Consider the following 144179-nt stretch of genomic DNA (forward strand, 5'->3'; position numbering starts at 1 on the left):
CATTTGTGACTAGACAATTCTCCAGAGACCTAAGGAGTTCCTGCCATGAAAGCTGGGGGCTGCCAGGTGCGAGGGTATGGAGTGAGTGTAGACTACCTTCTAGGGATAGGATAAAACTGTAGCACACACTCTGTGGTAAGGTGTACCTCCAACTTACTACAAATACTTAAGCATGATACTTCAAACCAGGGGGCTGTGGGGCACATGAATTGTAGTTGTAATGATCAAAAACAAATAGATGAAAGCCTCAGTCTGTCTTTAATTATTTGACCATCATGTCTAGCTTGAGTTATTAGCTTTGCTAACCATTCACGCCATTTTATTTTATGCTCTGTCCTTACTTTCATCCTCCCAAACCTCAATTCATATTCCACGAATCTGGAATCTGGAATCTGAACAAGTTGTGCCGAGGGTTAACATATTATTTGTAGAAAAGAGGAAATTGTAGGGGTGTCCACCTCAAGTACTTAAGGAAAACTTAGAGCCCCCTAAAATATTTCAGAACTAATTAAATCCATGTTTGTTTGTTATATGCTCTGCAGCAAATTTAATCCAAACCACTTAAAGCTTAATAATCCATTAAGCATTTTTAAATTACATTTAGGACTGGGGAGATGGTCAACAGGTAAAATGCTTGCTGTGCAAGCCTGAGGGCCCAAGTTTGGATCCTCAAAATGCAGGAAAAGGAAGACACAGTGGTATGTTTCTAGAACGTCAGGGTTTCCATGGTGAGATAGGAGGTGGAGAAAGAGACTCCCTGGAAGCATATGGGCCAGCTAGCCAGCAATGCACAGCAGCAAATCTGGTAGAAGGTGAGGACCAACATCCAAGGCTGTCTTCTGACTGCCACACACGTTATCAGTCACACACATAAATGTGAACATGGACATCATATATAAATGTATATACACACAGATTTTAAAAATCACGTTCATGGCTCAGTGTGTAAGGGCCCTTGATGCCAAGCCTGTCAACTGGGGTTTTATCCCTGGGTCCTACAGAGCTGAAGGAGAACAAACTCCTAAAAGTTCTTTGACTTCCACACCCATGCACATGTTTACACGCGCGCTCGCGCATGCACACACACAACACACACACACACACACACACACAAATTGTAATTTTAAAAGTTTTTTAAAAATCACTATTGGGGGGCTGGAGAGATGGCTCAGTGGTTAAGAGCTCTGACTGCTCTTCCAAAGGTCATGAGTTCAATCCCCAGCAACCACATGGTGGCTCATAACCATCTATAATGTGATCTGATGCCCTCTTCTGGTCTGCAGGTGTACATGCAGACCAGATCACTGTATACATAATAATAAATAAATCTTTAAAAAAAAAAATCACTATTGGGCTTGGTGTGGTGGCACCCACCTTTAATCTCAGCACTCAGGAGACAAAGGAGTTCGTTCTCCCTCACTGTGTTGGAGGCTAGCCTGGTCTACATGGTGAGTTTCAGACCAGCTGGGGCTACATAGTGAGACCTAGGTTTAAAACAAAACAAAAACCTCACATTTGCCTACCTAGCTTTACTTCTACCAGACATATTCAACGTCTTGCAAATTATTTTTTAATGATTTATTTATTTTCATGTGCATTGGTGTTTTGCCTGCAAGTATGTCTGTGTGAGAATGTCAGATCCTTTGGAACTGGAGTTATAGACAGTGGTGAGCTGCCATGTTGGTGTTGGGAATTGAACCTGGGTCCTCTGGAAGAGCCGCCAGTGCTCTTTACCGGCCATCTTTCTAGCCCTCAAATTAAACTTTAAAACCCAAGATAGTTTACCTTTACACTGGTGACATGTGACAAAGAACAAAGTGATCTTTCTGAAGTTGCAAGGCCAATATGGCAGCCACTGGCCACATATGCTACCCAACACTGGCAATATAGCAAGTCCAAATTAAAACCTCCTATTGTTGTTTGTGTTGCATGTGTTGTGTATGTGTTCTCGGGTTTACATTCTGTGGGTATATCTGGGTGCATGTGCATCTGGAAGTCTACACCTGTGTGCATGTGCATCTGGAAGTCTACACCTGTGTGCAAGGGCAACTGGAAGTCTACACCTGTGTGCATGTGCAGCTGGAAGCCAAAGTTGACACTGGGTGTCTTCATCAGTTGCTCTTGCTGAACTTGGAGCTTGCTAACTCTGACTAGTGTGGCTCCCACCTTGCCCTGGGATCCTGTCCTGTCTCCCGGGTGCTGGGATTATATACTGCTGTCACAACGGCCTGGCTTGAATACGCATTCTGGAGGTCTGAACTCCATCCTCACTCTGGCATAGCAAGTCCTCTATGCACAGAGCCAGAGTGAATTCATTCATGAGTTTTATTCATTTTCCCATCATGCTCTTTAACTGTAAATACACACTAGATTTTGAGGGCTCAGCGCAAAAACAAGAAAGAAGACAATGTAAAACATTTACTTCTTTATATCAACTATATGTTGAAAAGACACTTTGGATGCTCTTAACCTCTGAGCCATCTCTCCAGCCCACCTCTGGTTTTTCTTGCCAGTTTCAAGGTTCTGCAGTCAGCTACTGTCTATTACAAGTCCAGTTCAGTGCAGTAAGATACTGTGGGAGGAAAGAGCACGTTCACCTAACTCTTGTAATATTGTTAAACTGTTGCATGCTCTCATTTCTAATCTTACTGTGTGTGGCCTTATGTTTGGATAAGAAAAAAACACAGTATCTAAGGTCCCTTCTATCCAAGGCGTCCGGTGCCCACCCGGGCTCTTGAAACACACTCCTGTGGATGGTACTACATGGGGCTCACACTACATTTCTAATGGGCAGAGCTGGTCTGAAGAGGTATCTTTCAGAGCAGGGAGTAAATACACCCAAGGAGTCAAGCTTTATGGCTTCCCGTCGTGTCTTTTTACATACTAGCAAGGTTCTACCTTTTGCACAGGTGGAAAAGTCACAACACAAAGCCAGTCCTGTATTCTCATCACAGTACCGTCCCTCTAGAGCAGTGGTTTTCAGCCTGTGGGCTGTGACCCCCTTGGGGGTTGAAGGGCCCTTTCACAGAGGTTGCACAAGACCATTGGAAATATTAGATAGTTACATTGCAATTCATAACAGTAGCAAGATTGCAGTTATGAAACAGTAATGAAAATAATTCTGTGGTTGAGGATCACCACAATTGTACTGAAGGGCCTTAGCATTGATAAGGATGAGGACCACTGCTCTTGAGACTGAAAGAGGAAGGTTGGTTGGTTGGTTTTTGACACAGGGTCTTCCTATGTATCCCTGGCTGTGGCTGTCCTAGAACGCACTATGTATATCAGGCTAGTCTGCAACTTAGGTATTCCCCCTACCTCTGCCTCTATTGTGCCTGGCTGGGAGAAAAGTTCTGGGGTGTTTGTTGTTGTTTGTTTGTTTTAGTTGTTCAAGACAGGGCTTCTCTGTAGACCAGGCTGGCCTGAAACTCAGAGATCTGCCTGCCTCTGCCTCCCGGTGTTTGGACTAAAGGTGTGTGCCACCATCTGGCAGAGAGGAAAGTTCTTAACTGCAAAAGTTAAAACTCTGGAGAATACATTTTCAGTGTGAAGCAAGGTGACATTGCCTCAAGCCTGGTTGGACTGAATTTACAGATGTGGGCATCTAGTGGAAAGTAATGGTGGACAGATGGGGTAAGACATGATCCTAGTGAGTTTAAGGAAGATTCCTAGAGTGAGGTTGTCTATTTCTTTCTCCCCCCTCTTCCCTTTTTGGTTGTGGAACCCTGGCTGTTCTGAAACTTGCTCTGTAGGCCAGGCTGACCTCGAACTCACAGAGATCTACTTGACTCTGCCTCCCAAGAGCTGGGATTTGAGTGAGGTCTATGTCTACCTAGGGTGTTGCTATCGCTAAGGAGCCGCTGTCTACACATCTGTGAGGGGTTGATCTGTACCTGCTGGGGCTGAGGAGCTGGGGTCCGATTCCAGGATGCTCAGGTTGAGCCACATACAGGCAGTGGCCACTGTGCTGGCCGTTTGTCTTGAGCCCATTACTTCAGGTATGTGCAGACTAGCAGCACAGACACCCTCTGGGAGATGGTTAGAAATGTAACCTAAAGTCCTAGCCAGTCTAGGAAATAACTTGCAGTTTAAGACTGAATGTCAGCAAAGCAGCCCCCTAGAACAGGGCATCTGAGTGTACCAAAGCCTGGATTGATATGAAAGTTCACAAAGTAAGAATGTACACCTCTTTCATTTCTTCTCTCGACATAGCGTCTATAATTTCCACTCACCAGATTTTCCAAAGCGCTCATAATCACAAACCAAAACCTTCTGCCTCGTGGGAATGTGGCATCATGAAGTGAGAAAGGCAATTTCACCGAACACTGAAAAAGCCTTAAGTTATCCTTCACTATGCAAACAAATTTCCCCTTACACCTTCTACATTTATTTGTGACACTGTTTGTGTGGGGGTGTTTATGTTAGAAGACAACTTGCGGAAGTCAGTTCCTACCTTCTACCATGTGGGTTCTGGGGAGAGAACTCATGTTGTCTCTCTTGGCAGCAAGCTCCTTTACCAGCTGAGCTACCTTATGAGCCTGTTACAGTTACTCTTATAACACTGTGTTTGTTTTTCAGTTTTTCTCTTTTTAAAAATATTTATTTATTTATTTGTATACGGGTGCTCTATCTGCATGAACACCTGCACACCAGCAGAGGGCATCAGATCACATTATAGGTGGTTATGAGCCATCATGTAGGTGCTGGGAATTGAACTCAGGACCTTTGGAAGAGCAGAGAGTGCTCTTAACCACTGAGCCATCTCTCCAGCCCCCTTCAGTTTCTCTCTTAACTTGGCTATCACGGCAATAATTGAGACTCTATTATATTATTTAAACAAGCTTCACAGCACAAGAACTGAGCAATTACTCTATTCTTAACTCTCTAAACTAATTTAATTTCCTCCTAGTGTACTTCCCAGAGATACTTGCACTTTGTAGCTTTCTCTGTTCCAGGTCTCTCTCCTGATGTCCCGTGGACCTCTCCCATGGCTGAATCCCCTACTTCCTCCCTTAACTCCTCCTCCCCTGGCTGGCAGGAAGTCCATCCCTATTCTCTGCCCTGCTCAGCAATTGGCTGTAAGCTGCTGTATTGGCATATTGAGGTGTGTGGAGGGGGGGAACAATTGGGGAGCAGCGTTTACACAACATTGAGACAGGAGATTATCAGAACAAGGATTGCAAACAGACATGGGGGTACAGAAATCAGCATTTGAGTTATACAATAACCTTACGCCTACACCAGCCCCATAACTTCCTTTCAATAAATGGAAGGTCAGATCTTGGCCACTCAGCTTGGGAACTCCTCTGTTCTCTGACTTCTGAGGTCTGAAACAAGAAATGGTTCGCTTTCCTGATCTGGGCTGGCTTAAAACTCACCACGTAGCCTAGGATGACCTTGAACTTGTGATCTGCCTGCTTCTACCCAACATTACGGGCATGCATCATTACCCCATTTTAAGTGGTGCTGGGAAAGGACCCCAGAGCTTCATGCATGCTAGGCAAGCACCCCACACTTGAGCCACATGCTCAGCCCTCTCTTGTTCCAAAACAGCACACACTAAATCTGGGTGTGGTGACACATGCACTTGGGAGGAACTGCACGAAGACTGATTGCCATGAGTTCAAATCTAACCAGGGCTCCAAGAGAAAGCTACAAAGTGCAAGTATCTCTGGGATGTACACTGGGAGGAAACCAAATCTTGAAATCAAATCTAACTCAGGGCTTCTGAGACCGTGTCTCAGAAAAATGAATACATCAAAAGTACATACACAGGTACAGTGATACACACCTGTTATTCTAGCACTTACAAAGTTACAGCAGGAAACTATGTTTAAGAACAGCATAGAGGGCTGGAGAGATGGCACTGGCTGCTCTCCCAAAGGTTGTGAGTTTGATTCCTAGAAGTCACATGGGGGCTCACAACCATCTATAACAAGACCTGGTGCCCTCTTCTGGCATGCAGGTGTACCCGCAGGCAGAATACTGTATAAGTAATAAATAAATCCTTAAAAAAAAAAAAAAAGAAGCAGCCTAGTGAGACCTTGTTTTAAAATACCAATACAAAACAAAAGCCCCAAACTGGCACTTGGGAAACTCTGTATTTTGTTTAGTTATTACACACATGTTCTTTTCATTCAAATTGGCCTCACAGCCTATCCCAGTACAAATACTACATGCACTACTGCAGCTGCTGTCGACTTATTGGTAGACTTAGGAATCAAGGAGGAAAAAAAAATTTTTTTTTTTTTTTTTTGAGATGAGGTTTTGCTCACTATGTTGCCTGGGCTGGCTCCAAACTCCTGGAATCAAGCAATCTCTTGCCTCTACCTCCCGGTAACTTGACTACAGACATTGCCACCAGATCCGGTAGAGTTTTGTTCCCTTTTTCTTTCTCATTAGTGTAACAGCAACCTGCATGAAAACTTGAAGACCCTGAAAGCCATCAGCTTTGAGACAACTGTCGCGCCTGCTCTTTGACAATTTTACAGGCATATCGAATACATCCATTACTCTCGCCACCCCCATATGCCAACCTCCCACCTCTCCCCCATAAGTTATTTTCTCATGTCCGTGGCCTTTTCTTTTCTGCATGGAAAAACACGGCCCCGAGACTCTCTCCCCATTGCACGATTCACTCTTCACAGATGCAACAGCTTTGTGATCTTTGGTTGCAATGGCCACGGCACTCCTAGAAGACAGCATTCCATAGCCCCTCCTGTCTTCTGGATCCTGTATTTTTTTTTCTGTCCTCTGTCTCTTCCATGATGTTCCCTGAGCCTCAGAGAGGTAAGAGTGAGGCATTGATTCTTATGTTTAGTAGCAGCCATCTGGTACTTTGTGTCTGTGATAGGAAACCATGGATAAAAGCATTTCATAGGAGCCATGCCTATAGTCTTAGCGCACTGGAAGGCCTGCTAGGACTGTTAGGGTTAAGGCCAGCCTTGGCTAGAATTTGTCCACTTGAAAGCAACACAAAATCAAACAAACCTTTAAGACTGACAAAGTAAAAACTGTCATTTTCTTTTCTTTGTTGAGTGTCTCACTATGCACCCCTGGCTGTCCTGGAACCTGCTATGTACACTAGACTGGCCTCTAACTCACTGAGATCTGGCTCCCTCTGCCTACAGTGCTGAGATTTAAGAGGTGAGCCCCTAAGCCCCACCTCTTTTAAACTCAGTTAGGCATTTGTCAAGTGGAAACTTTGTTGTCTGGCCTGGAACTCACGACAGTCCTGCCTCCCCAGGGCTGGCCAGCAGGAGTGCCACCACACTTAGCTTTATTTGCTTCAAGTTTGCACTAGAAAAGCTCCAATTTGTAAACTTGCTTGAGTCGTTTTCCTCCTGTCAACATCAAGGGAAGTGCCCTGACTTCCATGCTAAGCTGACAGCTTACTTCACACCAAATCTCTAGAGTGAAACATACGTCCTCAAGTTTCAAGCCAGCTTGAAGAACCTGCCTCAAACCATTATTTTTCCACTAGTGTTTAACAAGACACCTATCCAGGGAGCTGTTGAGGTAGCCAGTGAATAAAGAAAGGCGCTTGTTGTCAAGTCTGATGGCCTGAGTTTGATCCCTGAGATTCATGATAGAAAGAGAGAACCAACTCCTGGAATTGTTCTCTGACACCCACATGCATGCTGAGACGTGTACGTGAACACACAAATAGGCACGCACACACAGACAATAAAATGTAATTATAAAAAAGATTATGTGTACACATATAAAATGTAATTTCAAAGAGAAGGACATATGTAAATGGGCGAAATTGGCTGTGAGCAGAAAAATTAACTGCTCACACAGGGCTTAAAGTATTTCCCAGATGAGGGCTGTGGGCTGAGCTTCTTTGCTTACATGTGAATTTACATGTAGTATGGTATATTCTTCCAACAGGAGCCTAAGTCTGCTCAGAAATAAGTCAGCCTGCGAATGGAGTACAGGCAGAACCAGTATGTTTAGTAAGTCTGACCTTGCAGGCAAAGGGTCTTTAGAAGCGAGCCAGCTGAAAGGGTTAGCTCTTCTGAAGTCTTAGCTGTGGTACAGACCAGTGTGAGGGAAGGATCGAACACATCAGTGGCTCCCAACTGTGCTTTCTTGGCCAGATCCAGGGCACATGCCATTCCCTCTCTTCTCCAGGCATTTCTTTCACTCCAGAAAGCACCCTGGGAGCCTAGGGAGTGACCCCGGGGAGGGATAACCTTGAGTCAAGACCACGTCAGCAGTCGCCCCAGTGGATACTGTTTCATGTGATACTTACATCCCACACTGGATGACGCCAGCCAAGGATCCTCCACTCACTGAGTGCCTTGCTTTCCTTTAGCCAGGGACAAGATTTTTACGGGCACTCAGTTTTAGAATATTTATTTGATTTATTTACATAATTAGTAGAAAGGAATTCTTAAAAATATTTATTACATTTGCTTCTAAAAATAATAGAAAGTAAAACTGGTAGAGTCATGTTACACAACTTCGGGAAGCCGTATCCATCCTTTCAGAGAAAGGGGCTGCAGTGCCGTGGTGGAAACGTTAAGCAGTTGGTGACAGACGGTTAGCGCTGCCAGTAAGGAGCCCTTTTCAGTTTCCTAGGTTTTGTTGTTGATCACCATTTACTTTTGAGTCTAGTGCAAATAGATAAAAGGCACCTAGAGTAAATCAGACCTCCCCCAGGAAGAACAACATGCTTATATCAAGGAAAAGCCTCCCCTGAAGGATGCTGACACTGTAAACACAAAAGTCACCGCAGCTCAGATGTATACAAACGCTCTCCTGAATCCGACTGACACACAGTCGCACAGTGGAAACCACTCTGTGTTTATAAGCCCGTGGGCGGTCTGTTACCACTGAAACCACCACAAGCAGTGTGTGTTAAGTGTGGACTCACTAGCATCCATAGTCAAGGTCTGTCTGCTGCATTGGGTCTTTGGATGAGCCACTGTGTAATCCCACCATGGACTTGCTAAATTCTCATTTATCTTTCATGTGCACAGCAAAACCTAAAGCTGCTACTTTAAACCAAAGACCCCTCCTTTTATTGTTATAAAGCCAGAAAGCTGATACTGTACTAGAATTTAAGCACCTAAAGTATATTCTGACCAATTTATATTTTCTGAGCTATCATTAGGATCCTCAGGACTTATATATGTGTACAAACACTGCAAATTATTTAAGCTGATAAAAACTTTAAAAAATACAAATAATCCTTTACTATAAAAGTTTCAAATTCCAAACATGAGTCAGCACTTGAGAGAGAAAAGAACAGAAGGCGGCAAGCAGGAAAGTCAACGCCTCCTCTGCGGCAGCGCCCTGCTCAGCGGAGCCAGTTTGTATTTAGCTGGGTCTGGTTCTTGATGCTAGTGTCCATTTTTAGCACTTCTCGAATGGCCATGGTGGCGTAAGTAGAAGGAGGAAGCGAAAAGTCCATCTTCAGAGCCTTGTACTTGCCTTCTGCCAGGCGAGAAAGAAGAGCATGCTCAGAAGCCAGAGGTCACAAGACTCCCCCAAAGCTGCACCCGTTCCCCTATGGTTCCACTCCCCCGAAGGATCCACAGAGAACGAGACACAGAAATGACAGCACGTGAGCTTATGAGCCAGCTGGAAGGATGTGGCAGCTTCACTCAGGAACCTTGATAAACAGGGCAGGTAGGGCTGGCAGACGGCCCATTAGGTAAGAACACCTGCCACCAGGCCTGGTGACTTCAACTTGATCCTTGGGACCCCCAGAGTGAAGAGAACCAGCCCCCCCCCCAACAGTGTCCTCCCATCTTCCTGTGTGTGTGTGTATAGGTTTGTGTGTGTATATGTTTGTATGTACGTATTTGTGTGTGTGTGTTTGTGTTTGTGTGTGCATGCATGTGCGACACATCTTGCTGATTTACCGGAAGCAAAGACCGGCGGTGGTTTTCCTTCCAGGTTGTCCACGTCCGTGTTGAAAAGTGGGATTTTAGGGTCATCATATGCAACGACTTCCCTTAAAAATACAGGAAGATAAGCACGAACGTGAACACTCAGACGGCACAGAGCTCTTCACCCCCATTTGTTAAGAAAGGAAGACATACAGGGTGACTGGCAGGCCGCCCCAGGAACACAGCAGGACGGATTTTATGTGTAACAGCTGCCTTTATAGTAACCTTATAGTACCATCTACTGTATAGTAGATGACAAATGGCATCAGACAGTAGAAATGACCTGGAACGTTTGCCTAGCATGGCGGGCTGCACTTGGCACAGGAGAGGTGGAGGTACCCATGGCATTTACTCTCTGCACAGTGGGCACTGCTGCCACCACCTTCTGTCTCCAGAGTGTAGAAAGTAAAACCCACCTCTACCGACTGTTGCCCATAGCAGGAAAAGAAAGAGAAGAGGGAAAGAGAACTTCCTGGCAACTGGCAACTAGTTCAGGACTTTGCTTTCTTTCTTTTTTCCAGAGACAGGGTTTCTCTGTTGTAGCCTTTGCTGTCCTAGACTCGCTTTGTAGACTAGGATAGCCTCAAACTCACAGAGACCCGCCTGTCTCTGCCTCCCAACACTCATTTGTTTTTCTTTATTTTTTTAAAGATGTTTTTACTATGTATAAAGTATTCTGCCTACATGTACACTTGAGCACCAGAAGAGGTCACCAGATCTCATTATAGATGGCTGTGAGCCACCATGTGGGTGCTGGGAATTGAACCCAGAACCTCTGGAAGAGCAGCCAGTCCTCTTAACCTCTGAGCCATCTCTCCAGCCCACAACACTCATTTCTTATCACCTGAGAAATACCAACTGGTGGCAGCAGTACAGTCAACAGTCAACAGCTATGGAGTGTTTATATGCTGGGTTTGAGCACAGAAACACACACACACACACACACACACACACACACACACACACACAGAGAGAGAGAGAGAGAGAGAGACAGAGAGACAGAGAGAGAGAGAGAGAGAGAGAGAGAGAGAGAGAGAGAGAGAATATGAGAGGGAGCACAAAATCTTGTGATTCTATAAAGTACTCCAGTTCTGCGTCAGTCTGTACTCACCAGCTGACATTCTGAGGCCGGATAATGACCTTGCGGTAGGCCCCCGATAAGGAGTAATCTCGAATTGTGTGCCTCATGTTGTCAATATCAAGACTGTCTGCCATGAGCATTTCCCTGTAGGCCTCACTAACTAATAATACAAAAACACAAACAGTGAGTTGGAATGCTGTCTGTCAGCAGGTTACCTTCAACAGGCATTTCTAGTCAGACCGCCCCAACAAAGTGAGTTAACTCCAGAGACTGAGTCACCAGGCCTAAGGGGGTACCGGCAGCTTCAGCTAGTGAACCTGTGGTGTGGTCAGCCACATAGCTTGCAGCATAAAGTTTCTAAGCCAGTTTCAGAAAGCCACTTCACACAGAGTTTGTAAATGCAGCTGATAACACGGTGACTCTAAATGTTTAAAAACAGGAGACCCTAGAAACCACCTGGGTCACCTCAGCCCACAGGTGTTTTCTAGTATTCCCACATGCCATCTGTGGGGGCTGCTACAGGAAGCAGTGTCAGAAGGTCCCTCCCACTGCAGAAAGGTCTGTTTTCCTGCACAATGCACTCTGTCAGCTTCTCTGAAACATGGTGGACTGACCGCCCTCCACACCCACCCCTAGGTGCTGGGGCGGTAACTGGGTTCATTTGACTTCAACTGTCCTCCCTTCGACATTTTTGGTTTATCTGCCCCAGGATAAGAGGACTCAACGGTAACTCCAGATACTTTATTTTTGTTGTTGTTTTATAAACTATTTGTCCGAGACAGGGTTTCTCTGTGTATCCCTGAATGTCCTGGAACTCACTTTGTGGACCAGGCTGGCCTCAAAGTTAAGAGATCCACGTGCCTCTGCCCCCCTAGTGCTGGGACTAAAGGCGTGTGACAGAGAGAGAGAGAGAGGTCAGAGGGCAACACTGGAGTTTTCCTTTGCTTGACTTCACGGTCAGAGACTTCTGGCAGATTTGCACTGTCATACAGTACGTGCCTTTACCCATCTTGCTGGCCCTTAATGGTTTCTTTTTCTTCTTTCTTTCTTTCTTTGGAGACAAGGTCTCACTAAGTAGCCATGGTTGGCCTCAACCTCATGGTGATCCTCCAGCCTCTGCCTCCTGAGTGTTAGGATTAAAGGTGTGCTCCTCCACGCAGCCTTCCTGGCCCTTAATTTTTTATAAGCTACTATCAAACTAAATTTGTTTTTACAATTAAACATTTTTTTCACTTTTACGTTTTGGGCTTTTTTTTGGGGGGGGGTTCTTTTCTTTTTTTCGCTTTTGTTTTTCTTTTTGCTTTGTTTTGTTTTTGAGACAGGGTTTCTCTGTATAGCCTTGGCTGTTCTGGACTCACTTTGTAGACCAGGCTGCCCTTGAACTCACAGCAATCCGACAGCCTCTGCCTCCCAAGTGCCAGGATTAAAGGTGTGCGCCACCACACCCACCTTCACTTTTACTTTTTATGTAAGTGTGTGTGTGTGTGTGTGTGTGTGTGTGTGTGTGTGTGTGTGTGTGTATAAGCATATATGTTTCTGTGTGTATGCCTAGGAAGGCACTGGATCCTGCAGGGGCTTAAGCTGCAGGCAGATGTGCCCCACCCAATGGGGTGTGGGATCTGAATTTGTCTGTAAGAATAATAGTCTCACTTGACCACTGGGCCATCTCTCTAGGATGCTGTGTGGCCTGGGAGCCCCTGACTGAGAACTTCCTCGCCTCAGCTTCCACAGTGCTATGCCAGCGCATACATTTCCGGAGGCCTGACTGTGAGGATTTACATTCGGGGCTTCGGTAACGAGTGTTCCTATTATTAACACAAACTTCACCCTATACTATTTACAAGTATGACACGATTTAGGAATACACTCAACTCGTTTCTGTTTTTTTTTTTTAAATATTTATTTTATGTACGTGCCTGCTCTATCTGTATGTACACCTGCATGCCTGAAGAGGGCATCAGATCACATTACAGATGGTTGTGAACCACCATGTGGTTGCTGAGAATTGAACTCAGAACCTCTGGAAGAACAGACAGTGCTCTTAGCCACTGAGCCATCTCTCCAGGCCTCAATTCGTTTCTTTACTCAAGTGAGTCATTACACTGTTGGAAATACAGGGACAAGGAAAGAAGGCGGCCTTCCCTGTGCCCCTAAGAACTTCAGGGTACTAGATGTGGTCATGTTATAGGCCCAAATGCCTAAGTGTACCTAGTAGGGTGTGTCCTTCATGAATGGCTTTGTCAAAGCGTCTGCTAAATTTACTTTTTTTTTTTTTATTGGAGCCAGGCAAGTCCCAGATACTGAGAGGAAGAAGGGCGGGAGGGAACACTCTTCTCTTCTGTGACGTCCGACTTAGGGTATCAGTTTGACTAATGGATACTTGGTGTACCTGTTAGTTTTTGTTAACTTGACACAAACTAGAGTCACCTGGGAGAAGGGGACCTTGACTAAGGAACGGCTCCCACCAGACTGGCCTGTGGCATGTCTGTCGGGCATTTTTCCCGACTGCTGGTGCATGTAGAAAGGTCCAGCCCACCATGGGTGGTGCCGTCCCTGGACAGGTGGTCTTGGCTTGTCTGAGCAGGCCAGAGGAAGCAAGGCAGTGAGCACCTTTCCTGAGTTCCTGCGCTGACTCCCAGGCATGAGTGAGTGTGACTGGGTTGTGTAAGCCACGTACATCCTCTCCTCCTCAAGTTAGTTGCCTCTGGTCAAGTTGCTTTATCTCAACAACAGAAACAAAACTGGACCCTGGGGCAGCGAATTGGCCAACATGACTTATTCTCCTGTTTCAGCTGAGCCTCTAGCACCGCTGTTGAAAGGGAAGCCTGGGGGAATTTGCTTTAATTAGACCAACTTACCAGGCCACCCTACAGGTGTCCATGATAGCCGTTCGGCTGAGATTGGCTGTGAGTGAGGGGACTCGGTGTGGAAGAGTCCTCTCCCTGTGGACATGCCCTAAACAGAGGAAAGGCAAAAAAGCTCTCTCTTGCCCAGACCTGGAACACCATTTTTTCTCCTGCTCCTGGACCTCACGGCTTGCACACGCAGAACCTTGTACCTGAAGCGCCCAACTGACAGTCAGACCAATGGCTTCCCTGGTTCTCTAGCATGTAGACAGCCTGGGGTTTCTCAGGAGCTAGGATCGGGTAAGCCAGTGCCTCTCATAAGTCCCCCCTTTTTTATCTCTGTTTATGCTATCTGTTCCGGGAGCACCCTAACTAAAACAAGCTTTGCTTTTTTTCCTCCCTTTTTAAAAAGCACAATTTGGGGCTGGAGAGATGGCTCAGTGGTTAAGAGCACCGCCTATTCTTCCGAAGGTCCTGAGTTCAATTCCCAGCAACCACATGGTGGTTTACAACCATCTATAATGTGATCTAATGCCCTCTTCTGGCCTGCAGGTGAACATGCGGACAGACACTGTATACATAATAATAAATAAATAAGTCTTTAAAAAAAAAAATAAAATAAATAAATAAATAAAAATAAAAAGCACAATTTTATCAGAATTTAAAAGAAAAATTCCAAGGGAGGCAAGCTGTAGCTCTCAGCTGCTGTCCAAAGAAGGATGGAGAAGAGGAAGAGAGAAAGCCAGGCCATTTGAGTGAGGCACAGAGGTCAGCCATGTGGCAAAAAGGAGGGGGGCATCCTCAGAGAAAGAGTAAGGAAGCACCAAGTGCCAAAACCTATACCTGCCTGCATCAAACAAAAACAGGAAAAGTCACACCTCCAGAAAGAAGAGGCAGAATCAACAGACCCCCAGGGAGGCTGAGTGGCCACCAGCTCAGAGCACCTTAAGCTCTCTCCTTGGCCCCTGCCCACCTCCCTCCCTCTCTCCTCCAATCCAGCACCATCTCGTCAGTGAGGTCAGCAGTCCAGGTATGGATGTGGACGACTTAGAAGTCAGATCTCAATAAACCTGCCTAGAGGTGTCCCCATCAGGCAGGAAGGAGTTTAGTGCTAACCATTTTCTAATTACAAAATTTCAGGGAACGTACCACTAGTAAGTAGAATTCTAGCCCTCTGACTATGTAGGCCAGTGCTGGCTGGGAGTAGGTACTGGGTCAGCTCTTCCCAACTGCTCAGGGCTGTTCTTTTCCTGACTCTGAATCTCTGGCTCACAGAAGTTGCAAGTCCTCCCTCTGCCACCAAGAGCATCCATGAAAGTGACAGAAACAAAGTCTGGAGAATGGGAAGCAATCTTCCAGCCTCAGCATCTGGGCTCACAGGACCTCACAGGACCATGACTCTGCAGTGGAGTAGCTAATAACTTATATTATCCTCCTGAATACCTTACTTTCTGGGAGACCTTCACCATAGAAAAAAAGTTATTGTTCATATAAAATAAATTTATTGTTCACATATGTATTTCTAAGTAGCCCTGGAACTTGCTTTGTAGACCAGGCTAGCCTTGGTTTTCCAGAGATCTGTCAGTCTCTGCTGGCTAGCCATCACATTCAGCTGTTTAAATATTTTTGAAGGCTAACTCTCTATAAAAATGTGCTAGAAAGGAAGCTTTAAGATTATGTTTCAAAGCCGGGCGTTGTGGCGCATGCCTTGAATCCCAGCACTCGGGAGGCAGAGGTAGGTGGATCGCTGTAAGTTCAAGGCCAGCCTGGTCTACAAAGCGAGTCTAGGACAGCCAAAGCTACACAGAGAAACCCTGTCTTGAAAAAACCAAAAAGATTATGTTTCAGGTACTGAGTCTCTCTTGGCTTCAGTCTGGCTACTGCCAGCTTAATCACATCACACCTGTTTTAACGATTTGGCCCACACATGGAACTTACTTTTATGTTTGGGGTAGATGACATCAAAACCAGGCAAAGGCATCACCACGTCATGAATGGAGTAGCTATTAACATCATCTTCCTCAATGTAGGTGGCCGTGGCTACAAATCCACAAGTAAACAGCAGGTTAAGAGAGAAAGCATTCTTCATGAATTCGGCTTCCTAAAATTATACACATCTAAGTGAGTCAAAAGTACAAGGTGTCGGGGTGCAGAGGCCCAGGAAGCTTAGGTCCCCCCTTTTCAGTCAGCTGAGGAACCTTGTGAAAATCTGAATAGTTCCCAGCACTGCTGCGACAGAGCAATGCAGGCAGAGTGTAGGCCAGACACATGGCGGTGCTTCACAGTGAGCAGGGTACTGGCACTTTTATTCTGTGTGATTTGCCTGTATGTATGTCTGTGCACTATGTGTGGCAGAAACTCGGAAGCCAGAAGCAGGTGTTGGATGCCCTGGAAATGGAGTTACAGACAGTTGTGAGCCACCACATAGGTGCTGGGGATGGAACCTGGCTCTTCAGAAGAGCAGCCAGCGCTTTTTACAGCTGAGCCACAGCTCTAGGCCACATAAAAATTCTTTTTTTGTTTGTTTGTTTTCGAGACAGGGTTTTCTCTGTGTCGCCCTGGCTGTCCTGAACTCTGTTTGTAGACCTGGCTGGTCTTGAACTCACAGAAATCCACTTGCTTTTCCCTCCTGAGTGCTACCATGGTCCAGCCAGCATTTCTTATGTTAATGCTTTGGAGCACTGTGCCACACGCACGAGCAAAGTCAGCTCCAGTCTGGTGTTCACAAAGAAACTGCCCTAGGACACACTCAACACTGAGACGTGTCCATAAGAGTGCGCCTTTTGAAGGCCTAGAGTATGACTTTAAGGACTGAAGCCAATACTGGCCCAAAGGTTATTCAGCTATACTAGCTGGAGACCCAGACATGGCTTCTTATTCAAAACACATATACTTTCCTTAGTGATGCTAACTAGCAGCCTGAGCTAGTGTGGCCATTCCATCTCCCAGTTACTACACTTCTCTTTCTGAACTAGTAGCCAAACTCAGTTTCAAACACTGCTATAAAATATCTGTGTCCTGATTTGGCTGAGTGACAGCAGCATATGCCACGTTACCTCCTTTGAGAACAAGGTCCCCAGGCACGGGTTTCAGCCCATAGTCTTCTATCCTTTTGCTCACCATGTTATTCCACACATAGCTTTGGTAACTATGGATATACATTAGGCGATTATTTCTTGGTATCTGCAGAGAAAGGAGAAAACAGGAAAAGAACTCTGAACATTTAAAGTGCCATTTCCCCAGGTATTTTGTTCGTTTAGTGGCAAGAAACTCAGACCTCGTATCTGTTTGCGGGGCTGGGAGTGTGGCTCAGTGGGCGAGCACTGGGTGCCCTGAGTGACACATGTACGTATGAACTGTGATTACCAATATGAGCCCTTTACTTGAAAAGGGACTAACAGGCAACCGCTTACTACAGCCTGTCTAATATTCTTTCTTAGGCAGTTTAACGCTCCAGTGAAGATGATGACAGAGAAATGGCAGTACAGTGCGGTAGGATGGCTCAGCAGGGAAAAGGTGCTTGTAGCCAATCCTGACTCCTGAATTTGATCTCCACGGACCCAATATAAAGAGAGAATGGCCTTGCACAGGCTATCCTGGCCTTTTCCTGTGTGCTTAAGCACATGCCCGTGCCTTGCGTGGGCACAAACACAAGAGAGTTTTTAAAAGAAACGGCCATACGATGACGGGTTCTGGATTTCTCAAATCCCATTCGATTACATTAAATATGTCCCACAGATACTTTCCTGGGCATCTAACGTAATAAACACTGCCATCGCTTCCCACTCAGTCTGCCTATCACCTTGCAGGGTCAGACTGAGGCACACCCTCCTTTGAAGACCACTAAAGGATTCTTTTAGAATCCTTTAAGATTGTGCTCAAGCAGCATTGACCACCTCTGGCCATCGCCTGACTTAACAAGTTGCACTCACTATGCCAAATGCAGAGACTATATTCTTCATTCCGTACTTGGAAAGTCCTCGAAGCAGCTGCCCTTCCACACACCTTTTCACAGGTAGTTTCTTGAGGGCAGAGGCTGGGTCTTTGGTCTTGGCCCACTCTTCTCTGCATTTCACCAAGTACCCCTTTTCAGCTGTGGGAGAAGAGAAGCTACAATAAAACTCGCCCAACAGGAAAATGGGCATCACTTAGCACACTTCCGAGGGAACCTAAGGCTGGGGAACTGGTCCTCGGTAAAGGAGAAGCTCACAGTTTGTCACACTCAGGGGCCCAGGGAATTGACTCTCTAGGGCTCTGCCAGCAGCAAAAGTCTCAACAGTCATCATCACCCCAGCACCGGACAAGCCTTGAAGGAGTGTCTCCTTTTCTTTGGCCACTGCACTCTTAAGTTTAATGGGCTCCTTGATTTAAAATTAAAAACAATATTTTTTAGCTTGCAAATTAACAGTTATCTTAAGTGAGTATTATTATTTTGAAAATTTATAAACTACCAGTTAAATCTCTCTCTCTCTCTCTCTCTCTTTTTTTTTTTTTTTTTTTTTTTTTCGAGACAGGGTTTCTCTGTGTAGCCTTGGCTGTCCTGGACTAACTTTGTAGACCAGGCTGGCCTCGAACTTACAGCAATCCGCCTGCCTCTGTCTCCCGAGTGCAGGGATTAAAGGCATGTGCCACCACCGCCCACTAAATCCCTCTTTACAGTATACTTTTAGAGCGTTTTCCTGGAAAACTTTTAGTCAACTCTTATACAACTAATTTGAACCAGAGCATTTGCACTGAAGGGGAATGAATTTACTTGACGTACATCTAACCATGCATGAATACGTTAGATGAATAAAGAGCTAACACAGGATACAGAGCTTAAAAATTCAACCCCACATGTAAAGCAGTGAAAATGATATGGCATTTAAAAATTCTTAATATAGCCACGTGTGGTGGCGCACGCCTTTAATCCCAGCACTCGGGAGGCAGAGGCAGGCCGACTACTGTGAGTTCGAGGCCAGTCTGGTCTACAAAGTGAGTCCAGAACAGCCAAGGCTACACAGAGAAACCCTGTCTCCAAAACCAAAACAAAACAAAACGATATAATAATAATATTTAAAAAAATCAAGAACTTTAAAATAATAACCTTCATAGTTACTTTTATTTAAAGTAATTCCATGCATATCTATCTATACATTCTATGCATTTTATTTTACCATAAATCCTTTTCTCACCTCCAGAACGGGGTTTTAGTATTAAATCCATGACTTCTGTCCAGGAATTCTGTAGAATTGCTCTATAATTAAACAGTTTTTATATTACTTAATTTTGCATAAGATCTATAAGCTCAACTGTTGAGATGGCAACAAGTAACATTTATTAGTTTATTAAATTCAAATGTATGCAGTAAAATGTATGCATGTCACTGACCACTACCTACAGTAAAAAGCTTCTCTGGGGCTGGAAGGATGGCTCTCTAGTTAAGAGTACTTATTGTGGGGCTGGAGACATAGCTCAGAGGTTAAGAGCACTGTCTGCTCTTCCAAAGGTCCTGAGTTCAATTCTCAGCAACCACATGGTGGCTCACAACCATCTATAATGAGATCACGTGGCTCTTCGGGTGTGCAGGTGTACACACAAGCAGAACACTGTATAAATAATAAATAGATACATCTTTAGAGTGCTTATTGCTCTTGCAGAGGACCTGAGGTTGGTTCCCAGCACCCATGACTAGCATGCTCAAGTGTCTGTAACTCCTGCTCCAGGATCTGCTGCCCTCTTCTGGCCTCTATACGCATTACACTCAATATGCACAACTCCTCCTACAACACAAACATATATCATCTCCTCCAATGACCAGGGAGCATGAGAAGGGAGTGGAAACAATATAAAAGCTGGAGGTGGGAGCAGGGAGGGTGCTGACTTCTGAGCATGGCACAGCTGCCGTAGTGCGACTGGTGCACACTTTCTTCAGTGATAAGGTATCCACATGCTCCTATAAACAACTTTAATGAACCTCAAGGACACACATGGAACACATGAGGAAAGGGAAGAAAGCTGGGAGGACGCAGGGAGGGAGAACATGACTGGGTATGTACCATGTGAAAATAATGAAACCAATTAGAGTCTGTAATTAATACACGCCAAAAGAACATTAATGAAAAGTTTGGGCTGTCCTTTTGCTATGGACAACAATAAAGCTTTTCATATACTGTCTTTATATATTCTGGATACAAACCATCTTCTGTTTAACTATATACCGGGTCTTGGCCTTTTCCTTTAGAAACTCTATGGTAATAACCGTAAATTCTCTGAAGGTAGGCAGTAGACTGACATCGTGAAAACAAATTGTTTGATACTCTGAACTAAGTTGTACTGACCTGTGGGTAATTCACGCAACGTCTGTTTCTGAGCAAATCTGACAGCACTTTATCAAGCAATTATTTGCACTAACTTTTTCTAGAATACAAGACTACAGGGTCACATGGCTGTGCTTCTGCTAAATGAGTTAAAAATACACGGGCCTATGCAACTCTTCCTTAATTTTCTGTCCCACGACAACCTGTACTATGCTTATGTGTATTTCCTATTGGTCACTGTAGTGGTTTTTCCTCTTTTGTGCTGGAGACCTATAGGGCTTCGTGTACACTAGGCAAGTGCTCTATCGGCTGAGCCACACTCCAGTCCTAAACTTTTTTCTTGTTGCTTTTTTTTTTTAATTAGCAGGCAAAGTCACTCTATGTTGCCCAGGCTGGCCTGGCCTTTCACAATCCTACCTCAGCCTCCCACATAGCTGTCCTGGACTCCACATGCCTGCCTGGCCTTAATTTACAAATATTTCTATTTAGTAATCACTTAGTTCATCTTAAGCCTACAAATAGGAGCTGCGTAAACACCATCTTCACTCCCAGCGCTCTGTGAGGTTTGGTACGCTCTCCACTTTACAGATGGGTTGAGGCTCAGGACTTGAGCCTCACTTTACTGCCAGCATTCACAGGAGCTGCCACGCAGCAGACCGATGATGCTGGAAAACTGGACTGGAGAGACTGGGTCTCCTGCTGCTCAGTCAGTGTGCTTGGGCAGCCCTCCCAAAGCGCGCTATCCTTGCTGAGACAGAACGAGAAAGAAATGTTCTGATATCGTGGTCAGGGTGTAACCACCGCCCGTCCGGCTCCCATGTGAATAGTTACTTTGTGTAACACAGTCCCTGCTGGACACTCGGATTCCCACAGGACGGTTAGGGAGCCAAGTATTTATTGATTAGATTTCTGCTCTAATTTACCCCGGAGGGTGTTGCTATTATCTAAATGTGAACCAAGCTCTTAAACTGCACATTACTAATGATAGCTTCTAGAGTTTTCTTGGAAGGGTGAGGGAAGGGCAGATGAAAGGCTCATCAACTGGGACCATGTTAAAAGAGGTCCATGGGCACGCCTTGGGTTTGAGACCTCCGGGATGCACAGGCAGGCGGATCGCTGTGAGTTCGAGGCCAGCCTGGTCTACAAAGTGAGTCCAGGATGGCCAAGGCTACACAGAGAAACCCTGTCTTGAAAAACCAAGCCAAAAAAAAAAAAAAATGGAGTAGGTCTTATCCTTTTCAACTGTGTGTGTGTGTGCCTGTGTGTGTTACATACATGTGCATCTAGAGGACTGAAAGTCATCCTTGGTGGCTCTCCAGCTTATTTTTTCAGTTTCTCACTGATTAGGCTAGTCTAGTTGGCCAGAGAGGTCCAGGGACCCACTTGTCTCCAGGCCTGGGGTCACAGATGTGTGTGGCACACCTGGCTTCTGTGCAGATGCAGGGATCTGAGGCCAGGTCCTCATGCTCACTATGCAGCCAGAGGTACATAGCAAGACAACGTCTAAAAAACCGTGACCTAGTTGGGGCTGGAGAGATGGCTCAGAGGTTAAGAGCACTATCTGTTCTTCCAGAGGTCCTGAGTTCAATTCCTCACAACAGCATGGTGGCTCATAACCATCTATATTGAGATCTGATGCCCTCTTCTGGTATGCAGGTGTACATGGAAGGCAGAGCACTGATGTACATAAATCTTAAAAACAAACAAACCACGACCTAACAAAACACACCCCCAATAAAAAGATAAACATAGATAAATGTTAGAAAATCAAATACAGACCTTCCAACTTGGTATGTAGGGACAGCTGTGGTCCCAAATCTTTGCATGCCATAGTAGTTAATGAAGCCGGTCTCCTTCAGGGACTGCATGGCTTGTTGAACTTGCTCATCCGTTCCTGTGATATTCCTGTAGGGAGCCAAATTATGCATGGGAAAATGGACAGTCAAATACATTCTACGATGCCCATCTAACAGCAGCGTCTCCACCTCACCTCTGCAATCTTTTCTCTGAGGACTCGGCGGGTTTGTTAATGTGATTATACAAATTTACCATTTTAATCATTTGTTGTTTGGGTTTTTTGGGGGGGCGGGAGGGGAATAGGGTCTCTCTCTCTGCGTAGCCCTGGGTATCCCAGAACTGGATTTGTAGAAAAAGGTGGCCTTAAACTCACAGACTGCCCTGCCTCTGTGCTTTAATCCTTAGTGCTGGGATACAAGGCATGTCCCACCACTGGCCAGATCATTTTAATCAGTTTTAAGTGCAAATTATTAGAGCATGAAGCACGTGTGCAATGTGGTGCAGTGATCCCCAACTTGTTCACTGTCTCCAAATTCATCATTCATTTATTTTGTAACAGTTTTGCCATATTATGTAGCCCCACCCCCCACCCCCAGCCAGCCTGTGATCCTTGGAGACCAGGCTGACCTTCAAAGAGTAGTGTGATCTTCTACCTCTGCCTCCAGAGAGCTGGGATTGCCGGCATGTGCCTGTTCCCAGACTGAAACTTAAACTGACAAATAACTCTTTGCCAAAGTAAGCTTTCTATGAATGTGCCCACTCTAGGCACCTCATACCAATTAAATTATAGGCTCTTAACCAGGTGTAGTGGTGCATGCCTGTAATCCCAGCACTTGGGAGGCAGAGACAGGCAGATCACTGTGAGTTCAAGACCAGCCTGGTCTACAAAGCGAGTTCAGAACAGCCAAGGCTACATAGAGAAACCCTGTCTCAAAACAAAACAAAACAAAACAAAAACATCCCCCACCCCCACAAACAACAACAAGGAGCATGCCTTTAATCCCAGCACTCAAGAGGCAGAGGCTGGTGGATCTCTGTGAGTCTAGGCCAGCCTAGTTGAATTCCAGGACAGACAGGGCCACACAAAGAAACCAGTCTCTAAGAACCAAAAACATCACCACTGCCAACCCTCCACCCTTGACTAAAATAACAGGTTCATATAGAGGGGGAGGAGGTCCCCCTCAGTCACAGACATAGGGGAGGGGAATAGGGTGAAAGCGAGAGGGAGGGAGGAACGGGAGGAAACAAAGGATGGAACAACAATTGAGATGTAATATGAATAAATTAATTTTAAAAGTATAATAAAAACTGTATCTGAAGAACACAGTATTTCTGAAGGCTATGGGAAGCTTTGGGGGAGAGAGAGAAGGAGAGGGAGAGAGGGAGAGGGAGAGGGAGAGAGAGAGAGAGAGAGACAGACAGACTGATCGACCGACCATTTATCAGGAAAAATACTACTCAGTATTTGCTCCTCACTCCTACAGGCCCTGTTCTCCCAGCCAGCATTTCTGTGTGTCCCAGCAGCTACCCTGTACATGGTCAGCACATACGAAAGCTCTCATGGTGACAGAGCCAGCTGGCCAAGCCCAGCCTCTACTGCTGCAGCAGCACTTTACCTGAGGACGACTGTGAAGTGATTGCCTTGAAGCTCTCCCAGCTTCAGAGGGCTTTTCTGATAGCTGAAGTTCCCCAGCTTAAAGTTCATCAAGCACTTGTTCAGGTGGGCGAGCCTTTGTGCGCTTATCCTTTAAAGAGAAGAGGAGCAGAGAAAGTCATGAGACTCTACGGAGGACAAGGGCACAACAAGGCTGTGACCGCAAGGAAGCTGGGTGCATGTTTCCCGGCCCCGAACTATTCTCATGCGTGACAGTATTGCAATGCTGGGGCTTAATCACCCATGGCAGCACATAGGTAAGAGATGTGGAGGTCTCTGCTTTCTGTGGGCGGGAGGTGACAAAGCTGATGGCAGCAGATAGCAATACCACAGAACTCTAAAGAATGGCCTCTTAACGTTTAAGAAGAGGTTAGTCATAATTGGGCCAGTAAGAGAAAGATCGTAAACTCATAACCAAAAAACAACCTTGGAAACCACAAAAGAAAATCCATAGGTTCATCCCCTGGAAAAAGATTTGAGCTCTGCATTTTCTTTCTTTAAAAACACACATTACATCTCAAAGGCCAGGTGGTGGGGGTGCATGCCTTTAATCCCAGCACTTGGGAGGCAGAGGCAGGTGGATCTCTGTGAGTTCTACGCCAACCTGGTCTACAAAGCAAGTCCAGGACAGTCAAGGCTACACAGAGAAACCCTGTCTTGAAAAATAAAATAAAACAAAACAAACAAACAAAATAAAATCAAATAAAACACACATTAAAGCTGTATATAGCTAGACTGAGAAACCCCTACCCTGCTATCATTTTACAGAAGTATTTGCCATGCTGTTAGAATTGTTATATTAGAAAGTCTTTTGTCTTCCTCAATAGGGAATCTATGTAGAAAAGCAAATACTACACTGAAAAGGCTTTGTTCTTTCTCTATCCCCAGAACCCTCCCCACTCGCAGCTGATGTTAACAGTTTCTTTCTTGGAAAGATTTAGGTTTTATAAGAAATTGTGTGCACGTGTGAATAAGTACAGGTGCCCCTGGAGGCCAGTCACTGGATCCCCTACAGTGCCAGAGGTCACAGACTGCCCAGTGTGTGTGCTCCACGAGAGCAGCACACACACTGCTGCCCCACTATCTCCTTAGCCTCCTGGCCTGGGAAGTTTTGAACTAAGATTAACACAATACCCTCAGAAAAGATGTCTGTCTGACAGGGCTTCATGTTCTTCATAGATTAAAATGTTGAAAATGCTAACATACATACATATGTGCGCATGTGCGCGCGCACACACACACACACACACACAGTCTGAAGAGATGGCTCAGCAGTTAAGAGCACTTGCTGTTCTTACAGAGGACCTGGGTTTGATTCCCAGCACCCACATGCTGGAACCCACAACCATCCGGAACGCGTTCCAGATCTGATACCATCTTTTGCCATCCACAGGCACCAAGCCTGCACATGGTGCAAACGTAGGCAAAATACACATTAAATAAGATGAATCTAAAAACAAAAAACCAAACAAACAAAAAAATCCCAACCCCAAAAGGCCCTGTAATGCTATAAGGAGGCCATCCTGGGCTATATAGCCACTCTTAGGTCAGCCAAGGTTACAAAGTGAGACTCTGACTAAAGACAAAACGGTAACACCCAAAACCAAAAAATAGGTTTCACAATACACTATAAGGTCAAAGGTCTTGGCAGAACTCTCACCGACCTCCTCCCCAACGCGAGTCACTTTACACCATCACCTTGAATGCTTCCATGCGCATCTTTGAATTTTCCTGAATACAAAAAGAGTCGGCAGGTCCCTCTTTTCTACCATCTGGGCTCCAGGAATCCAACTTATTTATTAGACTATGAATTGTCTTTAGGACTCTCTAATGTGAGTCACGGACTAGTTGTTTCCAATTTTCAATTATTAGAAACAATGCCACACAATCCACCACGGGGCCTAAAAACATGGCTTTACTTTTTGCCACGCCCATGTTCCCTTTGGTGAGATAGCCACTTTGGTCAAGGAGCAGAGGCAAGGGTGCGAGCTTGGCTTGAGTCTGCCAAGGGTTCCCCATACATTTACGTCTGTGTGGGCACGTGCGCCATTTGTTTATGTGTGTGCATGTGTGAATGTTTATGTGTATGTGTGCACATCTGTGCGTACACCCGTATACTTACACGTGTAAACACGGAGCAGTAGAAGCACTGGGGGAGGGGTGGGTGTGGCTCTGGCACTGGGGGAGGGGTGGGTGTGGCTCTGGCCCCAAGCAGCTAATGAAGGAACATGTTCCATAGGCTGCTCCAGCCCCAACACATGGAAGGAACTAATGGGGCAACCTTGCTCTACTCCTTGGTCATAAAATAAATAAATTTAAAGAAGAAATGAAGCTGTGTAAAGTTTTACAATTCACTTACACAGGGCTGGAGACACAGCTCAGCAATTCAGAGTACTGGCTGCTCTTCCAGGACCAGTTTGCTTCTTAGCGCACACACTGGGTGCTTACAGACACCCGCAACTCCAGCTCTACGGAATCTGATGCCCTCTTCTGGCCTCTGAAGGAACACCATGCAGGGCACACACACATTAAAAATATAACTTGAAAACTTTTCACCTGGGGCTAGAGAGATGGCTCACTGGCTAAGAGCACTTACTGCTCTGCAGAGGACCCAGGTTTGATTCTCAGCACCGGCATGGTGGCTCACAACGATCTGTAACTTCAGTTCCAGAAGATCTGACCCCTTTGCTGACTTCCATGGTCACCAGTCATACATACAGTGTACATACATAGAAGCTGGTAAAACATTCATACATATAAAAATACAACACATTTTTTTTTTAAAATCACCTATATACTACCTGAGCTCCTGGAATTCTTTTTATTTCTATGCTGGGAATTGAGCTTAGTGCTTCACACATGCCAGGCAAGCAGTCTACCTTTAAGCTGTTGCCAGCTCTTCTGGAATTCTTTAGCAAAAATGCATCAATGCTCCCTGAAGACTACTAACTCCTTATAGATGTAGCCTGTTTACGTCCGCATTTGCTATGTAAGAAAGCAGACTGACCAGGCTTTTCATTACTTTACCCATACTCCCCCACTTTTGGTCAGCGTTGGGTACTTTTAAACCTTTGGGCCTTACAACCACCAGCCTTACTAACTTAAAAAAAAAAAAAAAAGCTGCTCCATTAATTAATAGAAATGGTAGAAGATAGCCATCAAGTCAGGAGATGGGTGAAACCTGTTCACCCAGCTCCCCCAGCCCCTGTACCCCTGCAGGACCTCACACACACCAGGGCAAGCTCAAGCAGGGGAGCAGGTGTGCCCCAGCTGCCAAGTCGCAGCAGGCCCAGGAGAAAAGAGGCACCCAGCCCCTGAGTTGACTGTAGAGGGAGGACGCTGCAAGTCAAGGGCATGAGTCAGTCCCGGAACTGTATCACACAAACACACAGGGTCAGCAGAAGCCAGTGAGGACCAGCGGATGGAGCTCTTCAGCCAGTGGGCACCGGTGGAGAAAGTGGCAACATTTCAGAGCAGGAACAAAATAAATAAATAAATAAAGTAAAAAAATAAGTACAAGCAAAGGACAGGAACAACAAAGAAGGGAGTTGTCAGCCTGGCTGTCCTTTGGAGACAGTTTTGTACTAGTACCAGGAAAGAGCCTGGCAGCTGTCCTGCCCTTTCTTTTTTAAAATGGGGTTTCCAGCTGCACTTGGTGGCCCACAACATTAATCCCAGCACTCGCGGACGCAGACACAGGCTGGTCTACAAAGCGAGTCCAGGACAGCCAAGGCTACACAGACAAACCCTGTCTCCAAAAAAACCAGAGGACAGGGTCTCACTATGTAGCTTTGCTGGTCTGGAACTCAGTACATAGATCAGGCTGGTCTCACAGAGATTCGTCTACCTCTGCCTCCCAAGTGTGGGTGAGTGCCCAGCCTTGTCCTTCTTAAAAAACATAAAATTCACCATGTTGGCTGTTTTCAATATCTACTCACAATGTGCTCAGTGTGTCTCCATCACCTGAAAATGAAACCTCATCCACTCAGCAGTGGCTCCACGGCCTCTGGCCTTCCTTCCCCGCAGCCCCCATCTGGCCTTTCTTCCCTGCAGCTGTGTAACTGTTAATGCACTTTTTGTCTGAAGAGTCCCCATTTTGGACACTTCATGTCCAATGGAATAAAATCAAATAATGGAAACGAAGTCAAATAGTGATTTTCTTATGCTTAACTATTTACTGTAATTTTTTTTTTTTTTAATGTCAGGGTCTCCCTGTGTAGCCCTGGCTGGCTTCAAGCTTGCTTTTCCTTTACAGAGTGGTAGGATTAGTGCTTGTGCCAACATGCCCAACAACACATCGCTCTCAAGGCGTATTATGCTATAAGATGCACTGGTATTTCACTCTTCTACAGCGGAATAACATTCTCTCTCCATACATGATGGACAGCCATTTCTGCATCCGCGCAGCAGAAGCCCGGGGCTGTGTTTGGTTCTTGAAGGTGAAGGCCGACCAAGAGCTTTTGGTTGTAAATTCCTATGTGACAATCTTGTTTTTAAGCAGTAAGGGCCAACAAACTGACCTGTTACACACAAGCCTTTAATAAAAATTCCAGAGAAATACTGGCCTACGCTCAGACAGGAGACTGGCAGGGGCAGACAGGAAAAGAGGCAATTCACCCCAATAAGACAGTTGGAGATCCTGTTGAAATTATGAAGTAGATCAGAGTTGCGAGAACCTGGAAAGAAAGGCTGCTTATCCAAGGGCTATCACCTCAGCAATAACTCAAATCCCTGTGTGGCAGAAAGGGTTTATCCTGTTCACCAGTTCTCACGGGAAAGGCCAATCGCCCACCACACAGCTCCATTAAGCAATGCAGGGTGTAGCCTGTATCCGCGAGATAAGTGCCACATGCCTTCAAAGGCCAGCACTTGGGCGGCTATTACAGTGCCTCACAAAGTCAACAGGAAAATGAAAACAAAGTCTACAAGGGCGGAGCAGTACCCTGATCAAGCCTGACACCTACTGGCTGATGCCGAGAACAGTGCCTTGGTTTAAAAATGATTGTTTCTAATCTTCAAATAGGCAACAGCTCCTCGGGCCCCATTCCAAACAAAGCGACATCTTCACACACACCCAGTCAAGGTGATGGAGAGGCGCTCTCATGACAAGGGGCCACTGCCTCAGGTCGAGGAAGAAAAAGGGGTAGGATACACCCAGTTGCCCCAGTCTTCAACATGACCATTCGGTCTTTCAGGATCTGGACCCTGCCCTCCCTCAGCCCAGTCTTTCCTTGTCTTCCTTTTCCCTTTCTCCAGCCCTTCATTCTCTTCCTTAACAGTCTTTTTTCTTTCTTTCTTTCTTTTTTTTTTAAGATTTATTTATTTATTATGTATCCAGCATTCTGCCTGCACACCAGAAGAGAGCACCAGATATTGTTATAGATGGTTGTGAGCCACCATGTGCTTGCTGGGAATTGAACTCATGACCTTTGGAAGGGCAGTCAGTGCTCTTAACCTCTGAGCCATCTCTCCAGCCCCTTCCTTAACAGTGTTAATTCTACTTCTACTGTGTTCTCGCCTTCCCCTCTTTAGTTTAGCATACACAGTAAATGGGTTCTCCCATGTCGTTTTCATACATATGTGTTATTTTATTTTGATCTCACTCATCCTGTCCACCTTCCTGTGTGCCCAACTCTTTCAAATCTCCTCAAAAACAACCTCCACCTGTCTTTGCCACACACCTTCCTATATTCTCTCCCCCCCCCCCTCCCTCTTGAGATGCCTTCCTCCCCTTCTCATGCCACGCCCCCCCCCAGCACACTTAAAACCAAAGATCCACATACCGGAAAGGGGGATATAGTCATTTTTCCCCGCATCTTGGCGATTTCGCTTAACCTAACGCTCTTCTGCAGCATCAGTTTACCTAAAACGTAGCGGACGCCCCAGAAGTTTGTGTCTTTCCTACATGGATGCATGCTGTCTCCTCTGCACGGTTCCAATTTTAGCAATAAATGCTACTGAAGCGAGCTCACAGAAAGTTTTAGCTCTTGCTATGTGCCCAAAAAAACTACTTACCAGGCAGTGTATGTGCGGTGCTCCCCAAATCTTTCTAATATTGTAATGTTTTATTGGTTTGGAGATACCAACCTAAGGCCTCCCAGGTCCCGAGAAACATCGCATCCTTCTACCTAGGCCACGAGTTCTCAACCAGCAGCAATGCTTCCCTGCCCCTCCTGTATATCTGACAAGTCTGTTTCTTCTTTTCTTTCTTTCTTTCTTTTTTTTAAAGATTTATTTATTATTGCGTATACAGTGTTGTCTGCTTGTACACCTGCAGGCCAGAAGCGGGTATCAGGTTACATAATTGATGGTAGTGAACCACCATGTGGTTGCCAGGAATTGAACTCAGGACCTTTGGAAGAACAGGTGGTGCTCTTAACCACTGAGCCATCTCTCCAGCCCAAGTCTGTTTCTTTTCACAGCTGTATGAGGAGCAGGGACTTGTTTGTTATATGCTTGCCATGTGGAAAGGACAGAGATCAGGGAGGCCGCTAAATATCTTACAGCAAGCAGAACCAGTTCACACAACAGAGACTGTCCCAGTTGGAAAGCACTTAGTGCGGAGGTGAGAAGCCCTCATCTAAACTAAAACCTGGACACCCCTCATTATCTGTGCAAACGCTCCCTGACTGACCGTCATGGTAAGTCCCAGGCTTGCAGTCAGACAGACTACAGCACACCCCTAGCTCAGCCCGCTCCAGCAGGACACAGTGTAACTGTCCTTTTCTAGATCTGCTTCAAAAGCAGAAACCACCTTTTTCACCGGTATGTCTGTTACAGACAGAAGATCTTATTCCCTGTAAGTGAATATCAAAGAACACATATTGATATTTAAGAAACAGAAGAAAGGTGCACTTCCTCTTTCCGCTCCATCACAAACAGCTTTTAAAATTTTCTCAAAAAAAAAAAAAAAAAAAAAAAGTTTCATAGATTAGGAAAGAGATTCAGGGTGAAAAAATGAAATAGGAAAATGATATTTACAGAAAAGTAGAAGCTAGGCTCAGCAGGCAGAGGCATCTGCTGCCGACCCGACAGCACAGGAGAAGGGAGCCCCCCCCAGTGTCCTTTGACCTCCACAGACGTGCTATGGTGTGCGTGTACATACATAAATACATACACATAAACAAACACACACAATAAAAAAGCCTAATTTTTTTTTTTTTAAAGGCAGAGCTTCCATACAAAGTTGAATGTGGCAAATTTCACAGAGCAGAGCTGAGGCCCCCGAGGGGAAGGCAGGTCTCTACTTACTTGAGAACAGCAATCTCCTGGACTGTGATGGCCCTTTTGTCTTTGGTTCCCATGTAGGAAAATATGTTAGGTTTTACTCTGGGGAGACAAAGAAAGCATTCTGAAGTCACACACCTTAAACCAAAGCGCATTTCTAATAACTTAAGTTTCATAAACACATATGCTAACATAGTAAGAGACTAAGGAGAAATTTCAGTGAAGAGTTTATTGAGGGAAAATATAAATGAACATGCAAGGAAAATAGCAACAAGCCACCTTCTTAGCAGGGCTTGATGCAGAGCCTCAGCCTGGGCCTGTCACCTGGCTAACCAGGAAAGAAACCACAAGCTACCCACTTCCACGTCTGAAATAATCTGTTACACAGAACTGGGGCAGTAAAGGGGGAATCTAGTCTAGAGGTATCCACACAGCACTCTGAAATTCTACACCTTCAGTTTTCAAGAAGTTACAGTAATGCGATTTTTTTTTTTTCTTTCCAGACAGGGTTTCTCTGCGTAGCCTTGGCTGTCCTGGACTCACTCTGTAGACCAGGCTGGCCTCGAACTCACAGAGATCAGCCTGCTTCTGCCTCCCAAGTGCTGGGATTAAAGGCGTGCGCCACCGTGCCTGGCATTGTTCTGCTCTTAATTGTATGTGAATTATTTGCTTCCAGACTTTTCATCTTATATTATTGGCATAGGAATTTAAAAGGTCTTGCTCTACTCACTGGTCTCCGATTCCGTCTTCCCTCCCCCTCCCCCTGCATCCTCCACCCCTCCCCTCCCCCTTCCCCCTCCCTCCCCCTTTCCCCCCTCCCCCACCCCTCCCTCCTCCTTCCCCCCCACATCCCCCACCCCTCCCTCCTCCTCCCCCCACATCCCCCCCCACACCCCCCACCCCTTCCTTCCCATGGAAAAAGAGACCACATTCCTACTTTACTAATTTCAGGTAAAAACAGTAACAAGACACTAACCGTAAATATTTGGACAGGACATTGATGGCGTCCATTGTGTCTTTGTTCTCCTTGTATAGGACAAAGTGGCAGTAACTTCCCCGAGATTTTGGCCAAGAATGTTTTCTTGGATCTTAAAAACAAAAAATTTAAATGTCATATATACTATAATAAAAATTGAATTTTTTTTCTTTAATGAGACTTTATGGAGCTCATTTGGAGGTGGGGTGTACAGAACTTTTCAGTAGCCAATCAGATGCAGCCTAACAGGGAGCATAAATGGTTATTATAGCTATATGAACCATACATATTAAACTTGCTGTAACTGGGTACTTAAACACTGTCTACATTTAAATTCAAAAGCGAAGTGTAAGTGGTGTAGAAAATAAGCAGGAATAGCAGCTGTCTTCTCTCGGCATATACACGGAGGCAGTGGTGCCTCAGCTCACATCAGGACCAAGGGGCTACACCGGCCTTCGAGAGGACAGCCTACTTACTGTAAACATTTCTGCTTTACAGCTGGTGTTCACACATGGTAGCACAGATGGAGACAGGGTGTGTGAAGACTTGTCCCAGTGACTCTGTACATTTTCCAAAGGCCATCTCCACCATAAAAGTTGAGTTAATATACACAAATGCTCTACAGATCTCTGTGCAGCTGGCACTCAAAGCCTGACTCTTAGGGGGTGTGTGAAAACCTGAGCCACATTAGATGTACCTTCTAAGCCAGTGCTACCGTGACTGCCCAACTCTAGCAACAGATAAACAACCAATGACCCAGGAAAGCCTGACTGTCAAACCGCTCTTTTAGGCCCATTAATTTAAACATACTACAATCTAGAAACACATTTTAAACAATGCAAGATTTAGATGTAAACAGTTCAGAGTAAAAAAAAAAAAAAGAAAAGGAAAAAGAAAATCGGGGCTCTGAGAAAAATAAACCACAGCTACAATTTGCAGACACTGCAAACATTCAAAGGTGGTCTGTTTGCTGAGGGGCATATCCAGTTTCACTGACACAAAAACTCCACCAAAGAAAAATCACCGACACAAAAACCCTGTGAAAGAAAAATTCTAGAAACGTATTTTGTACAATCAACTAGAAAGACTTTTTTTATCTGGAAATTTTTCCTTTGTCTTTGTCCGAAGAAAGTCTTTTTCACACAAACTTAGATAATCCTGCGTCTGAAGCTGAGTGAACACCTGGAGTTGTCAAAGCAGTTCTTGACAACAGGTGAGTGATCTCATCTACAACGTAAAGACCCATCAGCCGGGGAAACAAGCAGTGACCCACCTCAGAAAACCGCCAGGAAAATCCACTTCCTTCTTGATGAACACGAGTCGGGTACAGAAACATTCTGTACACGTGTGCATAGAAAAATATTATAAGTACCTCTGTTGCTCCTGGAGTGAAACTTGCACAATTTTCCTTAGGGCTTTGTCAATAGGAGTAGCCTTTTCATCTTTTCTTCCAGCTCACTACCCTTAATCAAGGCTGTCTGTACCCCAGCACTTACGACAACATTGGCATTTCATCCTGACTACGTGCAACGCCAAGCGCTCTTACCTGCTGCAGTTCTGACCTCTGTCCGAATGCACAGCATAAAGAGCACAAGAGAGTAACGTTTAATTGATGTTCCGTTAGCGCGCTTTACGGGTGAGCATGCACATGACCGCATGGTAAGGCGCACCGCAGGCTTCAAATGCACCTACAGCCATGCAGACGGCAGAGATGGAATGGTGTGGAGGCAAACAGTGAACAAATAGGAAACTACCCTCTGGGCGCAGCCCTTCTGTCTCAATCTCTTCACAGTGGGCCTGTCAGTCCATCCATCCGTCCGTCCTCCCAGCTGTCCTGTCTGATACAGCAAACTCTCCAGACCCAATATGGAATACCTCTCTTTTGACAGATGTGTTTTTTGACTATGGTAAGACATGTCCAAAATGCTGTGAGCATCGTATCGTGGTGATGAGGATGCAGCTACTGCTTTGCTGTGTGTGTGTGTGTGTGTGTGTGTGTGTGTGTGTGTGTGTGTGTTGTAGTTTCCTGCATTGAGATGTAAAAATCTTTATAACTGAGTGCTGTGATTATTAGTTTTCTATACTCATCAAGTTATAGATTAAACAAATTAAGAGATGATTTATGGGACATAAATCAATGTAATGGTCTTGCTTTTTAAGGTCATCTGAACAACCTAAGTCCTGAATGACTCAGGGAAAAACTCATGTGTGGGGTGGTGGATTTTAGGAAGCCGTTTTCATCTTACTGGATGTGACAATGGTTTGGGAGTTTAGTCCTCATTTGGCAAATATATACTGAAGAATTTAGGAATAAAATGACATGTCCTATTAATTTACTTGAAAATGCCCCCAAAAGAAAACACAAGTGTACACAGTGTGTGCAACGGGCTAAACAGAAACAAGAGAATGCTGTTCACTGTGAAGGTGGCCGATGGATACTCGGAGCTACCTCCTCTTTGTGGGCACACCGTTGACAAGGTACACAATAAGAAGCTAAAATAAAAATAACCAAGTACAACAGAAGCTGATTGCTACACTGTTAAACTACTGGCCTTTAGCACAGTCACAGGCAGTCCAATGCAAGAACTAAATGCGGCCACAAGACTGAAAACCCAAGTGGTACCCTCCCTTGACAGAAACCAGGACCACCAGTGAGCTTGCCTCAAAAGCATGCACCTCTATTACCAAATCCAAGCACAGCGCATGAATTCAAGGACTTCTGTGACTACCAATGCAAATATTCCTCTTCTAGGAATACTCACTATACAGAAGAGAGAAACATTTGCACTGGGAATATTCTGAATAAGCAAACAAATCCATCTTGGACTCTACATAAACACCAGTCCCTGAGAACACTAAGTAAGGTACATACACTTAACCTTGCAATTTGAGCGAGGCTAAGACGCCTTCCACACTTTTGAGGCGCTCCAATTTATAAAACATTTGCAAAGAATTCTAAGGCTGGCAATGCACTTCCTCTGTCCAGAAGGCTGCTTCTACCTTCAGAAGGTATGACATCACTGTCCGACCTACACAGAAGGAAGCCAGCTAACAAGGGAAACCATGCCCAGAGGTCCCGTGAGGGAGGAAGGAAAGATGCTGGTAGCCTGGGGAAGATGACACAAGGGGGCAGCACGTACAACATTTTCTGCTTATTCAAGGTCAGCTTCATCAATGCACCCATATACCAACCTTTAGCTGTCTCCATCTCCTGCTCCATCCATTGTCTTTACTGCCTTCCCCTTCCTCTGGGCCTCTCATTTTATACATAAGTACATTCATGGCCCTAGTAGCTTCAAAGTCAAATTCATGTCTTCTTCCCCCTACCCTGTGCTTTACTGCTTTATTTAAATAGCACTCTCTGCATACCGCCTTCTGTCCCGGCCTACTGTGCAGACTCGTTTCCAGTCTCAGCATTCCAACACAAACTCCTGGAGCAAATAGACATCAGTGATTTATTGTGTTGCTTCCTGACTGGCATGTTTTCAAGTCCCTATCTCGCCAAACCTTGGGCACTTTCTACTGTGGTCCCTGGGATTCTTTCTTTCCACAGAGTCTGTGCCTCTCCCTCCTTAGGCCTAAGTCCAGAGACCCTGCCTGGGAACCATTTATTTCAGAAAGTACGGAGAAGCTGGAGGCGGTAGCCCTTCTGGACTATGCAGCTCAGGTTAGCCATGAACTCGACTCCTTTGCCTCTTGAGTGCCGAGATGATGCAAGCATGCTTCACAGCCAGCCCCAGATCCCTTTGCTAGAGTTTGTGGTGAAAAAGCAATTGGCATAATATAATGTCAAAATATCAATCTATTGCTTGTTTGTGTAATGTTATAATATATACATAAAATTTACCATGTTTGAATAGGTAAAGCAATGTGCCTTTTTCAGACTAGGTTAACACAAAATACCTAACATCTAACAGCTTGTTATTTCTGATCCTGGGCACTATGATTTAGAATGCACAATTCTTTTCTTTTTAAATATATATTTTATATATATATATATACACACACACACACTTTTATATTATTACACACATATAAAATAAACTACCTACAGTAAGAAGAACCACAAAAAAATCAGGAATTATATAAATGTTACATTCATAGTGTTTTGGCTATTTGTATTTGGCAACCTTGAAGAAAACATCTTTCCTATCTTGGTGAGCCTAAAATTCTGAATGTAAATCAATATCTATCATATCTCATCTCTATCAACTTAAAACATCTATCTAGACCTAAAAACATCTAAATTGTAAAACTGAACTATCTGGCCTTCAACTCCATCAGAGACTTGAGAAGGAATAAAATTAATTACCTGAGTAAGCAGGAAGTGCAGGTTAGCAGCTTCCAAAGTGAAAAAAATGACAGTTTGCTGCCTGAACAGTCACCCAAAACTCTCTATAACATTAGAGCATCATCTTCAGCTTTCTGTCCCAGTATATCTGACAGACATATTTGTGAGGTAGGAACTATTGAAGACTTTCTTACCATGTCTAGACAGAGTTTGGCCGTTGACTCTGCCTGCATCCAAGTTTGCCCATTTTTAGGCAGAACGAGGATATTTTGCACAAATGTGACATTTGGGTTTGTTTGTTTGTTTGTTTTTAGTTTTTTGAGACAGGGTTTCTCTATATAGACTTTGCTGTCCTGGACTCACTTTGAGACCAGGCTGATCTCAAACTCACAGCGATCCACCTGCCTCTGCCTCCCAAGTGCTAGGATTAGAGGTGTGTACCACTAAGCCTGGCCTGGTTTGCCACATTTGAAGCCACCTCCATAAGGAGGTTCTTTGATGCTCATCATCCTTTTTGAGGTAGGCTGGGTGTTGCTAGGAGTTAGCCTATCTTATTGTCAATGAATCTTTAAAATAGTAAAAACATCTTTAAATGCCAAATTCTATATGTCTCTGGGGTTTTTGAGGACCTTATCTAACTATTTTACCTTATCTATCTATAGAATCATATCTGTCTGTTACACCTAGGATATATGCAGAACGTACAATTCTATTTGGGGAAAGTTTAAGAATATTGTAAATCTTGGTTGGGTGGTGGTGGCAGCACATACCTTTAATCCCAGAACATGGGAGGCAGAGACAGGCAGATCTCTGCGTTTAGGGCTAGCCTGGTCTACAGAGTGAGTTCCAGAATAGCCAGAGCTACACAGAGAAACCCTGTCTTGAAAAACTAAGAAACCATATTATAAACGTAAGTTGGGTGTGTGGTGGACAACTATAGCCCCAGCACCCGAGAGGTGCAAGAACCAGGAATCCAAGGTCACTACACAACCTGGACTATACGACACCCCAAAATAAACAAATAAAAATATATAAGCCACAAATTATACCAGGGCTTGGCAGTGGATGAGCTTCAAAACATAAACTGCAAAGCTTTAAAGGCCACCACATCCAAATGTTAAAGGGCCCAGGAGGACACACTGTTATCAGCACTGGGCTCCATTTTAGGGCCATGAATGAGGCCACTATATTCTTGCTCCTTCTGACTTCCTGGTGACTTTTACTTTAGGCCTCCCTCATCTTGAGGCAGGAGAACTGGAGGAGGAAAGGCTGAACGAGGCCTCCCCAGTGTCTGTCTCAGGCAGGGAACAGCCTTGTGATGAGGTGGAAGAGAACTCAGAAGACAAGAGTTAGCCCAACTTTGACTAAATGGCTAAGAGGTTCAGGTGTCTGGGCAAAATGCCAGTCTCAGTCTGCTTCTTTGAAAAGTCAACTATTTTGTTACTCAAATGGGGAGGGATGCTTCATGTCACAGAATGTATTTATGAAATCACACACGCACGCACGCACAAGCACACGTGCACGCGAGGTCACAGGCCTTTAATTATAGCACTTGGGAGGCAGAGACAAGTGCATCTCTGAGTTTGAGACCAGACAGATTTACATACTGAGTTCAAAGCCAGCAGGATTACATGGTAAGACTCTGGCTCAAAAACAAACAAAAAAGGTGGCTATGACACAAGCGCAGAAAAGCCAGCTTATTGCTTAAAGGAAAAGAGGGGATAAACTACAAAAGATGTCTTAGGCTACCAACTCCCTCCTTGGACACAATAGAGCATCTCCTAGGAAATGAAGCTCAGTCTGGCGGGGTGGCCCACACCTGTAGTCTCAGCACTCGGGAAGCAGAGGCAAGCAGATCTCTGTGAGTTCGAGGCCAGCCTAGTTTACAGAGTGAGTGCAGGACAGCCAAAAACCAAAAAGGAAAAGAAATGAAGGTTATTTTAAAGAGGCAACCTGTCAAAAACGCCTTTTGTAATCGGCACCTTCCTGACCACACTAGCAGAGTAAGACCTGGCTGTCCTCTCTGCAGAGTGGTTGCTGACCAAATGCTGATCAATTGCAGCCTCTGCAAATGCATCCGTGAGAGAACTAAGACCCAATATGCCCAAAGCTGTCCGTGATAAGTCACCTTCTGTCTTCTCCACCTGGAGCAGTGACATACTGCCCCTGGGAGAACTGAAAACACAGGAACACACTTCCCTCAGCACTAACTCCTTACACAACCTTGGCTGACAGAGACACTACTACGTTACACTGTGACTTAGACATTATCGACTCAAACAGCAACAGGCAGATCCTCCTGCCTCAGCCTCCCACCACAGGCACGTGACACCACGCCCAGCCTCTCCCTTTCCCTTCCCAACAACTAACTCAAAGCTTCTCACTTGTGTTTGGCTGTTCTCAGTCAGTCAGCCTGGCTTTTTCACTTAAGGCCTTTTTCATGTCACCAGAGCATCATACTAACAGCGGAGTGTTAGCTCTAAATTCATTTACGGGATGTTGACAGGACCCTAATGGGTTCAAGTCTCTTACGACATCATCCTGTGGGGTTCCTGTGGCACGTACTTTGAAATAACTGACAGCTAATAGGGGCGAATTTGAGGCATGCAGCACCAGATACCGGCGCGGGAGGAGAATGAAGAAATAACAGTCTTCCATTATAATTTTAAATGAAAATTTTATGTTTTGATTTGATGGGAAAAACAAGAAATAATCTATTTAAATATAGATATATAGAATAATATATCTTAGCGTCATAGGTAAATAGAATGTCTCATGGCTATAGTGAACACATGAGAGCATAAACATCAAAGTAACTGACAATATATTCACCTTGACAAACTATGAACAACAGAAGATGGACTCAGATGAAGGGTGAACACCATGTTTTATGTGTGTGAGAGAGGGCATCCACGCTTGGGAAGCAGAACAGGAAACAGGCCCTTAGGAGGGGAGGCCAGTGTTTGTGTTCATCTGGAAGGTTCCTTACTCCTTTAAGAACACACAAGTAGGGGCTGGAGAGATGGCTCAGAGGTTAAGAGCACTGGCTGCTCTTCCAAAGGTCCTGAGTTCAATTCCCAGCAACCACAGGGTGGCTCACAACCATCTATAATGAGATCTGGTGCCCTTTTCTGGTGCACAGGTGTACATGCAGGCCGAACACTGAATACTTAACAAATAAATAAATCTTTTAAACACACACACACACACACACTGAGCAGTAATCCTTCCACTTTCTTCTTGAATTGGCGCTCAGCCCACTCTCCTTTTCAGAGAACAGTGGCTCTCAGGCACCACTGTAATCTTTTAAAATCTTCACTCACATATGAGGCTGAATGCAAGACTGCTCTGCATCTGAAATGACCTTTTGACTTTTGACCCCTAAAGGTGTGACATGACCTACATGCCCCTCTCTGTACAAAGGCAAGCAAGGCAGCTCATGGATGTGAAGAAGCAAGGCAAGGGTGGAGGTCCGTCCCTCCTGCTCGCCTGGTAGGAGAAAGCAGGCCAGTGACACACTTACTTGCCAAAGCCTTTTTGCCGGCTGCATGGTAGGCTACGATGTATTTCTTGCCTTCTCTATCCTCTGTTTTTGTCTCCAATCCTGGGAAGAGAGATTTAATAGCTTGGTGGATGATGGTTCGTTTCTCTTTGGTGTCCTCAATGACCTAGAGAGAAAAACGGGAGACAGCTCTTACTCTAACAAGCACTAAATAGGAAAATAACAGTGAACCAGCAGAGACACGGGGCGGGGGGTGAGGGGGGGGCTCATTTCATCAACTGCGCGAAAGTCAACCAAAGCGCAGGGCTATTACTTCAGAGAACATTTTCCAGCTGCCTGATGCTGCGGAAACCAAGGGCAGGTAAACGGAGCATTCAGGCCTGTGATCACCCACAGAAGTTGACTTCTGTACCTTGGCTATACAGATTGCACAGGGAGTCCCGCAGCAAGATGCAGACAAAAAGAATTAACATAAAGAAAATGTAGATTTACCATTTAAACAGCTTTCTGTTTCTCACTTAGAAACAGATTTTACCCCTGCTCAATAGCACAAAAGGCTGGATATGCCATATTTGAAAGAAAAAAAGACTTCCCCAAATGCACTGATGCTATCTATATTCAACGCACATTTATTCTCTTAAAAATGCCGATGGTGGGGCTGGCAGGATGGTTCAATGGGTAGAGGCAACAGCCATGCAGATTTTCCTCTGACTCCATGTACATGTACATGCTATGAAAGTTCCTAAAAAATATAAACGAGTAAGTTAACTGGGCCACTTGCCCTTCAACGTCCCTTGCCTCTGACAGCCAGAAAAATGACAGGTGCTGCTTACGAGGCCTACTAACTTGATTTCACAGCCTTGTTTAGTTGTTGCTACCTAAAAGCTGAAAACACCAACACAGAGGCTTGATACAGAAAAGAAAATGAATTACGGTCGTGGGTAAATGATTTCCTCATAGCACAGAGCCAAGATCTGCAATTGCTGAAAGCACTAAGTTGGAATAACAGTCTGTACATATAAACATCTATTTAGACTGACAATTTACCAAGTTGTAGCAAGGCATGGTGGCTCACATCTCCCAGCACCTAAGCAATCAGAAGTTCAAGGCTAGCTGGGCTACATACATAGAACATTCCAGGATAGGGTGAGACGGTTACCAGGGCAACAAAACTAGGGCTGCAGAGATGGTTCAGCAGTTAAGAGCACTTGCTGCTCTTGCAGAGGACCTGGGCTGGTTCCCAGCATCCAGTGGCAACTTACAACTATGTATAACTCCAGTTCCGGGAAAATCTGACACTTTTTTGATCTCCTTGGATACCAGGCATGCATGTGGTACATACATACAGGCAAACCACTCATACACATAAAATAAACAAATATTTAAAACCAAACCAACACCACTAAATGAAAATAACAACAAAAAAATGTATTTCCTCTTCATTTAACAGATGAGATAACTTGCCCTTAATTTATGCTGCTTGAAAGTGAAAATTGGGGTCTGTAGAAGGAGCCCAACAAGTAAGAGCACTGCCTGCCTTGTCCCAGCACCCACACAAGCAGCTCACAACTGCCTATAACTCCCGTCTCAGGAGACTAGACACCCCCTATATCATGCAGGCAAAACACCCATAAACATAAAATTAAAAAAAGAAAGTTAAGACTGTCAGAAGACAATATAACTTCAGCATAAGAGTTAGTTTTGTCTGTTTAATTTTGTTTTTGGAGACAGGGTTTCTCTGTGTAGCCCTGGCATCTTGAACTTGCTTTGTAGACCAGGCTGGCCTTGAACTCACAAGAGATCCACCTGCCTCTACCTCCCAAGTGCTGGAATTAAAGGTGTGCGCCACCACTGCACGGCAAGAGTTAGTTTTGTCACATGTGGGAAATATACACGGGGGTAAGACAGAACAATGCATTATACACATAGGAAAACCTGTACTCTATCTTTTTAAAAATATTTTTATCGATATATTTTTGTAAATTTCACATCACGTACCCTAATCCCTCTTAGCTCCTTGTCCCTTTGTATACATCCTCTGCCCTTGCAACCTGTAACCCTCAAAGAAAATAAAAAATAAACAGCAAAACAACAAAAAAAACTAAATTTAAAAAATTTGTCATGGAAGCTGCAGTGTGTCACAGTGTGTCCCATAGTATGTCCTTTTGCCCATAAACCTTTACTTGCAAATGTTCATTGCAACGAGTCATTGGTCTGGTCCCAGGCTTCTGGCTTCTGCTACACCATCAATACTGGGTCCTCAATGAATCTCCTCTAGGATACCCTGTTGTTGCCCTGTGTCAGCTTTGGATCTGCAGCACTGGCCCCTCACATGTTCTGGCAGTTCATAGATGGGGTAGATGTTGGGGTGGGCCAACTCACAGCCCTGGATCTGGGCTTGGGTGGAAGCTGAGCTGATAAGCGCGACAGCTCTCCTGCACCCACACTACCAGGGCAAGTTCTGCAGTACTGCTACCTTACCCAGTGCCAGAGCTGGCAAGAAGCAGGACCACTTCTCCAGCTCTCATGATGCCAGTACCAGCAGGAAGGCTGGGGTAGTAGTGGTGGTGATCTCTGCCTCACCCATGCCACCAGCATGACAGGGGCAGGGCCAGCTCTCCTGTACTGCCTAGGTGAGGAGCAGCCTGTACTCAGTATCTTTAATTGCTTTTACAGACGATTCTTTCTTTCTTCTTTTTAAAGATATACTTATCTTACTTCGTGTGTATGTGCACGTACTTATTTTTATTTTATGTACATTGGTGTTTCGCCTGCATGTGCGATGGAATCAGATCCCCTGGAACAGACAGTTATGGACAGTTGTGAGCTGCCTTGTGGGTACTGGGAATGGAACCTGGGTACTCTGGAAGAGCAGCCAGTGCTCTTAACCACTGAGCCATCTCTCCAGCTCTCATGTGTGTTTTGTCTGCAGGTATGTATTTACACCACATGTGTGCCTCGTGCCCTAGAAGGTCAGAAGAGGGCACTGGATCTCTTAGAACCAGAGTTTCAGACAGTTGTGAGCCACCATGTGGGTGGTAAGACTTGAACTCAGCGCCTCTGCAAGAGCAAGTAGTATGGATTGCTGGCCATCTCTCCAGGCTCAACTGCTCTTCTACACAATTCTTAAATCCATACTTAAAAACATAGGTGAAATTCCTGCCTACTGCTTCCCCATTCCTCTCCACTCGCTGTTGGCCATGGTACGGTGAGAAGCGGGGAAGGAAGGAGGGGACAAGAGCAGGATCCAGGGAAGCTGAACAAGGTAACTGGTGGTCTGAGCTTTGAAATTACTTACTACTGTAAAAAAAAGAAAGAAAAATCCAAATTTAATTATTTCTTTTTCTTTTTATAAATGTGATGATGGTGCATGTCTTTAATCCCAGCACTTGGGAAGCAGAAATAGCTCTTTGTAAGTTCAAGGTTAACATGGTCTACATAGAGTTCCAGGCCAAACAGGATCTTCGTGAGGCACTGCTAAAGTAGTCAAAGTCTGGAGTACCTGCATAGCCAACTGAGCTCTATTATGATGGAAATGGACTTCCTTACTCAGTGGGGTTCTCTTTCTCTGATCTGGGAAACCCCCCTCCCCATCCCAGTCCCCACCCCCACCCGCGGCTCCCACCCCCCACCCCCCAAGCATCACATAGCCCTCAGGGAAGATTATCAATTGAAACTTTTCCTGATAGAAACTGTTCAGCAAGCACCTGGGGATCCTGGAAGTGCCCTCCCTGAAGGCTAAGAAGATCCTAGCCTTCAGCAAATGACCTTTAATTGTACCTAGAAGTTCTTCCCCCACCCATAGGATAATTAAGTACTGTGTTCTCCTTCTTGTAATAGGACGCTGTGCTACTGCATGTAAATGAGGTACTGTACCACTGCATGTAAATCAAGTATCCTGGCACCTCTAGTCCCAGCGAACCACACATTCACCCATAAACCCCTCCTTACTGGCCAAAGTTCATAAAGGTTGGCTGGCTTGCTCTCTCGTGCTCACACTATTTATTCACCATGACCTGTCTGTCTAAGACTCCATTTATTCAGGGGAAGAATCAATGCTGGATGCCTGGGGCTTGACTGACAGTCAAGGGAGGCAAGTGATGGTGGAGCTACCCTGGTAGCAGCAAAGCCCCACCCCCCATCCCCACTAGCTCAGGGCTAGCCGCTGGTGAAGCCCCTCCAGACCTGCTTCTCACTGTACCTGCCTGACGGCCAGTTTCCTCTACCATACTTAGTACAGCAACTTGACAAAGGGTCGTAATGGGTGGTATCACGGTCCTAAGTCTCCACTGCTGTCAGGGACAGCAATTTCATCCTAAAAAAGCTAACCAAACTGATTTTCCACCTCCCCAGGTGAGACAGGAACCTCCCTTCTCAAACATGCCTTGGCCAAAAGTATTCTAGTCGGTCCTGAGAGAGAAATGGGACCTTTGACTGAGAGAGAAATGGGACCTTTGACCTCGAGGTCCATCTGTCCTCCAGAAGCAAGCAGTGCCTGGACCAGCCCTCTGGATGCGGAACCCAGGCCCTGCCAGATGCTGAACAGCGAGTCTTACGTAAGCCCAGCTTGGAACTGCTGATTCTCCTGCCTCCATCTCCTCCTGAGTGCTGAAACTCCAGGCCTGGGCCAGCGTGTCCAACTACTTTAAGAGACTATTTCGAGAAACGGGACACACTTTTAGATTATGTGGTCACAAGAGCACAAACCAACAGGTGCAGGAATGTGTGGACTACACAGGTTGACGCATTATATAATGTAACACAGAGCTGTTTCTGGAGAGAATTCTGCAAAGGCTGGTGTCCTTTTTACAGTGAAAAGCATCATTTTGGATGGCGATATAAAGAAGACATAGAACGCAACTTATGAAACACCTTTGAAAAGACTAGCAGGACTAGCAGGACAAAAACCACATCAGCCATAGAAGACAGAGGGCACATAACGAAGAGGGTTTGCTTATGTTTGGCGGCAGTGAAACCGTGCAGAGGTTACAACCCGAGTGGGCGAGGAGATAACTTAAGTCAGTGCAGGGCTTGCCAACCAATCACAGTCCTGTGCTGGAGCTCCAGAACCCACACAAAAAAGCTGGACGCAGTGATCCGCACTTCCAATGCCAGCACTGGGGAGGCAAAGAGAGGCAGCTAGCTCCCTGGGGCTCACCTACGAGCTGGCTGGGGCTAACTGGGTGAGGTCTAGGCCAAGGGAGACAGTCTCAGACCTCAAGTTGGGTGGCTCCTGAGCAATGACACCCGAGGCTGTCCTCTGGCCTCCAAATGCGCCTATGCACTTGTGCATCTATGTTCACACCCCCCCCCCCCACACCCAAATAGAAGAAACAGATATAGTAGTCAGGTGCAGTGGGGTGAGCCTGCAACCTCAGCGCCTGGACAGAGGCAGGAGGATCAGGAACTCGAAGTCATACTTAGCTACCCACCGTTTGAGCCAGGACAGGCTATGTAAGAACCTGTCTCAAATAATAAAATAATTCACAAAAAAAAAAAAAAAAAAAAAAATTCACCAAAACCCAAACTAAACCAAACCAGAAGAATAACCAATTCTTAGGGTTGGGGATAAAGGTGAGTTGGCATCAGTTTAGCATTTTCAAACCCTACGCTCAGTCTCCAGGACATGATGATTCAAGAATGGCCACATCATAGCAAAGGGGAGGTTGAGGATTAAGAGCCCCAGGCTAACAGAGGCTATATAGTGAAAGCCTATCTCAAAACACACCAGGCCAAACCAAGCCAAACCAAACTGCACACAGAGACAAACCACAACCTACTCCTACGACTTTTCTACCTGGTATTGAGAGGAGTTTGTCTGTGGGTAGACCCAGTTATTTAAGAACCTTAAACGTTCAGTTGTTTAGTATTTCCGGCAAGTGGTGGTGGGGAACGAATGTAGGGGTGAGCTGGGAGAAACTAGGGTGAACTGAGTATGGTGATCGGAATGGAAATGGCTGCCACAGGTCCATAGCCAGCCTGGGCCACATGAGCAGAGTGAGGTGGGACTCAGCAGCAGAGCGGATAATCAGTATGTCGAAAGCCCTGGTGCTGATCCTTAACACCATGTCCAGTTAACATCACTTTCCCTCCATGTATTAGCCTAGGAAAATAAAATTTCTATAGGAAAAAAGAGTGAATAATGCCATTTGCTATCCCACCGACCACCTAAGCTGTCTTTCTCAGGCAGCAGCAGACCCAGCTTGGGGGAAGGGCCGCTGTCTTTGCTTCCCCCCGTCACTCCCCCTTTTAACTCCACAACTTGCTAGCCAGGTATGGTGGAGGTTGGGGCTGAACTTAAGGCCAGTCTGGGCTACAGAGAGACACTCTGACCCAGACAACAAACACTGGGTGTGCAGGTAAACACTGCAACCTCAGGGTTTGCCAGATGGAGAGGGGACGAATAGAAGTTCAAGTCCACCCCAGACTGTGAGATCCTGTTTCAGTAAGAACAAAAACAAATCAGCTTCAAAAAAAAAAAAAATTGAAATCGATTATTTACCCTGATTTAAAACAAACAAACAAACCCTGATGGTAGACTACCCTTTGGGATCAATAGGACAAGTCACCCTTTTTAGTTAAGCACAGATAACCTTCAGCAGTCTCCTGTTAACATCCACCCAGGGCCTGGGGCCTTGCCTCCTGCACTGCTTACCTCAATGGCAACACTAGTTTCTTTATTTTTGAAGACCCAGGGCCCGGGGCCTTGCCTCCTGCACTGCTTACCTCGATGGCAACACTAGTTTCTTTATTTTTGAAGAGCTGGAGCTCCTCCAACTGCTGCCTGTCCTCGGCTGTCAAAACCGTGAGCGCATCTTCTGGAGGGTCCTTTAACCACAAGAAAGCAAGAGTCACACACGGACAGTAAACCTGTCTTTCTAGGCTCTCTAGGAAGAGCTCCTATATATAAAAGGTGGCTTTTTCTAGAGACATTTTTACCTCTTCATCCACTGGAACAGATAAATCATCCAAATGGCTGACCCGTCCGTCTTTTCCAATTTCATGAACAACAAAGTCCGAGTATCTAATGAAAAGACAACCAGAGTTTTCAAGAAGTGAATATTTTACTTTCTACACAGTTTTGGGACAAAGTTTACTATCATTCAAGACAAGATATTTAAATAAAATCTTTATCGTAAAGTAACACCAAACAATTTTCTCTTATTTTAATGAACACTGAAACACAGTTTTATACTAGAAGCTTCTAAAATATTATTATAGCATATATTGACAAATGCAAAGTGAGAGTTCATCGATATTTGCGGCTCTGTTGGTACAGTGCTTGAGGAGCCAGCATGGATGAAGCCTTGACTTTGATTGGCAGCACTTATTTGAAAAAGCCAGGTGATCCTGGTAGTGCATGCCTGTAATCTGTTGGGGAGACACATACAAGAGGAACCCTGAAACCTGCAGGCCCGCCAGTCTACATGAGTTGGTTTAAAGACTGTCTCAAGAACAACAGAGAAAGACTAAGGAGAGCTCAATGATAAGAGTACTCACAGAGAACACAGGTTTGGTCCCTAGTATCCTCATGGCAGCGCACAACTGCATGCAACTCCAGTTCCAGGGGACCTGATACCCTCCTTCCAGCCTCCTCGGGCACTGCACATACGCGGTACAGATAAATACATGCAGGCACTCACCCCATACCCATAAATCCAATCTTTAAAAAATAATCACGTGAGCCGGGTGGTGGTGGCGGCACACACCTGTAATCCCAACACTAAGGAGGCAGAGGCAAGTGGAGCTCTGTGAGTTCAAGGCTAGCCTGGTCTACAGAGCAAGTTCCAGGAGAGCCAGGGCTACACAGAGAAACCCTGTCTCAAAAACAGAAAACAACAATAACAACAAAACCTAAAAAAAAAAAAAAAAAAATCACGCGGAGAGTGATTGAGGAGGGCACCTGAGGTTGACCTCTGGCTCTCACGTACATACATACACACTATAGCTTATATTAGAGTCATAAATACAGCCAATTAGTTCATTAAAACTAAAGAATAATTAAAAATAGTTAAATCAGAATTCAGCAAGCCTGCCACAAGCTACCACGAAAGCTTATTTCTATCCGCATTCTTGACATTTTAGCGACTCTCACCATGACACTATCATCTATCTTTTGGATGTGGCTATGGGAGCTCAGGAGCCTTAAATAAGTATTATATAGCTTAACAGAATCATATCCAACTTCTAGCTCCAAATAATTTCTGCCTACTGAAAATATGGTCTGTTCAGATGAAAAAGCTTAAGATTATAAGATGAATTAAAAAAAAAAAAAAAAGAAAAAAAAAAAAAACCTTGAACATGTCTAAAAGAATTTAACAAAACAAGCACACCCCCTCACACACATTAGCTGTCTGTATCACTGGGAAGTTATGTTTACTCAAATAGTTCTGGGAATGAACTCTCTTTGATAAGAACTAAGAATTCAGGGCTAGAGAGATGGCTCAGAGGTTAAGAGCACTGGCTGGTCTTCCAAAGGTCCCGAGTTCAATTCCCAGCAACCACATGATGGCTCACAACCATCTATAATGAGATCTGGTGCCCTCTTCTGGTGTGCAAGCATACATGTAGGCAGAGCACTGTATACATAATGAATAAATAAATAAATCTTAAAAAAAACCAAGAATTCATCATGAGTCAGATTGTGAATTAAAAGCAAGACTCTGTCAAGACAGAATGAGATGGGGCTGGAGAGACGGCTCAGTGGTTAAGAGTGCTGCCTACTCTTCCAGAGGTCCTGAGTTCAATTCCCAGCAACCACATGGTGGCTCACAACCATCTATAATGTAATCTGATACCCTCTTCTGCAGATAAAGCACTCATATGCAATAAATAAAATAAATAAATCTTAAAAAAAAAAAAAAAGAAAGAAAGAATGAGAAAGAGAGAGAGAGAGAGAGAGAGAGAGAGAGAGAGAGAGAGAACTCAAAAGAAACAGAGGAGAAATAGAAAAAAAAAAGAAAGAAGTATTACGGGTACAGCATAGCAAGAATGCTTGCCTGGTCCGCATGTGGCCCTAGGCTATTTTGTTTGTTTGTTTGGTTGGTTGGTTTTTTGAGACAGGGTCTCTCTGTGTAGCCTTGGCTGTCCTGGACTCGCTTTGTAGACCAGGCTGGCCTTGAACTCACAGAGATCCGCCTCCCTCTGCCTCTCAAGTCTGGGATTAAAGGCGAGTGCCACCACCGCCCCAGGTTTAAAGAGCACCGCCAGAGTAAACACCTTCAAACCCCTACTCACTTAGCCGTACCCCCAACAGTGTGTCCCTTTTTGATCACAAATGTAAACAATCCTAGGTTTAGAAAACTAAATGGACCAGGACAGCCAGGGCTACACAGAGAAGCCCTGTTTCAGAAAATAAACAAACAAATACATAAAAAGGAAGAAAACTAAACTGAAAGCTGGGTGTGAAGGTACACCCCCAAACTTCTAACCCTCAAGAGATTAAGGATTGAGTGTTCAAGGCAACTTCTGGGTCAACCTCAGTTATTTAGTGAGAAACTGCCTCAAAAAACAAACAAGCCAGGCATGGTGGCGCACGCTTTTAATCCCAGCATCCAGGAGGCAGAGGCAAGTGATCACTGTTGGTTCAAGACCAGCCTGGTCTACAAAGCGAGTCCGGAACAGCCAAGGCTACACAGAGAAACCCTGTCTCGAAAAACCAAAACAAACGAACAAACAAAAAAAGGTCTTTGTTTGTTTGAAAGGCAGGAAGATGAAAGACAGAAGGGAGCAAAGGGAGGACTGCGCAGCTCAGGAGCTCAGCTTGGCTAGCATGGTGAGATCCTGGGGGTTGAACAGAAAAGGGGATAGAAAGCTAAATGCAAGGCTGGACCGCTGATTTCTTTCTGAAGAAAAGCATTAACACAACTAAAACATGGTCATGAAACACACCTTTCTTTTAAGATCCCCGAGAAGCCCTGATGAGAACTCACAAACTTGGTGATGCCCACATCAAGTTCTGTGAGCCCATGCTTCATCATGTCTGCGAAACTCTCCGGCTCCTCCTCATCCCCCGCCTCCGAGAGGCCGTCCTCCTCTTCCTCCTCCTCCTGGTCCTCCTCATTCTTTCCATCGTCCATGGCACTCTCAGCTTCCAGAGACGCAGGCTCGTCCTCAGTGCGGGGTAGAGCCCTCTCACAGTGGGGTAGCCCGTCCTCCCTGGGAGGTAGCACGTCATCACGGCGGGGTAGCGAGTCCTCACTGCGGGATAGTGCATCCTCACGGCCGGGTAGCACGTTCTCACTGGGGGGTAGTGCGTCATTCTCTACCCCACCCTGACTGTTGCTCAGACCAAGCTCGGAGACCTTCTGCTTCTTCGCTTGCTCCTGTGGGGCCACGCCGTCATTATCTTCCACAACAAGGCACCCGCGTTTCAGGGACACGCTTGCCGTTTCCATCGTTAAAGGCTCCAAGAAAACATCTAAGACAACCTTTCACAGAGGAGAAAAGAGTAGAAAGTTATCAGTCTCCCAAACGGAAGCGGGTTTAGGCAAACAGAAGCACAGTGAACTTTGTTCAGAGCCCTTAAAAAAGCATTTATTACAGTCACTCTCATCAGGGATGTGGAGAGATGGCTCAGTGGTTAAGAACACTTGCTGAGCTTCCAGAGAACCCAAGTTTGGTCCTTTCACCCACATCAGGTGGCTCCCAACCACCTGCGAGTCCAGCTGAAGGAGATGAGAGGCTCACTTCCGGCCTTCTAACACAATCACATACGTGTGGCATACCCCGATACATATAAATAAAAAAATAAAACCCTGCCTCAAAAAACCAAATAATAATAATAACAACAACAACAACTTTTAATGAGAAAATAAGTAATTCACACATTGGCCTACCCTCCAATATATAAAAACAGAAAACTAGCGCAACAGTTCATATCAGAAGTCTTAAGAATAGCCAGGTATAGTGGCACATGCCTATAATCCTAGCATTTGGGAGATGGATGCAGACGGATTTTTGTGAGTTTCAGGCCAGTCAGGGTGTGTGTGTTTGTGTGTTTGTGTGTGTGTGTGTGTGTGTGTGTGTGTGTGTGTGTGTGTGTGTAGTTTTAAGCCAGAAATTCCTTTTTAGGGATTTATCTTTTTTTTTTGGTTTTTCGAGACAGGGTTTCTCTGTGTAGCCTTGGCCGTCCTGGACTCACTTTGTAGACCAGGCTGGCCTCGAACTCACAGCGATCCGCCTGCCTCTGCCTCCCGAGTGCTGGGATTAAAGGCGTGCGACACCACGCCCGGCCCTTAGGGATTCATCTTTAAAAGGTAATATAGAGATGCAAGATGGGTCAGCAGTTAAGAGTATTGGCTGCTGTTGCAGAAGACCTGGGTTTGGTTCCGAATACCCACCCACACAGTGGCTCACATCCACTCCTAACTTGTTTCAAGGAATCTAATGCCTTCTTCCAGCCTCTGCAGCAGACACCAGACATGCATGTGGTACACACACACACACACACACACACACACACACACACACACACGTCAAACTCTCATACATAATACACATAAAATTTTAAAACTTAAAAAAAATGACAACAATAAAAAAATCCAAACGAACAAACAAACAACAGAATCCAGGGGTGCAGGCGACAGGATGGATGGCTCAGAAGTCAAGAACGCCTGTTGCCCTTCAGGGCACCCACTTTCAGTTGGCAGCACCCTCATGCAGTGGGCTCACACTGCCTGGAACTCCAGTTCCAGGGGACCAAACGCTCAGCCCTGGTGTCTGCAGGTACCTGTGCACACAGTACACAGACAAGCAGGCACACACGCATACACATAAGACAAAGTACAAATACATAAGCTGAATAATATGCAGGTACAACTGATTAGGAACTGCAACAGGTGGTTCCTTCCCAGGGAGGACCTGGGTGGTTAGGTGATAGCTGCTGTGTTTCCACCATTTCTTTATTATTATCCTATTCCAGGCACATGCACTATCTTTTCAAAACTGATAATAATACAGTGGCATATAGACGAAAGCAGACTTACACCATACCAAGAGTTACAGTACCTATGAAGTTAGCCAGGTATGATGGTATACACCTTAACCTCAGCACCTGGAAGTGTAGAGGAATTTAAATCCAGCAACTTGGCTGCTCTGGCAAGAGATCACACCCAAAGACCTTCTGGGTCTGTGTGATCTGGCTGGAATGCAGACACACTCTGGATTACAGTACGATTTGGCTGGACTTAGAATACACCTTTAATCCAAATAATGAAGGTAAGGTTAGTTTATAGAAGCAGCCATGTTTCAAAGTGAAGGCTAATTGAGGGGCAGACAAAGTGACGAATCAGAGAAAGGTTTGACAGAATGAGTCAGAGATGGGATGTGCCCAGCTCTCATGAGAACAGGACAGGAAAGAGGGGCTACTTAAAAGCAGCATAGGGTGGGAGAGAGAGTGTTTTTTACCAGGACAGTTTTGCAGAGGCAGGTTGCAGAGACAACAAGCTACACACAGGTGAAGACAGAACGAGCCAGAAGATTAGGACATATTGCTAGAGTTAGTTTGAGGCCAGGCAGAGCAATTCAGTCAGAAGCTAAGAGAAGCCAGTTTGAATCAGTCAGCTTGGAGAGGAGTTTGGGCCAGAACATCTGAGTTGAACCAGCCAATGAGAGTTCAGAATGAGCTAGAAAGGCTTCGGTACGGCTCTCATCTCATCCCCTCATCTAAGGAAATAAAAACATTTACAAAGGACCAGGAGTTCAAGGCCAGCCTGGGATACAAGAGACTCTGACTCGAAACAGCAAGGGAAGATAGCTTAGTCAGTAAAATGCTTACCTAGCACACGTGAGCATCTGAATCTAATCCCTAGCATTCAGGGCTTCTTTTTTGAGGGTGTTTTCTTTTTGAGACAAGATCTCCTCACATAGCCCTGGGTGTCCACCTGCCTCTGCTTCCTAAGTGCTGGGATCTAAGGCCTGTGTCACCACACTAGGACCCTAAGACATTTTAAATACTTTTGCTTTTTGAGACAGTGATGTGCACAACAGGCAAGTGTACTAACAGTGGGCCACACTGCCCTGTGTTTCACTTTGACTCAGGGTGGAGCTGAGTTGCTTAGAATGCCCTTGATCTTACCATGTAGCCAGGGCAGGTTTTGCACTTGTGATCCTCCTGCCTAGGCTGGCAGCAGCTGCCTAGGACGGACGAGCACACTCCACATCCTAATCTAAAAAAAATTAATAAGTTTATCAGAATCACTCACTCTAAATTTATTGAGCATATCCTGGCACTGGAGAAAAATGGAAGACTTCCTGCAATGAAGCAGATGACACGTGTGGGGGAACCCACTGGCTGTCCCCTCTTGCAGTAAAGGGCTGAAGGCAAGAGGAGTCTCCAGTTCAGACCAGCCTGAAGTCCTCTCTCAGAAAAGGTATGTGTTCAAACGGCCTACAGAGCAAGTCCAGGACAGCCAAGGCTACACAGAGAAACCCCGTTTCGAAAAAAAAAAAAAAAAAACCAACAACAACCAAAAGACAAACAAACAACCCACAAAAACAAAAACCACTGCCCTGACACTGGGGCATACTATTTTACAGATGGCCACAGATTTTTGTTGTTGTTTAAGAGTGGGAACAAACCAAAACAACACCTATATTTTATAAGGGGTTTTTTTTGTTTTGTTTTGTTTTTTGTTTTTTAAGAAGTGGCCTTGAACTAAACCTTCACATCCCTACTTTCTTGACAGGCACTAATTAACAGCAATGACCATGTACTTTTTACGACCCCCTCAGTGAAGGGCTGGTGAGAAGGACCCAAGAATAAGGAGGTTGTACAGTCACAAAGCAGAGGCTGGATAAGACCCCAGATGTCAGCCCGATGGCTTCTCCGGGGTTGAGGAGAGAGCAGCGGCCCCCCGAGGCCTGCCCAGCACGTAAAACATCTGCGGCCAGTAGCCAGCACCAGGCCCGGACCGGTGCAGGCTGGTCCGGCTATTCGCGGGACTGGGGAAAAGGTTGGTTTGCTCTTCAAGGAGGGAGATGAGTTTGGGGAGCGCCTGAGGCACCGCAAGGCAAGGGAGGAGAGGGAAAAGAAGGTTCTGGCCCACAGCGCCACGGCCAGAGGGCATGAGGACGCGGCGCCGCCTAACGACCGGCAGGGATCAAGGCGAAGAATCGGAATCGGGGCGCATAGATCGCAAATTAGGGCTCTGGAATCCTGGATCGGGGATCGTGGAGCAGAGATCGAGAGCCGGGAATGCGGAGCCGGCGGCGGAGAAGCCGGGAGCGGCGCGGGCTGCGAGCACGGCCGGCCGCGCGCTTCTCCGCAGGCCTGGAGCCGCGCCACCACGTCGTGCACTTACCCGGAGCCTGAGGGCCGAGCGGCGACGGGGGCGCTGGGCTCGGGACGCAAGAGGGCGGCGATCCGCGGATGGAGGATGCACCGCGCCGAGACCCTCCAGAACTAGGCTCCCCACCCTCCGCCGGGCTCGCACACGTGCGGCGCCGCGCTGCGCCGACCACGCCCCGGGGCGGAGCCCGCCACGGGTCCCGGAAGGCCGCTCCGCCCACCGCCGCCTAGGGAGCATCTGGCCTTATGCAAAGAATTCGGAACACCTTGAGAACTTAAGAAACCGAGCCTGCCTTATTAGTTGTTCATTGTGCTTGAGTGGGAGCTTCTTTCACAGTTATGACCTTTTATTACAGCTAATAACTCATATTTATTGAATGGGTTTCCTATCAACTGTTCCACGCTGGCTTTGTGTTTTGATCATGTCCACACACGTTGCCTCTCATCACTCAGTGAACTATAATGAATTAAGAATCGCTTTATTTTCTACTACAGCTTGGTACTCGCAAATGGACCAGAAGACAAGAATGCCGTTCTCCTCAATCCCTCTTTGAGGCAGGGTTTTTTACTCTGTAACCTGCCTACTTCCGTCTGCTTCTTAACCATTGACAGCTCCCGGTAGAACTGTCTTTAAGACAATCCCATCATAGCTGGTTGATGCTTTGGAGTAAAGAAAAATAAAATGTATTTTTTTTCTTCTCATGCTCTTCCAGTAACAAACTGACTAAATCAAAACACCCCATAGCATTTCAGACCTAATATTTTGCCACATTTCAACTCAGGTTAAAGAAAAAAGAAAATAAATCAAGATGTGTGAAGAGTCACAAGCCTGAAATCCTAGCACTCAGGTGATAGGGGCTGAGGGACCAGAAACGTAAGGTCATTTGGGGCTATGTAAGGAATCCCAAGTTAGGTAAGACTATTTAAAACAAAAAACAACCAAACCTGTGTTAGTTCAAACCTTTGTATGTCTCTTAGACTTGTGTGTGTTGTGTCTGTTGTATCTGTGTGTGTGTGCACATCGTGATGATTAGTGTTACCTGTCAAATTGACGGAACCTAGAATTACCTGGGACACAGGTCTGTGGTTATACCTGTGCAGAATTACCTTGATTGCGTTAATTGAAATGGCAGGACCCACATCATTCCTGGGCTGGGACTCGGGATGGTATAACAGTGAAGGTTGAGACTCCTTTGGGGGTTGAGTGACCTTTTCAAGGTGTAGTCTAAGACCATTGGAACTGTCAGAGATTTACAGTCTGATTTTTAACAGTAACAAAATAACAGTCGCAGAAGTAGCAACGAAAATAACTTTATAGTTGGGGAATCACAAGATGGAGAATGGTATTGTGGGGTCCTGGCACTGGGAAGGCTGAGAGCCACTCGTGCGCAAAGAAGGGAAAGAGGGCATCAGCATCCATTGCTGTCTGTGTCTGATCACTGGTATGATGTGACCAGCTGTGTCAAGACTCTGCTCCCTAGCTTCCCTTCCACAGCGGACCGCATCCTTGAACCCAGAATAAAGTCTTCTCCCTCAAGTAGGTTTTATCACAGGAAAGAAACTAAACCTCTATGTTCAGTTCTGAGTTCACCAAGACTAGAGGCCCATATTGGGTGTTTTCCTCTATTGCTCTCAGCCTTGTTTATTTGTCTATTGCTATCATTGTGTGTTTATGATATGTGTTTATGTCTATGCATGTATGTGTGTGCATGCATGCATGTGGAGGCCAGAGGACAGTTCTATGGAAGTTGGTTCTCTCCTACTTTTACATGGTTTGGGGGCTAGAAGCCAAGTTGTCAGGCTTGCTTGGCAAGCATTCTCACCCTCTGATCCATCTTGATGGGCCCTCTACCATACTTTTTGATACAGTTCAGCAGCGCGTGGTGATACACGTCTGAAATCTCAGAACCTGGGAGGCAGAGGCAGGCGTATTGATGTGAGTTCGAGGCCAGCCTGGTCCATAAAGCGTGTTCAGGACAGCCAGGGCTACACAGAAAAACTCTGTCTTGAAAAAACAAACAAACATTTCATTAAAGTTTTTCACTGAGTCTGGAGCTTATCTACTCAACTAGACTGGTTAGCCAGCAAGCCTAAGGATCCCCTGTCTCTGCCTCTCTGCTTGAGTGGGAGCTTCTTTCACAGTTATGGCCTTTTAGTACAGCTAATAACTCATATTTATTGAATGGGTTTCCTATCAACTGTTCCACGCTCAGACTACAGCATCTGCTGTGCCCAACGGTTTACATGAGTACCAGGATGCGAACACGGCCTCAAGCTTTTACAGCCAACACTGTACTGACTTGCCCATCTCCCAGGCCCAGACTTGGTTTAAAATGTGGATTTAATGGGAAGATTCAGCTAAAGGAACCATTGTCTTATGTAGGCTCCAACTTTCCCAAACCTACTTTATTTGGGGTTCTTTAAATGCTTACACCTCCCTTCCAACCCTCCCACCCTAGATAGGAGAGTAAGGAGATTTAGGGGAACAGGAGAAGTAGACCTTGTTCCTGGGAGCGATTCCCCTGGTGTAGTCGGCAGGATTTCAGCAGACCAGCAATTCCACCAAAGCTATTGCAGGAACCTGGAACAGCAGCCGGAGCCCGGAGCCTTGAAGCCCTCACTGGAGCGGTTCTCTCTTGGAGCATCTTGAAGTACAGTGATGAACAGCCAAACAATACCAAGATCCAAAACAGCCCCCACTTCTTGTTGTGGCCTCATATAGATCTTTCCTCTCAAAGTCTGTACTAGGATGTTTTTCAGCTGGCAAAAACCGAGCCCTCCCAATGGAGTGGTTCGATTTCTAAGTAGATAAGCATCACCTGCTCTCTCACAACTCTGCTCCCCATGCCATACTTGGGATCAAAACAAAAACATGTTTATATCCACTACAGTCTTAGTTACTTTTCTACAGCTGGAAGGAGACACCACCTCCAAGGCAACGTATAGAAAAAACGAGTTTACTGAGGGTTCATCGTTCCACAGAGTCCATGACGATCATTATGGCAAACATGGCAGCAGGCAAGTAGGCAAGACACTGGAGCAATAGCCGAGAGCTTGCATCTTTGTCCCCAAGTACGAGGTAGAAAAAGTTGGGATTGGTGTGGGCCTTTGGCACTTCAAAGCCAGCTGCCAGTGACCTCCTCCAACAAGGCCACACCTCCTCCAACAAGGCCGCACCTCCTAATCCTTCCCAAACAGTTTGACCAGCTGAGGGACCAAGTATTGGAACATACGAGCTTAGGGGGGCCGTTCTCATTCGAATCAGCATGGTCATACATAATCAGCTTAGACTTGTGGGTTCTATAGTGCCTTCCTCTACGATTATTCACCTTAGTTACCTAAATTCTTTTCTTTGTCCTTATTAATTTAAATCATTATTTTTCTTTTTTCTTTTTGAGATAGGTGCTCAATATATGGCCCAGGCTGGTTCCAAATTTAAGATGCTTTTTCCTCAGTCCCTCAATTAGTGCAATTCTAGGCATGTGACACCATGCTTGGCTCATTCCACCAATTCTTGTACAATCCCATACTCTTGGGCTATGGTAAATTAATTAGTTAATGCCCTAAGGTCGGAAGATTCAAATACAGCTATGTGGTGTAATTTAGCCTAGACTCTTTTAATTTTTAAGATATTTATTCATTTTATTTTATTTTTTAAATGTGCAGATGTTTTGCCTGTATGGCTGTGTGCCAATTGTGTGACTGGTGCCTGCAGAGTCCAGAAGAGGGTGTTGGATCCCCTAGAACTGCAGTTACAGACAGATGGTTGTCAGCTGCCACGTATGTGCTGGAAAGTGAACTTGGATTCTCTGGAAGAGCAGCTAGTACTCTTAATTGCTGAAACCATCTCTCTAGGCTTGCTCGCTGTATCTATCTATCTATCTATCTATGTGTTTATTTATTGAGACAGGGTCTCACTACACAGCTCTGGCTGCCCTGCAACTCACTATGTAGATCAGGCTTGCTTTCAACTCACAGAGGCTCGCCTGCCTCTGCCTCCTAAGCTCTGAGGTAAAAGGTGTGCACCACCGTGGCCAGTTCCTAATTTTTATTTTCATTTTATGTATATGGGCGTTTTGTCTGCACCCCAGCCAGTTTCCTTCTTGCTGAGTAGTTTCTGTCTTCTCTAAAGATTTTTTTTTTCCCCTGCTTAGTCTCCATTTGTTTTGGTCTAAAAGGCACTGCATTCCAGGGTTTGCCTGTGACATCATCAAAGTTCCATATTTGCAATCTATCCCTTGAGTCTAAGTAACTCCAATTCCTCTTCCCTGGTAAACAGCTGAGGTTTAGGGGGCTTGGCTGGGCAAAGTGCACGTTAGATTTTGCGTGTTCCTCTTCTATCTGCCCTAGATTCTATCCTAGAATGTTTCAACCCTCTTACAACCAGATCTGGATCCTCCAGTTTGAAAACATGAAGGTCATCTCTACGCAATGTGAGCCCTATTAAATCGCGATCTAGATTATGCGTTCATTGGCAAACAACTCCCAGTCATGCCAAACCAAATAACACACCCTGACGCTTCTGGTCGCGGTGCTGGCTCTCACTCTCATCAAGGTAGCGTCTAAATACTGATAAAAACGTAAGACTCACGTGAAACTTATGGCATGGAAGGTGAACTATTTTCAGGTTTGATCATTATTATTAGTTTAGTTTTGTTTTTAAAAACACGTTTATTTATTGATAGGGTGACAGGGTGTCACGTGGAGGACAACTTGCAGGGCTTGGTTTTCTCCTTCCACCGTGTGGGCCAGGTATGGAACTCAGGTTTCTTGGTGGCAAGTGACCTTATGGACTGAGCATCTTGGCGCAGGCGCTCTGTATGTTGCCCTAGCTGACACCGAACTCACTTTATAAATCAAGCTGTACGGGAACTAGTGGCAATCTTCCTGCCCCTGCTTACGAATTAAGAGGCTTGCCATTGGCGGGAATGGTGGCACACGCCTTTAATCCCAGCACTTGGGAGGCAGAGGCAGGCCGAACACCGTGAGTTCGAGGCCAGCCTGGTCTAAAAAGCAAGTCCAGGACAGCTAAGGCTACACAGAGAAACCCTGCCTCAAAAAACCAAAAACCAAACTAACCAAACAAACAAACAAAGAAGAAGAAGGCTTGCTATCATTGGCGGGGGGGGGGGGGGGGGGGGGGGGGGGGGGGGGATGGGGGAATGGGGACACACAGAAAGTGTTTGTTTGTTTTGAGACCAAGTTACTTGTAGTCAAGGGTGGCCTTGAACTCAGTCCTTTGAACTCCTGATCCTCTTGCCTTCACCTTTCAAATTGTGAGATTACAAGTGTGAGTCACCATGTCAGTGCCGAATTTTGTTTTTAACAATCCCAAAGAAGTGGAGGAAGCTCTTAGAGGGCGCAGCCCAAGCCGCCTGAGAAGTAGGGCTGCCGGGTTGCCTGACCGGCTGGCCTGAGAGCCAGTCAGGAGGGGGCGCTAACGGAGCGGGACGGTGGCGAGCAGATAAGCCTCTCTAGGCCCAGAGAGCGGAACCAGAGAGAGGGCGATAGGAAGTCGAGGTGGCGCTCAAGCTGGCGTCCCTGGAGGCTGATCTGCTGGGTAGTCTTGTCTGTGGCCGCGCTATCCGGACTCTGCAGGCCAGGCTGGCGGCGTATGGACTTGAGGATGCTTCCAGCTGGCGAGATCGGCGACGTGGCTGCAGCCCCGGTGAGGCGTCCTTGGAAACCCGGGGAAGGGCCGCTGGTGACCCTCTGAGGTGGCACAGACCTCCCTAGGGAGAGTGTCCCCGTTAGGTTAACCTGGAAGCCTGGAGGTGGTTCCCATGGTCCGAGGCAGCCAAGGGAAGCCAAGGCTTCCCCGGGGTCGTGGTCACAGCGGAGTGCCTGATGTCCCAGGAAGATGACAGTTTTGAGAGTTGGCGGGAAGGTGGCCCCAGTGTCCAGGCAGGGTAATTCGGAGCCTGGGGAGGTGCTTCAGACTTCTGGGAAGGTGGCAGTAGTGTCAGGAATGCCCCCCTGGGAGAGGCGCCCAGGACCTCTCCACCCCACAGTAGGGGGCCTTTGGAGCTCTGTATGAATTCCACTTAACTTCAGTCTAACTTGTTTGCCACACCTGTTTTTCCGCCAGAGCTGCCCCGAGAGCGGTGATGAAATGAAGAACACGGAGGAGAAAAGTAAGCAGGCTCCAAAACCCTTAGTTCTTTTGGTCTAGCTGTCCTTCGAAGCTCACTCTTTCAGGGTCTGCCAAAGAGGTTTCTTAGCCGGCTACCTTTACATGAAGTATTTCCCCCCCCCCCCCTGTACAATGCATAAACAGTAATAAATATTAGTTATCTTGCTCGTGGACTTTTGTCTTTCTAAGGTTGTAAAATATAGAAGGAGCACTTTGACACACCGGTATGACTTCACTGGGGCCCGTCATTGTAATGGAACCTCAGCTTGTTAGCAGGAGAGAGTGAGGCTGGTCACCTTCGTCACTGGGTTCAAGGAATTGGTTTGATAATCGCTAAATTGTACTTTTGCCTTCAGTGAATTTGCAATGAAAATGTGCGGCTGGAGGTAGAACACAACCCAGGTCCTGGGTCTTGGTCTGGGTAGGCGACAAAGGACCTGGTACTTCATTTCCTACCTAGGACAGGAAAATATGTCAGAATCGTGTGTATTTGTTATTTTGCTTTGATGAGCTAAGCATGACAGGTTATTAGAAATCCAGTATACTTCAGGGGCTGTTCTTGTTATTTTTTTTTTTAACTTATTTTTATTTTATGCTTATTGGTGCTTTGCCTGCATGTATGTCTGTGTGAGGGTGTCAAACACCCTGGAACTGGAGTTACAGACAGGTGTATGCTGCTATGGGGTGCTGGGAATTGAACCAGGGTCCTCTAGAAGAATAGCCAGTGCTCTTACCCTCTGAGCCATCTCTCCAGCTCCTATTTTGGATTATTTTGAATCAAGGCTGAATGTAGCCCAGGTTAGCGTCAGGCTTACTATATGACTAAGGTTGACCTTGAACTCCTGATCCTCGTGTTTCTAGCTCACAGGTTCCACATGCCCAGGCTCTTCAGGAGCTTTTGAAGGATATTTTTTTTTTTTAAAGGAAGAAGAAGAGTGTATAAAAGCTCTTTTGTGCATTAAGAGTTAAGTTCAATGACCTTGACAAGCAGATACAGATTAGCAGTAGGAGACTGGGTATCCACACTACCGTGTGGCTCCTAGGAGTAAGGTTTGCTCTTGCTGTTGGCTTCTGATAAATTCTTTTCCTCCTTGGAGCTGGAAAGATGGCCTGGCTGCTTTTACAGAGGACCTAGGTGCTGTTCCCACCCGTGTGACAGCTCAGTGGCAGCTCTAGTGTCAGGGATATAACTGCCTAGTTCTGGACTCCCAGGCTCTCCCTTACACGTGAACACATAAACTCACGGAAGCAAACACATGTGCACATAAATTAAATGAACATATTCACAAACAGACGCGTGCCCTGCCCCCCCCCCCCCCCACATACACACAAACAACCTGAAGTGGCCTGGGAAGTATTTGCCACAGTGGCAGAGTTCTTGCCTGGCACTTCGGAAGCTCTGGGTTTGAACTTAAGTGTTGCCACCGCGACCAAACAAACAAACAAGCACACAGCAAATGGGCTTAGCAGTTAAGAGAATTCCATGTTCTTCCAATGGAGCTGGTTTCGATTCCGACACCCACACTGGCTAACAGCCACTTGCAACTGTAGTTCCAGAGGATCCTGTGCCCTCTTCTGGCCTCTTTGTACATTGAAGAATGTGGCACACAAACTTACACGCGCAAAACACCTAGGCACATACAAGTTTAATAAATACCTCCTAGCCTATTTTTAAAGCAAAAACAAAACAAAAACAAAAGACGCAAACAAACCTCTCTCTACCTTTGCCTGCTCAGATGCCTTGGCTCTTGACATCAACTGATCGGTCATTGTAGAGTCAGGTGCAAACTGCTGTGTAACGATGTTGTCCTTGTCCACAGTGGCTCAGTTAGCTGCTGTGTAAGAATGTTGTCCTTGTCCACAGTGGCTCAGCTGCTGTGTAAAGATGTTGTCCTTGTCCACAGTGGCTCAGTTAGCTGCTGTGCAATGCTGATTGCTCTTTATAAAAAACAAAGGGGAAGGGACATAACTTCCCTCCTCCCCCCAAAAGCCAGATGTGATGGCTCACATCTGAAATCCTAGCCCTTAGGAGGCTGAGGCAGGAGGATTGCCATGATTTGGAGACCAGTATAGGTCACAGAATTAGAGTCTATCTTTTTGGGTTCTTTTTTAGATCTTTATTTTTTACTTAAGTGCACTATAATTAAGCATAGACTCTTCCCTTATTTAAATTTAAATTCATTTTTATAGTGTTTTGCTTACGTGTGTGTCTGTGCACTTTATGCATGCCTGGTGCCAGGTGGGGGCCGGGCAGAGGAGGACTTCAGATCCTTGGAACTGGAATTACAGATGTTCCCAAGCTGCTATGTGGGTGTTGGGAATCAAACCCTGGCCCTCTGCAAAAGCAACAAGAGCTCTTTCTGTAGCCTGTAGATCCTGTCTTAAGAAAACAAAAATAAAACCAAGTGCGGTGGTGCGTGTCTATAATCCCAGTACTCAAGAGGTCGAGGCAGGAGGATTAGCAATTGCAGGTTAAAGTCATCCTTGACGACTACATGGCAAGTTTTAAGACCAGCTTGGGATATATGATATCTTTCTCAAAAGCAAATAAAGGAACATAAATAGATATAAAAATATATGTATAATTTTGAAGTGTCTCATGTGCTTAAGAATGAATATCCTAGCACTTGGGAGGCAGAGGCAGGCAGATCTTCGTGAGTTCGAGGCCAGCCTGGTCTACAAAGTGAGTCCAGGACATCTAGAGCTCTATAGAGAAACCCTGTCTTGAAAAACAAAACAAAACAAAAAACCAAAAAACAAACAAACAAACAAACAATGTATGCCACATTAAAATAGTTACATGTAGTGGGTGTGATCATTGTTGTTTAAATGTTTAAAGTGAAGGTAGGATGGGCCTTCTAAGAAACAATACATATCTGTTAAATATACACCACCAACTCATTTGCTTTAGTTATGAAAGATTCTTAAGAAGATACCAAGAGCCAGGTGTGGTGGCACACACCTTTAATACGAGCACTCAGAGGTAGAGGCAGGCGGATCTCTGTGAGTTTGAGGCCAGCCTGGTCTATAAAGAGAGTCCAGGACAGCCAAGGCTACACAGAGAAACCCTGTCTCAAAAAACCAAACCAAAACAAAACAAAAAAGACATCAAAAGTTCAGGGCATGGCTGCAGTTGGATTTCTCTGGTTTTTGAGACACCATGTCTTATGTATCCCAGGCTGGTTTAAAGTAGGATGACTCTGAACTTCCCATCTATATGTCAGATATTAACGTTTGGATGCAGAAAAAACAATCCTACTCCTATATGGAGAAAGAATAAAAAGAGTTTTGGATTGGAAGCCAGGAGACGTGAGTTTTAGTCTCACTTTTAACCTCTATAGGCTAGGGCCACACAGTATTTAACCTCTACAGGCTGGATCATACAGTATTATTCATTTCTAGTTTAGAAGTTGAGACTTAGCCTCATTTCATTTCTCCTACCAGTAACCTCTTGCTTCTCATCTGGTGTGTGTGTGTGTGTGTGTGTGTTTGTGTGTGTAGGTAGGTACGTATAGACATGTCATGGTGTGTGTGTGTGTGTGTGTGTGCATGGTATGTGTGTGTGCATGGTTGTGTGTGTGTGTGTGGGTAGACATAGGCATGTGCATGCCATAATGTGTGTGTGTGTGTGCGTGTGTGTCTGTGTGTGTGGGCATAGGCATGTGCATGCCATGGTGTGTGTGTGTGGAGATCAGAGGACCACTGTTGAGTTAGCTCTCCTCTTCTACCATGTGGGACCTGGGCATCAACTTAGGACATCAGGTGCAGTGGAAGATGCCTTTATCTGCTGGGCAATGTGGCTGGCTAGTTCCTCTGAAATTTATTGATCCATTATTTCTGCAGAACAAGAATTGAATGTGGGTTTTTGCTCAGGGTGGGCAAGCACACTACCACTGAGCTACATCCTCAGCACAAAAATATTTTAATTCTTGTAACTTAAATAGAACAAAGGGAAAAATAATTTTCTGGAGTAGGGAGAAGAGAGGGGGAAAGAATATATGACAGCAAACACAGGGTTTGTAATTGTTTTTTTACACTTACTTTGTGTACACACATGTGTACATGCATGTCCCAGGACACACAGTTTGTAGAGGCTGTTTCTACACTCTGTGGACTTCAGGGATCAAATTCAGGCCATCAGCCTTTTCAGCAAGTTTCTTTTGTTTTTGTTGTTTTGTTTTTTTACATTTTTATTTATCACTATTCAGTGTGTGTGTGTGTGTGTGTGTGTGTGTGTGTGTGTGTGTGTGTGTGATGATGTACATGTGTGGGTGTGGGCCATGCCATGGTGTGATTGTAGAGATGAAAGTGCAGCTTAGTGGAGTCCATGCTCCTGGTCTACCTTTCCATGGGTTCTGGCCGAACTCAGGTCGCAAGACTGCAAGGCTTGCACTTTCACCTGCGGAGCTGTCTCTCTGGCCCTGTTACTTGGCTTTTGTAGGGGTTTGAGACACGGTCTCACTAGGTAGTTAAAGCTGTCCTGGAGTGTGTGTCAGGTGTCCTTCAGCCTCCTAAGTGATGGCCTCAGGCAGGTAGGAAGCACCTTGCTTTGGTGTAGTCTGCTACTCTGCACATAAATATTTGAACAGTGTCTCATATTTTTTCATCTGGGCATCTCTTCAGTTAGACACTTAGAGAGAGCTTGACGAGCATGCTCAGTGCTCTAGGTGCAGTACCCAGCCCTGCATAAAGCACTGTGGTGGAGCACCTGTACCCTCAGCAAAGTCAGGAGGGTCAGACGTCAAGATCATCCAACCATCTATAGAGAGTTCAAGGCCTGCGTGGCCTATAGGGACCCTATCTCAGAAACAGAAGCTCTAAACACACACACACACACACACACACACACACACACACACACACACACACACCTTAAAGAATCAGCTCATATATAGAAACAGCTACTTTGAAAAGAAGCCATTTATCACAGAACATAGTGGGAGAACGGGAAGAGGGCTAAGGTAGCCACATGTGAGTCACGCACCCCTCTGCTCTGCCAAGAAGCTGTCGCGAGGTTTTTCTGAGGCGCTGAATGGCCGAGTCTTTGCCACAGATGATTAACAAATAAGCAGTGCTGCTGGACCACAAGTTTTAGGGCAGTGGGACTCAATTTGATTTTCTTCAGATGTTCTTTATTTCTCTTTTTGTTTGTCTCTGTTTTTGAGAGAAGATTGCTTTAGGGTGTTGCCCAGGTTGGCTTAGAACTGTGGGTCCGCCTGCCTCTGCTCCCTCTCCCTACAGTCACAGGTGTGCATCAGCACGCATGACTCACTTAGCTGCTTTGAAGTGGATTTTTATTTAGTGAAAACATGTTTTCTTAATTTGTTTTAAAATGTGTGAAAAGTTTTTGTTTGTGTGTTTGACCCTCGCTCCACAAAGTATTAGTGTCAACTTGAGCTATGTGTGGTAAGCATCCAGCCATAGCGGAAGAGGGTGAGGCCTGGCTTACAGGAAGAGCAGTTTTCAGGCACAGACTAGACCAGGGAAATTCCTAATCTGAGATAAGAGCAAAGCACATAGCCATCCCTGCTTTCACTCTGCATTACTTGGGTTGGTTTCTTAAAATTATTTTTATTTTTATGAGCATTGGTGCTTTGTCTGTATGTGTGTTTGTAGGAGGGTGTCAGATCCCTTGGACCGGGGAGTCGCAGGCAGCTGTGAGCTGCCATGGGGGCTCTGGAAATTGAATCCAAGTCCCCTGGAAGAGCTGCCAGTGCTCGTAACCGCAGAGCCTCTCTCTAGCCCCTGCTTGTTTTAACATTTAGTAAATGTTGCCTTCTCTCACAATAAATAAAAATGTTTTTAAAAATCTTATCTGTGTGGGATTTTTATGTATGGGTTACCATCTCAGGTTTTTTTTTCCCCCAGTATGTTCCAATAACAGATATTCCAGTACTGTTTTTCACATATATTAAAGCCAGCACAGTCCTTTGATTCTCAATCATAGTTTTGATTCTTTACCGACTCTGAAAAGTTAGTCCTGCCATACCCATGAGTCTTGAAAACTCTGGGATTTGGGGAATTTTTCCTTTGCTCTATACCTTCTCAGCCCATGAGTATCTTGTGGTACCTGGTTGATTAACTGCTTTGCCATTATCATTCAGGTCTTATCCGTGTCCCCTCAGATGCCTGTGTGTGGAGCGAGAGATACAGTATGGGTGTGTACTCTTTAAATGACCAGGAGGTGCCTAGAGTCAAACCCATGGCCTGGGACACAGTAGGCACGTGCTGTACCACTGAGCTCCACTTCCAGCCCTCGGTTAAACCTCTGAGGCTAGTGTACCAACGTGTGTGTCTCTTTCCATCTTGCATGCTCTTGCACTCCTGTGACACAGTGGTGTTGAGCCGTTGCGTTCCCTTTCTGTAGGTGACACGAATGGTGCGGCTCTTGCTGGGAGCGAGCAGCTCAGCCACAGTAGAGACGAAGACGAGCTTCTTCTGTATGTGTCTGCGTTCATAGAGAAGGAAGTGGGAAGTGACCTTAAGTCTTTAAAGAGACTTGGTAAACTCATAGAACAAATGACAGAAAGCAAAACGAAGTTAGAGGAAGAGGTAAGTATTACACTCGGCGCAATCCTATCTCAGTTGTCTTCATTCTGACGGATCATAGACAGCATTGTGTGTATTGCACGTCGTGCATGGAAGACGCAGGTCATGGGAGAGAAACAGCTAACTGAGTGACAGCCTTTAAAGCCTCCTGCTCTATGTTTTATAAGTTAAGTAAAAGAGTTCCTACTGATTTGTATGCTTAAAAAGACAGTGATAGCTAAGATTATCATTTTGGTACAATAACTTCTAATGGTGGGTAACATTTCACATTGCTTTCACAGAGTAACACCTAGAACAGCTCCAGAATGTGCAAAAATGGCTACGCGCTGCCGTTGTAAGGTTTTATGAATGCACACATGGAAGGAAACTTGACTCTACTGTACAGTGGTTGCTGGGGGTGGTGGGATGTGCTTACAACCTCAGCACGTGGAAGTAGGCGGCAACTGCATCAAGAGTTCAAGGCCAGCCTCCGCTACATCATGATTTCAGACCATCCTCGGTTCCGTGAAGCGCTGTAACAAAAAAAAAATTACAAAACCAAAAAACGAGATGAGAATTGTAATGAGGAGTATTGGTTGAAAGGTTATTTTCTTCATGGTTATATGTTTTCAGGGTTTCATTTTACTATTAGCATAGTACTTTTCTTTATCTATCTATCTATCTATTTGTTTTTGTTTTTTCTTTTTCTTTTTAAAAAATATTTATTTATTTACTATTTATACAGTATTCTGCCTGAATGTGTGCCTGCACACCAGAAGAGGGCACTAGATCTCATTGTAGGTGGTTGTGAGCCACCATGTGGTTGCTGGGTATTGAACTAAGGACCTTTGGAAGAGCAGCCAGTGCTCTTAACCTCTGAGCCATCTCTCCAGCCCTGTTTTTGCTTTTTCAGGACAGGATTGCTCTGTGTAGCCATGGCTGTCCTGGAACTTACTCTGTAGACCAGGCTGGCCTCGAACTCAGAGATCTGCCTGCCTCTGCCTCCTCAGTGCTGGGATTATAGGTGTGTACCACTATAAACTGGTATACTTCTATTTTTAAAAACCCAATGAAAATAATTTAAGCTAAAGATAAGTAGGTCTTTATAATTGTACTACTCTGTCAAAGAGGAAATATTTTATCATATGTAAGAGATTAATTAGGGCAGGCAAACTGCGGATATGTGGCTGTGGATGTGTGGGTGTTTAGGTGTTGATGTGTGAGTGTGTGGATGTGGATACGTGGGTGTGTGGGTACAGGTGTGGATATGTGCGGGTGTTCTTCCATTCTGTGAACGGAGTTAGGCCTCCTCACTGCTCTGTTTCCCGGCACATCTTCTGCTAGCCCCCATGTGCAGCCTGGTCCGTCAGCTTTTCTATCCCTGCAAGGCGCTGTTGGAGGTTGGCACACTGCTGAGTGAGTCTAGGCCAGCCCTCAGTCGTCCTTCTGAGTTTTCCCCAAGTGACTACCCTGCCATTACTTTTTCTCAACAACAACAAAAATTGAAGCATCTAGCATGAATGTATTAACCGTCTAGGCCATATTTCCAAACTTATTTGTAATTCTGTTTACATTTCAGAGGGAAACTAGTTTTTTGTTCTTTGGGTTGTTTTTTTTTTTTTTTTTTTTTTTTTTTTTTTTGGTTATGTGAGACAGGGTTTCTGTGTAATAGAGCCCTGGCTATCCTGGACTCGCTTTGTAGGCCAGGCTGGCCGTGAACTCACAGCTATCCTCCTGCCTCTGCCTCCCAAGTGCTGGGATTGAAGGCGTGCCCCACCATACCCAGCTTTGTTGTTCATTTTAAACAGAGTCCCAGGTGACCTTCTTTCATTCACCTCTAAAAGGTTAGGCTTGCCAGCATGTACCACCACATTGTGTGCCCAGGGACCAACTGAGGGCTTCATGCTTGCTAGGCAAGCACACCACCAGGCAGGAACTCCCAGCAGGAACCTGAAAACAGGAACTGGTGCAGAGACCGCGAACCTTCACGTGGGCTCTAGAGATCAGACTTGGCTGATCAGGCTTATTTTACAAATGTTTTACCTGCTGAGTCACCACCTGCTACCCCTGGCCTTTAAAAATATATGATTAATGTTATTAGTATATAAATGTGGTTCTTTATGACATTTTCATGCAGACCTACATTGTACTTTGCACACCCCCGCCCCCGGCCCCTGCTCTCTCCGTCCCTTCCTTCCCTCTGTCAGTGGTACTCTCCCCACCCCACACAAGCCTGCCATCAGGAGCTAGAACCAGGCACCCTTCCTCCCTGGCTTCTTACTGGCACTTCGGCAGCTGGTGGCCTTAGTTTGCTCTTTGTTTAATCCTTTGCTTCTGGACCAGTCTGTCTCCTCAGTGGATGCACACATATAGGTCTTCCCCACACGGATACCAGAACCATTCCCTTCCCTTCTTAGTAGGCGTTTATTCATTCTCTTGGCCGTCAGGCATTTCAGAAAGTCTCTGTTAGCACTCCAGTTTCTAGTTTGCCACTAGCTCTTTTGCTGAAGGCCATTATTGAGCCTTGTCTTAGGTTTCATTGCTGTGAGGAGACACCATGACTAAGACAGCTCTTGTAAGAAAACCAATGGGGGCTGGCTTACAGTTTAGAGGTCTGCTCCCTTGTCATGGCGGGAAGCATGGCAGCGTGCAGGCAGACATGGTGCTGGAGAAGGAGCTGAGAGTTCTGTACCTTGTGCCTCAAGCGTGCCACACTAGATGTAGCTTGAGCATAGGAGACCTCAAAGCCCACCCTCACAGTGACACACTTCCTCTAACAAGGCCACACCTACTCCAGTGAGGCCACACCTCCTACCAGTGCCACTCCCCATGCCCCAAGCATTCAAACACATGAGTTTATGGGGGCCAGGCCTGCTCAAACCACCATAAGCCTGAAATTGAGCATGTCCAAAATTGTTCTCATTTGTCTCTTAGCAGGGTTCTCTCTGTGGCTAATAGCATCACTATCCGTCACTCAAGTCTTGCTTTCTAATGCTGCGATAACAATCCATGACCAAAAGCCACATGGGGAGGAAAGAGGTTTTTTGGCTTTTGCCTGCATGTCATGGCCCATCACTGAAGAAAGGCAAGGCAGGAGCCCAGAGAAAGGAACAACTGTCGACTGGCTTGCCCTTCATACCTTGCTCAGCTTGATTGTTTCTGTAACCGAGGACCACCAGCTCAGGGGTGGCACTAGCCATAGTGGGTTGGGCCCGCCCACATTAATCATTAAGCAAGAAAACGCTCACAGACATGCCTAAAAGCCCATCTGATGGAGGTGCTTTCTCAGCTGACCCTAGCTTCTCTACCTTGTGTCAGCTGACAAAACTCCAGCCAACCCTGCGACCTGGGAGTCTGTGCTTGCCTGCCCTCTTAGTACCAAGCTGAATCATGCTGGCTCCCTCGCTTTCCTGGTCCTACTTTATCTAAAACATCTAGTGCACCCTGTTAGCTCCTGTACAAAGAGTGCTCTTCTGGGCCTGCTGTGCTCTGGTCTTTCCTCCCTGCCGAGGCTCATCTCTTCCCTCTTCTTTCTTTGGATTAGACTCCCTGCATTAGAACAGGGCTGTCGGTGCTCCTTGTACGTGTTCAGGCTCAGGAGTGCTTCCTTACTACACTGTCTCTCCTAGCTCCTAGTGTGTTGGGTGGGTTTGTTGTTGGCAAGGCGTCACTCAGCTCTGGCTGGCTTGGAATTCTGTAGACCAGGCTGGCCTCGAATTCACAGAGCTCCACCCGTCTCTACCTAAAGGTGTGCACCCCACGACCAGGCTAGGGTGTCCTTTGATTGCATTAACTTCACTTTTGAGAGTGCATGTTCCTGTGTGCCCTCCATACTTAGTGCAGATGTTGCCAGAGATCCGTAGCACTAGTGCTAGCTTCAGAGTGGCTAGCCAGGGTTGATGGAGTTGGAGTCCTACACAGTTCTGTGGAGCCTGGGTACGGTGACAATAGCCTGTGATCCCAGCACTGGTGAGATGGAAGCAGAATGCAACTCAGAAGTTCAAGGCCAGTAGGATGTACAAGACTATCTCAAAATGAAATAAAATATTGGTTGGTCTGATGTCTAACATTGATTTATATTTCCCATATATGATAAAAAACATTTTAAAAACATGTATTTTAGTGCCCCCAGAGGCCAGAGGCTTCAGCCCATTGTGGGTTCTGGGAACAGAATCTCCTTAGCCCCCATAAAAATATTCTTTAATAAATGGCATGTCTAAAGACATTACCTGAATATCTTTTTACCCAATCAGTAGTCTCATCCTAGGCATCTGCTAAATTCAGGGGCCTAGCTGTGTTTTAGGTATTTTTATTATGAGGCAGGACTTCATGTGACTCAGGCTGGCCTCAAACTTAATCTGGCTGAGGCTGGCGTAGAACCCCTAATCCTTTTGCCTCTACTTCCCAAACGCTGAGGATACAGGTGTGCTACCGTGCCTACTTTGAAATATTTTTCCCCTGTGGTACTGAGAATTGAACTGAGTCTTATGCACACTAGGCACGTGCTTTAGTGTTGAGACGCATCCCTACCTGTATCATCAAAACAGCTTTAATCACAGATTCATTTTTTGTTGTTGTTGTTGTTTTGTTTTTTGAAGGAAAATAACTTAACAGGTGAAGCAAGAGCTGTATGCTTTCAAAGTGCCCCAGATACTTGCCTGGGAGCCATATGTTAAGATCTTGATATCTCCCCCCCCCTATATATATATACATACACACATACATACATATACATGTGTATATATGTATATATACAATATGTGTGTGTGTATATATATGTATTTGTATCTCATAAAGCATTATATGTTTGTGTATAGTTTTGGCTGTTCTGGAATTAGCTCTGTAGACCAAGCTGCCTTTGAACTCACAGAGATCCATCTGCCTCTGCCTCCTGAATGATTGGATTAAAGGTATGTAACACCACTATACTACTTGGCAGTGTGTGTGTGTGTGTGTGTGTGTGTGTGTGTGTGTGTGTGTGTGTGTATGTGTGTTTGTATGTGTGTGTGTGTGTGCTTGTATGTGTGTGTGTGTGTGTATATGGTTTTAGAGACAGGGTTTCTCTGTGTAACAGCCCTGGTTGTCCTGGACTCACTCTGTAGAGTAGGCTGGCCTCGAACCCACAGAGATCCACCTGCCTCTGTCTCCCCAGTGCTGGGATTACAGGCATGTGCCACCATGCTTAGCAGCATGTTTTGGTTTTAAGACAGTGTCTTATTATGTAACTGTAACTGGCCTGAAACTCAAATGTAATCTTGGATTTACAAAGATTTTTCTGCACCTATCTTCTGAGTGCTGGGATTAAAAATGTGCACTGCCTTGCCCAGCTAGCTTGCAATTTTAATGGAAAACTTTCAGTTCTGTTGGAACATGTTTTTGGAAAGGACTAAACTTACACAATTTTATCTCACTACTAATATTTTTGTGTGTACTTACAATTTTGTTAGGTACTTACAATTTCATCAGAAATCCCTAAAAGAATTCAGAGTGCTTTAAAAGATGCAGAGGAATCCAAGCAAGTTCTGAATCAGTTTCTGGAGCAGGAAGAGCCTCTCTTCAGCTCCATTAACAGTCATTTGCTGACCGCACAGCCCTGGATGGATGATCTTGGAGCCATGATCAACCAGATAGAAGAGATCGGGCGGCACCTCACGTACCTCAAGTGGGTGTCCCAGATCGAGGAGCTAAGGTAGGAAGGCAGCGTTGTTCTCAGAGTGTGTGTGTGGCCACTAAATAATCCAGTTATTAAGGATTATAATTTTACTAGTTTTAGAAAAATAACATGATAACAATTATTTTAGTCTATTGTAAACAAACATTAACTTTTCAGGGAGTGTAATTTGAATATGAAAGAAAGTAATATAAATTGTTGTTTTGTTTTTTGAGACAGGGTATCTCTGTGTAGCCATAGCCATCCTGGAACTCACTCTGCAGGCCAGGCTGGCCTTGAACTCACAGAGATCCACCTGCCTTTGTAATTTAAAATTTTAAGGCTGAAGCAGTTATGTTTTGAACACATGGTGAAGCCACTATTTTTAGTGCTAGATTTTCCTGTGTATGATCATTCATATTTCTATTAGTATTTGGAGTTGTCATATGGCGAGCTGCATTCTGTCACCTAGAATTTGAATTTTTAAAGTGGCTTTCATCTAATAAGGACTGCACTGCAAGGAGCTGAGAGATAGCCTTGCAGTTAGAAGCTCTTACAGTTCTTACAGAAGACCTGGGTTCAGTTTCTGTAACTCGTGCCTCTGGAACTTCAGTTCTGGCCTCCATAGGCACTGCATGCATATGGTGCACATAATATACAAGAGGCAAAGCACTCATATACATTAAATAATTGGCTGTGGTATCATACACTTTTTAATCCCAGCACTTGGAGGCAGAGACCAGTGGATCTTTGTAAGTGTCAGGCTAAAAACATAGATAGATAGATAGATAGATAGATAGATAGATAGATAGATAGATAGATAAATGTTTAAAAAGGCGCTGTGGGCCGGGTGTGGTGGAACACACCTGTATTCCCAGCACTTGCAGGGCTGCAGCAGGAGGGTTGCAGCATGTTTAGGCCACATTTGCCTACATAGTGAGTTACAGGAAAACCCAGGCTGCAAATTGAGACCTGGCTACAAAACAACAACAAACAAAAGAACTGCATAGTCAGGCAGTGTGGTGGACAAACCTGTAATCTCACTTCTTGGGAGGCCAAGGCAGGACGATAGTGAGTTGAAGATCAGCTGATGGCTACATGGCCAGACCTTGTCAAAAACAAACAAACACACACACACAAAAACCCAAACAAACAAAAAATTATACAGTAGTCTTAGATGAATAATAATAGAGTTGAACCATCTTTGAGTAGGGAAAAATAAGAAAGTTCTTTTGATAAAAAGAGAAATAAAGTTCACATCTGTTTTGTATCAGATGTATTATATCAGATTATTTATTATATCTGATCTTGCCTCTCAAGCCTAAGTGGGGACATTATTCTGCTTCATTGTGTGGTCCCCTGTCCCTCCTTTATTTTTTGAGGCAGTCTCTCACTAAGCATGGAGCTCACAGACAAGCTGGCCTGGCTAGCTAGTACTCCCTCACAGGCCCTGTCTCCCCATCCTGGGCCGCAGCACAGCTGCATTACCAAGCGGCTGTTAACACTGCAGGTGCATTACCACGTGGCTGTTAACACTGCAGGTGCATTACCACGTGGCTGTTAACACTGCAGGTGCATTACCACGTGGCTGTTAACACTGCAGGTGCATTACCATGCGGCGGTTACACTGCAGGCGCATTACCATGCGGCGGTTACACTGCAGGTGCCTTACCATGCGGCGGTTACACTGCAGGCGCATTACCATGCGGCGGTTACACTGCAGGCGCATTACCATGCGGCGGTTACACTACAGGCGCATTACCATGTGGCTGTTAAGGATCCAAACCCAGGTCCTCCTGCTTGCACAGCAGCGCTTTACCTGCTCGCCATTTCCCCAGAACCTCTCATGAAGGACTTTTACACCTTGCTTCACTTTCCCTTGTTTCCCATTGCCCCTTTGAAAGATATTAATAACTTTCTGAAGCAGAATAAGTTGTCTGAAAGTTTCCCTTTCATAGTAGCCAAAGACTTTAGTGACCACCAACGTGTTTAGTATCTGAATTGTTTTAAAGAGAATTTTAACCACCAACGTGTTTAGTATCTGAATTGTTTAAAGAGAATTTTAACCCAGGAACATACTGAATAAGAATGAGAACCACAGAGGCAGTTATTTTATTCTGTTGATAAATATAGGGTTTTTTTTTTTCACTAGGGTCTTTGTGATGACATTTCTAGTTCCAGATTTGTTTGTTTATTTGTTGTTTTGAACTTCTGAGACTTTTATCTCCAAATTTCCCTTTAATGACTAGTTTTTATTCTCTATTCTGTTTTTTTCTGTGATTCTCTCCCTCCCTCCTCCCCTCCCTCCCTCCCTTCTTCTTGCTTGAACTAGCATCTCAGCAGTGTCTATTAGGAACATTTTAGTGAGTGGTGTTGCGGCATAAACACTGTTACTCTGGATTTCCTGTGCGCTAAGTGTCCTTCGTGCTTTGGTGTTATATATGATTCTGGAAATTCGATATTCTGTGGTTACTTGTACATTTTCTGTTCTTTTGTAAAATAGCTTTTTGCCAGACCAGGCTGGCATTGACCTGACAGAGATCTGCCTATCTTTACCTCATGAGTGCTAAGATTAAAGGCATGCACCTTTTTTCCTGTCTTCTTTCTTTTTTGTAGGACTGCCCTGTCTGCATGTACATCAGTATTCCAGTAGAGGGCATCAGATCTCATTATAGATGGTTGTGAGCCACCATGTGGTTGCTGGGAATTGAACTCAGGACCTCTGGAGAAACAGCCAGTGCTCTTAATTGCTGAGCCATCTCTCCAGCTCAATGCTTTTTTAAAATTGGAGTAACTAGGCATGTCTCGTGACCCATGAATTCCTGTTTCCCCAGTGAGTAGTGCAAGGGTTGCATGCTGTACCACGATACCTGCCTACGTTTGTTCGTTTCTTAAGCCTAATGGTCTTTATTTTAACTTTATAAAACACTTAATTTGGAATACATTTTGGTTTTTGTTTGCTTGTTTGTTTTTTTGGTGTGGAAATGATAAACTATGGTGGAAAGTAGATAAAAACTGAAGACTACTGTACTTCACTGTCCCAGATGCTAATTACATTCTCCCATGGAGTATGACTTCTATGAACGAAGTCCTACCAGAAATGAGTGTTGCCTGCAGAACTGTGACACATCTGTCCTCTCAGGAGGAGTGGGGAGGGACAGGTGGAAGGAAGCATCCAGAACACAGACTGCTGCTCTTAGGATGCTAAAGGAGGGCACTGGGGGTTCCGGCAGATGTGAGTGTCGAACAGGCAGGCGGCTCACGGCAATGCTTTGCTCCACTGCGGCTGTAACTCCATGTCACGTATGTGGGAGAAGGTCTTTCTGAGCTTCCAAGTTTTCCAGAGAGGTATTTGGGTGTCAGCCAGTAAAGTGCTTGCTGTGCAAGCATCGATATCCGAGTTCAGTCTCTAGCACCTGCATTAAAAAGCTAGGTTTGGGGAGGCAGGCGGGAGCATTGCTGGAGCTTCCTGGCTAGACTGTCATTCTAGAGTCCAGACTCTAGGTGAATTGGTGAGCTCCAAGTTCAATGAAGAGACCTTGTCTCTAAAATAAGGCGGAGAGTGACTAAAGAAGACGCCTGACAGCCGGGCGGGCGCACGCCCTTTAATCACAGCACTCAGGGGCAGAGGCAGGCCAATTGCTGTGAGTTTGAGGCCAGCCTGGTCTACAAAGAGAGTTCCAGGACAGCCAAGGCTACACAGAGAAACCTGTCTAGGAAAAAAAAGAAAAGACACCTGACATTGACCTCTGGGTGTACACACACACACATACACACAGAGTTTCCACAGAAACTCATTACCGTGTACCATTTGTCTTGCAGTGACAACATTCAGCAATACCTGATGACCAACAACGTGCCTGAGGCAGCTTCTACCCTGGTGACCATGACAGAGCTTGACATCAAGCTTCGGGAGTCATCCTGTACTCATCTTCTTAGCTTCCTGAGAGCCACGGTTAAGTTCTGGCATAAAATTCTCAAGGACAGGCTTACCAGGTAGGGGCGGTCTCTCTGTGCTGACTATTTGGTAAGGCAATGGCGTCGGATGAAACACTGTTTCTTTTCTGTATGCTGACTATTTGGTAAGGCAATGGCGTCGGATGAAACACTGTTTCTTTTCTGTCACAGTGATCTTGAGGATATTTTAGCGCAGCTTCACTGGCCGTTCATCACACACGCCCAGCCTCAGACTGTCGGCGCGAGCCGGCCTGCCAGCGCCCCGGAGATGCACGCTGCCCTGGAGACACTGTTTTGTCAGCTGTTGAAACTACAAGCCTCGTATCTTTGTTGGCGTGGAAACGCAGTAAAATTCCTTCCTACCGTAAATTTGTGGTTGGCAACTACAGCTTTTTGGGCTAGAGCTAGAGTGGAAGAGTGTGAGCGAGGCGCTGGAGTCAGTCTCCAGTACTGAGGGGGGTAGGTCGCAAAGTCACTGTGAAGCCAAGTGGAGGGTCCTGGGTTAGACTTGATGTGAAACTGCCTGTTGGAGAGTATATGTTTTCTTTAAAAAACCGATTATCGCCTGGCGTGGTGGCGCACGCCTTTAGTCCCAGCACTCGGGAGGCAGAAGCAGGCGGATCTCTGTGAGTTTGAGGCCAGCCTGGTCTACAAAGTGAGCCCAGGATAGCCAAGGCTACACAGAGAAACCCTGTCTCGAAAAACCAAAATATAAATTAATTACTTATTAATTTAAAAAAATCTGGGAGGGGAAGAGCTGTTAAAAAAGGAGTTCTAGGGGGCTGGAGAGATGGCTCAGTGGTTAAGAGTGCCACCTGCTCTTCCAGAGGTCCTAAGTTCAATTCCCAGCAACCACATGGTGGCTCACAACCATCTATAATGTGATTTGATGCCCTCTTCTGCATATCATATACAATAAATAAAATAAATAAATCTTAAAAAATAAAGGAGTTCTAAGATAAACAACTGTTAGCCAGGCACAGTGGCATACACCTGTAATCCCAGCACTTGGGGAGGTAGAGGCAGGCAGATCTCTGTGAGTTTGAGGCCAGCCTGGTCTACAAAGCAAGCCCAGGACAGCCAAGACTACACAGAAAAACCCTGTCTCAGCCAAACAAAACAAATGAAAAACTAAACCAAAACAAAACAAAGATAAACACCTGTCTTAGTTAGTGTTCTATTGCTGTGAAGAGACACCATGACCATGGCAACTCTTATAAAGGAAAATACTTAACTGGGGCTGGCTTACAGTTTAGGGTTTCAGTCCATTATCATCACGGCGGGAAGCATGGCAGCGTGCAGGCAGACATGGGGCTGGAGAAGGAGCTGAGAGTTCTTTGTCCAGATTGGCAGCCAGCAAGAAGGTAGATATTGGGGCTGGCTTGAGCATTGGAAACCCCAAAGTCCACCCCAGTGACATACTTCTCTCCAACAAGGCCATGCCTACCCCAGCAAAGCCATGCTTCCTAACAGTGCTACTCCCTATGGACAAAGCATTCAAATATTGAGCTTATGGGGCCCAAACCTAATCGGACCACCACAGCAACAGGCCCGTGTGAGTGTTACGGACAGGTGCTTTAGGACAAGAACACAAATAGGCAATGGGAAGAAATCTTAGTAACAGTGTTGATGAAAGGATGGCTTAAGTTGATTTCCTTAAAGAAATTTATAAATATTTTCATTTATTGTTTATTTTATGAGTGTGGATGTTTTGGTATACATGTGTCTGTGTGCCATATGCACGCCTGTCCGTGTGGAGGTCAGAAGAGGGCGTCGGATCCCCTGGTACTATCATTAAGGATGATCACGAGCCACCATATGGTGCTGGGAATTGAACCCAGATCCTCTGCAAGAGCAACAAGTGTTCTTGTTATCTCTCCAGCCCCTAAAAACCTTTATAGTGAATTAAAATTCAACATAAAGTTAGGTTTTGCATTATTTGTATTAAACTTTTTGCTAAGTGTTAATACATTTGTTGGACAAATGTATTGTGTGCGGGTGTCCTTGAGTGTATAAATACGACTTTGATTCTTTTTCCTTGACTTAACTGTGTAAGGGATGAATTATTAACTGAGACAAAACAACTCCCAGAAAAATACTCTCTTCCCGCCACCCCGTCTGTGATCCTGCCTATCCAGATCATGCTGACTCCCCTTCAGAAGAGATTCGGGTACCACTTCAGAGGCAGCCGGCAGACCAACGTCATCAGCAAGGTGTGCTTCCGTGTGCTCTTGTCTTCTGTCTTGTTTTGTTTTGTTGCCCCTCTTCCCCTCCCCCCCTCCCCCCTGGCCTCAGACTTGAGCTCGCTCTGCGTGTGCCTCCTGAGTGCTGGGATGACATGTGTGGGTCACATTACTCACTTGCTCATTAACAGTGGGTGTTAACCTGTGCCTGGACGTAAACATGTTTAAGTTAAAGGCCCGTCTGTCCACATTTCTGCTTTCCTTTCTAACTTCCTGCCTCATAACTGCCCTTTGTAGACGTAACTGGGACTTAGGTTGTCAGAACTGGCACTGCCTTTGGGACATCCATCACACTCGCATTTGGGTGTGCAGGCTTTACGACCATATCTGTGCCCAGGCCTCACTGTACAGACCATTCCTGCAGATATACGAAGAGAGAGGGGGGGGGGGGAGAGAGAGAGAGAGAGAGAGAGAGAGAGAGAGAGAGAGAGAGAGAGAGAGAGAGAGAGAGAGAGAGGGAGAGAGAAGTGACCCATAGCTACGGAAGGGGCATCCGTGAAGGATGGGATAAGTAAATTAAAGGAAGTCGTTACCAGCATTGGACTGAGGGGCCCCATCAGTGCAGCCTGTTGGTGTTTTCCTGTCGTTATCATCTACTAGGATGTGGCACTCTCTTGTTTGTTCTTTATGTTTGCCATAGTCAATGCAGGGCATGCTCTGAAGTAAGAGCAAGGTCACCAGGTATCACACATGTCACACAAATGAACTTAGTGGCACTAGGTTCCTGTTGTGCATGTGGGTCTTCTGTTTTGGATGGAGTGTTTTCGGGAGAGCAGACTCATTTAGTACTTACTCAGCAGAGCATAAACTGAACATTTAGAAAGGCAGTGATATAATTTAGTGTGTAGGCAGGCGTAAGGCTATTGTGTAGTTTAAATGGTAATTTCTGTCTCAATGTTGGTAAACACTGTTCCCCAATTGTCCCCTGATATGCCAATAAAGCAATTTACAGCCAGTTGCTGAGCAGGGCAGAGAATAGGGCTGGACTTCCTGCCAGCCAGGGGAGGAGGAGTTAGAGGAGGAAGTAAGGTATTCATCCTGAGGATTCAGTGGTGGGTAGAGGTGCAGGAAAGATCAGGAAGAAGGAGCTGGAGCTGAGGAAAGCTACAAAGTGCAAGCATCCCTGGGACGTTTGCTGGGAGTAAGACAAAATAGCATAGAGGGTTAAGAAAAGACTTAAACTGTTCAAGATTGTGTCATGAAGCTTATTTTTAAATAAATATGAGTCTCAATTTTGTATGATATTAGGTTAGGAGAGAAACTAAGAGAAACAAACACTGTTTTATAAAAATAACTTCAACAATTGGGGAGCATTTAAACTACACAATAACCTTATGCCTGCATTAGTGTGAGAAAATTTTGAGTTGTGCTGGCTCATTTTAAAGGCGTGATCCTAATGGAATTAGCACACTGTCCCTGAGATGGCCCTTGGCATGCTCCCCACATTTGTATCCCCAACATTTGGAACTCCACAGGGACTTAGCAGTCAGGAATTTTTTTCTCAGTGCTGCAGACTGAACCCAGGGTCTCACACACGGTAGGCCAGTGCTCAATCCCTGAGTTATATCTCAGCCTCATATATGTTTTCAAGTCGTTGTCTAGAAAACCTGCAGTGCTTGCCTAATCCTCTCTAATCCTCTTTTATTTTTTTTCCGAGACAGGGTTTCTCTGTGTAACCTTGGCTGTCCTGGACTCACTTTTTAGACCAGGCTGGCCTCGAACTCACAGTGTTCTGCATGCCTCTGCCTCCCAAGTGCTGGGGTTAAAGGTGTGCACCGTCGTACTCAGCCAAACATGTTATTTTTATCTTTGCATGTAGGTCAGAGAAGCAGGCTGGTTCTCACCCCCCACCATGTGCATTCCAAGGGTCAAACTCAGGTTGTCAGGCTTGCTGGCAGCGCCTGTATCCATCGGCCAGCTTGCTGACCTGGCTCTTTTCTTGCTGTTGTTTTGTTTTGCTCTGGGATGCAGGGCTTTGTGTGGGCTTTGTTTGTAGGATTGTCTTTTCTTCATTATTGTCATTATGCCCCCTTCTTCTTTTTTGTGATATTGCGGATTGACACGATGGCTTTTTTGTTTTGTTTTTCAAGACAGGGTTTCTCTGTGAAGCCTTGGCTGTCCTGGACTCTCTTTGTAGACCAGACTGGCCTTGAATTCACAGTGATCCTCCAGCCTCTGCCTCCTGAGTGCTGGGATTAAAGGCGTGCACCACCACACCCGGCTGACACCATGGCTTTTTATAGTTAAGCAAATGTTATACTAAAAAGCTACACCTAACCCCAATATGGTTTTTTGTTTTGTTTGTTTGTTTTACTTTTTGGTTTTTTGAGACAGGATTTCTCTTGTAGTCCTGGCTGCTCTGGGCTCTTTTGTAGACCAGACAGGCCTACAACTCAGAACTCACAGAGATCCACCTGCCTCTGCCTCCCGAGTGCTGGGATTAAAGGCGTACGCCACCACGCCCAGCCTCCCAATATGGTATTTTAAATTTATGAGTTTACCAACTTAAGCCACACTATTGGAATTTGTTGAGAGTATATTGGGAAACATTTGATTATGATGTCTTTTGTGAATTTAAAGTGCACGGCAAGAACTATTCTCTTACATATAGGGATGCTTAGCTACTTTTTGTGTCTGCTTATAACTAAATGCATTTAATCAGAATTTTCCATGACTATAGAATAAAGAATCGAAACCATTTTCCCTTCCCCCAGCCTGAATGGTACTTGGCTCAGGTCCTTATGTGGATTGCCAACCATACGCAGTTTCTGGATGAGAAAATTCAGCCGATACTGGACAAAGTGGGTGCTGCAGTGAATGCAAGGCTGGAGTTTTCCCGTGGCCTCGTGATGCTCATTCTTGAGAAGCTGGCTTCGGACATCCCCTGCCTGCTCTATGACGACAGTCTCTTCTGTCATTTGGTGGATGAGGTGCTGTTGTTTGAAAGGGAGCTGCACAGTGTCCACGGCTATCCGAGCACCTTTGCCAGCTGTATGCACATTCTCTCGGAGGAAGCCTGTTTTCAGAGATGGCTGACTGTGGAGAGGAAATGTAAGTGCCCGTGTGGCCACAGGAGGGCTGTCCTGAGGGCGTTGGTTTGCTTGCTCGCTCGCTCGCTTTTTGTTCTTTAGATAGGATCTCACTGTATGGGCTTGGTTGGCCTGGAAGTCTCTGCACAGACCAGGCTGGCCTCGAACTCCCGAGTGCTGGGATTGAAGTTGGGCGCCACCATTGCCTGGCACTGTCTGGTTTTGTGCATAAAGTTCTTCTCTTACAACTCTGAGTAGGAACTTTTAAGTGCTTAACTCTTCTCTGGGCAGGGTCTACTGGGTTACCTTCAAAGACAGTTGTTGATGGATTGTTACTATTTAATATTGAATTATTATTTTAGTGAAATCAGCCATTACTCCTTAACCAGCTTTATACCCAAATAACCACACAGAGACCAGGATCTATTTAGTTAGCCTATAGCACAATGCTGTGTAATAATTACACCATCCTAAACCTCCATGCTAGTATAGTTTCTTCCCAATCTGTTTTCCCACATTATACTTACTTTTAAATCGTCTTCTAGGCCTGGTTCATTTCTCTTGATGTTCCCCAGTCTCTCCTCATGGCTCCATCCTCTCCTTCCTTCTCTCTCTCCTCTCCTCACTCTTATCAGGATGTCCCACCCTATCCTCTGTTATTGCTCAGCATTGGCTAGTTTGTTTTTATTGACAATACAGAGAACAAATGGTGTACACAAACTTGAAACTGGAGATACTTAAAATAAACATCACAATGCAATGTTCCGATTGATCCAGAGAGTGGAGTGGAGAAATCAACATTTGAATGAACAAAGGTAAACTGTACACAGTCCACAAGAGCATTTTGCCAACAGACAGTCTTCTTTTATTTCCACAAAACTTCACTTTTTCCCCTGGAATTACAGTCTATATGTGGAATATTGGGCCAGCAGAGGATATTGCTGTGTTGTAGATTTTTACCGTGTACTATTTCTGCTTTTGGTTGGGTGTTTTGGAAGTGCCACATCACTGTCTTGAGGTTTTGAGAGGAGGGAGGATAAGGCATCTTATTTAACTCTGAAGTAGAACATTTTAAATCTAATGCAGTTGGTTAGTGGGAGATTGTAAATTTGTTTTGTATGAAAAAGCCATTCCTAAAAGAAAAAAGTATAAGCTGATAACTTAAGAATGACTATAGCAGCCAGGCGTGGTGAAAAACGCCTGTAGCCCCAGCACTCGGGAGGCAGAGGCAGGCGGACCTCTGAGTTGGAGGCCAGCCTGGGCTACAGAGTGAGTCCAGGACAGCCAGGGCTACAGAACAAAACAAAGAATGACTAGAACTCCGGACACAGTCCCTCTTTCTCCATGTTAGTTGCTCTGCAGAAAATGGACTCGATGCTTTCCTCAGAGGCAGCGTGGGTTTCCCAGTATAAAGACATCACTGATGTGGATGAAATGAAGGTTCCAGACTGTGCGGAAGTTTTTATGACTCTACTTTTGGTCATAACTGGTGAGTACAGCTGGGTATGGGGCACATGCTGTCTATGACAGTGGTCTCACTTCGGCTTATCCAGCTGGGTAGCACTCACCTTTCATCCCAGCTTTCTGGAAATAGGGGTTGGAGGATTTGGGGTTTTGAAATCATCCTGGCCAGTGAGTTCCAGGCCACTCTGATGTATAGTGAAATCCTGTTTCAAAATACTAAAATAACAATAAATATTAACAAATAAAAATCATCAGGCCAAAATAATAATAATAATCAGGCCACCTAGATGTCTCAAAATAATAACACCAGCACCTTCAGATGTAAACATTGGTGTGCACATGAAGGAAGGAAGTCCTGAACAAAAACAAGTAAAAGATTGTTAATTTTTAACTCATGGTCATTCTTTTTACATGTTTTCAGATTTCATTTTCATCACTATTATTTTAAAGGCTTACTTTTGTTTTATGTATGTGAGTGTGTGTCTGCAGAGTGCATATGCACCATATGCATGCCTGGTGCCTCTGGAGGCCACAGGAAGGTGTTGGGTTCCCAAAGCTGGAGCTACAGGTGGTTGTGAGCTGCCCTGTGGGTGCCAGGAACCAACCTGTGTCCTGAACACGAACAGCAAGTGCTCCTAACTGCCGAGCCTTTTCTCCAGCTCCTTTTATTTAATTGTTTTTAGGTTCGTGTGTATAAGTGTTTTGCCTGCACATATATGTACACCACATATGTTTCTAGTGTCTGTGTAGTTCAGAAGAGAGAATTGGATCCTTTAGAATGGGAGTTGTAAGCTACCATATGGGTGTTGGGAGCCATATGGGGTTGCTCTCCAAGAGCAGCCAGTGCTCTTAACTGCTCAGCCATCCCGCCAGCCCCCAGGCTTGGTCTCCTGCTCGTAAATGATCTTTCTGCCTTGGCTGTCCAGCTGCCTGGGACTAGGCACACACTACTATGTCCAGTGCAAACCTAGACTTTAAATATTATTTTCTTGGCCCTGTTTACCAAGAATTGAAGAAGAGAGTAGACTAATAGTGTAGTTTTGGAATTAAAGTAGTACAGGGATTCTTCTGGTGCAGTGTCAGCTGGTCAGGGGGTGGCTGGGGGCCTCTGGCTCTGCTGCTGTGCAGCATCTGCATTCCCTGCTGTAGACTGCTGCGTCTCCCGGTGACTGTAGCTCTTCCCTGCTGTCATCCCCTTCTGACAGTTCACCCCTTGCGTTTTATGATAGCCTGAAGAAGGATCATTCCAACCCAATCAGTAATTACATAATTTGACTATAAGGAAAATATGAGAGCCGGATGTGGTGGTGCACGCCTTTAATCCCAAATATCAGGATTTTGGAGCTAGAGGCTGGAGGATCAGGAGTTCAAAGCCATCCTTAGCCACATAGGAAATCTGAAGCCAGCCTGGGCTACATGAGGCTTGTCTCAAGCCCTCCTCACCAAACAAAGCTTCTTACTTGAGGAACAGTTATTGTAAAACACTTTTGCTTTTTTTTTTTTTTTTTAATGAGGAATGATTTACATGTAGCAAAATACACTGGTCTAAGTCTTAAGTATTCTGCCTGATGAGTCCTGACACACGTTATACCTGTGTGCTCCCTTAAGTGTTTAGACATAGCCATGAGTTTTTTTCATGAAGGCAGTAGAAGTCAGGTTTTAGAGAAAACCAACTGTGGTGGACAGTACCAAGCCTCTGAGTGTCTTTTGTTCCCTTTCTCCACAGACAGGTATAAAAACCTCCCCTCCGCCTCCCGGAAGCTGCAGTTCCTGGAGTTACAGAAGGACCTGGTGGATGACTTCAGGCTCCGGCTAACGCAGGTCATGAAGGAGGAGACCAGAGACTCCCTCGGCTTTCGGTACTGTGCAATCCTTAACGCCGTGAACTACATCTCAACAGTGCTGGCAGACTGGGCTGACAACGTTGTGAGTTAATGTGCTTTCTTAGTAGATAATACATCAGTGCCTTGATGCATATTGAGATGCATGTTCTATGCTATTGTGCATGCAACAGCACACATGCTGAGGTCAGAGGACAACTTACAGAACTTGGTTCTGTCATTCCACCGTGTGGAGCCTAGGGGTCAAACCCCAGGTCATCAGGCTTGGTGACAAGTGCCTCCATCCGCTGAGCCATCGTGCTGGGCCTGAACTGGATGTTTTATTTTGGGGGAGAGGATGAAGGCTGTTATGCTTGTTTGAGTCTGGGTCTCATGTAGCCCACACTGGCTGTGAACTCACGGCAATCTTCTGGTGTCAGCCTCCTGAGTGTGGGAATGCGCATATGTGCCACCGTGCCAGGCTGTGTGTGTGTGTGAGATGACATGGCACACATGTGAAAGCTGTGTGTGTGTGTGTGTGTATGTGTATGTGTGTGTGTGTATGAGATGACATGGCACACATGTGGAAGCTCTGTGTGTGTGTGTGTGTGTGTGTGTGTGTGTGTGTGATGACATGGCACACATGTGGAAGCTGTGTGTGTGTGTGTGTGTGTATGTGTGTGTGTGTGTATGTGATGACATGGCACACATGTGGAAGCTAGAGCTGTTTCCTTCCACCATGTGGGACCTGGGGATTGAACTCAGGCCGTCAGGCTTGGCAGCAAGCGAGTACCCACTAAGCCATCTCATTGGCCCTGAGCTGCACACCTTAAGTAGGGGAATTGTGCAGTATAGAAGGTCTGTTTCCGGAAGCCCAGCTTTGTTAACAGATGTTCTAACATGTTTACTTGCAGTTCTTTCTACAGCTGCAGCAGGCAGCACTGGAGGTCTTTGCAGAGAACAGTGCCCTCAGTAAGCTGCAGCTGGGACAGCTGGCTTCCATGGAGAGCTCTGTCTTCGATGACATGATTAACCTCTTGGAGCGCTTAAAGCTTGATATGTTGACTCGCCAAGTAGAGCATGTTTTTAGAGAAGTGAAAGATGCTGCAAAATTGTATAAGAAAGAAAGGTACGTTCCCGCGCCAGCCACCCTTTACACTGATACTCCAGAGTTCTGCTTTGGTAAAATCCTCACCCTCAGTTTTGGAGATGGAACTTGTGGCTTTTGTGTATGGTAGGTCCAAACTTTGGCTTTGATGGAAATCCTTCTAACATCTATTCTTTTGAAGAATTTACTCAGAATAAGCGAATGATGGCGTGGACCTCATAGACAAGTGTCATATGACCTGAGGTTCACTAGCCTATGTGCCATTTTATAAAGTGAGGTGCCCTATAGTCTCTGTCCTGTGCACGCTTGTATTTCACAGCTCTCCTGCCACTGTGTCTTAGCATGCTACCTCCACGTAGTATTGTACTCAATTTGGAAGTAGTGTTAGTTTGTTTGCTAAAATTAGAGCATAAGATTAACTGGTGTCTTTTAAATTCTAAGGATACACTTTGTAGTACTGTATTTTCCAGCATATAAGACAACTGGGAGTATAAGACAACCCTCCAAAAATATAGATGTTTTTGGAATATACTCGCCATATAAGACTACCCCTCTTCCAACCCACACCCTGTACAGCAGACTCGGGCATGTGTCTATTTGTAGGCAGGGCACAGACAGCCAGGTGCTTTATTAAATGCCATCAGACAGCCAGTGCTAGCCTACACTTCCCCTTTAACACGTACTCCACACTCAACCCAAAGACAGGCAGCTGTGCAGCCCTCCGTGTAGAATGGGCGGGTTCTGATGGAGAGGCAATCCATGCTCACATTCTCTCAAGGTACAGGAAGATGTGTGCAGCTTGCTCCTCCCTGCTTCATACTCCCTGCACAGAGTGGGGAATCAGCCATGGCACCCCACCCCTCTTCCCACTGTATGTGCCAGACATAGGAAGTAAGGGGAAGCAAGCTGCAGGTAAGTACCCAGAGTATAAGACAACCTATGGTGGCTGGGCATAGTGGCGCAGGCCTTTAATTCCAGCACTTAGGAGGCAGAGACAGGCAGATCGCTGTGAATTTGAGGCCAGCCTGATCTACAAAGTGAGTCTAGGACAGCCATGACTACACAGAGAAACCTTGTCTCAAAAAACAAAACAAAACAAAAAAAGATAACCTATGACTTTGGCATGGTTTTTTGGGGGGTTAAAGAGTCGTCTTATATGCTGGAAAATGCAGTAATTGAATTGGGGGTATTTTAAAGGAAATATTATATTAAATAATTAAAAGTTAAAATATAAATATGAATACATTTATTTCTGGTAAAGCCTTCAATATTAGGCATTGCTTTTTTTTTTTTTTTTTTTTAAATTCTGGAATTCCCCAGGACAGTACATGATTTGTTGAGATCTTAAGGGTACAAAATTGTAAGGGTTATTCTTGTGAAGGTTGTTTGTTTTCCAGGTGGCTGTCCCTGCCGTCTCAGTCTGAACAGGCAGTAATGTCGCTGTCCAGCTCAGCCTGCCCGTTCTTGCTGACCTTACGGGACCGTCTGCTTCAGTTGGAGCAGCAGCTTTGTTTCTCCTTATTCAAGATTTTCTGGCAACTGCTTGTTGAGAAGCTGGACGTCTACATCTATCAGGAGGTCAGTCAGTGGGGACGGGGCTGTGCTGAGCACTACGTGATTCCAGAGTTGTGGTTCCGTGGTTCCATGAATGTGGTTATGTGGGTTTCATGGATGTGGTTCCATGGATGTAGTTGTGTGGGTTCCATGGATGTAGTTGTGTGGGTTCCATGCATGTAGTTGTGTGGGTTCCATGGATGTAGTTGTGTGGGTTCCGTGGATGTAGTTGTGTGGGTTCCGTGGATGTAGTTGTGTGGGTTCCGTGGATGTAGTTGTGTGGGTTCCGTGGATGTAGTTGTGTGGGTTCCGTGCATGTAGTTGTGTGGGTTCCGTGCATGTAGTTGTGTGGGTTCCGTGCATGTAGTTGTGTGGGTTCCGTGGATGTAGTTGTGTGGGTTCCGTGCATGTAGTTGTGTGGGTTCCGTGGATGTAGTTGTGTGGGTTCCGTGCATGTAGTTGTGTGGGTTCCGTGCATGTAGTTGTGTGGGTTCCGTGGATGTAGTTGTGTGGGTTCCGTGGATGTAGTTGTGTGGGTTCCGTGGATGTAGTTGTGTGGGTTCCGTGGGTGTAGTTGTGTGGGTTCCGTGGATGTAGTTGTGTAGGTTCCGTGGATGTAGTTGTGTGGGTTCCGTGGATGTAGTTGTGTGGGTTCCGTGGATGTAGTTGTGTGGGTTCCGTGGATGTAGTTGTGTGGGTTCCGTGGATATAGTTGTGTGGGTTCCGTGGATGTAGTTGTGTGGGTTCCGTGGATGTAGTTGTGTGGGTTCCGTGGATGTAGTTGTGTGGGTTCCGTGCATGTAGTTGTGTGGGTTCCGTGCATGTAGTTGTGTGGGTTCCGTGCATGTAGTTGTGTGGGTTCCGTGGATGTAGTTGTGTGGGTTCCGTGGATGTAGTTGTGTGGGTTCCGTGGGTGTAGTTGTGTGGGTTCCGTGGATGTAGTTATGTGGACTGCTCTTGGTTTCAGATAATCCTTGCTAACCACTTCAATGAAGGAGGAGCAGCCCAGTTGCAGTTTGACATGACGCGGAATCTCTTCCCTTTGTTTTCTCACTATTGCAAGAGACCGGAAAACTATTTTAAACAGTAAGCCCAGTGTCTAACCATAAATGTTAGTGTGCCCAAATGCTAGAGAAGTTGACTTCTTTTTAACAGTTTCATAGTTTCATTGATTTGTTGCAATAACGTCAATTAAAATCTGGAGCCGGAGCTCAGCAGTTAAGAACACATGATGCTCTTGCAGAGGACTGGGGTTCGGTTCTCAGCACCCACACGGTGTGCCTCACAACCATCCATAACTACAGTTCTGGGGTATCTGACACAGTCTTCTGGCCTGCACAGGCATCAGACACACACATGGAGCACAGACATACATGCAGGTAGAACACATATAAATGAAATTTAAAAACCTTAAAAAAAAATTAAACCTTAAAATATTCATTGTATACCTATTATATTTTCAAAACACAATATGGAGCCAAAATAATGCATGCAATCTACATTTTCAGAAGGTTCATCAGAACCAGGTATAAATTACACGTGGCCTTGCTCCCTAGCTTCTGGCTCAACACCATTTGCCCATCACTGGGGAGTCAATAGAAAATGAATGCACCCACCAAAAATAAGCAGTCACAGCTAGGTTTGGTGCCTAACAATAGCCAGACAATAATCAGTTTTCTTATTAATTTAATGTTAATTTTAGTTCTAAGTATAGTTATAAACACGAGAACAGTTACTAGCAATCTATTTAGAAAGTCTATTGATTTAAAATTTACATTATTGGGCTGGAGAGACAGCTCAGTGGTTAAGAGCACTGACTATTTTTCCAGAGGTTCTGAGTTCAATTCCCAGCAACTACATGGTGGCTCACAACTATAAGGTGATCTGATGCCCTCTTTTGGTATATAGGTGTCCATGCAGATAGAGCACTCATATACATAAAATAAATAAATCTTAAATAAATTACATTATGAGCCAGGCAGTGGTGGCACATGCCTTTAATCCCAGTACTTGGGAGGTAGAGGCAGGCAGATCTCTATGAGATCGAGGCCATCCTGGTCTACAACACCAATCCAGGACAGCCAGGGCTACACAGAGAAACCTTGGCTTGAGAAACAAAAACAAAAAGCATTATGTATAGGGTTTGAGCAATTCAGAAACATTCCTTTAAATCATAAAAGCGTATTCTTCCAGGAAGCTACAATTGTTTTCAGTTTGCTTATCTTTTTCTGAAATGGGTTTCATGTATCCCAGGCTGGCCTCGAACCAGGTACACAGAAACAGAGGATGACCCTGAGCCTTTGATCCTCCTGCCTCTGTCTTCTGAGTGCGGTGATTACAGCTGTGCACCCCCACACCCCCAAGCCCTTCCTCTGTTTCATTTATGCTAGGCAAGCACCTACCTACACAGTAAACCACCAGCCCCATTTGTCTTTATTATTATTTAAAGTGTTCATGTGTGGAGGGCAGATGACAACTTGTGGGAAGTGGTTCTCTCTACCATGTGGATTTCAAGGATTGAACTTGATAACCATCTGGCAACGTTACCCACAGAACCATCAAAGCTGCCTTCCTATTTCTGTTTGGTCTCACTGTGTAGCCTTGGTTAGCCTGGAGCTCACAATGTAGACCAGCCTAGCCTAGAGCTCACAGTGTAGGCCAGGCTGGCCTGGAGCTCACAGTGTAGGCCAGACTGCCATGGAGCTCACGGTGTGGTGTAGACTGGCCTAGAAGTGTGCCATCACCCCACCCCCTCAACCCCCGAGCCTACTGGTGTTTTTGGTTTGTCTTGCTTCTTTGCCTTTTCTGCTCCATTCATTTTTATTCCTTCTCTCCCTGCCATGTCCTAAGTCTACCTAAAATCATAGCTACATTTAATAACCTGTTAGCATTAGTGTAATGAGACAGACTCTTATGATGTGTTAAAACAAACCTTGATGACCTACTAATCCTGTAGCTCATAGTCGCAGCATATTTAGAGAACCAAACAGTACATCCTAGATAGCCGAATCGTCCGCGCAGATTCTCCAGGTCGTTGTCATCCTATGGATGGTGCAGTAGAGGAGCTCTTCTCTTCTTTCTTGTTTTCTGAACAGTGTAAAAGAAGCCTGCATCGTTCTGAATCTGAACATTGGTTCTGCGTTACTTCTGAAAGATGTCCTGCAGTCGGCTCCCGAGCACCTTCCTGCCACGGCGGCCCTAAATGAAGTTGGCGTTTACAAACTGGCTCAGCAAGACGTTGAGATTCTGCTTAACTTGAGGACAAACTGGCCTAGCACTGGGAAATAATGTGTCTTTGAGAAAAGGGTGATTTAACAAAGATAGTTGGATTGAAGTTGTCCGATAAAGTTCTAAATTAATGAAACTGGACAAATGAAAACTTGGTAGTTATTTCTTATCTCGACCATATTATCCCACCATCCTCCTGTTTCTAAGAAAACAAAGGACAGAAACCTGCAAGCAGAGTAATTGCATTACAAACGAGAATGCAGCCCTTTGAAGACAGTGGAGAGCAAAGGCCGGCAGCCCCTCCCCAACCTCCACTGCACTAATCCAGGGGAGCTGTTGGAGAAAGCCAAGTGCAGCAGTACAGTATAGAAATACTTATGGATGCAGGCTGCTATTTGAGGTTCCTGTATCCAGCTTGGGAATTAATGTTTATATTAAAAATGCACCGTGAGCTAGAGGTAGAGGACATCTATAGCACTCTGAAGGCTAAGGCAGGAGGATCACTGCGGGTTCAAGACCTTCCTGCGTCTTTTCTGGTGAGATCCTGTGTCTCACCAGAAAAAAAAAAAAAAAGAACAGAACAAAACAAAAACCCCCAAACCAGCAACACAACAGCTTTATGAGATGATGGTTAAGCTGTGGTCGTTCTTAATATTCCATTCTCATGTCCTCCCATTGAACGTACTTCTTAGTTATATTTGTGTGTGAGTTTATGTGCAGGTGTGTGTATATTTGTGCATATGTGGAGTGTGTGTGTGGCTGTGGAGGTCAGAGGTCAACCTTGGATATTGAGGCTCAAGATGACCACCTTCTTTTGGAGACAAGATCTCTCACTAGCACTTTGGACGAGCCCCAGGGTTTCCCCTGTCTCTGCCTCCTGTACACAGGCACTACATGTGAACCATCATGTCAGACTTTCTAGATGAGTTCTAGGGTGCAGACTCTGTGCTTGCATGTCCATGGCGAGTACTTTACTACTAAGCAACTCTCTAGCCCTTCCTGGCTCCCTTTCTTTGACAGTGGCCATCTTATTTTCCTCTGGTTGAAACATTTTACAGGCCAGATAGATAGCTCTTTAGTCATTTGTCTGTGGTGATATTTATGTAGTTGATGAAGTAAAAATCCTGTGTGTGTGTGTGTGTGTGTGTGTGTGTGTGTCTAGGTCTAGGTGTGTATTTGAGTACGTGCAAGTGGAGCCAGAGGTTGATATTGGGTGTTTTCCTCAGTTGCTTTCCCCTTGCTCACTGTTAGCTAGACTGGCTGGCCAGTGAGTGCTCAGATCCACCTGCTTCCCTGTACCCCCAACTGGGGCTACAGATGATTGCAAGTGCCCAGCTGTTAACATGGGAGCTGGGTTTGAACTCAGGCCAGCTGAGCCATCTCCCTGACCTGAGACAAAAAAAAAAAAAATTTTTTTTTTTAACTTTCTTTTTCTCTTTCAACATTTCCTTGGTCTTGGGCTATGTGGAGTGATAGGTTTTGTGTGTGAGGTATTAGAGATCAAACTCAGAGCCGCGCTCATGGGCGCCCATGGCGCCTTGATTAATAAGTCCTCAGAGCAAGGCTTTTACACAACCTGAGCTTAGTTACCTGGAAGATTACTGAACTACTTTCTCTGTTTTCCAGGGAAAGAGACTGATGATGAGTCTTGCCCCAGGCACTCCTTACTACAGGATGGACCTGGAGGTAGACAGTCCTCAGACTGTCACCCACTGAGCACTCAACCTGCTACACTGTGCTAGCAGCAGGCACCAAGAGGCCACCTACCATGTTACACTTGGGGGAACCGGGAAAGGGGCGCTCGCAGAGTCCAGGGACAGCAGCAGGGCTCCAATAGCATGGAGGCAGGGGATGGAGTGTGTGGGGAGGGCGAACACAGTTTGGGGCGCAACGTGGTGGCCTGGGGACCCTTTGCTTGGGGAGAGGGAGACAGAAAGTCAACGGAGGCAAGATCCCTTTCTTGGTCAGACTAAGAGGAGAAAGCTAGTGAATCGGCTCAGAAACTCTATGATCTGGGTTTGTTTGTTTGTTTTTAAATTAATGCTCGATGGCCAGAAGTCTACCGCAGTGTCCTGGTGGGTTTGATTCTGCCCCCTCTTGGGCTCAGTCACATGAAGCAGCACCTCACCTCATTGATTCTTTGTATTTTGTTTTGTTTTGTTTTTTAAGACAGGGTTTCTCTGTGTAATCTTGGCTGTCCTGGACTTGCTTTGTAGACCAGGCTGACCTTGAATTTACAGAGATCCTCTTGCCTCTGCCTCCTAGAGTGCTGGGATTACAGGTGTGCCCCACTGTGCCTAGCTGATTCTTTGTATTCCTAATGTGTTCCACTTTTTAAATTTCTGCTTTGATTTTTATTATTCTTGCCATTGACTGGGTTTGTATTTGGTATGTTCTTGTTTTCACAAAGTTTTGAGTTGCTTTATTATATCATTTATTTGTGTTCTTTGTTTTTTGTTTCTTTTTTTTCTTTTTTCTTTCTTTCTTTCTTTTTTTTTTTTTTTTTTTTTTTTTTTTTTTTTTTTTTTTTTTTTTTTTGGTTTTTCAAGACAGAGCTTCTCTGTGGAGCCTTGGACTCACTTTGTAGACCAGGCTAGCCTCGAAGTCACAGAGATCCGCCTGCGTCTGCCTCCTACATGCTGGGATTAAAGGCGCGTGGCAGCTTTGTTTGTTTCTTTCTTTTTTTAAATGTTGCCTGTAGAACTACAACTTTCCCTCATAGGACTGAGTCCAGCAGGTTTGTTTGTTTGTTTGTTTATGGTGTTTTCATTACATTTAGTTGTCGGTGAGCATCATTTATTTCCTTCCTGGCTTCTTTGACTCCCTCACCATTCAGCAATGAGTACTTTAGTCTCCATGAGTTTGCGTATTTACTAGAGCTTTGTTTACTGTCAGTTTTAAGTATTATTATGTGGCAGCCAGACAGACTACATGGAGTTATTTTCATCTTTTTGAATTTGTAAAGATTCATTTTATCTTCCTAGATGTGGTCTATTTTAGAGACGCTGAGGAAAATGTGGATTCTTTGGTGTTTTGGCAGAATATTTTGTAGGTACCTCTTAATGCTATTTGATATATGATGTCATTTAATTCTGGTGTTTATCTTCTTGTCCAGATGACTTGTCTATAGGAGAAAGTAGGATATTGAAATCACATGCTATTAACATACTGAGTTAATCTGTGTCTTTAAATGCAGTAGTGCGTTTTTAAAATAAAATTGGCTGCCCTAGAGTTTGTTGCATTGGAGTGTAGGATGATGACATATTAACTGTTATCTTCATTAGAACCAAGTGTCCTTTCTCTCTTCTAATGAGCTTCAGTTTGAGGTCTCTTCTGTCAGATGTTAGGATAAAGACACCTGCTAGCGTTCTGGTCCTGTTTGGAGCACTTTTGTCCGTCCATGTGCTCTAAGCTGACACCTGTCTGTAAAGCTTAGATGTAGAAGACAGACAGATGGAGTTTGGTTTGATCCACTAAGTCACCTTTGCCTTACGATTGGAGAATTGATGTCATTGACTTTGAGATTATTATGAAAATGTGTGTTGTGATAATTCAGTTGTTTTTTGCGGCTGTCATTTGTGTTTTCAGTGACATTTTGTTCTTTAGGAATTTTGTCCTCATATTTCTTTCTACAATCTCTGGGATGTGTTCATCCCTTTCTCCAGCTCAAAATTTCACTTTGTGTATTTTTTTTTACATTTGGTTTGAGGTTTTTAGGTTTGTCTATGTCAAGAAAAGTTTTTCTTCCTCTTCCAACTACGGCAGAAGTTTTGCTAGGTATATTAGTCTAGACTGGTCTTCGTGGTCCTTTAACATAGAATGTCTTCTGACTTTCAAATTTCTGTTGAGAAATCATGTGTCTTCCCAGTGGGTTTTATATGTGACTCATATTTTTTCTCTTGCAGCTTTTCATACACAGTGACACACACACACACACACACACACACACACACACACACACACTGTGTTTTAGCCATGATACGCTGTTCTGTGTTCTTCTTATGTTAGTGTGGGTATCTTTCCTTCCTGTGGGAAACCCTCTTTCTATGATCTGTTGAACATCTGGCCTAGTTCTTTCACTTAGGGTTCTTCTTTTTCTATGCTTATAATTCTAAAGTTTGGATTTTTTTCTTGGTACCCAACACACCTCATTTCCTATATGTACCTTTCCTGTGACTTTTAATTTTTTTTCATATCCCTTGTTTATTTTGTCTCCATCCTCTATATCTTTGCATTCTCATATTCTATCAACTACTTGATTCATTCTACTTGTAAAGCTTTCCTTTGAGATTTGTAGGAAATACCTTGGTTTGAAGGCAGCAGAAGAAGACTGTGACCCACAGTAGCTTGAGCATATGAGACCTCAAGCCCATCCCCACAGTGACACACTCTCTTTAGCTAGAAAATAGTTCTTAATAGTGCCCCTTCTTAATAGGGCCAAGCATTCAAACTCACGAGTCAATATGGGCCATTCCTATTCAAACCACCACATTCCACTCCCTGGTCCCCAATGGCTGTAGTCATATCATAATGCAAAACACATTTAGTCCAAATTCAAAAGTCCCTCAGAGTCTATAACAGTCTTAAACTTTTTTAAAATCCAAAGTTCATAGTCTCTTTTGAGATTTATGCTCCACCCCTCTCTCTTTCTCTTTGAGACAGGGTTTCTCAGTGTAGCCTTGGCTGTCCTTGACTCACTCTGTAGGCCAGGCTGGCCTTGAACTCACTGAGATCCGACCATCTCTGCCTCCCAAGTGCTTAGATTAAAGGCGTGCACCACCACGCCCGGTTTATGCAATCTCTTACCTGTAATTCCTTGTAAAATCAAACTGAAAAAGTGGATCACATATTTTCAACATACAGTGGCACAGGATATACATTACCTGTCCAAAAGAGAAGAAAACTCCAAACTCAGCATCTCCGTGTCTGCTGTCAAAGCGCTGTTCAGATCTCTGGCTGCTTTCAGCTTTCTTGACTGCAACACACTTCTTTCTCTTGGGCTGGTTCCACTTCCTGTTAGCAGCTCTCCTCGGCAGGCATCCCATGGCTCTGGCATCTTCAACATTTTGGGGTCTCCAAGGCAATCCAGGCTTCACCTTCACAGCTCCATACAATGGCCTCTTTAGGCCTCCATGCAGGGATACCCCTGACACACACCTGGCCTCAGTGGCTTTGCTTGGTTGATGACAGAAATCCCATAATCCCCCTTCTTATATCCTTGACTAAAGCCAGAACCATGTGGCCAAAGCTACCAAGTTCTGCTGCTTGCTGGGGCTGGAACATGGCCCCCTTGTTCAATTACATCTTCACAACTTTCTGTTTACAATGGTTTCCTTCACTGCCTAAGCTTGACTGTTCTAGAACTTACTCTGTAGACCAGGATGGCTTTGAATTTATAGATCCACATGTCTCTGACTCTTGAATGCTGGGATTAAAGGTATGCACCACCATTCCTGGACCTAAACTGTAGTTAATTCCTTTTCACAAGTTGGAAGCTTAGCTGGGTGGGGTTTTTGCACTGAGGTCACCACTCATTTTATTACATTTTATATCAGGTTTTTCTTTCACTTTATCTCCTTGAACACAGGATTTAGATCCATTCTGTTTCCTGGTGCCCCTTTCTCCTTGAACTGTACATTTTGTATTTTTTTCTTGTTCCAAATGCTCCTTTTCATTATAGGTCTTTATAAGAGTGACCACTGAAAAGCACACACACTGAGAGGGCCTGGTTAAATAATCCTAGCCAACTCCATGACAGGCTTCAGTTTCTTGTTAGTTCAGAACAGGCCTAAGCGACCCGCTTTGTCTCCCAAACTTGAGGTTGTCTGTCTTGTCCTTCTGTCCGTCAGTCTCAATCAACACTATACACACACACAATAGTTGTCGGACACACAAACGTATTCAGTTTGCTGATTTGAGAGGAAATGAACAAACCGGCTCAAGCACCCAGGAGAGCGTTCAGTAGCCGGCCCCAGTACTAAACAGATGTGAGGCTCCAAATCCTCCTGATGGGAGTCAGAGACCCCATCCTTATGGGGACCAAAGCCCCTCCCAATGGAAACCGAAATCCCCCCTGATGAGGCTCTAAGGCCTCCTTGATGAGGATCAGAGACCCCCTCCTGATGGGGGCTGAAGCGCCTCCCCCCATGGGATCTGGAACTGAAAGACCCCCGAAGGGAGACCCTCACTCAAGCTTCGGGATGGCGCGCACCCAAAAACACACAAACGACCATCTTGCTGTAAACACACGAGGCAGTTTATTGGTGGACGGGTATCTCACTCAGGAGACAGAGGGGTCGACCCAGAACCCCAGGAGCTTAGGGTTTATATGGACAAAGGTTGGGGGGAGCAGGAAGTTTTGGCGCGGCCACACACGATTGTTTCAAACATTTGAACATCAGCAAATTGTGTAGGCAGATCTGGGGTAAGGTCAGACTTAATCACATGGGAACAGTCCTTGGTTCCTGTTTTTCTCGGAACCCGAGGGTAGATGTTTATCTGAGCTAACGACACATCTGGTTAAACTCAAACCTGGAACATTGTGTGCGGGCCACAAGGGGGGGATTAAGCAAACACCATAAAATTGGATGAGGGGTCTTGGCTCATCACTCACTCAGCCATGCCCGGTACCTGTTTGTCTCAGGAATTTGTCCTTGTGTATCCTCCCTATCTTTTACGGCCAGCCGGTCCGTGGAACACTCAATAGGCCTTTGTCTCCTAGCTCCGCATTCTTTGTGACTTATCATCTGGGACCTTGGGCTAGCATACCTGCCCACCTGCACTTATGAGTTAGCATACCTGCCGACCTGCACTTATGAATTAGAGAGCTCGGCTGTTCTGGTTGCTTTAATGCTAATTAAAAATTTTCCCTTTCAGAACATCTTCACAGACTCCCTCAGCTGTGATTATACAACGCATCCGCTAAGTCACTTCCGGCTGCCACAGATATAGAAGTCCCGGGACGCCTGAAAACACAGAGCCACAGAACAGACACACATAGACAAACTGCACTTTACACAGACACACACTTACTGGCCTGTCTAGGACCCTCGGTTCGGGGGTCTGGGGGGAATCCCAGAGAGTCCCCAAATGTAATACTGAGATTGCCCAGTATAATCCTGAGATACCCAGATTGCGAGACCCCCAAGATGACCACCAGGACTCGATACCGATGCAACACACACAGGGTCCTGTATTACGGGCTCAGAGCATCGGATCACAACCCTTCCTGATGCAGCAGGATAGGAGAGGGACCCGAGCTTCAAGGGCAGTGGGCTTATAAAGGGAAGCAGGGGTTGTGGGTCCCAGGAATTGTTGGGGAGGCTGGATCTTCAGGGAAGTTGTGGGTCACAGGAATGTCAGCCTTCAGGCAGGTTGGGTCCCGGAGGCTAAATCTCCAGGGAAGTTGTTTTATCTCAGAAGATCATTGGGAGTTAATTTTATGTAATCGCTCTGGTGGATTATCTAATTGCTCTGGAGACTGCTGGCAGGTCTTAGTGTATGACAGTGTGTGGTGGTTCCCGGAATGCAGGAAGAAGTGAAGTCACCTGGAGGACAAGTTCTCACAGAACATTCACAGACCACGGCATTAGTTGCAGAATATAGAATATGGCGTTAATTTTGCCCTTACAGTACCAACTTCTGTCTTAGTTAAGATTTTCTATAGCTGTGAAGAGACACCATGGCCATGTCAACTTTTATAAAAACAAAAACAACAACAACAAAACCATTTAATTGGGGCTGGCTTACAGTTTCAGAGGTTTAGTCCATTATCATCATGGCGGGAAGCATGGCAGCGTGCAGGCAGACATGGGGCTGGAGAAGGAGCTGAGAGTCCCACATTTGGATCGGCAGGCAGGAGGAAGTGACTGGGAGTGAATCAATGCCGCCTGGACTTGAGTTTCTGAGGCACCAAAGGCCACCCTCTAGTGACACACAAAACCAGCACCCACTCCAATAAGGCCACACCTCTTAACAGTGCCACTCCCTGTGGCCAAGCATTCAAACACATGACTCTGGGGGGGCATACCTATTCAAACCAACCCAGGAAGAAGGGGTACAGAATAGGTGAGAAGTCTGAGGCTCCAGAGAAGTCTTGTGTTCTAGGGCCCTATGTCAGATGTAGGGCTGGTGATCTTTTCCCAGTCTGTGGGCTGTCATTTTGTCCCACTGACAGTGTCCTTTGCCTTATAGAAGCTTTTCCGTTTTATGAAGCCCCATTTATTAATTATTGACCTTATTGTCTGAGCTATTGGTATTCTATTCAGAAACTTGTCTCCTGTACTAATGAGTTCAAGGCTTTCCCCCAGTTTCTCTTCCATTAGATTTAGTATTCCCAGTTTATGTTGAGGTCTCTGGCCCACTTGGACTTGAGTTTTGTGCAGGCTGATGAACACGGATCTACTTGCCTTCTCATCCATGCAGACACCCAGTGAGACCTGCACCATTTGTTGAGGATGATATCTCTTTTCCCATTGTATGGTTTTGGCTTCTTTGTCAAAAAATCAAGTGTCTGTAGCTGTGTGAGCTTATTTCTGGGTCTTTGATTCGATTTCATCGATCCACCAGTCTGTTTCTACACCAGTATCAGGCCATTTTATTACTATTGCTCTGTAGTACAGTTTGAAGTCAGGAACGGAGATACCTATGTAAGTTTGTTAATTAATTCATTTATTTATTAATTTATTTATTTGGGACCTTTCTAAGTTTAGAAGAGACATTCTTTAGTAACAAAAGGTGCAAATTTGCTTTATGACAAGATGCTTAATTTAATTAGTTGCTTTTATTATGCTTAAACACACAATTACCATTTATGTTATTACTGCTTTCTCATAGGACTAGAAATATTTAATTATATTTTTGGTAGCGTAGATTAAAGGGAAGATACCTATCACGGTGCATTTGTAACTGTTTTGTTTTTATGCTTCTTCCAGCAGATGGTGCCCTTACAACAGGTGTTCTCTGTCTTTATAGCTACGTATTAAAATGAGTATATAAAAGTCTTTGAGAAGTTGGGTGTTTGGTTTGTTTGGTTTTCGTTTTGTTTCGTTTTCTGTTTTTTGTTTTTCGAGGCAGGATTTCTCTGTGTAATAGCCCTGGCTGTCCTGGACTCACTTTGTAGACCGGGCTGGCCTTGAAATTACAGAGATCCGCCTGCCTCTGCCTCCCAGCTGCTGGGATTAAAGGCGTGTGCCACCATTGCTGGGCATTGTTTTTTGTGGGTTTTTTGTTTGTTTTATTTTTCAAGACAGGGTTTCTCTGTATAGCCTTGGCTGTCCTGGACTCGCTTTGTAGACCAGGCTGGCCTGGAACTCACAGTGATCCACCTGCTTCTGCCTCCCAAGTACTGGGATTAAAGGTGTGCACCACCACGCCCAGCCTTTGAGAAGTTAGAGCCAAAGTGGCATCACCACTTTAGCTACAGTCCTTTTCTCAGTCTACGAAAAGGAATGGGCACATGCTTGTAACGCGTGGCTTCATTTTATTAGAACTCTAGAGAATTCCAATCTATAAATGGAAATATGCACAAGCAGCTGTTACTGAGTGCTTGTTTTGCCTTAGATTCCTATCTGACACTGATAGTCTGCTATTTCTTAGCACAATGAGGCAGAACTTACATGGCTTCTGGCCGTTTGCTTATTTTCTTCATTTGAGTATGTGCTTTTAAGTCTGTGTCTTACATCAAATCCTGCTGCTCCAAGGCTAGATGAGGAAGAAGATCCCTCTTTCTCTTTCTGTTCAGTGATGTTTTGATCATGTCTAGCAATGTGCATGTACTTAGGTAATTATTTTCTCATTAGGAAAGGCTGCCATTTCACCAGTCCTTACTATTCAAAACTGTAAAGATTTTTTTTCTCTTTTGTTTTGGCAAGTATTGTCCCCACTTGTTAATCAGAATTAGTGAAAATTCTGTGCTGTGCACCCCTAGAGAGAACCCAAGCAAGAATGAAGAAAAAGAAGCAGGTACGGTGGCACGTGCAGTAATTCTACCACAATTCTGGTTGATCCAGAGCTTTTTTTCCTCTCAAAATTAAACATTTTAAAATATGATTGAAGCATGTACATGAGTACAAATGTATGCTGTGACACACTGTAGGGACATAAAGGTAGCATGTAGCTTTTCTGGTGACAAGGTATTGAAATTTGTCCCTTTGCTCTCAAAATGAAAGAACGGATCCAGCAGAAGAGATACTACCTCTGGTAAAGACATGGAGACAAAGAGAAAGCAATAGGAGAATTACTCCTAACATCTCTTCTTGCCAGTAGATACTATGGGAGAGAGATGAGGAGTCACGGGGCCCAGCTATTCTGATCTGTGGTTGGCAGTTAGGCTGCCCAGGTTATGATCCAGACTCGATTGTTTTAGCCTACTAACGGTTCTGAGAGTTGCCTCAACGGCAAAGTAGGTCTAGGCCAGATTAACTGGCTCATTTATTGGAGGAATACAGGAAACATTACCATTGGAATATTGAAATGTTTATGAGCATGTAGCTGCTGCTTGGTAGTATTATGGAATGGAACATCTGCCCTCTGCTTTTACATAAATTTCCTGGTTTGGCTTTAAGGAAGGAGGAAATCTCAGACCATCACCAAATAATGACAAGAACTATGAAAATGAAATTTTCTAGAGTGATGTATGTGGAGTCTAAATCCTTTACATTTAAAAAATACATAGTACAGTAATATTAAACCCTAAGCAGTCATAAAACACAAAGCAATCTATGACTTTTTGTGGTAGTGGAAAATGTATAGTAAGTGTGGACCTGATACTGGCTTACCTTGGAACTAGCATTGTTGAGTCCCCATCTGTCATAGCTTGTGCTGTGCCTGGATGATAGAGATGCATGAGTGCTCCTGTGCCTGGATGATAGAGATGCATGAGTGCTCCTGTGCCTGGATGATAGAGATGCATGAGTGCTCCTGTGCCTGGATGATAGAGATGCATGAGTGCTCCTGTGCCTGGATGATAGAGATGCATGAGTGCTCCTGTGCCTGGATGATAGAGATGCATGAGTGCTCCTGTGCCTGGATGATAGAGATGCATGAGTGCTCCTGTGCCTGGATGATAGAGATACATGAGTGCTCCTGTGCCTGGATGATAGAGATACATGAGTGCTCCTGTGCCTGGATGATAGAGATGCATGAGTGCTCCTGTGCCTGGATGATAGAGATGCATGAGTGCTCTTGAGCCTGGATGATAGAGATGCATGAGTGCTCCTGTGCCTGGATGATAGAGATGCATGAGTGCTCCTGTGCCTGGATGATAGAGATGCATGAGTGCTCCTGTGCCTGGATGATAGAGATGCATGAGTGCTCCTGTGCTGTGGAGCAGGAAGAACTGGTACTTGCCCTTAGCAATTCCACCTAAAATAAAGGCAAACTAACAGAGTTGCTTGAGTCTCATTCTAGGAATAAGAAAAAGTTAAAGATGAAACATGCCATCCCACTGAGTAACGAGTCCATGGGTGACAGTGTGGATCAAGTGGGGACAGAGCACCGTGCTGCCTGCAAGTCCATCCTCCTGCTTTGGCTCATGGAAAAATTTTATGGCCACTTTCGGTAAGACCTAAAGCTTGGACCTGGGTTCACAAGCTACTGGCTCCGGACATGCAGGGTCAACGTCCTACTATCTAGCATACATAAAACATATAAACAGATTTCTCTGAAATTAAAAAGAAATTAGAATCCATTTTAATTTGATTGAATATAGGCTGTTGACTTAATCTTTTCAGTCATGTGCTGACACTTGTTTCCCCTGTATTCCTACCACACGGGTTTCTGCATCTTAGTGTGTGTAACGGCATCAGTTGTGGGACAGACTGGAAGAGGTTCTTCACGTTCTCATCAGTCGGTTTTCAACAAGTGGCACCAAAAGCCACCTGGCGTGGAAATCTGGGCGTTCTGTATTCTGTGAAGGATGCACACAGTGCACGGATTTACCCGACTCCCCCATCCTCTCCCCCAACGACCTGGTACTGTCTGAGCTTTAAAGCTACATGAATTTATTTTTTTTCCATTGATATTGAGTAGTCTAATTCTGTTTGATAAATTCGTTTTATCAAGTGGATTTATCACATGGGTTTTATAGAGGATAGTACTGAATTATGCACATAATTATATGACCAAATGCTCAGACTCTTGAATGTCTATGTTGCAGCCTATCTCGTTTGGTGTCTACAGTAAACACGAGAGGCTGGTGTCACCAGACAGTCAGGGCCAGACCTAGTTTGCTCTGTACAGCTGAGTTTTCCAACATGCACTCTTATTTGGCACGATGAAAGGGATCTGGCTGTGGAGCGAGGTCCTACTGAGTGGATGATAGGCAAAGGAATGGCTGGATGGCTCTGATTCCATGTGCAAGCACAGCCTAACATCCATGTTTGTTTCCTACATAAAGAGTTCTTCCTGTGCACGCGGTACTCTCCTCTCCTCATTCGTCCACCAAAAACCTTCAGCATCACCGCACAGCTGAGTCAGCCAATGAACACCACCCCTGAGTTTAGGGAGCTTTCTAATTCTTTGATCCTGCGGATGACATAGGGAAACCATTTCCATGGTATTTGGGGAGGATGTTCACGTTTGTGTCATTCTTTTAATATCTTTTAAATAACTTATTTTTCTTATTGCTGGGACACAATACATGGAAAACTAAAGGAAAGAAGGGGCTATTTAAGGGGCAGATTTAGGGAACACAGCCCCCAATGGTAGGAAGACAAGGTGGCAGGAAGGACCATGAGGCGAGGCAATCTCTTCACATTCCATACGCAGGAGGGAAAGAGAGATGAGTGCTGTGGCTCTTGTGGCTTTGTCTGTCTGAGAGAACCATCAATACCCACACTCAGGGAGGCTTTCTTCCTCAGTTGAGTGTTCCTTTAATACACTCAGAGCCAGCACACTGGGAAATTATCCTGTTACATCTTATTGTATCATATTGTCTGTACTTTAACACCAGTTCCCTAAACAGTTCTAATAACTTCATCATTTCTAAGAGAAAACTGGTTCTTATACGTTTTATACTAGCTGAATTTTTCATTAGAACTTTTTTCTTTTTTTCGAGACAGGGTCTCTCTGTGTTAGTCTTGGCTGTCCTGGAGTTGCTTTGTAGACCAGGCTGGCCTTGAACTCACATCAATCCGCCTGCCTCTGCCTCCTGAGTGCTGGGATGAAAGGCGTGTGCCACTACGCCCAGCCTAGCTGAACTTTTTTAACCATTAAGACTCATACATATATCATGTGCTTTATGACCATGCCAAATGACAGAGCACCCCTGTGTTTCTCCCATGTTGTCACAGGTCTCTCATGTACATTATTGAAAATGATCTGAAAGTATTTAAAAAGACAGCATTTCATTTCGGGGTGAAGCTCAGGGTCTTGTCCTGATGGTTAGAAGGCTTCGAGCTCCCTGAAAAGTTAGACCAAGTTTGGTAAGATGAAGGATGCAGAGCATTGTCACAGTAGCTGCCACTGTGAGAGGACATGTCCCACAGGCAATGACACAGGGCCCATGAGTCCCTCTCCTCGTCCTCACGCTGTGGGGCTCGTAGGTAAGTGAAGGCTTTGAGTGGCCAAATAATGAATTCCTGGTAAGCCGGGGACGCTGCCTTTAGAATGCTGTTAGTTCAGTCATTATGCCATCAGAACTCATCACTTACAACATGCAGTTTAAGGACACTTTACAAAAAATATTTTGAATTGAACCTTCACTTGTATATATGTGTTTTCCAGTTGAAACCTGTAAGAAACTGCCTTTAGTGTTTCATTTCTACATTCCCTGTGGCCCTGAGTTCCTACAGGAGGTAAACCATAGAATTATTAAGTGAGCACGTAATTAATGATACTTAAAATGCCGCTTTTTCAACAACAGGACCCCTGTATTGATTTTTATTTTTATTTTTTATTTTTATTTTTATTTATTTATTTACTTATTTTTTGGTTTTTCGAGACAGGGTTTCTCTGTGTAGCCTTGGCCGTCCTGGACTCACTTTGTAGACCAGGCTGGCCTCGAACTCACAGCGATCCGCCTGCCTCTGCCTCCCAAGTGCTGGGATTAAAGGCGTGCGCCACCACACCCGGCCCTGTATTGACTTTTAAATTACCTTATTTTTATTTAAATTACATTTACTTTATAAGTATATGCAACTTAGTTGAGTATGTATTTATACACTGTTTTAGTTAGACTTTTTATTGCTGTGAACAGACACCATGACCATGGCAACTCCTATAAAGGAAAACATTTCATAGGAGCTGGCTTACAGCTCAGAGGTTTAGTCCATTATCATCATGGCAGGAAGCATGGCAGTGTACAGGCAGACATGGTGCTGGAGAAGTACCTGAGAGTTTCACATCTCTTGGCAGGCAGCAGGAAGAACGTGAAACACCTGGCTTGACTGAGCATCTGAGACCCCAAAGCCCATCTCCAGTGACACACTTCCTCCCACAAAGCTACAGCTGCTCCAACAAGGCCACACCTCCTAATGGTGTCACTCTCTAATGGCCTATGTGAGGCATTTTTATTCAAACCACCGCATTTCACTCCCTGGCCCTTATAGGCTTGTAGCCATGTCATAATGCAAAATGCATTTAGTCCAGCTTCAAAAGTCCCCATAGTCTATCAGAGTCTCAGCAAGTTCAGAGTCTCTTCTGAGACTTGGGAAATCTCTCTTAACTGGAACACTCTGTAAAATCAAAACGAAAATGCAGATCACATACTTCCAACATACAGTGACACAGGATATACATTACCTTACCAAAAGGGAGTTCAGGAAGCAGAGTGAGGAAATACTGGAGCAGAGCAAGACCAAAAACTGTAGAAGAATTTTAATTCAGAACATGGCTGCTCTGGCAAGACATCACGTCCAAAAACACTCTAGGTCTGTGTGATCCGGCTGGAATACAAACAGGCCTTTAATCCAGGAGACAGAGGCAAGCAGATCTGAGTTCAAGGCCAGCCTGGTATAGAGCAAGTATCAGGTAAAGAAAAGAGTAAATCCAGGCTTGGTGATACATGCCTTTAATCCCAAATGAAGGTAAAGTTAGTCTGAAGAAGGAAGCATCCATGTTTAAAAGTGATGTCTAATTGAGTGGCAGAAAAGGTGACAAATCAGAGAAGATTTGACAGAATAGGGTACGCCCAACTCTCACAGGAAGAGAGGAAAGGGAAGCTACTTAGCCAGTTTTACAGAGAGAGGAGGTGTTTTTAACCAAGACAGTAATGGAGAGATGTGTTTCAGAGAAAGAACTCAGGTGAAGATGGAACAGGCCAGAAAATGAAGCCAAAAGGTTAGAGCAGATTGCTAAGTTAGTTTGAGGCCAAGAGAGACGCCAGTTTGAATCACTTGGCTGGGAGAAGAGTTTGAGCCAGAACAGCTGAGTTGAACCAGCCAGCCCAGAGCTCAGAAAGAACACGTAAAAGTGAGTTTATTCAGCACTAAGTCTCAGACTGAAAACATTCTAGGCCTATGTTGGATTGTATGGAGGCTAGGAGTATCCAGGTTAGCAGAAGGAGGCAGTTAGCTTCCCAGATAACAAATGAGCCAGGAGAATGATTTTTACAAAAAACCAGCTAGGCGAACTCCAAACTCTGCATCTCCATGTTCGATGTCAAAGCGCTCTTCAGATACGCAACTCCATTCAACTTTGTTGACTGCCACACACACACACATTCTCTCTCTCTCTCTCTCTCTCTCTCTCTCTCTCTCTCTCTCTCTCTCTCCCTCTCTCTCTCTCTCTTTCTCTCTCTCTCTCTTTCTCTCTCTCTCTCTCGGCCTGTTTCCATTCCCTGTTACCAGCTCTCCTTGGCAGGCACTTCACCTTCACAGCTTCATACTTTGAGCTCTCTAGGTTTCCATGGTGAGCCTCCCCTGACACATGCCTGGCCTCAGTGGCTTTCCTTAGTGATGGAGCGAGATGCCATAATTCCTTTTTTGAATCCTTGGCTTCTAAGCCAGAAGCATGTAATGGTAGCTGCCAAGTCCTGCCACTTCCTAGGGCTAAAACACATGGCCCCCTTGTTCAGATTCATTTTCACCAGCTTTCTGTCTTTAATGGTTTCCTTCACTGCCTAGGCTTGGCCTGTCCTGGAACTTGCTCTGTAAACCAAGCTGGCCTCGAACTCAGAGATCCAGCAGCCTCTGCCTTCCAAGTACTGGGAGTGTAGTTGTGCAGCACTATGCCTGGCCCTAAGGTTTTCTTCAATTCTCTTTTGCTTTTTTAAAATTCTTTTTCACGAGTTAAAAGCTTAGGTGGGTGGGGTCTTGCTCCGAGGTCACCAATCCCTTTATCCCACTTAGCATCAGGCTAGCCTTTAATCTGTTCACATTCCTGCTGCTCCTTTTCCCACCTCACATACCACATTGTGAGAACAACCACCAGGGAAGTAGGCACTGTGACCTCAGCTTTAAAGTCATAGCTCAAGGGGAAGGAACCAAGTGCTGGCAGAGAGGGGTGAGGCAAGCTGTTTGATGAGGCAGAGATGGTATTGTTGGATTAGGGCTGCTCATGGCTAGGTTAGAAAACCACACAGGAGGACTCGGCGTGCAGACTGTATAATTGCGTGTGATTCACAAACCAATATGCACAGCTTTGGAGACAAACCCCAGAAACTGCTTGTTATGGCTACATTTAGGGACCTGTACAACTAGGTATCGACTGTTGTATGACACGATGCCATGTGCTGTACACTGGAAGGACTTAACCTGAGTCACACCAAGCCTCTAGCAGTAACTATGTTCAGGTTTCCAGAGAGAATTCTCTGTGAGTTCAAGGTCATTGGCTGATTCAATAATACCGAGGTTACCTTAGATGCGTCATTTTTCTCTCTCCGCAAGGTGATACGGAAGGCATGCAGTAAGTTGTAAATGGCTTTCGAACCTTAATTATGTCAAACTATCACATGTAATGACCTCCCTTCTTCCTTAGAGTCACAGATGTTCATTTAGGAAGATGTTCAGTCGGGGCTCTGGCCGGGACAATGTGTGCCAGGCTCCACCAGCCCTAAAGTCAGGACACCACTTTGGAAATTGTCTCATGGGTGCATATGAGGATGGCAGTCTGCCCGATCCGATTATGGTGAGCCTCGTTATGTTTTTCATTCAAGTGAACCGAGTCTCTGGGCATCCTGTGTTCTCGCTCCATAAATCCTCTTTCTAAACTAGAGAATATTTTGGTAATCGATTTGTCTGGCTTGGGAGTCTTTTAAATAGAACCTCAAAAATTCCCTCTCAGCATTGACTGGGTCATACAAGACAAGCACCGGGAAACCATGTCTCTTGGTGGCTTCAGAGAACACCCTAATTCACTAGCTGCTGGATGAAGTGCGTTCTGTGAGCTAAGCACTTACACACCCTCTACGCCACCCTTTACGTCACGCTCTACGTCCAGCGCGGCACTAATCTTGGGTCTCTTTTGATGACCACTGAATCCGGCATGTTTTCATTTGCTCTTCAAGTGATTAAACATAAAGCTGTTCCTCTCTTATTTATCAATTCCTTCATTCTAACAGAGTATTTATTAAAACCCACTTAAATTTAGCCTGTATTATTTCAGATCAGTTAATTAATAGATACAGTTCTTGATGGCTACAGGCCCTCTGCGGGCTGCGCGCTCAGTGATGGGCGTCTGTGCTACCTGTGGACATGGTTATCATGCCCAGCGCGGTTCAGCCACTGCCCACACCCTGCAAGTCTTACAGTAAGCATAGGTGGTGGTAGGCAGAACCATATGAGATTAGCGCAGTCAGGTGATGTGTAACACGCAAGGAAATCGGTGCCAGGATACATCGCAATTCCCTCGGGCTCCTTAGTCTCACAGTATCATATGCCGAAAGCTGAAAACAAAAAGCCAGAGCAGACGAAAAAGATTCATTCAAAAGAAGTGGAATTAGTATAGGCCCCTTGATGAGTCGGGTTTACACTTCCTTCAAGTTGTCTATCATAGAGGAAAAGGAAGAAAGGGGTTATGGTCACTTCCAGGAAAACAGCAGGATGGAAAAGTGGGAATAGCACGCCAGGGAAGGGAGAGCAATAGGAGAGGTCCAACAGCAGACGCCTTGAGAACGAGAAGGTTGAGGAAACCGTCAACTGACTGCAAAGGAAAGCCTGCTTTAAATAGATCCCCACGGCTGGAATGTAGAAGACACAACCCACTTGGGGAGCTACATTCAGAGACGAATATCTTGTTGCAGCATCCCTGCTTTCCTCCAGGTCTGGATCTAACACCCTTGCGTGCCACTGACCAGCTTCTCAGGGTGGCTTAACCTGGGGCTCAGCAGGTGTGGATCTGGTATGGTAGTTGCTAGTCTTTCTCCCACAGAGGATGCTCTCTCTTGCATCAGTGAAAAAGGACTGGAAGTAGAGGGGATTTTCAGAAGTCGGCCAACATAGCACTATGCCAAGGCTGAAAGCAAAGCTCAGTCCTGGAAAAGAAGTGAACTTAAGAGGAAAGAATCCGCCCTTGTCTTTGCCTCTGTCTTAGAGGTAAGCAGAGTCCTCACCTCATCCACTCCCCCCACCCCCCGGAGATGCACCAATATGGGGCAATTAATAGTTCCATTTCCAGCACAGACAGGACGTTCAAAGCCATCTGTAACTCCAGTTCCAGCAGATCTGTCACCCTCTCCTGGTCTCCCAGTACGTCAATGTGGAATGCAGAGACCACATGTAGGCAACATACCCATAAACCTAAAATACATGAAACAGTAAAATGAAATATAAGCTGGGTGTGGTGGCGCACACCTTTAATCCCAGCACTGGGGAGGCAGAGGCAGGTGGATCTCTGTGAGTTCCAGGCCAGCCTGGTCTACAAAGTAAATCCAGGACAGCCAGGACTACACAGAAAAACCCTGTCTCAAAAAAAAGAAAGAAAGAAAAAAAAAAGTAGCAATGTGTAAAAATGTGTATATACACATCAAATGTGCATTCAAATCTTTCAATTCAGTGCCCCATTGGGATAGTCTACACAATGTGTATACATCAGTGATAGCTGTAGTATTTAGACTGAGTGAGTAAAGTTCAATATTTGTTGATTAAAGCACAACATGGTTTCCAACATATTGGTATTTTAAAATGTGTACATAGGTTATTTGTTATGGGTTTAAAATTTTAAAAATCTAATATTTTGTGAGACACAAGACACTGAAAAGAAAATGTCACTGTGTGTACCAGGAGTTCATCCTCTCCTACAACTGACCCCAGCTCCATGACTCTTTCCCTCATATACACAATATTGTGTTCTTTTCTTCACCTACTTCTTTGAGTCCAGTTTTGCTGCCCATATATTCATGGCTGAGTGGTCTTTTGCTCCAGTGTGATCAACCTGTCAGGAGCAACACTCACAGAAAATCAAGTCTCCCTCTTCTACAGTTATAATAGCCAATAGCTCCTTGTATATTCCCCCTCTCCGTGGTGACAGTTCATCTGAGCTGAGCTTGTAAAGAGTGTGATGTCACATCACTGTGAGTTCATATGTGAGCTGTCCTGTTGGGTGTGGAGGACGTGGTTTACTTCATCTATTCGCTGCCTCTGGCTCCTTCAGTCATTCTGTGCCTCCATTCATGATGATTCCTGAGCCTTGGAGAAGAGGTGTGTGTGTCTCATTCAGGGTCAAGCTTTCTGCAGTCTTTTTCTCTCTGCATCTTGGCCGTGTGGCTCCTTGTGCCATGCTCCTCTGCAGAGTGCAAAGGTGGGGCACTGCTGACTGTTTGTTATTGGAGCATCAGTTCCTGTGCTCTTCCCTGAGGAAGGCTATTTCTCCTACTCTTAGCATTCCATAGTTGCCATAGTCCTTTGTGTAGGGTTTAGCCTACCTACCCACTTTAGCATGTCTATTGCTGTCCTTGTTCGGCTCATGTTTAGGCATACATATTTAGGGAACGAACGTATGTGTGCATGTATATATATATATATATATATATATATATATATATATATATATATATACATATATATATATATGCATGCACGCATGTATGTAGATATGCCTATAGGTATGTAGGTGAGTAGATACCACTAATTAATGCACAACGAGCTCATGAATTTGAAAGAGGGCAAGAAGGAGTTTGGAAGTAGAACTAGGAAGTGGAAAATAATGTTATTATATTATAATTTTAACAAATAGGAGAACAAACTAAAAAGGTAGAACAATATTTAAGTCAGGCAAGACAGGTAAAAAATGTCCTTTGTCAGGTTATCTGAAGACACAGTTAGGTTTTCTCCCCTTTGAACCAGGGAGCAAAGTCCTTCCCAGAGAAATGAGCAGCGGCAATGAGCAGGGGAGGAGGTAGGGCAGGGGCAGGGGAGGAGGTAGGGCAGGGGGAGGGGAGAGGTAGGGCAGGGGGAGCGAAGGAGGTAGGGCAGGGGGAGGGGAGAGGTGGGGCAAGGGGAGGGGAGGAGGTAGGGCAGGGGGAGGGGAGGAGGTAGGGCAAGGGGAGGGGAGGAGGTAGGAAAGGGGGAGGGGAGAGGTAGGGCAAGGGGAGGGGAGGAGGTAGGGCAGGGGCAGGGGAGGAGGTAGGGCAAGGGGAGGGGAAGAGGTAGGGCAGGGGGAGGGGAGGAGGTAGGGCAAGGGGAGGGGAGGAGGTAGGAAAGGGGGAGGGGAGAGGTAGGGCAAGGGGAGGGGAGGAGGTAGGGCAGGGGCAGGGGAGGAGGTAGGGCAAGGGGAGGGGAGGAGGTAGGAAAGGGGGAGGGGAGGAGGTAGGGCAAGGGGGAGGGGAGGAGGTAGGGCAGGGGGAGGGGAGGAGGAAGGGCAGGGGGAGGGGAGGAGGTAGGGCAGGGGGAGGGGAGGAGGGCAAGGGGAGGGGAGGAGGTAGGGCAGGGGGAGGGGAGGAGGTAGGGCAGGGGGAGGGGAGGAGGTAGGGCAGAGAGAGGGGAGGAGGTAGGGCAAGGGGAGGGGAGGAGGTAGGGCAAGGGGAGGGGAGGACGTAGGGCAGGGGGAGGGGAGGAGGTAGGGCAAGGGTAGAGGAAATGCCACAGAGAGCCCCGCCATTCCCACACTATGATTCCTTCATTCCAAATGCGTGCCTTCCTGTAAACTTCCTAAGTGTTTTCAAGAGCTCTTACAAACTTAGTTCCCATAAGGTTCGTTTGATATTTGACAGTGCTGTTAGCTGACTGGCTTTTGAAGGCAAATCTTTTGCCCTTTTAACTGACGGCCTCAGTGGCTCTTTTGTTATGACTTAATTCATCTGTAGTTGTATCCAGGGAAGTATTTGGAATGACTCCAGCACACTTGAAACTATCTTCCTGCCTTCCATCCTACATCTATGGACACCCCTGTTTTACATAGAGGAGAACGGGGTGGAAATACAGAGGCGAGCCATCTCTTGCTGCACCCAGTGAGCACCTCCGTGACTCATCTCTTCTGCTAGCCCGTGCCCTTGAGGTCGTGTGAGAAATCACAGCAGAATAAAGAGGTCTGGAGGCTAACGAGCTGCGAGGTGCGGCGGTGTTCCTGTACAGCGGGCGCAGGGCGCCTGAGTGCTGCTGTGGTGTGATGGGGACCGTGAGCTCTGCGGAGTACAAACATGCGGACACAGAGCCTGGGAGGACAACAGGAGGTGTCACTGAACGGTCGCCTACTCTGTGTTCTTTATGGGAGTTTTTGAAAAGTATACTTGCCGGGTGGTGGTGCCGCACTCCTTTAATCCCAGCACTCGTGAGGCAGAGGCAGATGGATCGCTGTGAGTTCGAGGCCAGCCTGGTCTACAAAGCGAGTGCAGGACAGCCAAGGCTACACAGGGAGACCCTGTCTCAAAAAACAAACAAACAAACAAAAAGTATGCTTGCAATCCTGTCGAAATAATACATTTTCTACATTTCTATCACTTCTCAGAATCTTGACGTGTGCCATTGAACACACTTTAACTGCTGTGCTCCTGTCCCACAGAGCTCTGTGTTCTCCCTGTGCAGCCTCCCTGATGCTGGCTGCTGAGGCCTTGATGATTGATGCATGTTGTTGCACCGAAGGACTAGATGTGTAGATCTATACTTCTACACACACACACACACACACACACACACATCATTTGGGTTTTGTCCCACATTCTAAAACTAAGCACTCCATTCTTGCCAAATGCACAGGAAGCACAGCTTAACCTGGGTGCTTCCACATTCACATAGTTGTCCTTGGTATCCGATGGAAGCTGGTGCAGACTGACCCACTCTGCCTGACAGAACCACAGCTGATGGGCACTGGCTCTCAGTAACAAAGCATTTATCACAGCCATGTAATAGTGACTGGCCGCAATAATGCTCTGAAACTCGGTGCTAACGTAAATCCAGCAGCGTCTGTCTGTGGTCTTTGAAGCACTTTCCCCAAATCTTAGCAACATGGTACAGTCCTGTCACCAGGAAATTGTTTAGAACTTCCTAGCTGGCATTTACTATGTCGTTGGTTCTTGAGCCCTGTCAAAGTTCTGCTCCAGTATGTTGAATCTCTAAGATTCGGTGATCACTTCCTAGTGCAAAATGATTGGAGGACAAAAGTACATTGAATATTAGAGATTTTTCATATTTAGTTCCATGGTTTTAATGGTCTATTTTACGCTGGAGAATGTGGCCTGGTCGCAATGATTGGAAACTGGCTTCTATTTGCTATGTTAAGCCAAGCAATTGTGCAGGATAAAGACCATTTCTACCCTCATTTTGTATTAAACAAACAGGAATGAGAAACTAGGTAAACTTCTTGAGAATACTTATTTTCTTAAAAAATAAGTATTGAAGACAAGAGAAGTGACACCCACTTAGATTGACTGTTTAGAGCATTAGCTACCCCCTCGATGTCGCTTCTACTGTATGTACATATAGCTAGGTGTTAAGTACACAGCTGAGGCACTTAAGTTAGTCTGCTAGCTACAGCCACGTGTTGTTTCTATCAGAGGCCCCCTTCCCCCCTCTGTGTGTGTGTGTGTCTCTGTCTTTCTCTCTCTCTCTCTGTCTCTCTGTCTCTTTCTGTCTCCGTGTGTGTGTGTGTCCTAATGAACAGGCATAATAATTCACCACTCTTCTCATCTTGATATCTGGGAGCCACACTAACACCCCATTTCTTTCATCCCAGATTGATTAATTTTGCTATTATGCTTTCTTTAATGTGTACATATCAACATCTCATTTTCAACCCAAAATTTAACATCTGTAAGTTTATGCTGGCATGTGGGGTAATCTTCTATGGCATCATCTGTACTCCTAATAATGCCACCGCAGCGATGTTTTGTCAAGGACTAGTGCATGAGACATTCGTGACTAGGAAGGCAAAAGCAATTCAAGGTTATTGAATGGTGAGACGTGCCTAAAGGTACAATAGTGGCACCTGGATGTGACTGTCTCTAATAAGATTTAATGTTTGCCATAAGCATTTCTGGGGAGGGGTCGGCTGCACCTCCCGAGGGCAGGCTCTGTTAGTAAAGGAGCATGCTTCTCCTCAGTGTCTCTGTCTTCTCTATTCCTAGCATTTTAACTATAGCGTGACAACACAAAGTCTTGCTTATTATTATTTTTATGCTCTTGCCTGTTATGGAGAAAGGGATATTTTGACCTCAAAGCTGTTTATCAGGCCCGCTATACAGGCGAGACATTTCAAAATTCTTTTCTGTAAATCTCAAACTTATACATGTATGGATTTGGGCAAACATAACAACCACCACCACCACCACCACCACAACAACAACAACCAGAATTAACATTTCAGAAGTAATGCCTCAGGAGACAGGAGGCAAGCTGTCACTAAGATTCTAGCCTTGTGAAGCTTTTAGCCTGGGCTTGCAGTCAGTGGAAAACGAGAGTACCAAGTCCATTTAGGTGTGTGTGTGTGTGTGTGTGTGTGTGTGTTTTGACTTAGTGAATTGATTGACTTTTTAGAACATATTTAAACTAAGAGTACACTAATATTCTCATAAGAAACATGCCATTTTCTAAAAACTTATGCATGAAACCTGAAAAACAATTTTGCTTTACTTTAAATACAACTTACTCATCTCTGGACTCTAGTCACAATTGTTCCAGAGAGTAAAACCATTTTCCATCAACTTAGTTTAAATGGCAGATTTTGTTTACTCTGAGCTAGTGACTGAAAACGCACAAAGGGGACCTCCATGCTTCCCACTCTCTGTGTTTAACTGTGATCATATCCCACGTGAAAAGCTTTCTTGTGCCATGAGATTTTAGAACTGTTGAAAATAACAGTAATGACTGGAAGAGGAGGTGGATGTACTGCCTAGCCAAGGCATCGCCGTGTACCCTGAAGAGACAGGCCCCCCACGGTGGTTTATCTCTTCCTGATGAGGTTTCGCTGGCAATAAGGTATCTAAGATTGTCCAAATTATGAGAGACACTGAGGTTGGTTTAATAACTCTCGGGCAGGCGGGCCAGGCTCAGGAGCAGTGGGGACGCTTAAAAAAAACAAACACCATGAGTTTCGAGGTTCGGGCAAGTCAGGAAGCAAGTAAGGAGGCAGTGAAATGATGGGAGACAAAAATAGGTGGTGGAGAAATGGAAGAGGAAAAAAGCTGAGGGGTTCATGCACTATAAAGAGAAGTGGAGCTGAACTGGAAGATGCTTGCTGGTTTTGCTCCTTCAGAAATGGAGAATTACACTATTAATTGAGCCGGTAACAAACCCAAGCGCCCATGCCTTCTTCCGCTCAGAACGTTGACCACTGGAGTTGCTGTGACTCCCAGAGCTGCTTCCTAACCCAGGAAGAAGAGCAGGACCTGCAGAGCAGAGATTCACAGCTGACTGGACGTGTCCTGCGGTGTTTACTTCTCATTCTCGGCCGATTTGCTGATCTCTCTAGTTGGTTGTGGTGACGGTTCAACCATGAGACTGGATGCCTCGATACTGAATCAAGTTTTTTTCTGTGCTGTGTTGAACCTTGGCCAGGGACTTATTTCCTTTGGAATCGTTGGGTTGGACAAACATTTAACCAGCCTACCTTTCAAAAGAAGATGTCATAGCTGGCATGAAGTGTGTGTCTCTGATGAGAAAGTATGTGGTGGAGAGACGGGAGAGAAAGAGAACTGCAACAGTTTGTGCACTATGGAGAGGCCGAACTAGACCCACGAGGATGGTGAGGATCAGCCTGATGTGAGCAGCCTGCACCGCCACCTAAGGCTGTGGTCAAGTTCTGACCTGTGCTGCCACTGAGGGCTGTGTCTGCATCTGTGGCCTGTAGCAGCAGGGGTCTCTGTGGATGTTCAGGCCCATGACACTACCAAAGCCACTCAGATGGCCCTGGGCTGCTGCCTGGGGCTGTGTAAATGTAGGCGGCCAAGCAGAGCTGTCCCGCACTGGGCAGTGGTAGAGCAGGACAGCGCAGGAGAGTTGATCCTTATTGCGAGGTTTTCGGGGATCCCGCTTGAGTTTATTAATAAAGACATGGAGACATTTATAGAGTTTAAGGTCTTTTGTTTTGTTTTGTTTTGGTTTTTGAGACAGGGTTTCTCTGTGTAGCCTTGGTCATCCTGGACTCACGTTGTAGACCAGGCTGGCCTCGAACTCACAGCGATCCGCCTGCCTCTGCCTCCCGAGTGCTGGGATTAAAGGCGTGCGCCACCACGCCCGGCGAGTTTAAGGTCTTTTGCTGGCGCAGTCTCTCAGCTAGCGCCTAACTTAACCGGACTTCCTGCCACCGCGTTCGTGCCCACATGGCTCTCTCTTTTTCTCCATAATAAGCATCATCATCATCATCACCGGAACTTTCTCTTGTCATACTATAGTTAAAATTCTAGGGATAGAGAACACAGAAGTGTCTGTATATTGTTTTCTTAGTTTCTATTTCATTAATTTCTGATTTTATTGTTTCTTGCTATTAACTGGATTTGGATTTTGCCTGTTCTTGTTCAACATTTTTAGTAGCATCATTAAGTCATTTTGTGTGTTTGTGTGTGTCTGTGTGTGTTTGTGTGTGTCTGTGTGTGTGTATATGTTCTGTTGTTTTAATGGAGGAATTTAGAGCTATAAATTTCCCTCATAGGGAAATTTGTGTATAATGTGTGCCCACAGGAGAGAGCGAGTGTGTGGTGTGTGTGTGTGTGTGTGTGTGTGTGTGTGTGTGTGTGTGTGTGTGTGTGTGTGTTATTTTCATTTTCTCTCAGTTCCAGGAAATTTTTTTTTCTTTCTTGATTTCTTCTTTGAGGCCAGCCTGGTCTACAAAGCAAGTCTAGGACAGCCAATGATACACAGAGAAACCTTGTCTCAAAAAACAAACAAACAAAGATTTGTTATAAATGTCATCATGTGGCTTATTTTAGAGAAGCTTCTGTGTGCTGCAGAGTAGAGTGTATAGTCTGTGGCATTTAAGTAGAATGTCCTGTAGCTATCTGTTAAATCCATTTGGTATGGCATCATTTAACTCTGATGTTTCTCTGCTTTTGTTCCCCTCCCAGGTGACCGGTCTATTGGACCAAGTGGAGCACTGTAGTTCCCTCCTGTTGTTGAGTTGGTGTTGATCTCTTAGCTCCAGCAGTTTGGTGCCTATATGTTTAGGATAATAATGCCTTCCTGGTTAACTGTTCCCTTGATTAGAATCAAGTGTTCTTTATCTCTTCCAATTAATTTCAGCTTGACGTCTACTTTATCAGATGTTAGAAGAGTGATACCTGCTTGCTTCCTGGCTCAGTTTTACTGAAGTACTTTTTTTCTTTTTTATGTCCAGCCTTTTATTCTACCTTTAAAGCTGTGTTTCTTGATTCCATGAGCCAACCTGTGTCTTTTGGTTGAAGAACTAAAATCATTATTATTTAAGGTTATAGTTGAGAGGTGTGTGCTTGTTGCAGTCACACGTTGTTGGTGTTTTGTGTTAATGTTTGTGTCCTTGGTGGTACTTCCTGTTTCAGAAATTGTAGCTTTGTATTTTTTTCTATAGTCTCTTGGATACATTCATTCTTCTCTTCAGTTGAAAGATGCAGAGGCAGGCGGATCTCTGTGAGTTCAAGGCCAGCCTGGTCTACAAAGTGAGTCCAGGACAGCTAAGATAACACAGAGAAACCCTGTTTCAAAAAACCAAAACCAAAAATGAAAAAAGAAAATATTTCTTCCTGTTTTTTTTTTTTTTTTAAACTTATATCATGGAGAGTTCTTCTTGTTCCTTCAACCAAGGCAAATAGATTTTGTTTGTTTGCTTGTGTTTGTTTTCATTCATGGATTCGCTTTGTAAACTAGGCTGGTCTAGAACTCACAGAAATCCGCCTGCCTCTGCCTCCCTCAGTGCTGGGATTACAGGTGTGTGCCACCTCGCCCAACTAAGGCACATAGTTTTGCTGAGTATATTAGTCTAGGCTGGCTGCCATGGTCTTTTAGCACTTGGATGCCATTGCTACAGAGCCTGTAGGCTTCAGTTGCTATTGAGAAATTACCTGCTATTCTGATGGGGTTTATTATATGTGACTTTTTCCTGTGAAATTTTGTTTGCAACTTTCAATAATCTTTCTTTGTTTGGTATACTTACGTGTTTTAACTATGATATTCCCTGAGGATTTTCTTTTCCAGTCTTATCTATTGGTGTTCTGTGTACTTTTTATGTGTGTATAGGTGTCTTCCTTAGCTTGGGGAAGTTTTCTTCTATGATCTTGTTGACGCCACTGACCTGGCATTCTCCTTGCTTGTCTATTCCTCCAATTCTAAGGTTTTTTTTTTTTTTTCCACAGCATCCCATATTTCCTGAATGTTCCTGACCTGTGGATTTTTAATTTTTATTTATTTAGCTTTTAAAGACAGTTTTGTGGGGCTGCAGAGATGGCTCAGGGGTTAAGAGCACCATCTGCCCTTCCAGAGGTCCTGAGTTCAATCCCAGGAACCATATGGTGACTCACAACCATCTATGAGATCTGATGCCCTCTTCTGGCATGCAGGTGTACATGCAGATAGGGTACTCATACACTACATAAATAAATCTTTTTTTTAAAAAGTCAGTGTGTGTGTGTGTGTGTGTGTGTGTGTGTGTGTGTGTGTGTGTGTGTGTGCGTGTTTAGCTTTAGCTGTCCTGGAACTAGCTTTATCTACACCAGGCTGGCCTCTGGCTTCTGAGTGCTGAGATTAAAGGAGGGTGCCACCGCTGTCCAGCAGATTTTTTTACATTCTTACTTTTTCTAGATCCTCTCCTTTAAGTCCTGGTATTCCTTTGCCTGACTTGTTCTGCTTGTAATGCTTTTCAGTGAGTTCTGTAATTGGGCTATTGCATTTTTTTCAATTCCATCTTCATTTCAGCTTGAGTCCTCTTCGAGTGTTCTCTTTATTGAATTCCATGCTCAAATCCTGGACTGCCTTTGTCATTTTCATCAGCTTTATGTTAGTATTGTCTTGGGCCTCACTCATGTGCCTCCTTAAAATTCCTTGACTACTTCGATGAAATTCCTTTTAAGTTGTGTGTCCTGGAGTTCATCTGGGTAATTCTCACTGGCAAACATTTCTACAGAACTGGTTGGTTTTGAGGGAAGATGGTGCCTTGATTTTTCAGATTGTTTGTATTTTTGTGATGAGATCTGGGCATGTGGACTTCTCTTATTAGTTCTGTGTCTGATATGGACAGAACAGGTGGGATTCACAAGGAGGATGCACAGATTGAGTTGGGCCTAGAGATTGGAAATAGCTTAGGTGAGATGAAGTCAGGTGGGCTCAGGGGACTGTGCTGGTGTGCACAGTGTGCACCCTCATCTAAGCCTGGAGGCACATCTGGGGCTCGGGAAAGGATCGTGAATCAAGCAGACGCACCTGGCTGGACTCTGGAAAAGAATGCAGGATTCGGCTGGGTGGAGAGGTTGAATGTGGTGTGGGAAGGAGTCAATTGGTTAGGAGGAGTCAGTCTGCTTTCTTATATAACCTGGGGCCACCTGCCCAGGGTTGGCACTGCCCCCCATGGGTTGAGCCTGCCTGCATCAACCATTAATCAAGAAAATGCACTACAGACTTGTCTACATCTGGATGGGGGCATTTTCCCATTTGAAATTCCTCTTCCCAGATAACTCTAGTTTGTGTCAAGTTGATAAAAACTAGCCAGTACAATCGCACAGAAGAAAACTCCAGCAAATAAATTCCAGAAATTGCTTAGAAATTCTTCTCAATCCTTAGCCCTGCCCTATAGGATCACAGGGTGAGCCCCAAAGGTGTAGCAGAGAACAGCTTATCAGAACGTGACGCTAAGACTCTGTTGATGAAGACATGTGGTTTGGCTACAGAATATAGAGTTGAAAGCTTCCTCCATGTGGCCTTTACAGTTCATGAGATGCTATGTAGGCTGGAGAAATGTCACCTACAGTCCTACTGAGTTGTGGACCCTGTGTGCTACAGTACCAGCATGCCAGGCAAGATGTGTCCACTTATATTATAGTGGCACTACTGTTATGAGATAGCCTACTTGGTGTTTTGTTTGGTTGGATTTGCAGCCATTGTATAGTGGGAATAGTAGTGTAAATCCCTGGCCTGGGAAGTCATGGGCCCTAGTGGAGAAGCTACTGCTCGGTTTTGTTTTTGGAGGAGTGTCTGACATGGACATGACATGCCTGTCAAACACACTCGTCATACTGTCTGCTTTGGTTAGAAAACTTTGTCTGTGGGTCTGGAGAGATGGCTCTGAGGTTAAGAGCACTGGCTGCTCTTCCAGAAGTCCTGAGTTCAATTCCCAGCAACCACATGGTGACGCATAACAATCTACACTGAGATCTGATGCCCTCTTCTGGCAGGTAGGTGGACATGCATGCAGAACATTGTATACATAATAAATAAATCTTTTTTAAAAAGTATTTGTGTAGTGTGCAGCAGTTCCTGCAGAATAAAAAGCCTGGGAATAAATGTGAGCCAGCACTAGATGGGTCATCTCTTTATTATTATATTTTTAATTATGCACTCGTTTCCCAATTTGTGGAACTCACAGGAGTCAGCATATCTGGAGGGTAATGAATAAGCCTCACCCTGGAAAAATTACCTTCACGATGACTGTATCTCCCCCACTGGGCAATACTTACTAGATGGGTCATCTAGATCACCCATTCCAAGGATGAAGAAAAAACAAATCTCCCTGAGAATTCATAAGCAGTCAATGGCTGGGGACAGCTCATGAGACCTCACTGGTTCCTAGGAGAGAGGGAGAACTTTCCTTCATGATATAGCCACTGACTGGAAAATAACTCATGTGCCTTTAAATAACCCATACTCTAATTAAGCGCATTAATTCACAAGAAAAAGATGAAGCAGAAGTGGGAAAAAGATGATAATTGGAGAATAATATAAATAAAATACATTGCATATATGTGTGAAACTGTCACAATGAAAATTCATCATTGTGTATAACTAATATATATGCTAATAAGAAATTTTAAAAATGCAATCTATTTAAGGACAGGAAAAAAATGTTTACTGTTTCTAATAGCAGGCATATTAGCTTCAAAGAAGTTAGCTTTACGTGAATTTGACTGGTCTATGTGTAATTTGTATATAAAGCCCTGAGTAGCTAACACAAGCTGTGAGCCATCTATTATACTTGAAATGTAAACACTGTTTTTTATCTACTATAAAACTTAATAATTTGCATAAATTATTTCAAAAGGTAGCACATTTCTGTAATAAGATCATAATCTCTTAGTGCTAGTCAACTGAGTTCAAATCTGAGGGTTTTTTTTTTTCTCCTTTCCTTTCCTCTAATTTAGGAGAAAATTAGCCAAGCTTATTTCATCTTCAAAAGGAATATCCTACTTACCATGCTATTGTGGAGGGTAAAGTGACCAATCTTAGTCAACAGTCTCTTGCCTGTGTGATCCTAACATCTTATGTCAAGTTCAAGAGGGGACTGAAATCAACCATTATGACTTGAGCAGAGAAAAAGTAAGATCCTTTACAATGACTGAAGCTATGGAAGTTTCCGTTCACAAGCATTTTATCCCCAACGCACACAGTCCTGTAGTCCTGTCTTCCTTCTTGCCAAACACCTACGTGCCAGTACCTGTGCTGGGCTCTGAGCACACAGCAGGAAGCACAGTGCTGCTCCCATGGGGTGACATTCTACAGGCAAAAGATACAATTTTTTTCATGTGTGTATAATCAGGTTGATAAAAGCTCTTTTAAAAAGTTCTCTAAGAGCTGGGCACTTGGGAGGCAGAGGCAGAGGCAGAGGCAAAGGCAGGCAGATCTCTGTGAGTCCGAGGCCAGCCTGGTCTACAAAGTGAGTCCAGGACATCCAAGGCTACATAGAGAAACTCTGTCTCTAAATAAATAAATAAATAAACAAACAAACAAACACACACATAAATAGCTAGCACTGATCCTCCCCCTAGCTTTTTATTTATTAATTTATTCATTTTACTTCCTGATCATAGCCCCCTTCTTTGTCTCTTCCTCATCCCACTCTCCCTCCTTCCCCCATCCTTCTCCCTCAGCCCTCAGAAAGGGGGAGCCCTCCTCCCCTACCAACTAAAAACCCTTAGCTTTATAGCTAAAAATTAGGTATGCAGACAACAGTGAACATCTGTATCACGAACATAAAGGAATGAACCACTGTCATATAACCTACATGGTACAGAAAAATAAAGTCAGAGAGAGAGAGAGAGAGAGAGAGAGAGGGAGAGAGAGAGAGAGAGAGAGAGAGAGAGAGAGAGAGAGAGAGAGAGAGAGAGAAAGAGATCCCCAAAGCTGGTCAATTTACAGAACGTTTTGAAACAGCAAAATTATAAAAATAGAAAACAGATGCCCGGTTAGCAGAGGTGAGCCACAGGAACTGCAGGAGTAGGGCTGACTGTAAAGGGGGAGATCCTGAGAGGTCCCTGTGCTGAAGTGTCCCATCCACTCACTGGTCAGTGCCAACAGCCTACTTAGGCTTGGAATGTTTTATCACCATGGGTAACTGGGTGAAGACACAGAAATCTTTATGTATCTTTGGTTTTGGCAGTGCTGGTAATCAACCTGGGGCTTCACGCATGCTGGGCAAGTGCTTTACCAACTGTAAGCCCAGCCTTCTCTACACCTAACGCAGTGTCTCCAAAACACTGAGCTCAATTTGGAGGCGTGGCTCAAGCACGACCCTTAAGTTCATTCAAAATCCTCCGTGGTCAGCTCAAGGTGATCCCTGAAAAATATAAATGCTAACTCACCCTGTTACTGTTTCATTAAAACAGTGCCCCCGCAAGTTTACTCCAATTCTAGGATTGACAAAAGAGAAAGTCCACCAAAATACCAACTGAACAGAAATTTACTTACAAGAAACACATGTGACAGAAAGGATGCAGTAGAAGACTGTAAAGTGAAGAGTTTTTTCTTTAGTCAAAATCATATATGCCTAAATGCAGAAATACTGAAGCAATTGATAGCGTTTTAAATTATCTGTAGGCCTGGCTAGCAACCAATCAAGACACAGACACTTTTTATCTTTTAAAATAGCCTTAGTTAATCTGGGGCAGGGCAGATATCAATCCTTTCCGTAGTAGGGCCTCAGGCATGGGATCCCTGTCCCAAGCACACACATAGATTTCCTGTTCTCCAAAGATGTAATAAAAGGCTTGGTTTTCACCTAATAGTCTCAGGATATTTAAGTCAAGGAAGGCTCAAGGCAGACCAGACCTCAGTAGGGGAAAACATTTCTACCAAGTTCTATCTAGAGTTACAAGACCAGCCCACATAGCAGACAGAACAAACTTCTGCAGCAGGTGTTCTGACTTCCACACTGGTACAGTGTAAGATAAACACTCCCAAAGACAGACAGACACACAGACACAGACACAGACACACACACACACTTAAAAGAGTTTAAAGACAAAACATAACATTGCTAAAAATATTTATTTTGATAGCCTATCATAAGTACAGGCTGCACTCTGCTAAAGATGTGTTGAAACGACGTCTCCTTTCTTATCCACCCAGAGTCCACACCTTCCTCCTTGGCTTGCTTCCAAATCCAGATGACCGAACAGTCTTTTATCCCCAAAGTAGGCTGAAACATTTATGAAGAGGGAAAATAAATTAAACATAAAAACAAAAACTTTCTACATACAGAAGAAGAACCAAGCTTTATGCAGTTGTTTGTTTTTTGTTGCAGGGTCTTTGTTCCCACTGTGCTCCCTGAGGTTGAACTGTAAATCCCCGTTTCTTGAGGTTGAGCCCCAACACACCTTTAATCCAAGAACTTTCTGTCTATTGTAAACAGGCATTCAAGTAAAACTTCCATCAATCTGAGTCTAGTGACTGAGTGGTCAGTGTGTGGCCAGGTGGTGGCAGAGGCAGGGAGGTGTCTGAGTTCCAGGACAGGCAGGGCTACACAGAGAAGCCCTGTGTTGAAAAACAAAAAAGTGAAGACCATTTGTGAAAAATTTTCATAGAAAATACTTTTACATTGGGCAAATGGAGGGCACACATGGTGGATACTCTTTGAGAGCAAAATTTCTTCTGAAAAAGAGGCCACAAGCAGAGGAGTGGAGACCATTTCTATCAACAGCATAGAAGTGTCAGTAGGATAACTTGCAGCAGGCTGTGCAACCCTGCGCAAAGGCTACACAGGCTTTGGCGATTTCTACCACCTACCAACTCTGCTCTGGAGGTGCTCAAGTGACAACTACAGACAAAACGTACAAACACCTAAAATAACCGGCACATTGCAGGTGAATGAGTAATATTACTGCAAACTGCTCATGTCTAATTTGAAAATTTGAAATGAGAGGGGTTGGTTGAGGTGTGCCTCTTCGTGGCAGAATGCTTGCCTGACATGCACAAAGCCTTGAGTTCAAATCCCTCAGCACTCCCAAAAAAGAAAAAGAAAGAAAATTCAAAATCTGAAGTACTTTAGCATGAGCACTTCAAGAAAGGAACGCCCTCTGAGCTTTCTGCCCATTCTTTAAGAAGTGGTGAGGAGGAAGGTCTAAAGACACTGGATAGCTGGTGTATCAAATGAAGGCTGTCAGGTTAGCAATGGATGTCTGACACTCAGCTTAAATGGTCATTATAGAGCCTGGAGCACCGGTCCTCCCAGAGCACACCCACCTGGTTTTTGTTTTTTTACAAGAATATTCATACAGCATTTACACATGTTTTCACAAGTTGCTATGTTTTAAAGGTTCAATGTGCTCAAAAGCTCAAATACTAAGGATCTACTGACCAGCCTGTTAAAAACACTGGAATGTGATAGAACCTAAAGGCAAAGTTTTATGGGAGGAAGTTAGGTCAGGCGGCACGTCCCTCAACAGGACACTGGGACTCTAGCCTGTCCTCTGTTGGCTTTACCATTGACCAGGAGGTGCAGGGCATCCTCTACCTCCTACTGCAGCCATGGACCGTGCCGCCAAGGTCAAAGCAGCAGGCCGAGCAACCATAGCCTAATGCCTACAAAACTGTGAGCCAAAATAAACCTTTCATCTTTATTAACTGACTACTTGTCTCAACAATAGAAAAGTGACTAATAATAAATACACAATATATTATATATACATAATAGCTAAGCATTCATATGTAAACACTACACATGAAATTTACCCTGACCAGGTGTAAGAGCCTTTTACTAATTAGCATCAAAGTACATCAGACCAACCCCCAATAGATATGTAATACCAACAAGACTATTTCTGGGTAACAAATGTGACACTGATTTTTCTAAGCTATATATATTCATACACTTCTATTTACTAATCTTTTAAGAATTTATCATGCCCCACAAGGAGACCATGAAGGCTGGCAGATCTGGACCCACAGGGGCCCGCACTGTTGCACCACCCAAGGACAATGCAGGCACTGAACCTAGACCCCTGTTCAGATCCAGGCAATGGGCAGCTCAGTCTCCATGTGTGTGGAGAGAGAGAGTCACGCCTCTGACATGAACTCTGGGGCTCCTGATTTGATCACTTCCCCTAGATGTGGAGGCCTGGTGGGCACACAGGAAAGGGAAGCAGGCTATCCAGATGAGACCTGATAGGCTGTGGTCAGATGGTGGGGGCGGAAGTCCCCTTCTGTCAGAGGTCTAGGGAAGGGGAATAGGGTAGAAGAGGGAGGGAGGGAGGAATGGGAAGATACAAGTGAGGGGGGCCACAATCGGGATATAATATGAATAAATTACAATAAATTAAAATTTGAAAAAAGAAGTAAAAATGGCAAAAGAAAAAAAGAGAGAACTTATCAAAAAGAAATAAAAAGCAATAAAAGTTAGGGCACACAGGAAAGGGAAGCAGGCTATCCAGATGAGACCTGATAGGCTGTGGTCAGATGGTGGGGGCGGAAGTCCCCTTCTGTCAGAGGTCTAGGGAAGGGGAATAGGGTAGAAGAGGGAGGGAGGGAGGAATGGGAAGATACAAGTGAGGGGGGCCACAATCGGGATATAATATGAATAAATTACAATAAATTAAAATTTGAAAAAAGAAGTAAAAATGGCAAAAGAAAAAAAGAGAGAACTTATCAAAAAGAAATAAAAAGCAATAAAAGTTACATGCATCAAAATGCTTGGGAAGCTAAAGAGGTAATTCAACAGTTATGAGCACTGGCTGCTCGTCCAAAGGACCAGAATTCAATTCCCAGCACCTACATCTGGAAGTTCACACTTGTAATTCCAGTTCCACAGAATCTGACACCCTCGTCTGGCCTCGATGGTCACCAGGCACACAGTGCAAGGACATAGGTACAAGCAAAATACTAATACAAATAATAATAGTAATAATTTTTAAAGCTTTAAATGTTAATTGCTATGAAGAATATCGAAAAGCCTAAGTAATTGACAGGTGGAAAATATATGGGATATCAATTCTAATTTTAGGTGAAAAGACCAAAATTCTATGTATCTCTGTTATAATGTGATATAAAAGGTTATCCTTTCATGGGGTAAGGTGATAAATTAGCTTCCTTTTAAAAATGTGTGTCGGGCTGGAGAGATGGCTCAGTGGTTAAGAGCACTGTCTGCTCTTCCAGAGGTCCTGAGTTCAACTCCCAGCACCCACATGGCAGCTCACAACTGTCTCTAACTCCAGTTCCAAGCCTATGCACATAAAATAAAACTAAATAAAGATTTAAAAAAAAAATGTGTGTCATAGGATAACAATATAGACAATAACAATTCTGAGGTGGAGGGAAGAAAGCAAAGCAGCTACATAGCAATTAACACAAGCTAGATTAATCTACAATTTGTCCCAGTAACTCAGAACAATTAACACGTGAGATAACTGCCCTTGATAATCAAGAGCATTACCTTAAAACCGATGGTTCGGGCATTCCAGGATCTGCACCCCTCGTAAATCCTAAAAGGAAAAAAAAAAAAAAAAACTTTCAAATAAAACAATTATAAGGCCAGCAGACAAAAAGTCCACAATCAAATCTCTTTCTTTCTTTCTTTTTTTAATCAAATCTCTTTCAACCCATTCTGGGATAGCTGTCTCAGCTGACCTGTGCTGCTCAAGGCTCCTAGTTTTCACCAGAATGTGGAGTGGCATCCAGGGCCACTCAGCCCAAAGGACCACTGTCCCACTGTGCCATCAGCAGAATTAAGCTTAACTTGACCTACGTCTGTCTATTCAGTCACTCCCGAGGTCTACTGCCAATCCCAAAGCACACTGGAAAACTATGGTGAGCTTAAAGATAAAGGAACATCACACCTTCTCTGAAAGTATAGCTAAGGATATCTTACTTTATCTTCCACACACTACTCTCTTTATAAAGAAAAACTCATGATAGAAAAGGGAAAAATCACTTACTATTCTACCTATTTAGATCAATATACTCTAATTTGCTAAGATCTAATGCAAAGCCCCAAGCAAACAGGGTTGGAGAGCACCTGCAAAAGGCAGGACCCCTGCATTTGGGAAGCAGAGCCCTTTATAATGAACTGTGTCTCTGGACGAGGTACTATTTCCCAAAGCTACCTGATTTATGAGCATCTTCAAAAGATAATGCATAATATAGTCATCAGAACATGTGCTAAGAGCTACAGAAAGGCAGGAAACTATAAAAAATTATTTTCCAACTGGTAGTGGTTCATGACTTTAATCCCAGCACTCAGGAGGCAGAGGCAGGTGGATTTCTGTGAGTTTGAGGCCAGCCTGGTCTACAGAGTGAGTTCCAGGATAGCCAAGGCTACACAGAGAAACTCTGTTTCCGACAAACAAACAAAAAACAAAACCAAAAAACTCCACCCAACCCAATGCAAAAAAACAAAAAAGCAAAAAAGATCTATTATTGTGCTGAGTATATGGCACATGCCTTTAATCAGACAGTAACAGGTGGATTTCTGTGAATTAAAAGCCAGGCTAACCAAGGCAACACAGTGAGACGCTGTCTTAATAACAAGCAAACAGCAACAATAACAACGAAGGCTTTTTGTTGGTAAATATCCAGGCAGGTTCTTTATTACAATGTCATTTCTGTCATACTCTATAATACTGTCCTTTATGGAGCACTAAAAGATAAGCTTGAAAATAAATTACAGCTGGGTGTGACACCTTTAGCACTCTGGAGACAGAGGCAGGAAGATCTCTGTAGGCAAGCATGGTCTACATAGGGAGTTCCAGGAGAGCTATATTACAGTCTCAAAAATACAAATAATAATAATAATAAAATAAAGTTAAGTTAAAAACTGAAACTATATAAGATAATTTGCAGTTTCACGGTTCAATGAGAGAAGATGTAGACCCTGGAAAACAGCTTAAACATGAAATTAAACTTCACATCAGTGTATGGCGACAGACAATGATAAGTACTGGCAGGGTGGCCCTAACAGTGTCAACCTTAAATACTCTGACTTGGATGCTAGGGCAAAAGTCATTGCAATGTCAAGTCCTGGGACAAGAACCAATGTGCACCATCCAGGCCTAGACCAAGATTCTGACAAGTAGCTATAGCTTCTAGCTAAACAGACTCTCAATCCAGACACAGCCATGCACACCTGTGACTCATTATCTGGACGCTGAAGGCAGGAGCTTGAGATCACAGCCAAGCCAGCCTAGGCTTCATGGAAGGACCTTATCTTGAGGAGAAGGGGGAAAAAGGAGGGAGAGGGAGAGGAGAAAGGGATAAATCACCGAGAGAGAAGAGCCCAGTGCACCTGTAATTCCAACTGTACCAGAGACTGAAACAGGGTTGTAAATTCGGCTAGCCTCACCTACAGAGTCTATGGAAATGGAGGGAGCGGCAAAGAATTGTATGGCCAACACAGCCTAGAAAGCAAACCGTCAGCACATGCCTTTAATCCCAGCACTCAGGTGCTAGGCAGAAGGATTGCTGCAAAGGCCAGCCTGGGCTACTTACTTAGTGATTCCAAGACAGCCAGAACTACGTAAGAGTGACCCTGTCCCAAAACAAGTAACAAAAAGAGTACAAGAGTACGCTGTCACAATTATTCGCTTTAATTTGATACCTATATGATGTCACTATCTGAGATGTACTTTTATTTCAAAATAGAGGACAGAGCTGGATGTGATGGCACAGGCCTGTAATTCAAGCATTTGGAAGGTAAAGAGAGGAGAACCAGGAAATCCAGGCTAGCCTGAGCTACAAGAGGCACTGTCTCAACACTACTAAAGGAAAAATATTTAAGTCCTATCAAAATGTCCAGGTTACCACAGCTTACAGGGGCAACAGCTGCCTGGAAAATGTCCAGTCTAGTTTAAGGCTCTGCCAAGTCTATCTTTTATAATGCAAGTCATCTGAAACAAACTGGGAGTGACACCTTGGGAGGGTCATGCTTTAACACGTGAAATGCAGACTCTGAAATGTCAAATGACGTATTCAAGCCCAGAGAGCTGGAGCTAAAATACTATGCTATTTCCCTTTTACCTTATTGACTGAATAAGACAAGATTTAAAATGAAATGAAAAAACTACTTAGCCAGCAAAAGGATAAGGCTCCAGTGTGCTGCCCTAGGTGAAAATATCTGCCTCGACACTTGGGCAAGGAAGGTACGGCTTTTTGGCTCGGTTTTCCTTCCCGGCAAAATGGGGTCATTAACTTTTGGAGAGAAAAAAAATTACTACAATCCTTCATTATACAAGTAAGAAAGCTTAAGCATCCAACTACTGTCATAATCACGCGAAAAGGTGGTGACGTTTAACTTGATTTTTCCACTTAGGCTAGCCTACAGGGGGGGAAACGCTCTGAAAACCGTATCTTTCTTTAGGGATCATATAACCCTACACACATAATTACAGAATATGAGGACTAGTTAAATACTATCCAATAGCTAAAAGAAGGACCTCGAAGTTGGGTCCTCGAACCCGGCCAGACAGCCTCAGAAAACGTGGACACCACGGTGACCGGGTTTATTTTCCCCGCCCCCTTAGACCAAAAGGCAAGACTCGCAGATCCCGGCCCTGCGGCTCCTCCCAATCTCTTCAACCACTGACCCAGGTAAATCACGAGAGGAATAAAGCCCCAACGGATGGCAAACTGGCCGCCCTTGAAGAGCTGCTGCAGCCTCTGTTTGGCTTCCTTGCTCAGCTTCACCATGGCGACGACCGAACAGCGGACGGAGGAGCACTTAAAACGACGGCCGCGTCCGGATCCCGCAAGGGAGAGGAACTGCGCATGCGCCACAGGCGACGTTTACGGCAGGAGTCGTAAGGCAGCATCGACAGAAGCCGTAAATCGTCGTCATTCAAACACCATTCCCCGCCCCGCCTCCCCGACCTTTCCGCCCACAAGAGGTGCTTGTGCTGTTGGTTTGATGCGCTCCTTTTGTCGGTTAAGTTCTTTTGTTAGTTTGGAGTATAAATTTGGCTTTTTGTTGGCGGGGAGGCGTGGCTTATTTTGTTTGTAAAGCCCAGGACTCTCTGCTTAAGATCAAACTGTCCTCGAACCCACAGAGATCCTCCCGTTTCTGTCTGCTCCCGAGTGCTGGTTTTAAAGGTGCGCACTGACTTTATCAACACTTTCCTGGTTGCTGAAGGTTGCCGTTAACACTTACTTGAGGCTTCCTTTTGTTTGGAACTGCTTTTTTTTTTTTGTTTTTGTTTTTGTTTTTCGAAACAGGGTTTCTCTGTGTAGCCTTGGCTGTCCTGGACTCGCTTTGTAGACCAGGCTGGCCTCGAACTCACCGCGATCCCCCTGCCTTTGCCTCCCGAGTGCTGGGATCAAAGGCGTGCGCCACCACGCCCGGCTCTGTTTTTTTTTTTTTTTTTTTAAACTTAAATAATTTGTTCAGATTACATCCCGAATTTTTACCCCAGCACTTGTACTTTAAAAAAAAAAAAAAACTTATTTGCTTAATTTATGTATGTCAGTGCCTATCAGCAAGTTCACCTGCATGCCAGTACCAGGCACTATATTTCCTTCCTGTTGCTGAAAGTGGCAGTACCAGCTCATGGGTTGGGGTCCCGGACTGTATAAAAAGAGATGAGCAACAGCATTAGTCTCTGTTCTCTGTCTTGTCAGGAAATAGGAGTTGCCACTATCGTTTCCAGACAGACCATGATGCACTGTACACTCTAACTGATTTCAATAAACTTTATTTGTCCTTAACTTGCCTTTGTCAGGATGAGCATAACAACTAAAACCCTGGGAGAGAGGCCAAGGCTGGTGAATTGCTTTGAGTTTGAGGTCAGCTGGGTCTACAGATCAAGTCCAGGACAGCCAGATAACACAGAGAAACCCTGTCTTGAAAACAAACAAAAAATAAGCCAAAGAGAGAGAGAAAGAAGAAAGGAAGGAGGAGGAGGAGGAAAAGAAGAAAGAAGCAGTAGCAGCAGCTGCTGCTGCGCCAAGGCCTGGTGGTGGTGCAGGTGGCAGCAGCACTTAGTCTACAGATTGAGTTCTTGGATAGCTAGGACTACACAGCTAGGACACACTGTCTTGAAAAAAAAAAAAAAAAAAAAAACCAAGACAGAGAAGAAGAAGAAGAAGAAGAAGAAGAAGCAGGGCGTGGTGGCGCATGCCTTTAATCCCAGCACTCGGGAGGCAGAGGCAGGCGGATCGCTGTGAGTTCGAGGCCAGCCTGGTCTACAAAGTGAGTCCAGGATGGCCAAAGCTACACAGAGAAACCCTGTCTCCAAAAACCAAAAAAAAAAAAAAAAAAGAAGAAGAAGAAGAAGAAGAAGAAGAAAAGAAACAAAAAAATTCAGCTGTAAGATGTAAAGTGCCAAGAATTTAATTGAATTCAGCAATTGACTCCAAATAAGGACCTTGAGAATTGGTCGATAACATGCCAAAAAAACCTAATTAGCTCACCATGGTTACCAAGAAAACATCGCTCTGTTTCAGCCAAGTAAATGAGCCAAATGAGGAAGGGGAGATTTTTTTTTATGCATCTTGTTTCTAAAAATTATTCTGCTGAGAAATAAGCAATAGAGCCAGGTGTGGTGGTGCACGCCTTTAATCCCAGACCTCAGGAGGCAGAAAGAGGTGGGTATCTCTGAGTTCGAGGCCAGCCTGGTCTACAGAGTGTGTTCCAGGACAGCCAAAGGCTACAGAGAGAAACCCTGTCTAAAAAAGAAAACAAAACAAAAACCCATTCCCCCACAAAAAAACAAAAACCCCACAAAAAACAAACAAAAACCAAAAAAGACTAGAAATAAGCAATAGTAAGATGCCATGTGTTTCCTGGGTCATTGTTCTTACGTAGGTCTCTTTTTCTGCTAGGTGCTTTTGAGTGATAATTTCTTGCGGCTCAGTTCTGTTAAGCACATCAAGTAAGCATGAGCCTGAAATAAAATTTTAACAGAAAAGAGACTATTAATCTTTTCATTGCAGCTAGAAGGGATGGCACACAACTTTAATCCTAGCATCCAAGAGGCAGAGGCTGACATCTCTCTGTGAGTTTAAGGCCAGCCTGGTCTACATTCCAAGTTCTAGGCTACCCAGGGTTACATAGAGAGACCCTGACTCAAAACAACACAACAAAAACTCAACCAAAAAAAGGCATCATGGCAGCTGGGCAGATCATGTACATCTGTAACCCAGAACTCAGAGGCTGGGGCAGTAGGATGAGGGGGCGAGTTCCTTCTGGGCAATACTACATACAATATCTCTACAACACTACAACACTACCACACTACCACACAACACTACCACACTACCACACTACCACACTACCACACTACCACACTACCACACTACCACACTACCACACTACCACACTACCACACTACCACACTACCACACTACCACACTACCACACTACCACACTACCACACTACCACACAACACTACCACACTACCACACTACCACACTACCACACTACCACACTACCACACTACCACACTACCACACTACCACACTACCACACACCACCTACCACACTACCTACACACTACCACACTACCACACTTACCACACTACCACACTACCACACTACCACACTACCACACTACCACACTACAACACTACCCACACTACAACACTACCACACTACCACACTACCACAACAACACACCACACTACACAACACTACACCACACACTACCACACTACCACACACACCACACAACACTACCACACTACACACACTACCACACTACCACACTACAACACACACTACCACACTACAACACTAACCACACTACCACACTACACACACCACACTACCACACTACCACACTACACACTCCACACTACAACCACGACCACACTAACCACACTACCACACTACACTACCACACTACCACACTACCACACTACCACACTACACACTACCAACACTACACACTACAACACTACCACACTAACACACGACCACACGACAACACTACCACACGACCACACGACCACACAACACGACCACACTACAACACGACCACACACCACACGACCACACAACAGACCACACTACCACACGACCACACGACCACACGACAACACGACCACACGACAACACGACCACACGACCCACGACCACACAACACTACCACACGACCACACGACCACACGACCACACGACCACACAACACTACCACACGACCACACGACCACACGACCACACAACACGACCACACGACCACACGACCACACGACCACACTACCACACAACACTACCACACACACTACCACACGACCACAGACCACACTACCACACGACAAACGACCACACGACAACACTACCACAGACCACCTACCACACAACACGACCAACACACAACCACACTACCACACTACCACACAACACGACCACACGACCACACTACCCACGACCACACGACCACACTACCACACTACCACGACCACACTGCCACACAACACGACCACACTACCACACAACACTACCACACGACCACAGACCACACGACCACACTACCACACGACCACACAACACGACCACACACAACACTACAACACTACACGACCACACGACCACACTACCACACTACAACACGACCACACGACAACACTACCACACGACCACACGACCACACAACACGACCACACGACAAACACGACCACACTACCACACGACCACACAACACTACCACACTACCACACACCACATACCACACTACCACACTACCACACTACCACACTGCCACACAACACTACCACACTACCACACTACCACACTACCACACAACACTACCACACTACCACACTACCACACTACCACACTACCACACTACCACACTACCACACTGCCACACAACACGACCACACTACCACACTACCCACACTACCACACACACACGACCACACGACACACTACCACACTACCACACTACCACACTACCACACTACCACACTACCACACTACCACACTACCACACTACCACACTACCACACTACCACACAACACTACCACACTACCACACTACCACACTACCACACTACCACACAACACTACCACACTACCACACTACCACACTACCACACTACCACACTACCACACTACCACACTACCACACTACCACACTACCACACTACCACACAACACTACCACACTACAACATACCACACAACCACACACACTACAACACTACCACACAACCACCACACTAACACTACCACACAACACTACCACACTACCACACTGCCACACAACACTACCACACTACCACACTACCACACTACCACACAACACTACCACACTACCACACTACCACACTACCACACTACCACACTACCACACTACCACACTACCACACTACCACACTACCACACTACCACACAACACTACCACACTACAACACAACACTACCACACTACCACACAACACTACCACACTACCACACTACCACACTACCACACTACCACACTACCACACTACCACACTACCACACTACCACACAACACTACCACACTACAACACAACACTACCACACTACCACACTACCACACTACCACACTACCACACTACCACACTACCACACTACCACACAACACTACCACACTACCACACTACCACACTACCACACTACCACACTACCACACAACACTACCACACTACAACACAACACTACCACACTACCACACTACCACACTACCACACTACCACACTACCACACTACAACACTACCACACTACCACACAACACTACAACACTACCACACTACCACACTACCACACTACCACACTACCACACTACCACACAACACTACCACACTACCACACAACACTACCACACTACAACACAACACTACCACACTACCACACTACCACACTACCACACTACCACACTACAACACTACCACACTACCACACTACCACACAACACTACCACACTACCACACTACCACACAACACTACCACACTACCACACTACCACACTACCACACTACCACACTACCACACTACCACACACACTACCACACTACCACACTACCACACTACAACACTACCACACTACCACACTACCACACTACCACACTACCCAACACTACCACACTACCACACTACAACCACACTAACCACACTACACACTACACACTACCACTACCACACTACCACACTACCACACTACCACACAACACTACCACACTACCACACTACCACACTACCACACTACCACACTACAACCCTACAATACTTGCCTTCTGGGCAAGGCCAGCTGGGACTACCTGAGACCCTGTCTTAATAAAACAAAGCATTACTGGGATATCAACCAATATACGACCACATTAAGAAAAAGGCGTTTTAGAACTCTCTCATGCCCAGCTATTGAAAACAATTTGGTCATTCATTTGGGGACAGAGTAGTCATACCTTCATAACACTAAAGAGAGTGGGCCCAGGTGTAGCGCAGACTATGCATTGTCATGGGACTCTATCAGGAGAGCCACAGAGGACTGAGAGTGAGGGGACCTCATAGACACAAGCTGACCTGACCTGACAGCTGAGAGACGCCCCAGTTCCCGCTATCCGCCCCCCCCCCCAGGTTCCTAACTGGTTTTTTTTTTGAAGGCTTGAAAAAGAGAAATGTCAAAGTATACATATTGGTGTGTGTGTGTGTGTGTGTGTGTGTGTGTGTGTGTGTGTGTGTGTAGAGATGAGAGAGGAAGGGAGAGAGAAAGAGATCCGAAGAGAGCACTGAGTACAACAGAAAACTCTAGGCAGGAAACCATGAGGCCAAGTTATAATGAATGAGACAAATAGCAAAAACTGTTGGGTTAAAAAAAGAATTGGATTCTAGCCAGAGAGCAGTTGCAAACCTGCCAAATATTTTAGGAGGGGAAAAAAAAAAAAAACCAAGAATCATGAAAAATGAAATCATTTTTAGAGCTTAGGGTGGGACCCCATCCCCAGTTTTCTTTTCCTTGTCAAAATAGACGTTCTAAGCAATGTGGCAGAGAAACTGTTGAACTAGCCCACGCCATGGGCTAAAAAGAGATTTATTGAGGATCAGGCATTCCTTCTGTTCACCTCGCCAAAGTTCTTCTGTTTAGGACAAAGTCACCAGCTGATTTTTGGAGGCTTCTGGGGCCTTTGAACCTGACAGAAGTAAAACTACAGAATTTCAGTCTAGAAGGTATGAAAGGGCACATAGCGGAAGCGCTCCTTCACAGTCTTCTAGACGCATTTGCATGTGAAAGCAAAGGCACACATACATTTCACCCCAACCCCTTTTAAAATAGGGTAGATATACTCATGTTTATCTTGAATTTTAACTAAAAAAAAAAAAATCTATCAAGAATTCATTTGTTGGGGTTGGGGAGATGGTTCAGTGGTTAAGAGCACTGACTTCTCTTCCAGAGGACCCCGGTTCAATTCCCAGGACCCACATGGCAGCTTAGACGTGTCTGTAACTCCAAGATCTGACACCCTCACACAGACATACATGCAGGCAAAAACACCAATGCACATAAAATAAAAACAATTTGTTTGAATATATTAAAAACAGCCTTGTTTACATTTAAAAATAAATGAGTCTGCCAGGCACAGCGGTGCATGCCTGTAATCCCAGCACTCAGGGAGGCAGAGAGGCAGGCCGATCTCTGTGAGTTTGAGGCCAGCCTGGTCTACAAAGCGAGTCCAGGACAGCCAAGGTTCCACAGAGAAACCCTGTCTCACAAAAACCAAATAAATAATCAAACAAGTCATAATAACATGTATTCCAAAGTCTACCTCCTCTGACCTTGCTGCCGACTTCCTGCTGGAGGAGATGGTGTCTCCCTTCTCGTATCGCTTTCCAGGGGTAGTCTGAGCACGTGGAAATGAGTAAGAGCATGCGCCCTTTCTCTCTCCCTTGCTTTAAAAATCAACAAATAAGATGCATGCTATGCATACACTATCTTGCCTCTCTTTTTATTTGAAAGCATTTTGTAGAAATGCAAACGGAGTCTCTGAGCTAACAGCGCTGCCCAAGTGTCAGGTTCCCGCCGCCGTGACAGCGTGTCATAGGTATGACCCTTTCACAGAGGGAGAACCACATGAAAGGCACGTGGGGCGCCGCACTTTGGAGCTTCTTGTGAGTCGGTTGGTTGGTTGGTTGGTTTCTCTCTCTCTCTCTCTCTCTCTTTTTTTTTTTTTGGTTTTTCAAGACAGGGTTTCTCTGTGTAGCTTTGGCCATCCTGGACTCACTTTGTAGACCAGGCTGGCCTCGAACTCACAGCGATCCGCCTGCCTCTGCCTCCCGAGTGCTGGGATTAAAGGCGCCACCACACCTGGCTGGTTGGTTGGTTTCTCAAGACAGAGTTTCTCTGTGTAGCCCTAGCTGTCCTGGACTCTCTTTGTAGATCAGGCTGGCCTCGAACCCTAGAGATCCACCTGCCTCTGCCTCCTGAGTGCTGGGATTAAAAGTGTGTGCCACTGAGCTCAGCTTCCTGTGAATCTTGAAGCATGTCAGAATAAAAGAAATATAAGAATTTCTTGATGATTAATCAAAATTAGTTTACAGTTTCCTTCTTACAGCAGCCTGGGATTACTTTAAATACCTTAACTCACACTCAATGAAGACCACCCATTATTTCTGTGCAGGTCCAGTCTTGACTTGGTTATCAGACATCATCAGTGGACACAACTAGAAACCATTATGTGCTGGTTAGTTTTGTGTCAGTGATGCACTGGAGTCACCTGAGAAGAGGGAACTTCCATTGAGGACTGCCTCCACCAGACTGCCACAAGCAAACCTGTGGGGCATTTGCTTGGTGAATGGCAGATGTGAGAGGGTGCAGCCCACCGTGGGCAATGCCATCCCTGAGCAGGAGGCCCTGGACTGTACAGTGTGCCATGAAGAACAAGTCAGTAAGCTGTGTCCTCTGTGGCCTCTGCTTCAGTTTCTGCCCCTAGACCCCTGCTTCTGCTCCTGCCCTGACTTCCCTCAGTGACAGAGTGTGATTGAGCATGTGAATCCAATGACCCCTTTTCTCCCAAGAAGCTTTTGGTCCTGGTGTTTTAACACAGCAACTAAACCAGCAGCAGCAATGACAAAACCTAACATATACAGCAAAGATTCTAATAGGAACACAAAGGCCAGAGAATCAGGGGTGTGTAGCTCTTTCCCTTGATATCTTTCAGACTTCTTTTGAAAATTTATTATTGTTGTTGTTTTGTGTGGGGGGGGTGTGGTGTGTGTGGTGTGTGTGTGTGGTGTATGGTGTGTGTGTGTATATGTGTGATGTGTGTGTGTGTGTATGTGGTGTGTATGTGTGTGTATGTGGTGTGTGTGTGTGTGGTGTGGTGAGGTATGTGTCTCTGTGTGGTATGTGTCTCTGTGTGTGTGTGTATGTGGTGTGTGTGTGTTGGTGTGATGTAGTGTGGGCTGTGTGTGTGCACTCAGACAAGCACATACCACAGTGTACATACGCAGATGAGAGGAAAGCTTCCAGGTCTTGTTTTTCTCCTTCCACCCTCACGTGGGCTCTGAGCATTGAACTCAGCAAGTACTGCCCCCACTGAGCCATCTCACGGGCCCACTTCTCATCACTTCTTTAGTCTCTGTTCCCTTACCTGCAACATTGGAATCATCTGCTCTGTTACTTCCCAATTATTCTGAGCAATCAGTAAGTTGACAGTTGCAGCAACATGTATTCAGGTTGAATCCCCTGGCAGGTGTGAGTCTTTTCTGCAGCCCACATCTCAGTCTTCTACCTAGAGTGAGAAGTAGAAAGAGACACCTGTGACAAAGCCAATCTCGGTTGGAACGTCAAAGAGAGCTGCCTCTTAGTTCATGGTATTTTTTATTAAAAATTAAAACGAGCCAGGTGCACGCTTTAATCCCAGCACTCAGGAGGCAGAGGCAGGTGGATCTCGTAAGTTCCAGGCCAGCCTGGTCTACAAAACGAGTCCAGGACAGCCAAGGCTACACAGAGGAGCCCTGTCTCAAAACACCTTTAAAAAAAAAAGAAGGAAGTGGTGGAGTTGGTCATTCCAATGCTGCAGATGGGATAGTTACTAACTACACAACAAGGTGGCCTCTTGGTGGTAGCACAAGGATATGTCATTCTTCCAGACACACAGAGCAGCAGCTTTTGTTTAAAAGCTAAGCAGTCCAAGGGGTTCTCGTGTTGGATTCATTGGTTAACAAACACCAAACTAGTTTATACAGGCTGGAAAGTGGAATGTCATTTTTATTATTGTTTCTGTTTCTTTTATTTTTAAATTTTTTCTCCCAAAGAGATCTCATACTGAATTTTCCTAAGATCAAGATAATTATGTTGCCAACACTAGTCTTTAGATGTGTTCAAATTAAACATTTGGTAGTCTGTGGCATACAACACAAAATTGGGGCAAAGCCTTTTTTATAAAGGAAACTGGAGCTCCCCCTTCAGGCAACTCCTGCACACTGCTGGCCCAAGGCGAACAGCTCTTCCAGAGATAGCGTCTCCTTGTTGGAAGCCTGTACAGTGCAGCATTTATGGGCACACCGCTGGTGACAGTGACCATACAGGAGTCTCAGAATCTACCCCAGAACAACTATGGACACTCTGAGTGTGTTGTCTGCCTGTTACTGTAGGCTTTGGACTTTTTCAACCCTACTTTATTTGGGGTGCTTTGATGCTTACACCTCCCTTCTAATCTACCTATCTTAGATAAGAGAGAAAAGAGGTTAATGGGAACAGGAGAAGTAGACGCTTTTAGACTCAGTTACTTCAAGTGATTCCACTTGCAAACCAGCAATTCAGGAAAGGCGACTGCAAATGCAGCTGCTGGAACCCAAAGAAGCAGCCGGAACCTGGAACCTCAAAGCGTTCTCTGGAGCTGTTCTCTCCAGGAGCATCTCGAAGTGGAACAATGAACAGCCAAACAATAGGAATTGATGCCAAGACCAAAAAGCCCAGCCTCTTGTTTCGGTCTCATATATATACATGCATACACATATATACATACATACATATACGTATGCATACATACACACACATATATGTATGTATGTATGTATGTATGTATGTATGTATGTATGTATGTATGTATGTATCTCCTTCTCAGAGTCCATACTAGGTTGTTTATCAGTTGGCAAAGACCATGCTGCCACAAGATGTGGTCCCTCTCCTAGTGGACAAACATCACCTCTTCTCCCACAAGTCTGTTTCCAGCAGAAGAACACCACACACCTTCACACACTGTTTCACATCCCACACTTGGGATCAAAACAAAACCATATTTACATCTACTACATGCTACAATCTTCTCAGCTGCCCTCAGCACAGGCATGGTCTGTAGCACCTCTGTCCTTCAGCTTACATTGCTTGACAAAGCACAGGATCTCAATTCAAACAAGGCCAGTCAGAGTCTTTCCCAAAAAAAAAAAAAAAAAATGTAAATGGGACAAAGAGCCTCCACTTCAGTAAGAAATGGATCCCCCAACCCCCAGGCAGGGTTTCTCTGTGTAGCCTTGGCTGTCCTGGACTCCCATTGTAGACCAGGCTGGCCCCGAACTCACAGAGATCCTCCTGTCTCCACCCTGCACCCAGCTCAAAAATGGATTATTGAATAAAAGATGTAATGTCTAATGTGGAAAAATGAAGGGGCACCGGGCGTGGTGGCGTACACCTTCAATCCCAGCACTCGGGAGGCAGAGCCAGGTGGATTGCTGTGAGTTCGAGGCCAACCTGCTCTACCAAGCGAGTCTAGGACAGCCAAGGCTACACAGAGAAACCCTGTCTTAAAAAAAAAAAAAAAAAAAAAAAAAAAAAAACAAAGCTAAGGAGCAATGCAGGAAAAATGAAGCGCACACAGTAGGCCCATCTGACTTCTGGGTGAGTCCAGTCCTTTCTGTCAGCTGCTTTCCCTCCTGTGGCCCACTTTCCTCACTGAAAGTTTTCTAGCTGACTAAAGGGAGCAAGTTTGTTTCTTACATCTAAAGAATGTAACCACACAGTAGCATTCCAAGACATTTCTTACAGCAAGATGTACACCGTGGAAGCAACGGTAGCAGGCAGTAGATCTACTACTATCTGTAGAGGAATGTTAATTCAGAACTTGGCTGCTCTGGCAAGAGATCACATCCAAAGACCTTCTAGGTCTGTGTGATCCAGATGGAATGCAAACAGGCCTTTAATCCAGGAGACAGAGGCAAACAGTTCAAGGCCAGCCTGGTGTAGAGCAAATATCAGGTAAAGGAAAGCTTAGATCCAGGCGTGGTGATGCATGCCTTTAATTCCAAACAAAGGTGAAGATTTTGGAGAAGAAAGCACCATGTTTGAAAGGGGTGTCTAATTGAGTGGCAGAAAAGGTGACAAATCAGAGAAGATTTGACAGAATAGGGTACGCCCAACTCTCACAGGAAGAGAGGAAAGGGAAGCTACTTAGCCAGTTTTACAGAGAGAGGAGGTGTTTTTAACCAAGACAGTAATGGAGAGATGTGTTTCAGAGAAAGAACTCAGGTGAAGATGGAACAGGCCAGAAAACTACGATTTCAGGCCAAGGCTTTAAAGTAGACTTTAGGGTGTTTGGAACACGCATGGGCGAGTCTTCTTGGGCACACTAAGCTGTTCCAGGCACTGGAGAGGTGGGTGGGTAAGCAGACACAGCAGCAAGAGAGTTCCAGTTTCACTAAAGGGTTAAGACTCCTGCAGAGAAAAGAAGACAGGCTGAGGAGAGTTCGTAAAGAGCTTGCCTTACAAGCAAAAGGACCCGAGTCTGATCCCCAGAACCCGCCTTAGAAACAAAACCAACCAACCAACCAAACAGAAAACTCTGCTCTTTATCTAGGAGGCATCCACTGTCTCTGCAGGGGCACAGAAAGAGGGAGCAAAAACTCAAACTCAGGGCCTTCAACAGAAATAGACCGAACATCGGCCTCAGATCCATTTACATTATTGAATCTGAGTAAATCTGAGTGAAGTACAATGTAAGGTCCCCCAGGCATCCTGTGGCCCCACCCAGCACAATGCTGGCTCATAAGCACTTGTGTCAGCATTTGCTTCCTCCAAATTCATATATCGAACCCCTACCTGCTGATGCTACTGTGTTTCGATAAGGCCCTTAGGAGGTGAAGTAAAGTTCTGAATAGCAGCCCTCACCCTACAGACACCCCAGTGATGTTTCTCTCCTGCCAGCACAGGAACCTTCAACTTCTTTCTGTGTCCCTTCAAATGGCATCTGCTGAATGTCGGGGTGGAAACAACTGGTGTGTGTCCCTCATGTGTACGCCTGCCTGAGCTGTGGTGTGAGCTGCCCTCAGGACAGTGACCACTGAGGCATCCATCACTTGCTGTCCTAGAACCCTCAACACTCCTGCCTTGGCCTCTAGAGTGTTTGCATTACAGGTGTGTACCACCTTACCAAGTTTAAGACTTCATGTAAAATTTTAATTGAATTTATCTTTTGCTTTTTGTGTTTTTAGTTTTTTGTTAGTTTTGATAACAGGGTCTCATGTAGCCCAGGCTGGGTTCAAACTCACTAGCCAGGGTTGCTTTGAACTATTTTTTTTTAAATAGGCTCTCACCATGTAGACCAGGCTGACCTTGAACTCACTGAGTTCTACCCATCTCTCTGCCTTCTAAAGTCTGGGATTAAAGGCATGTGCCACCATCCCCAGCTGCCTTGAATTCTTGATCTTTCTACCTCTACCTCAAGAGTATCACATGCAGACATGTGATACTATGTCACACCAGCAAAACTTTACCTTTCAAAGTAATTATATATTTTTATTTGCTTGTTTTTTAAAATATTTATTTATTATTATGTATACAGTATTCTGCCTGCATGCATACCTGCAGGCCAGAAAAGAGCATTAGATCACATTATAGATGGTTGTGAGGTACCATGTAATTGCTAGGAATTGAGCTCAGGACCTTCAGAAGAACAGACAGTGCTCTTAACCACTGAACCATCTCTCCAGCCCTGCTAGTTTATTTTTTATCTGTATACATTGGCACAGAGCTCTGCTGGGGCCAGAAACGGGCACCAGATCCCCAGGAGAGCTGGAGTTACAGGTGTCTAGGAGCTATCCTGGAGGATGCTGGGAACTGAACTCTAGTCCTCTGGAAGAGCAGAAAGTTCTCTTAACCACCGAGCCATGTCTCTGTCTCCTTAGAGCAAGTTCAAATCCACAGTGAACCTTAGCAAAGAACAAGGAGCTGTCCCGTCGGCCCTTCACTGCACACACAGCCTTCCATGCTATCGGGATCCACGGGAGAGGATCACATTTACAGTTACGAAGCAACACTGAGAGGTTCACTGTGTCTGTGCTGTGTTCTGATGGCAGGTGTCCACCCTCATGTGCAGAATAGTTACTGTGTGCTACGGAATCTGGTTCTAGTCACTCACCCCTCCCTCTGCTACCAAGTTTTCTCATTTTCTAACTGTTCTGCTATTTGAATCACATAAAATGTAGCCTTTTTAGATTGACTTCCTTCACTTAGTAATAGACTGAGGTTCAGGGACTTGCTGACTCATATCTGTCTAATGCTAATAATATTCCATTGTCTGGACAGTTTATCTATTCACCTCCCAAAGGACAGCTTGGCTGCTCTGAGTTTGCAATGATGAATAAAGCTGATATAAACATTTTTGCATAGCTTTCTATGTGTACATAAATTTTCATCTCCCTTGGGTAAATGCCAAGGAGCAGAAATGCTGGATCTCACTTTCAGAGTGTGGTTAGTGTTGTAAGAAACCACCCCCAGTCTTCTGAATGCTCCCGTTTGCACCCCCACAAGCAATGATGGGGTTCCTTTCACTCTTCGTTCTCATGTTTGTGTCATCAGTTCTGGGCTTCAGCCATTTTGATAAGTATGTAAGTGGTGTCACAGTGTTGTTTTACTTTTCAGTTCCTTGGTGGCTTATGACACCTAACATACCAAGAGCATGAATAGCAGACAACTCTTTTGAGGGGTATTGTTATAAAGAGAAATAAAGGGCGGGTTAGTTGTG

The 144179-nt window shown here is 45.0% G+C and overlaps 3 protein-coding genes across 3 annotated transcripts; 1 reads left to right on the forward strand and 2 right to left on the reverse strand.

Moving 5' to 3' along the window:
- Positions 1–9008: 9008 nt before the first annotated feature.
- Pus7 (pseudouridine synthase 7) lies at positions 9009–49987 on the reverse strand. The gene is made up of 16 exons (XM_051152137.1): positions 49811–49987; positions 49467–49687; positions 46515–46599; positions 46302–46403; positions 39597–39741; positions 31783–31894; positions 30831–30908; positions 23542–23670; positions 21908–22033; positions 19004–19065; positions 17762–17922; positions 16886–17012; positions 15768–15869; positions 11014–11143; positions 9876–9967; positions 9009–9444 (listed from the first exon to the last, which is right to left on the reverse strand). Exons 1-16 carry the CDS (start codon positions 49970–49972, stop codon positions 9308–9310), a joined length of 1971 nt encoding a protein of 656 aa, XP_051008094.1. The 5' UTR covers positions 49973–49987; the 3' UTR covers positions 9009–9307.
- Positions 49988–59479: 9492 nt separating this feature from the next.
- Positions 59480–90750, forward strand: Rint1 (RAD50 interactor 1). The gene is made up of 14 exons (XM_051151488.1): positions 59480–59533; positions 59954–59999; positions 66366–66550; positions 71974–72215; positions 75999–76172; positions 76305–76454; positions 78190–78346; positions 81091–81427; positions 82757–82894; positions 84596–84795; positions 85604–85818; positions 87195–87375; positions 88319–88437; positions 90447–90750. The coding sequence occupies exons 1-14, from the start codon at positions 59480–59482 to the stop codon at positions 90637–90639; spliced, it is 2391 nt and encodes a 796-aa protein (XP_051007445.1). The 3' UTR covers positions 90640–90750.
- A 32557-nt stretch (positions 90751–123307) lies between these two features.
- Tomm7 (translocase of outer mitochondrial membrane 7) lies at positions 123308–130036 on the reverse strand. The gene is made up of 3 exons (XM_051152146.1): positions 129851–130036; positions 126706–126754; positions 123308–123477 (listed from the first exon to the last, which is right to left on the reverse strand). The coding sequence occupies exons 1-3, from the start codon at positions 129951–129953 to the stop codon at positions 123462–123464; spliced, it is 168 nt and encodes a 55-aa protein (XP_051008103.1). The 5' UTR covers positions 129954–130036; the 3' UTR covers positions 123308–123461.
- Positions 130037–144179: the final 14143 nt, after the last annotated feature.

Source organism: Acomys russatus, chromosome 10, assembly GCF_903995435.1.
Source record: "Acomys russatus chromosome 10, mAcoRus1.1, whole genome shotgun sequence".
Taxonomy (NCBI): domain Eukaryota; kingdom Metazoa; phylum Chordata; class Mammalia; order Rodentia; family Muridae; genus Acomys; species Acomys russatus.

Bases quoted from the DNA above. Each gene is read 5' to 3' on its own strand.
- Pus7 (XM_051152137.1), bottom strand. From the start codon at position 49,972: ATGGAAACGGCAAGCGTGTCCCTGAAACGCGGGTGCCTTGTTGTGGAA. The intron at 23,671-30,830 runs GTAAGTAGAGAC...TTCTCTTTAAAG, and splicing joins CAGGAGATTGCTGTTCTCAA to GATAAGCGCACAAAGGCTCG. The intron at 9,968-11,013 runs GTGAGTACAGAC...TGTATTTTTAAG, and splicing joins CGGCCTCAGAATGTCAGCTG to GGAAGTCGTTGCATATGATG.
- Rint1 (XM_051151488.1), top strand. From the start codon at position 59,480: ATGGACTTGAGGATGCTTCCAGCTGGCGAGATCGGCGACGTGGCTGCA. The intron at 59,534-59,953 runs GTGAGGCGTCCT...TTTTTCCGCCAG, and splicing joins GCGACGTGGCTGCAGCCCCG to AGCTGCCCCGAGAGCGGTGA. The intron at 66,551-71,973 runs GTAAGTATTACA...CAATTTTGTTAG, and splicing joins AAACGAAGTTAGAGGAAGAG to GTACTTACAATTTCATCAGA.
- Tomm7 (XM_051152146.1), bottom strand. From the start codon at position 129,953: ATGGTGAAGCTGAGCAAGGAAGCCAAACAGAGGCTGCAGCAGCTCTTC. The intron at 126,755-129,850 runs GTCAGTGGTTGA...TTTTCCTTTTAG, and splicing joins TCCTCTCGTGATTTACCTGG to GATTTACGAGGGGTGCAGAT.